Raw genomic sequence first — 144,179 nt, forward strand, 5'->3', positions numbered from 1 at the left:
TACCGATAAGGTATGAAACGGGAACAGAACTCCTTACCAACTTCAAACAAACGACTGCCACCCACATATCTGATCATATACATGAGTGGCGACGTCGTCGTAGGATGGTAAAAACGTACGTTTCTGATCAGCTATTAGCTGAATGGTTTATCAAGTCATTACTTCCTGCCATCACGGAAGATGTGGCAAAGGGGGGAGTCGTAACGGAAGAGTAGGTTATCGCTCGTGCGCAATATCTGGACTTGGTCTATACTCAGTCAAGCACGCTCTACGACAAAATACCTGACGCCCCTAGACCGGAATTCTCAATTCCTCCTCCTCCTAAATCAAACAATGACTATCACGCCGGTGATGGCGTGATTGGTGAACACAAAATTTCTAGTCAAAATGCAAATGAAGAACTTCTTGCCTCAGAAGTAAATGCCATGTCGACCGACAAGGGCAAACAACTGAAGCAACCAGGGGGCAAGAAGAAAAAGAAAGTGAGAAAAAGGAAACCCCCGGCAGGGTGTCATATATGCGATGAGGATCATTGGACGAAAGATTGTCCACATATAGTTGAAGTTAAGAAACTCTTTAAGAGTTCAAAAACCCCAGCAGTATTGAGTGATTCGTTTCCTAATCCAGGTCAAAATCTGGTTGCTAATCAAAATACTTCCCGATCCCAAGTGCTTATGTTGTCTACCTCAAAGCAGCAGAATGATGCTTTGACAAGGAATAAATATTACGGGAATCCACAGCGGTCGAATAACAAGGCTGATGAACAACCTAGTAGTTCAACAACAACTTTGACCAAAGTTGTGCCACCCATCATTCTTGAATAGATGATAAAGTCGCCAAAGGGACTAGTACACAAATCGACACTTAATCCTCGTGCAAAAATAGCACAGAATTATAATATAATAGAGGACCTGGCTCAATCACCGTCCGCTATGTCGACACTTGAGGTACCGCAAAATTGCCCCTCCCAAGAGCAAGCTTTATTATCAGCAATAGGTGGGATTGGCCCAATGGATTCCAATCTTGTGGCCTTTGATCATAAAGGATATGACCCTCAGTTACCAGCTCAACTAGCTTTCCTTATTCAAGTGAAAGCCCTCAACAAAATTGTTCATCGAACAATTATTGATGAGGGGGCATCTACATGTCTTATGTCGATGAGTTGCTGGAAAAATTTAGGCTCACCACCCTTGTCGAAATCGTCAACAACGTTAAAAGCATTTGATGGATGATCATACACTCCATACGGGATTTTAAGTAACTTGCAAGTTGAACTGGGGGGCAAAACAGTAGAAGTTGATGTTGAAGTGATCGACGGAAACCTCGATTACAACATCCTACTAGGAAGACCATGGATATATGCCATGGCAGCTGTTGTGTCGACCTATTTCAGAAAGATTGCATTTCCCTTTCAAGGAAGAATTACAATCGTCGACCAACAAACATTTCTCCCCAACAGTTCACAAGTTACGGGAAGCAGCTCAATGATCCATGGAAGCGATCATTCGCTTCAAAATATTGGAGTAGGTCTCCTAAAAGACCCTGCCTTAATGGGTACTTTTGCCCTACCGCCTGCGAGTAATCTGGCGGAAGTAGCCACAGTGGAAACCTACAATATGAAATTTTCTATATCTAATGGATTCGGAAGATTCCTAAATATTTTGTCAGCGTGGATCATCGCCCTAATTGAAATACTGTAAATACAGTGGGCTCCGAGGACGGTTCTTATCTCGTGTCAACCTCGTTAAAAAATGAAACAAGGAGTCTTGAGGATGGTTCTTTTACTGTGTCAACCTCATTAAAAAAATGAAACAAATCCCCTTTTCAAAGCTCAAAGGTAAACCTTCATTCCAACCACCGAGTTGAATGCAATGAAGCTTGGGGGGCATGCACCTGGATTTGAGTTATTATGCTGGGGGAATGCAAAGAACGAGCCGTTTTGGCAAAGTTCATGCTCGTTAAAAAATAAATGCAAATCTGAGTTGTTTTAGCACATAGTTCATGCTCGTTAAAAAATAAACATAAGATTGTGAGCAGGCTTTCCCTTAGAGTTCAAGCTCATCCAGAAAAAATGAACTGGTAAATAACCATTGTGATCGTAAATTTATCAGCCATAAAAGCCTTGGTCGTGTTTGCACCTGTCACCTCCACCGTCATTTGGCCGATCGTTCACTTCCATATGATTGTTTACCCATTTTGAGGAACAGCTGCGAAGAGTGATTTCACCTAGCCACCCTTGTGACACTGCCGTGATTGGAAAATTCCAACCTGTACCTGGAATCTGCTGCTATCCCTGTTCATCACTCGTTCCTCAAAAGACGAGTCTTCTTTAAGCTCTTTTCATCTGACTCGTAAAATATGAAAAGTTTGCCGAGTTTTGGCCTTCCAGCTCGTTAAAGTGACCGGAAGAGCTATCCCTCCTCTAGATTTTAATCTTTTTGGACCTGAGGGATTATTGCAAAAAAAGATCGAGCGCTTGTTTTGTTCGGCTCGTTAAAAGTACCGAAAACTCATCCCTTCTGTATTGTTTTATACTTTTTCGGACTTAAGGGATTAGATGACAAAAAAGGAATTTTGGAGTTAACTTTATGTACCTTTTTAGACTCTCTAAAAGTGAAAAGGACCGAGTTTTCCTTGTCGTTAGACTCGTTAAAATGATTAAATAGCGACAAACTTGTCTTTAGACGAGAACGAGTTTCCCTATCGCTAGGCTCGTTAAAACATATCGATGGGCTTGCCCGAAGGGCAGGTTATAGAACAAGCATATGTTATCCTCCTCAAGCTTGACAAAAATAAAGAGCTACTGGTCAGAAATGACTGGGGAAAAATTGGGAGAACCTCAAAGCTTTAATGGTAGCAAGTCGCTCTTGAACATGACACTTTTCCTCCGTACCACATCGGGTTGGGTTGTTTCATTCACCGGTCTCATCACCATGGTATTCGCCAAACCATCCACATTTGGGGTAATGCTACCGATCCATCGCATCAGTGTCGTTATATGTTCAAGAGATGTCGTTCAGAAAGAGTCAACCGTGTCCCATCCACTACCATACATTATCCTTCATCCATTCATGACCGCCACCCTGAATCATATGTCACAGATTGTTTTCACCTCCACTAAAATCATTAGCTCCGTTCCGTGTCACTGATGTGGGATTCATTAAGGCCCTCCTTTGACGGATCGCTTCTTGTCGACTTCAGTTCATTATCCAAGAAGTTGATCTAGGAACAACCCCTTCAGTACTTTGAAGCTTGCATGCCTTAATGGCAAGTTTCTCACTTCCGGCGACAGGTATACATCAATGACCTTCGACCAGAAGATTTTGCGTGGTGTTCGACGCCAAGTCCTTTATTCACATCACGTGAATTGTACTGCAGTACCTTGAGGGTCATTATCATTATCGGTGATTCCTCTCGCACTTGTTAACAGTTTACATCATTGACCGGTAATCAAGCGATGTCTTTCCATGTTCGACTTCAGCGCAGTTCTCACATGGATCGACTTGTACTTAGAGTGAAGATCGAACGAGTTTGAAGACCCCGGATCTAGTTTCATCCATCCGGGCTGCGATATATATTCAGGAGATATAAAGACATCTGTCATGTACATCATTGCAGCAGATGATCATCCTACTCAAAGGATGATAATTTCAGCAGAGAATTATCAGTCTACCATCAGACGATCGTCTGTTCTATGTACCAAAATGAATTTATAAAGCTGAGCATGGGAATGCCCGCCTCAGCTAGATCATGAAAGCAGAATGAAAAATAATGTATTGTATTGTATTTTATTACAGGTCACCTCTCAGCGATTGAATGAACTTCAGATCCTCCTGATAAAGCATTTCACCCGATAAACGACCTCATACTTTAGGGGGCAACTGTTATAGACATTTTTGTGCCTTACAGCATGAAGCATGAAATGTCCATAATCTAAGGGATCCAAAGTCCCTAAACATGTTGTACCTACCCCTAGAGGAACAAGGTCAGCAAACCACAGCACTAAATATCAGTTCTCCACCTGAAAACACTAAAAAACAAGCAAATTCTAGATCATGTCAACTGCTCCACTAAGCATCTGCGCTGAATGTCAAGTGCTCCACTCTGTACCTGCGTTGAATGTCAACTCCAACAAAGGCTACCTGCGCTGAGCGAGATTTGACATGTGGAAGTCTCATTCCTCAATGTGTCAGTGCCCAGGAAGCTTCCAAAGTGACACTTGGATCAAGGAATTTGCCTAGTGATGAGTAAGAGGTTCTTAATCTCCAAGTGGAAGCAAGGATCTCCAAGTCGACTCAAGGACTGAAGAATAACTGAAGTGGGAAAGGATACTAGTCAGCTCTCAAGCTGACTCATCCTTTCTCCAAAACTCCTATATATAGAGCTCTCTCATGAGGTCTAGGGAGGCTGGAATCTTGTGACTGTAAGGAAGTGCTGTTGGTTTGAGTTTAGAGCTATTGGGTGATTTGCTTTGAAGGAGGTGAAGAGGAGATTTCTTTCTGCTGGGAAGGTGATGCTGGATTGGGCTTCTTATGGTTGTATCACTTCCTAAACTTTACTTCTTCCATTAATAAAGCATTTGAGGTTCTTCTATATGCATGTGTCTCAATGATGTATTGTCATACTTGTGTATTTGATTTATTCTAATCCTTGAATCAATTATGAATGTATGCTTCTTGTAGTTTCCCTCTCTTGCCATTTTGCAGGATCTTGGTGTTGCTGGGCCAGTGAAAGAGCAAGAAGCTGGGAGCAAGCAGCAAGGAGAGAAGATTGGATCAACCATTGGCAAAAGACATCGGTTAGTGGATCTCTTTCTCCCCTATTTTACTTTCATAAAGAAGAAATCTTAGATAGCTTTGCTTCGGTTGTTGCTGAGGTACTATCACCCTTAGAGTGGGATAGGGTCATTCGGTATTGGATACTTTTCCCAACAACACCTATACTACAACATTGCTCCTATATTAGAGAGAAGCTTCTATAATGGAAGTATGTATATTGGGCCCTTACTAAAGATCTTGACCTGCATACAAGAGATCTGAGACTTTTTACTAGAGCACTATGTTCCTATACTCAGAATGTCGATTCATGTACTAGAACAAAGGTTCCTATACTAGGAAACCAGAGTTCCTGTACTTGGTTTCCAAATCGGTTGCAAGAAATAAAAGCATGTTAAATAAGGAAAATAAATGCAAGGTGAAAACAAAACTATAAAGTGAACTTCTATAAGAAAAATGAACCATTAAATAATCCTATGCTCAGAAATGGAAAGTGCTTTCACAACTAAAGGAAATTTCTATTTAAATAAGAAATTGTTTTACTTGGAGACTACTTTGACTTCAAACATCACCAAGATCTTTCCTGAGATGACTATTTATTGAATAAATTAGATCTGCAACCTTATAAAAATAATCCTTTTAACTCGGGGAATAAAGTTAATATTAAATCTAGCAGTGAGTGCAGGTACAAACCCATATATTGTAACTGTGGTTTAGTGAAATCTTATAGACATTAATCAAATCCGAATCTAAACTTGAATATTAGAATATGCTTCACTAAAAAAAAAAAAAACACTATTTACAAAATAAAGACGGGCCTGCAGAGATAAGAATGACTGGCTACAATGAATAAACGAAATTTTCAATCTTGCTGAAATGAAAACGCACAAGTGTAGGAACCTTAAATGTATGTTTTCTTTGTAAAGAAAAAGGAAGAACACATTTGGAGGAAATAATGGAAGGAAAATTAATGTGAATGCAAATGAACCACAGACACTACTAGATCTAGATCACACATCTTGTAAGAAACTAAAGTTCATTAGCTATAAAGAATCCAAACATGATCTGCTTCATTAACCTTGCATAAAGAGAAAATATAACACAACTTTAACAAAGGGAGAATGAGCTGGGTTGGATGGGCCCTAGACGACCAACTCGTTTCCCTGTAACGAAATGGAAACTTCAAGCACTCAAATGGGGCATCACAATGATAGTGAAATATAGAACTTTAGAACTAGCATGTTCCTTTGTATTAAATTTCAGAATTAGCAAATACGCATCATGGATCCCCTGATCCAACCCAGAAATTCCGATACTCAGAGATTACAAATAGTAGAAAAAATTTAATACAACATCGCTCGCAAACATCTACTGAGAAACCCTATTAAATACATACTTTGGCTCTTGGCTGCAATAAGAAATATAACAACATGATATATTAAGCCTTTTGGCTATTTGCAAAAAGTATAAAGAGGGGTTTTGTAGCCGAAGTCCAACCTTCATATCCTACATTCTTCTCTAAACACCAATCCCAACAATGAAACGGATCTCTTAACAAGAAATCCACATGACCTACTGATTTGTTTCATCCATAAGTGGTGATTCAAACAAGGAAGTGACAACTGCCTCGAAAGTGCAGGAATGTTGAGTGGTACAAGCATGATTCCTACACCAACCCAATCTTTCACATAGATTAACACTTTGGTTCCATCGAATTACTTAGTTAAGGAACATATTAGTTACAAAGATATTTTAAGATATATAAAACCTATAATTTAATGATTAAGTACATATATAACCTTTGAATATGAAAAACATAAGAGGAGTGTAGGAACGTGTGCAATTAGGAAAAAGTGCAGGAATAGATAGGACTATGGGGTTAAAACAAGGGTTAATGTGGTATGTTTGGGATAGGATAGAGACTAAAAAGCATGATAATTCTCGCCACCAACATCCTCCCATCCCTATCTTGTTGTGTGTCCTCACACAACGTCACCCTTACCTCTGCAAAAAATCACATGGAGACCTTCCTTCAGTATTGTATCTGTATGTTAATTCATTTCTTCAACATCCTCTTCTTCTTAGTTTGAGCCTCCTTGAACCATTTGACCAATTTCCTAAGCCAACCATAGCACTTCGAAGCTCGTAACTTCCACACTCTTTCTTGTCATTTTCATTCTTGCACTTCCTCTGCCAATTCAACATTCTTATTCTTCAGCACTACACCCTGCTCTTTCATGGCAAAATTTAGAATTTCAAGTCCATAAATGTGTTTCTTTATCTCCTCGATCTGACTATTCAAATTGAGAGTGGAGTCCTCCTTAACGAATTCCTCCCACATCAGAATCTTCTCAACAGTTGACTCAAAGCAAGTGTTGGTGTCGCCAAGACTGATATCATCCTATGTATTACTATCCGAGATTTTACAGGGTGTCTCATCACCATTCATTTCATCATCACATTGTGTTTCATCATCCTACACTTTATCATCACATTGTATCTCATCTCCCTATTCTTCAGCATTACATTGCACTTCATTACCCTGATCCTCTGTTGGACCCTTCTCTGCACTAACATCTAGTGTCTTAGAGGTCTTCCTCTTTTTCACCTTTCCAACTAATACTGACAGAGCAGTAACATCTTCCTCTTCGAGGTATCCTGCACTAAACACTGTGTGAACCGCCACATATACTAGGAGTGAGAGATTGTTCACGTTCGGTGAACTATGATGGGAGTCATCTATATTTATTAGATAGTTTGACTGAGTATGGCCTCCTCTCGAGGAGCAAAACCTCTTCTTGACAAAATTTTTAGTTATTCTCTTCAAAGTGTGTGGGGTGTCGGCTATGGGTGTTTGTTTCTCTTCCTGCACTGGTTCCTTAGTTAGGGTATTTTTCCTCTTACTAGTTTGAGAGATGAGTGTTTTATCTGTCTATTCAGATTCTTCATTCCTACTTTTACCCTTTTTCCCTGGTGACTCCACTATGTTTCCTCCTTGTAACTCCTTCAAAAGCCCTTCCCAAGTCACATTTTCACCCTCTAATTTCTTCCTAAGAAAAATTGTGATCAACCCGTAATGATATAGATTGAACCCAAACTAACTCTCTTGACTTTTCTGAACACCCTTTGACATTTTTTCCAAACTTTTAGGCAAGAAGTAAGGAAAGTTAATCAACTTACCGGACTCAACGTGTAAGAGTAAGTGGATGTGATATAGGTAGCCTAGAGAATATCGTCCCTCACAATTGAGAAATTTGTGTGTAATGTACAATAGGTGCTTCCATTTCTCGACCATAGCAGTTTGTTGCAACCTTTGCTTCTAGTCCACCTTCTGCTTTTATTGACTATAAATCTACACCAAGCCCATTTTTCGAGCTCTCCTTCGTTGAACCGCTGTTCACCTGCAACCGCCAGCCCTGTAACTTGTGAAATAGTCTACTCTATCACTTCAAACTCTAAAGACCCCACCTTGGCTCTGTGTCCATCAAAGGTTTGGGAAAATTCTAATGCCACGGCTGAATCAAAACCATCAAATTTTAACAAGAACAGGAGAAATCCTACCTCCTGCATCATGGATAGAATGTTCTTGTACTTCGTCGTTTTCTCTAGTTCGTTCATAGACCATGGTTAAATTTGAACAAGTGCCATTTCTTGTTTGAATTTGCTCAACTACTCAAAATTTGGGAGAGTTAATTATAAGGGGGGGTTCAGGACTGAGAAGTTTGAAATTTCAGAATGAACTGGACACTACTATATTAATATTTTCTTTAACAACCACACTCATGAAAATCTCAGTTCTTGGGAAAGGATATGATACGACCTGATCTAATCATGCATGTAGTAATAATGATTGGTGGTGGGAGGCGGTGATGGAGGAAGTTATGTGAGAAAATGCAAGGTGGTATATATGAGCAGTCATCATTTAATTAACAACAGGCTTTTCAAAAATGAATGTTGGATTTGGGGAGTTTTCACACACATCCTTTGATCAACTCATGATTTCATACAAGGCACACATGTTAACTTACATAAAGATAGGTTTTCATAATTAAATGTCCATGTACTTAAAAAAATATTTCCTAATTAGTAACGATGAACAAAGTCTAATCATCTACGAAAGAAAATCATTGCATGACATCATCATAAAGTAGTGCAGTTAGTTGTGCTTGAGCGCGATTGTACCAAACATAAAAATAAATCCCTTTTTATTCATGGACTAAAACTTTGGATTCAAGCATGCATTCCTGCACTAGACATTCCTGTACCATAACATACATTATTTCACTAAAGGAATTGTTAGTTCCTGCACTCGAACATACATTCCTGCACTCAAACATACATTCCTACACTGAAGACTACTATTGTTCCTACACTAAACACATGTTCTTGTGCTTAGGGCACACAACAGTGTGTGTTCCTGCACCTGAGATTTATTGTTCTTGCACTGGAACATACATTCTTGTACCAAGGGACATCATTGTTCCTGCACTAACTGATGTTGCGGAAAATCTGAAAAAGGTTTCTAAAAAATACAATCTATGGGTTGAATCTTGAAAGATTTGTGAAATTTCCAAAGGATGTTTTATTCGCCAGTTTCTTGGTAATGATACATGCCTTCTGATCTAATCCATGAATTTGATTAGATCATTCAATACAATCCATGAGGGAGAAAAGAAGCTGGAAAGGAGTAAATTTCAGAATGGGAAGGAAATTCAATAGGGAGTTCAAGTGTGAAACCATCAAGAGGGCATATGGAAAGAGGGAAAGGGAAAATAATTTCAAGGGAAAAGAGGGAAAAATGAAATTGGATAGGGGCCGTTTCTCTAGAAGAAAGGGAAGGTTCATTTTTATACGACGTAGAAGAAAAAATAGAAGGGAATCTACCAAAAAGGAAATATAAGAAGGGCAAAATTCGACCTAAAAAATATGTGTGAATAGTGCCAAACCAAAATTAAATGTAGCGGGAATTGAGTGTTGCTTGCATAAAATTTCCATGTTAGTTGTCCCAAACTTGGATAAGGGCTTCGTTCCTGCACTTAAAAGCCTGCTTCTTCTTGGTGATAGTTAGAACACATAAATATCAAGCAACATTTCCATCTTATTAGAATTTTGATCTTCCTACCAGCATGCTGGTTTTTAGGTTGATCCTTCTGTGACCATGTCAGCGAACTGATTTTCACAATCACAAGAAAATATTTTTTTCTTGTTTTATTTTTAGTTTTTGTCATTTTTCATATTTTTCTCTTTTTATTATTTATTTTTTTATTTTTGAAAAGAGAATCGGATCTGTAATAGGTTGGCATAGCCACCTACCATCTATAGCTCAAATTGCTGCTCCACTTGCTGCATGAAGTCCTCCTTTGTGAGGGGTTGAAAATATATCTTGAGTCTATGCCCATTCATAAGGAATACTAATTTTTGCCTAGTAATAGCTTTGATCTTTACAACCCCATTTTAAAAAAATTTGACTACTTCATAAGGTCACATCCAGTGTGTATGGTATTTTCCTTTGAAATGTTTAAATATAGAATCATAATGAAGCACCCAATCACTTGGTTGGAACTGTTTCTTCCTCATAGACTTGTCATGACACTTTTTGCATTGTTGTTGTACTAACACATTATGTTGAACAACATCTCTTCGAAATTCATGTAACTCATTTAACTGTAATAGACATTGCTACTGTGCTTCTGAGAGATCTAATCCAAATTGAACTATTGTTTGAAATTTTTTGTCTCAAACTCTACTGGAAAAAGAACTTGTTTCTCGTATACCAGCTCATATGGTGTACGTATTATGATGTTCCACCAAGTGGTTCGGTAAGCCCATAAGGCTTTACGTAACTGGCTGGCCCAATCCTTCCTATGCAGATTTACTTTTTCGGTGAGGATGGATTCAATCACCTTGTTGGTAGACTCCGCATAACTGTTTGCTTGTGGGTGATACAGAGTGGACTTCCTATGCCGAATTTTGTATTGATCCATGACTTCATGTACGATATTAGAAATAAATTGCGTTCAATTGTTAGTAACAATCTCTCTAGGAACACCAAATCTAATAAAAATTTCACTAAACAAAAATTCAACAACAACTTTTTCTGTAGGAAAAGAAACAGCTTTAGCCTCTACCCATTTTGTAACAAAATCAGTGGTGGGCCTTGAAATTATCATTCACTTCCATTACATTTTCACTTATATTTCCATTTTGTCACCTTCATTCCACCTCTATTTCATTAAATTTACCTCCATTTCATACATTTACCTTACCATTATCATTATTGGGTCACATTTATGTTTTTCCAAACTTTATTAATTCTTAGCATTTTTAAATTAATTTATGGTTAGAAATTAGAAAATAATGTGCATACGCTTATACCTAATAAGTGGGATGAGATTGTTGACATGTGTAGGTCAAAAGGAAGCTTCTAAAAGACCTTTATGTTGCCTCCCAAAACCAAATTCGAATTTGAGTGGAGAAAATCATGGGATCATAAGGATATGTGTCTCATTTCCTATTTGTATTGAAACTCTAAAAAGACATGTGTCTTATCATTTCCTATTTTAATTGTAACTCTAGAGATATAGGGAGAGATTCATGGACTCTCATTAATGAAATAGCTTCTCATCCTTTTGTATAAATAGGGGAATTTTTCTCCTATAATGGGAGTGAAAAGCAGGAGAAGAAGAGAAATAATTATAGAATGTTTTGTAACAAGGCTTCATATGGAGTGGGATGTAAAGTGAAGAGCTATTGATGTAATGAGATTAGGAGTGTAGATTTTCATTGTGTGAAGTTGTGAGTTTATCAATAAAGAAGGTTATTTTGTATTATTGAATTTTATAACGTGAGTTTTGCAAGTTGGAATGCTATTGGACAATGGAAGGGCCCCCATCAACCATGTGCATCCCTTTGTAAATTTGTAAGATTAATTAGATTGTTTTACTTTGATTCATTGCAAATATTTTAGCTTTCCATTGTAAATGTTATTGTATTTTTCAAATGTAGATCTACCTCACTGTGTAATTTTATGTTTCCTAAGAGCATCTCAAGCAAGTAGTGTTTTATCTATTTTCTAAAGTTGGATTGCTTGAAGCACTAGAGCGTACAATGACTTAGTTTTCTTTCACATGTCTTTACAATGCTTTCTTAGATTCAGTTTTACATTCATTGTTTAACCTTATGTTTTCTAAAGAGCTTCTTAAGAAGGTAGAATTAAGCTCTTTTCCAATATTGGTTTCTTGAGGCATTAAGAATAAACAGTGATTTAGTTTATTTCCTTATGCTTTTGTCATGCTTTTTAGATTAAGCTTTCATCTAATGTGTAATCTCATGATCAGCAAGTCTAAGAAGGTAGTTATTCCAATTTGGGTTTCCTAAGAGGAATTAGATCACATAGTAGCTTCAAGTTTTCCTTTCCATGCTTTTATTATGCTTCATTATATCACATCTAATGTATACTCAATTGTTTAAGTCATTTCAAGAAGATGATTTCGACATCTTCCTATATTGAATGTTCACAATAGTATTTGACCATGCGGTAGATCATAGTTGTTTTTATATTGCTTGCTTTCATTTCATAGAATAGGATTAGTTTTATTTTTTATCAAGAGTTTTCAAGGATATGATAGGAAGTGATTTCATTTTCATCTTATAAATGAATACAATTGTATCTAGAATAATGCTCTGCCTTTCATAGACACAGTGCCGACCAAGATTAGACTAACCATTCAAGATTTTGATTTGATTTTATGAAAATTAAATTAGTTGAAGTACATTTCCTTTTCTTACTTCTTAGAAATTACTTTTTATATTAAACATTCATTAGACTTAGTTGATCATTGACACTTAACATCCATTAAAATCATTAGGCATAAAAGAAAAAATCCTCAAAACAATACAAAAACATACTCAATAAAGTAAGAAAGAAGGTTAACTAAGCACATATTGTCCACCACACTTCATCAGTTTACTAACCTTGGTCGATAATTTATGTTAGAAATTTAAGACATTAAATGTACTGAACAATCAGTGCAAACCAATATATGCTTTTCATTCATAGATGTTGGATTTGTTGGTCCTACAAAATCGATAACCCGTTTTTAAAAGGGCTTCATCATAATCTGAGGACATAAAGGAATTTCATTGGCTTGAATAGGTGGACCCATTTGCTAATAGCTATCACATCACTTGACATACAATTTGGCATTATTGAACAAAGAAGGCCAAAAGTGTCTTGTGCATAAGGTTTTATATGTAGTTCTCTTATTAGTGAAGTGACCACCACAAGGTTCATCATGGGAATATTTTAGTATATCAAACACTTCTTCCTCTCTTACACATGTACGAATTATAAGATCTGGTCCAGTGTAAAAGAGGTCTCCTTGGATCCAAGAATATGCAACACTTTTTAATATGATATTCCACTTTTCACGATCTGATAAGTGAGATGATGTTTTTCTGGTGATTAAATAGTTGGCTATGTCAGAAAACCATGGAGACTTTGTTGACACAAAAAAAAGATGTTCATCAGGGAAATCATCATCAACATGAATTACTTCACTAGGATTGTTCAATCTATAAAGATAGTTAGCTATAACATTAGATTTTCCTAGTCTATCAACAATAATAACATTAAATTACCATAACAACAGTAACCACCTAGTCACTCTACCACCAGTCAATCGTTTATTCATTAAATATTTTATTGCAAAATGATTAGTATGCACAAAGACTTCATATCTTGTGATGTAGTGTCTAAATTTATTAATAGAAAAAGTTACAGCTAAAAACACTTTCTCGGTCACTTTATAGTTCAGTTTAGCTGGTGACAAATTTTTACTAATGAAGCAAATAACATAGGATTATTTTTTTTCTTCTTGTCCTAAAGCTATGGTAATGGAAGTATGTGAGGCATCAGAGGAAATGTGGAATGGGAGGGACCAGTTGGGATCTGTCAAAACTGGTGGCTACACTAACTTTTCTTTTAATGTCTCAAAATATTGTTGGTAAGTTGTGGACTAGAAAAACTCACTATCCTTAGCTAACAATCAGAAAAGGGGGATAGCTATCCTAGAAAATTTCTCAATGAACCTCCTGTAATAGCCTGCATGTCCCAAGAATCCTCTTACTTTCCTTTGTGTTTTGGGTGCAGGAAGATGGAAGATAAATTCTAGTTTGGTCGGGTCTTCCTGGATACCTTTGTCAGAAACCAAATTTCCAAGGACTAATCCTGCTTTGCGAATTAATCTACACTTTTTATCACTCAAAGCAAGGTGAGCCTCTTGGAAACATAGAAGCACTTTTTCTAAGCTTTTCAGGGCTTCATGGAATGAGTTTTCAAACACTGAAAAATCATCCATATAGATCTCTACACACTCGAGATCAAAAAAAATGGCCAACACATTCCTTTGAAAGGTGGTTGGGGCATTACATAGTGCAAAGGGAAGCTCTTGGTAGGAAAATTTACCCAATGGACATGTAAAGGTGGTCTTATATTTATCTATGGGTGCGATATGAATTTGGTTGTACCCACTAAATCTATCTAAAAAAGAAACTTAATTTTTACCAGCAAGGGTATCTAGCACCTGATCAATAAAAGGAAGGGGAAAGTAATCCTTGAGGGTGGCTTTACAAAGTTTTCGATAATCAATGCAGATGCACCATCTCCCATCCTTTTTTGATACTATTACCAATGAGGAGACCCACTAGTTATCAGATATAGGATATATAAAGTTAGCGTCAAAGAGTTTTTGTAATTCTCCTTTCACAACATCTCTTAGCACAGGGTTCATGCGCCTTTGGGGTTGACAAACAGGTCGGGCTCCCTCCTAAATATAAATATGGTGAGTACAGGTTCAGGAGGTATGCCTTTCATGTCCCCGTAACTCCATGCAAAGGCATCAAGGAGATCACACAACAAATCAAAAATCTTCTCTCGTTGAGATGATTCCAGGTCTGAACTGATATGTAACAATTTTCCTGGACTAATTTCAACAAGAGTAGTCTCAGGTTCAAGAGTGAAGTAAGATGCTAATAAGAATAATGATGAGAAGGGTTAAGGATCAAAATTTCCTTGAAAATCCTCACTAAAGATTTGGTGAAACATGTAAAAATTAGGCATTGTGTCTAAGTTATTCAAGAAATCTTGTAATTCGCCCTCCTGGGTAGACTCTGTATGATGGTGGATCAAATAAAAAAGTTGAGTCTCCTCGTCATTGCTCTCATAATATAACCACAAAGTGTCCTTGAGCTCTTGAATAGATCTAGCAGGAGGGTATAAAGTGAATTTCTTCCTAGAGTCTCCATGTGAAATACACATATCACTAGAGAGGCATCCAATGGAAGCATCAGTTGTGGAAAGCCATGGTCATCCTAGAATCAAGGGATGTCCACCCACAAGATTTTTTAGTTGAAGGACAATAAAGTCTATGGGGTATTCCCAATAGTCTATGGAGACAACCACATCATCCAGTACACATTCTGGTTGGATTTTTGATCTATTTGTAAGTTCAAGCACAATAAGGGTAGGATGAATATGGACCAACCCAAGTTGATCAATGGTTTGCCTAGTCATGAAATTGATGGCTGCACAAAGGCCTATTAAAACATTGGGGACAAGGATATCACCGATCTGAATAGAGACAACTGGGTTTCTAGCATCGGTATACTTTACCATTTGTGCACACCTTGTCATTAACTTACCTTCTCGGCCAAAAAATTGAATGGTATTCCTCCCTACCTTTTTGAGATAAGTTTCACTAATGATCTTCATGTAGATGGGAATATCTCTAATAGCCTGAAGCAAAGGTCCCTTTATGAAAATATTCCTCAGCTCAGAAGCCAGACTACACTCGCGGTCATTCCTCTCCATAACTAGCCTCTCTGGATAGGGAGGTCAGTTTGAAGAAGATGGTAACTCTGATGGTGTAGGAATGGGCTGAATTGTGTCATTTTTTTCAAACAACGAGGAGTTTCCTCTTTGTTTTTCTCCTCAATGATCACCACGGGTTGTTTTGTTTTTATGGTTTGACTACCCTTCCCGATCTCAATTGAAGCTCATGTATCCCATTCGGCAAGGTTTGGTGAATAGGAGAAGGAAGTGGTTCAACAGAATGGATCAATTGTACCGCCTTATTATTAGGATTTGGTACTAAATTGAGCACGTAGTTGGGGTGGTCAAAAAGGTTGTGGTAAAGGTAATGGTGGCATCTATTTTCTTTGTTGAGGTAAGGGAAGAAAGGATGGATGTGACATATGGTGGGGTGCATATGTACGAGGATATGATGACATCTATGCAGGATAGGACTAATGTGAATGGTTTGACCCTCTCCATCCTTGTTGCCAGGATTGAGGAGGTTGCCCATAGTAATAATGGTTCCCATGCTACCCAGATTGAGAGTTTTGAGTGTTATAATAGGAGTATGGATGCGCATTATGACCAAAAAAATGTGGTGACAGTTCAGGAACCATACCTACACCTACCTGAGGCCAATTTATCTATGCTCCCATAGCATGTAATCGTTGAGGTTCAGAATTCTCCCCTTCAAATACAACTTTTAATCTTGGTATGGAGGGGCATTTCTCGGTGGCATGGTTTTTTGCACAAATCAAACATTTTAAATTATCAGGACATTCTCTTAAAATATGTTTTTTCCTACATTTAGGACAAAAAATAGACAAAGTATCTTGTTCATCTACCAATTTATGCTCAAATTTCAAAGAGTCTATTTGCTTGCTAACAATATTCATTATTTCATTTTTCATATTGTCCATTTTGTTCTCCAACCTAATAATCATAGCATATATAGATCCAAGTTTACTAGTTTTATTTCGATTTCCTCTATTGGATGTAGGTTGATTCCTTGAACATTTCTTGCACAAGTCACAAATTTGATCAAAATCTTTCTGATCAATATCCCCTTGTCCTAGTAAATTCAAATTATGCCTAGAATCTTCAGTAAGTCCACGTAAGAACAAGGTCCTAATAGTACTTATGTCAAATTTATATTTTGACCTCAGGAGGATGTATAAAAATCTCCCTAAGTAATCCTCCAAGGTCTCATCATCACCTTGCACAATGGTAGAGATTTTGTCCTACATTTCTCTAGCTTTACAAAATTCCTGGTATTTAGTCAAAAACGCCCTCTTCATTTGGTCCCAAGAAGTTATAATTCTTCCTCTGAGTCCCATGAACTAGCGTAAGGCTAAGTCCTTAAGAGTTGTAGGGAACAACTTTAATTTCTCGGCATCTAAAGAGTAATCATATCTTCTACATAGGATTTCAAACTCAAAAGGAAAATAATCAAGATCTTCCTGCACCTTACCATAGAAATGAGGTAGAGTCGACGATCGAATGTTCTTCATTTGAGTAATTATTTTGGGATCCACTATTGGAAATCCAAAGGTGGATTTTTCATAAATTAGCTGATTCTCAGTAGTATCCTCAGCATGATCCTCGTGCTGTTCCCAAGATCAAATCACTGTCGTTAGAGTGAGAAGGTTGACTATGGCTAAAATTAGATTATGGAGCATGACTAGTTTCATTTTTCCCCTTCTTGAGTTGTGTCACACTTGAACTATTGTTTCCAGAATCCAAGTGGACAGTTCCTACATGATGAGTTTGTGTCTGTTTAGAATTTCTGCCTAGAAAAGAAGGTCCAATACGAGAAAAAGTTTCAAATTTATCAGTGTTCGCTTGGAAGTTATTGAGCTTCAGACCTTTACCCATTTTAGGCATTCATCTTAAAATAAAGTATAAAAAATGAAAAAACTTTTAAATTTACAAAAAAAGAATCTTAAATCAAATGCTGCAAATGAATAAATAAATCGACACTATGAAATCCTTCAACAATAGAAGAAAACTGCATAAAAAATAAAAGTAGACTTAACCCTACTACAAAGGAAATAAAACAATAAAGTTGTTACCAATATTTAGAAACACCTCCTCGACAACGACCCAAAAATGTTGGGTGCAAGAATTGCAATTAAGTAAACTCCTTTCAACACATAATTTTTCAACTCAGGGTTTCATACACTTCGATGCATAGCATAGAAAATGCCAAGAAATGATATGAACCTTCTCCAATTGTATTCCTATTTCTTTGATTACAAATTGTAGGATCAAAAGGATAGATCACATGGCAATGAATACTAAGAAAATTCTGGTGCTGAATGAAAAGAATGTGCTTCGCAGAAATTCAAAATAAAGGAAATTCTCTATTCATCATAAACAATATGAATCAATAAAATAACTATTCGATATTCTCTTCAGTATGGTTGTAAGACATAAGAATGATCCAACTAATCAAGATGCCTATATCCCTTAACATTTTCCTTCATGTACCGCAACAACATTCCTTTAATCGAAAGTTGTTCTTGTACTAGAGTGAAGCTTCTGTAATGGAAGCATGTATATTGGGCCCTTACTGAAGACCTTGACCTGCATACAAGAGATCTAAGCCTTTGTACTAGAGCACTATGTTGCTATACTCGGAATGTCGATTTGTGTACCAGAACAAAGATTCTTGTACTAGGAAACCAGAGTTTCTGTACTTGGTTTCCAAATCGGTTGCAAGAAATAAAAGCGTGTTAACTAAGGAAAATAAGTTCAAGGTTAAAACATAACTGTAAAGTGTACTTCTATAAGAAAAATTAACCAATAACTAATCTCATGCTCAGAAATAGAAAGTGCTTTCACAGCCAAATGAAATTTATATTTAAATAAGAAACCGTTTTACTAGGAGACTACTTTGACTTCAAACATTAGCAAGCTCTTTCCTAAGATGACTATTTATTGAATAAATTATATCTGCAACCTTATACAAATAATCATTTTAACTTGGGGAATAAATTCGACGTTAAATCTAGCAATGAGTGCAGGTAAAAACCCATTTATTGTAACTATGGTTTAGTGAAAGCTTATAGACATTAATCAAATATGAATATAAACATGAATATTAGAATAAGATTCACTGAAAAAAACAAACACTTTTTGTAAAATAACAATATACCAGCAGAGATAAGAATGACTAGCTGCAATCAATAAAGGAAACTTTCAATCTTGTTGAAACAAAAACGCACCAGTGTAGGAACCTTAATGTACGTTTTATTTTTAAAGAAAAAGGAAGCACACATTTGCAGGAAAGAATGGAAGGAAAATAAAAGTGAATGCAAAAGAACCATGCACATTCCTAGAGCCAGATCACACAGCTTGCAAGAAATTAAAGTTCATTAGCTATAATGAATCCAAAGATGATCTCCTTCATTAACCTTGCATAAAGAATAAATCTAACAAACCTTTAACAAAGGGAGAATGAGTTGTGTTGGTTGGGCCTTAGCCGACCATCTCGTTTCCTGTAACAAATGGGAAACTTCAAGTGCTCAAATGGAGCATCAAAATGATATTGAAATAGAGAACTTCACAACTGGAATGTTCCTTTGTATTAAATTTCTAAAATAGCAAATACACATTGTCGATCCCTTGATCCAGCCCAGAAATGGTGATACTTAGATTTTACAAATAGTAGCAAAAGTTTAATACAACATCGTTCCCCAACATCTACAGAGAAACCTTATTAAATACATACTTAGGCTATTGGGTGCAACAAGAAACATAACAACATGATATATTAAGCCTTTCAGTTTTTCGCAAAATGTTTAAACAGGGGTTTTGCAGTCGAAGTCCAGCATCATATCCTGCCTTCTTCTATAAATGATGAGCCCAGCAAGGAAACTTATCTCTTAGCAAGAAATATGCACGGTTTGCTGAGCTGTCTCCTCCATAAGCGGTGATTTGAACAAGGAAGTGACAAATGCCTCGAAAGTGAAGGAATGCTGACCTATACAAGGACAATTCTTGCACCAACCCAATCTTTCACATAGTTTAACACTTTGGTTCCTTTCCTGTAATTTGATGATTAAGTACATATATAACCTTTGAATATGAAAAACATAAGAGAAGTGCAGGAATGTGTGCAATTAGGAAAAGGTGCAGGAATATATATTCCTTTGGGGTTAAAATAGAGGTTAAGGTTGTATGTTTGGGATAGGATAGAGACCAAAAAGTAGGACTATTCTAGCCACCAACACCTCAAAATTTTTGGCTCATGCTCAATTTTAGAGCCTTCTTTGGTCTTGTATATTGTCATCACAAGCATTGAAACTAATTTCATGTGTTTTCTTGAGAATTTTTTTGTCCCCTATGCAAGATAAGAAAAATGTCGTCTTTTTGGATGTCGACTATCAAATCATGTATATAAGTCTATTTTGGTGGTTTCAAGAGGCCACCTTCATGTAAATAAGTTTTTCTAACCATGTAAATATTTGTCACACTCTTTTCAAAAGTTTTAAGCATTGTCACATAAGTGTTGTCACCATCATTACAAAGCGCATCTTAAGTGTCACACTTGTCGCAAAGTTGTCATAAAGATTTCACACGAAAGGAATTGAATTCTCATGTCTCATAGATGACCTATGTTGTTGTGTCATCAAGTATTCTAAGTGTGTGACCAGAATCAAATTTTTATCATTGTTCACATTAGTGTCACTGAGCCCACACTTAGGCATTTTCTAGAAAGCTTCTCGATCAAGAAACCTAGCTTCACTCAGCCTCCATGAAAGTGTATTCTGTAGTATTAGTCCTCAGCTATGATCTTACCTATTTTCACTATGCAATGTTCCATTCTTGCCACCCAGGACTGCTACACTGCATATTTTTTGTGCTCAAGCTCTGACCTTGACTCCCAATATTGCGCAATATTCTATCCCAGCCTAGTCTTAACTGTGCACCGCATATTTTTTAGCCTCAACATCATCCTTGAGCTACTCAACTGCATAAATGTACAATGCCCTAGTCTCTATTATCTCCCATCATTGTGCAATATGGTCACTGAGTGCTCTTCCCCTCAGCTTGTGACACCCACCTTGGGAATTGCATAGTTTGTCCCCTCAGCCCAGCTTGAACAATGAGCTACGTAGTCTCAAGGTTCAAGCCTCCCCTTACCTACTTTAACTATGCAATTCTGTAGTCACTGAGCTCTTTTTCTAGTCTTCCATCTGTCTCTGGCATAATCAATTGATCAATATGCTCAATCTTAGACTAGGGGGTTTCTGGATTGATGTTATATCATCATGAGTGAATTGAAAAAAAGGTACGTTATCATGCTATGGCGAGATGATGAAGAAGTATATGGAGGAGTGACACATGCTTAAAGATGTAACACCCCTTCATCGCATGTAAATATTTCTTCTTACAAAGTATTTTAAAAAATATTGTTTTAAATGGCTAGTGGGCCATAGGGGGGAAAATTAATGTTAATTGACATTTTGAATAATAAATAATCAAGTTTTTAAGTTGGAAATGTGGTAAAGAGAAGCTTTCCAATCTCGAAAAAATATAAATTCATATTATTATCCACTTAGTTGAAGATAAAAACTGAGGGAACAAGATGGTGTGGGACAAAAAGATAGATTTTTAATATGTGGGAGAAAAAGATAGTTTTTTCTTGCCTTTCCAAAGAGAAAACAAACAGCCTAGGCTAAGGGATAAGTGGAGCCCTAAAAGGTAGGAAACCTCAAAAGAAACATCTATTGAGAATCATGCATTTAAAACATGGATTCGAATCAGTAAGATGTTGCAAAAAGAAGGAAAGAGGCTTCTGAGCTGAGGGGGAACTAGAGGATTGGTTCAAGGTTGGGAGGAAAAATCATTTACCAGTTGCAATTTCCAGCCAAAGCATCAGTCAAAGGTTTCTTTACTACTATTGCTCTATACTAAGTTCTGATTGTACATCTAGGATTATGAATTTAAAAGTATAATTAGAATTGTGTGCAATGATCACGGATCGATGTATGAGTGCATATAGTGTGCATTGGTTAATGAAAGTTATGATTAGTGAATCCTTATCTTAACTACAATTGATTATAGAAATTAGTGGTAATACTTTGAGTATGTAATGGATTTGCATGGTACTTATATGTTTAGTGCATGGATATATTTATGAATCTTTTCTTTTATTTATTATTTTGTGTTACAATTTGGTGTACAATGCAGATTTATATGGTGTACTACTTCTAGGTGCATCATGATTAGAGGTGGGCTATCTTTGGTACGAATAGAAGTAGTCATAAAAATTACTAATAGTGAGTGTCTATCTAGTTTGTATGAAAAGACTAACTTTGATTCTTGTTTTAGTTTCTAGTTGATGTGCTATTGAAATATGCTTTAATTATTGAGGGGGTAAGGTGACTAGTTATGGGAATGAGTGTGAGATGAAACCCCAAGTGAGAATAGAAAGAAATCTGATGGGGAATTGGAAAGAAATTCATGTAGGGCTCCTATCTCCCCTCATAAAGAGATAGTAGTTAATACATAGAAATATTTCCTTCATTGGATGTGGGAGTGTTGTTGTAAAACTAGATAAAGGGAATAAGGCAACGCATTTGTTTATAAGGAAAAAAAAATCTACAACAAGGGATTAACTCATAAATGAAAGCAACACTAGATATGTGTATAGATATTAGGTTACTCACTCCGTGTGTTGAGGGAGTGGTTATAGGAGTATAATAATAATTCATAAGTATTGGAAAGGAAACAAATAATTGATAATAGGCTGTAGATTATTAATCATCTCTGCAATAGAAAATTTATCAGTGAAACGAATGGTTACCATAAATAATTTAGTCAAAGGACATGTGTAATATAGTTCAGGCCTTACTATGTCGATAAATTGGGATACTAGTAATATGAATAGTAATCAATTCAAGGTTAATAGAAGGACAGGAGACTCAACTCCCTATAGCCAACGGTGACTGATTTAATAAGATTGTGTTGTATGCTGTGCAGATTCTGAGCACGCAAAATAGGTAAAGTACTATGAAATAATATAAAAGATAAACAGTAATAACCTAATGTCATTGGAAGTCAGGAAATCCATCGAATCTAGCCATAGTACATAAATTCAAAAGACTACAATTAATTTAAATAACACCTTCATATGAGCGCATACACAATTCCATTTTGGGAATGAGAAATTCTACAACAATTTGAATGCATGAGAACATAAATATCAGCGTGAGAAGATTTGGGCGATATCAACATGTATTGATTAAGAACACAAGGAGTGAGAATAGTGCTAAAAACCTTAAGAGAGCACCGATTGTATTCAAAACTCAGTAAGTTTATAAAAATAGGATACAATATTTGGGACATATAATTTCCAAGGAAGGATTGGTTGTGGACCCGAACAAAGTTAAGGCCACCATGAATTGGCCCATACCAAAGGGCGTATTGGTGGTATGCTCATTTATGGGAATTACAAGATACTACCACAAAATTATTGAAGCCTTTTCTAAACTGGATCATCCTATCACCTATTTGTAGAAAAAGGGTATAATATTTGAATGGACAACCACGTGTCAAGAAATTTTAGATAAGATGAAACAATTGTTAACTACCACTCCTATATTAAAAATTTTAGATCCTAATAAGCCATTTTTGGTATCTACAGATGCCTCCTTGAAGGGTCTTGGAAGAATTTTAATGCAAGATAATGCAGTAATAGCTTATGGGTCCAAAAAGTTGAAATTACATGAACAAAACTATGCAATGTATGTTTTGGAACTAGCAGTGGTAATACATGGACTTAGATTATGGAGGCACTACCTTTTGTGAATTGTTTTTACCTTGGCGATAGATCACATCAGTCTAAATTATTTTTGTAGACAACCTAACTTGAATGCAAGGTTAGCTAGGTGGTTGACATTTCTTATTGACTTTGCCTTTGAAATCAAACATATCAAAGGGAAAGAAAACAATATGTAAGATGCTCTAAGTGGACATGCACACACGATTCTTGGGATGTCTATTAATATAATGAACACAAATTTACTTGGGAGAGTTAAGCAGGTAATATCTCAAGACACCTAGAACCAGGAAATGCAACAAAAATTACAACAAAGGGAAGTTGTGGGATATTCAGAGACTGTTGAAAAGTTACTCACATATCGTAATGGAATATAAGTTCATAATGTGAATACATTGAAGCAGACCATAATAGATGAATATCACAAGAAGCCTTATGTAGGCCAGCTCGGACACTAAAAAATGCTCATTGCACTAAAAAATAATCTATTTTGGCCAGTTATGAAAAGGGGTGTGGCAGAATATTTAACCAAATATATGGAATGCCAACAAGTTAAAGTTTAACATCAGCATCCAGATAGGTTGTTGAACCCCTTGTTAGTACTTGAGTGGAAATGGGAAATCATTTTGATAGATTTTATCATGGGACTACCACGAAAAAAACTTCAGCATGAATCGATTATGGTAGTGGTATATGTTTTAACCAAAGCAACTCATTTTATACCAGTACAGTCCACTTTTGGGACTACTCAAATAGCTAGTATTTTTATGAAATATATCTTTCGGCTACATGGGGTAACGAAAGCCATTGTATCCAAAAGAGATGCAAAATTTACCTCCAAATTCTGGAAGGCACTCTTTGGGGGTTTGTGTACATAGTTGATATTCAACACTGCATATCATTTGCAAAGTGATGTCCAAACAGTAAGAACAAATCAGATCCTTGAAGATATTTTGAGAATTTATGTCATGCATCAGCCCACGAAATGGGAATATTTTCTACACCTTCCAGACTTTTCCTATAACAAAAACTACCAAGCTACCATTAAGATGAGTCCTTTTGAGGCATTGTATGGCATAAAATGCCATACACCTCTTAGCCGAAATAAACTAGAAGATAATCTACTGCTGGGTTCGGATGCCTTACAGGAAATGGAACACATGGTGAAGAGGATATGAAAAAATATCAAAGAATCTCAAGACCAAAAAAAGAGATATGCAGAAAAGAAAAGAGTGCATAGATAATTCAACATTGGCAACCATGTATTCTTACGAGTAAAACACTAGAAGAGCACACTCTGAACAGGTAATTGTGCCAAATTGGCTTCATGTTACTATGGACTCTTCGAAATATTGCATAGAGTTGGACTAATAGCTTACCAATTAGCTCTACCCAATCATATTAAAGTCCATAATGTATTTCGTGTATCATTATTAAAAAATATATCCATGATATTTCTCAGGTTGATTGAAATGTGATACAGGTGGAACCCGAAGGATACTTCATACCAAAGCCACTCTTTATTGTAGATTGGAGAGACACTGTGCTCTGAAATTGAGTCATCACTCAGGTTAAAGCAAAATGGAAGTAATTTACTCCTGAGAAGGATAAATGGGAGCAGGAGGATTCTATGAAGGAAGCATACCCGGGGTTATTATAATCAGAGGTAGATGGATAAAACAATGAGGATGGTGTTATTTCAAAAGGGGGAAATGTAACACCCCTCTGTCGCATGTAAATATTTCTTTTTACAAAGTATTTAAAACACTACTGTTGTAAATGGCCAGTGGGACATAGGGAGAAAAAGTTAATGATAATTGATATTTTGAATAACAAATAATTAATTTTTTAAGTTGAAAATGTGGGAAAGAGAAGCTTGCCAATTTGGAAAAAATGTAAATTAAAATTATTATCCACTCAGTTGATGATAAATATTGAGGAAACAAAATATGTGGGAGAAAAGGAAAAAATTTTCTTGCCTTTCCAAAGGGAAAGGAAACAACTTGGGCTAAGGGATAAGTAGATCCCTGAAAGGTAAGATGCAAACAAACAAACATTGGATGCGAATCATGTATTTAAAACATGAATTAGAATCAGAAAAAGGTTGCAGAAGGAAGGAAAGAGGATTCGCAGCTTGGGGGAACCAGAGGATTGGTTCAAGGTTAGGAGGAAAAAACATTTCCTTGTTGCAATTTCCAGCCAAAGCACGAGTCAGAGGTTTCTTACTACTATTGTTCTAAACTAAGTTCTTATTCTGCATCTAGGATTTTGAATTTAAAAGTATAATTAGAGTTGTGTGCAGTCATCATGGATTGATGTACGAGTACATATAACACAAATTGGTTAATGAAAGTTCTGATCAGTGAATCCTTATCTTAACTAGAATGGATTACAAAAATAAGTGGTAATACTTTGAGTATGTAATGGATTTGCATGGTACTTATATGTTTAGTGCATGGCTATATTTATGAATATTTTCTTTTATTTATTAGCTTGTGTTAAAATTTGGTGTACAACGCAAATTTATATGGTGTACTACTTATAGGTGAATTATGATTAGAGGTGGGCTATCTTTGGTATGAATAGAAGTAGTTATAAAAATTATTGATAGTGAGTGTCTATCTAGTTTGTATGCAAAGACTAACTTTTATTCTTGTTTTAGTTTCTAGTTGATCCTCTATTGAAATATGCTTTAATTATTGAGGAGGTAAGGTGACTAGTTGTGGGAATGAGTGTGAGATGAAATCCCAAGCGAGAACAGAAAAAAACATGATGGGGAAATGGGAAGATATTCCTGTAGGTCTCTTGTCTTAACACATAGGGTGAATTGGCTAATGAAAGTTCTAATCACTGAACCCTTATCTTAACTATAATGGATTACAGAAACTACTGATAATACTTTGAGTATTTAATGGATTTACATGGTACTTAGATGTTTAGTGCATGGATATATTTATGAATATTTTCTTTTATTTATCAGTTAGTGTTAAAATTTGTTGTGCAACGTATATTTATATGGTGTACTACTTCTAGGTGCATCGTGATTAGAGGTGGGTTGTCTTTGGTACGAATAGAAGTAGTTATAAGGATTACTGATAGTAAGTGTCTATCTAGTTTGTATGGAAAGACTAATTTTGATTCTTGTTTTTGTTTCTAGTTGATATAATATTGAAATATGGTTTAATTATTGAGGAGGTAAGGTGACTAGTGGTGGGAATAAGCGTGAGATGAAATCCCAAGTGAGAACATAAAAGAACTTGATGGGGAATTGGAAAGAAATTTCTGTAGGGCTCCTTTCTCCTCTCACAAAGAGATAGTAGCTAATCCGTAGAAATATTGCCTTCATTGGATGTGGGAGTATTTTTGTAAATCTGGATAAAACTCATAAAACAACCTATCTTTTTGTAATAAAATATAAAATATAAAACAGGGGATTAATCAAGAAATGAGAGAAGCACTAGATATACGTATAGATATTATCTTACTCACTCCCTGTGCGAAGGAAGCAGTTATAGGACTATAAGAATAATTTGTAATTATTGGAAAGGAAATAAATAATTGATAATAGACTGTAGATTTTTAGTCATCTCCGCAATAGAAAATTTATCAGCGAGACATACGACTATCATAAAGTATTTAGTCAAAGGACCCGTATAATGCAGTTCAGGCCTTATTGTATTGATAAACATGGATATTGAGAATACAAATAGTAATAAATTCAAGGTTCATAGAAAGAGAAGACACTCAACTCCCTATAGCCAATGATGGTTGGTTTGATAAGATTATGTTGCATGCTGTGTAGATTCTAAGCACGCAAATCAGGTAAAGTATTATGCTGTAATAAACAAGGTAAATAGTAATAACCTTAAGTCATTGGAAGTTAATAAATCTATTGAATCTAGGAAAAGTACATAAATGTAGAAGGTTGTAATTATTTTAAATAACACATTCATACGAGCACATACAAATTCCATTTTTGGACTGAGAAATTCTTCAACAATTTGAATGCATGAGAACATAAATATTAGCATGAGAATATTTGAGTGATATTAGCATGTATTCATTAACAAAATTTTAATGGAAACCTAAAACTATAATCATCCATGTAAACCTCTCTAAGAACTTCTTTCATAGTTCATAAATAAATGAATAACTGTAAATTTACATGCATGAATACAAATACACAGAGTAGGGAGAAATATATAAGGATGAAAAATCCTCATGCAATATCTACGACATTAGACAAATAAATTCATAAGACAAGAACTGTAAGATTTAATTTAAGACCGAGTGTAGATAAATATTAAAATGACAACTCTGTAAATATGCCTGGAGACAATAAGGGAAACAAAACAGTGGCAAGAAATTCCCAAATTCGGACTTTCAAAATGAGTAATGAGGCATTGTGTACATAATAGAACCACCATGTACTGAAACAACCAAACCAACAATGGATCATCAAACCTGTAAAGGAAGGGTCGAAACTCTAAAACCTATTAAAAAACTTATATGGAATCTTGGTGCATTAAACTGCCACATACATTTGGAATATTTATAAAAATAAATCTTAATGACAATTGTCATTAGGAGAGTTAATGAAGACTCAAAGGAATTATTTACCCGACCAATATTGAAATCACAGAGTGATCCTGAATCAATAAGACACATTTTCAAATAGCCATAGTAAATCGACTAGCAGAGGAAATATACCCACTTGTGAGACAATGATGGGATGGTGAGAAAACCCCCACATCCTTTTCCATCTGAAATCGTAATGGAAGAAAAATCACACAACATTCCTTACCTGTCAACAAAATAAGTATACAAGTCCCTTAGGGCTGGTGCGGTAGAAATCGAAAGAGGCGTGAACTCAGAAATATGAGAGTAGCAAAAAAAAGGGAGATTTACCTATAAGGAATCCTACATAAGAATGGAGGTCTATCGAACCCCTGCAAACAATGAACATAAAAAAAATTAGCAAGCAAGGTGGAGAGCTAGTATCATGTAAGCTATAGGAAACAAGGTAGCAAAAAGTATAATAATTATAAAGGTTGGGGAACGAGTAAGGTAAACTATTATTCGATGGTAACTATAAGTTAAACGTCTCTCTTATAGAATACAGATCTAAAGCGAGCAATAGGTAGGAAGGAGGGTTCACTAGATACGCAAATTCAAATCACCAACGCATTAGTCAAATGAGGTTGTGCGCCACTATGTGCTCGATGGAGAGAAGCAGGGGTGCTAGACTCACCCCAGAGCTGCAATTGAGCTATGACTATTAGAAAGAAGGGGACATCAATGCCAAAATGTCTTCTGGTCACCATCATAGCAGGAGTATTGCTACATAAAATCCAACATCAAATGTGATTCGTGCACAACAGTAAGATTAAAACTGGTAAACACAAAAATAAAAGGGTGACTAGAGGGGTATTTAGCAGGAAGTGGAGGCATATTGCAGGGCATTGGGGAAGGGTACTAGGAGAGCGAGAGCCACCATGAAGGAGTAAGAGGAGATCTAGGTATTCGCCTCTGAGGTCGCTAGAAAGAAATAAGAAAATTAATTCCTAGTTTGATAAGTTAGGGTAAGTTTTAGGGTTAGAAATGCCACCAATCAAGGAGAACCGTTGATCCAAGACAAAATGATATCCACCATTAACATTGTTCTACCAACCCTTACAAATGAACTGAGCCCAGAAATATGAGGGCCATATGGTCCTTGCTGAGGTGGATCTCAGCGATTGAATGAGAGGGGCAGAGTATAGGCCACGGGGGTGTGGCTTATATTAATGACTCAAATCAAACATTAATTGATTATTGAATGAAAATGTAGAGGTTGCATTTAAAAAATAAACTTAGGGGAAGTGGATTGTACAGTGTTTAATGGTCACCAATTAAACATAAGTGGTATAGAAAGGGTGGGGCACTACAACAAGAAAAGGACATTGGTGAGGGTCATGCCTGTGATGGACCTTTAAGGTCCATCTCCAATGTCACATATGGTGATGGTCCTTAAAAAAATGTTGTTGTAAGTGTACTTAGTGATGTTCCTTTAAGGTTTGGCAACAAATCCACTTTCAATGACAATTTTGGTGAGGGTCATTAAAGGCCCTTCACTAATTCTCTCTTTGGTGACACTTCTAGTGACGATCATTTATTGACCCTCACCAATTCTGTTTTCGGTTACTTTTGGTGATGCTCAAAAAATTTTCATCATCATTGCTCATTTCAATGAGTTTTTGATGACTTTATGTGCTTGTTACTATATTTGTTGTCAAACAATAATGATTTAATACCATTGTTATGGAGTCTTTTAAATTATGCGTCCAAGGCCATTAAGCCAGGAGTATCTTCAAAAGTACCAGTGGCATGGTACAGAGGCTCAAAAATTCAAAGTGGCAGAATCTCTACAAAACATAGCATCAGATCGAAGTGTTGCCCCCCTGAACCCAACAGTGTGAATAACACTCGAATATGAGCTTGTATGTAGAAGTGAGAGAAAGTCAAAGTTCAAGTTTGAATTGGACAGGTGGAAGAGGAAATGATGTGGCAGAACTCTTCAGCAAAAGGGGATGTGCCAAGTGGTAGGGTGCCATTGGTCACACAGTTCACTGATCGCACAAGGAAGAGGTTTGCAGGTTAAGGAATCAGCCCCAAGTAGAGGCCGAGTGCGATGCGATTGCACATCGAAAGGAATAATGGATAATAATCGGCCCTTGAGCAAGCACGGAGTACGATGCGATATCACAAATCACACATGACAAGTGAAAAGCGAGAACATTTTAAGAATTGGCCCCAGGAAAAGCTGGGTTGTGATTGCGATATTTTCAGATATCATATTGCAATGTGCTAAGTCACATAGAATAAGAATCACCCCCAACCAATAAATTACGATATACTGTAAAATTGTTGGACGTGATACCATTTTAGAGTTGTAGCCTATAATGCGCCAGGTCCGTCATTTCGCAAATTGCGGTTCGCACTACGTAACGACCCATATGGAGAATCACCCCCCTGCCTGCCTCTACCAATTGTGATTTGTGAAGTCTTTCCTCGGATCTGAAAATTTATGTGTTTCAATTAATAATTACATTGTGTCGTCTTTATCGCAGGATGCTTATGCTTAATGTAAAGGCACAAGGTCTGTTCACCAGTTTAAATTTTTTAATACACTGGTTTCTATGTTAAAATCTTCCATTTGAAGTGTTAAATGCATAGTTAAGGAATCAAGTGGGAAGTAGACAATGGGAACTATTTTCCGATGGTTCTTACTATGTTTAAATAGGATGTTACTTGCACACTATTCAGGGACTGAGGTTCTCGGTTGTTGAAACCAACAACCTAAATTTATCATTTCAGATAAACTTGTTATTCTTCCTGAATAAGTTATATATTAGGCATCCACAGAGTGAGAAGGGGGGTAGTAGTTATGGGATTTCTCAGAATACCATTGTAGAGTAGTGGCACTTGCTCCTAGAAGGTGGCTGAAACATTGTCTCAAGTATCTAAAGGTTTCGAGAGAAGCAGGAAGCCCATTTATCAAAATTGGGCATTCGAATAGGCATTTCTCGATGATTTTTCATTAGGATTTTAGTGATGCTCCCTGTTTCTAGAGCCAGGCTCTCCATTTGTTAGCTATCTTCCATATTGGAGGTATAAGGGTGTTTATGTAAAATCTACTTGTACTTCTTCTCTTTTCATGCCACTTCATAAATGAAGGCCTACCCACTTTTGAGATGGGCCTGGAGACATAGTCCAAATTGGATGAACTCTGGAATAAAATATCTGTTTCTTTATCTCATGCATGATTATGTATTTACTCTTCATTTATAAGCTTATGTTTCATGGTTCTTAATAATTTCAGTTACATGTAATTTTTGATGCATATATAAACAAACAAATCTTGGATCAACCATAGTGGTTAGATTCGGTCAATTTGTTAAGAAGATTTGTGTGTATCATTTCCCTCAAGTAATGAGAATATAATTTTCCTATGAGCCAACGCATGATTCATATCTATTAGGATTATTATATACAGAATTCCCTTTAGGTAAAGTTCCACTAGTGTGTGTAGGAACTATATTATTTAATACATAATCAAAATTCTCAATTATATTAATGAGAGAGACCTAGCACTCCTCAATAGTCTTGGCACACACTAACATTCCTTGCCACCTTGCATGTCTTAGAAGATCTTTGTACCTATAACATATTGCCATGAATAGGACACCCAAGCACATGTTAGCATGCCATAGCACAACATAGCACTCTCCTAGCATGTATTGGAATGACTTGTAGTCCCATAATTCCCTGGAACACCTTGCCATGCATTTATATACATTAGCACTTGGAACAAATTGGCACTTCTCATGTATTGGAACCTATTATTAGTGTGCCTAGCATGCCCCTTTTGAAAAAGATAATGTCTCGACTTATTAACCATCTTATGTGTTCATTTACTTTCATTTTGTCTTGGTTCCTCCTTTTGTTGCTTTGACACTCCTTGACACACATTGGCATACCTTGACACCCATTGCATCCTAGCATGCCTTAGAACCTGGCATGTCTTGGCATGCCTTGGCACTATTTGGCACATGCTAACACAACCTAGAACTCCCTAGCACACTTTGGTACTTCTTTATGTGCCCTGATATTCCCTAGCATGGCTTACCAATTCTTAGCATACATTGGCATGACAACTAGCACTCATTGACACTCCCTGGCACACACTCATATTCATTAACTTCCATGCATTTTGACCTAATTCTCCCTTGTGTTGTCCTAGTATTCCTTAACACTCCTCAGTATGCATGTTTTGCACTCTCTCGCACATCTTAGAACTCTTCGACATGCGCTGCCACTTCATAATATGCATAACACTCCCTAAAACACATTGGCACTTCACACGCATTGGCGCTTGGAATGTCTTAGCATGTTTGGCATGTGTTGAGATGCCTTGGTATGCTTTGACATGGTTTAATATTAAATTTATTCGAGATCAATTATTGGAAAGTAGATGAGAAGCAACAAAGGAAGATTTGGCACTTAGAATGAACTAAGACTTGGAACTTCACACATATTTGCACCTAGTGCTGGTGTGACTAGCACGCCCCTGTTGGAAAAGGAAAATTGATGACTTATTAGCCGTATCATGTGCTCATTTCCTTATAGTTTAACTTGTTTCTCCCTTTTTATTCCTTGATACTCCCTTGCACGCATTGCCACACCATTGCACATCTTGGCATGCCTTAGAACTTGACATATCTTAGCATGTCTAACATGCCTTTGCATTTTCTGGCACATGTTAGCATGCCCTAGAATTCCCTAGCATTCCTTGGCACTCATTTCCTCACAACTAGTTAGCCTTACATTTGTTCAGAACTTGGGAACCCAATCAACTCCTTGGCTATTGTAGTTCATGTGGCATTGGACTACTTTAGCTGCAAGAACTTGACCAATTGCACCTACTACAAGTAGATTGTTCCTTCTTCACCTAAGAACTTCCTATAACTCATCTTAGGTCACTCATGTCCAATATCAACTTGTCCCACTTAACTAGTTATAAAGATAAGGATGACATCTATCCATGGCCATAAATCAACTAAGAAACATAGCTTACATAGGAAATATTTCACATATATTTCTAGTTCATATAAATAATACAGAATTAACTAAGAGTTTGCAGGAAAAAAAATGATGAACAAGGCACACAAGATATAATCTGACACAAACTAATCACCCCAAAGCTTATACACAAAAATGTACAATATGAAATTATCTACAATAGTTTAAAACATGATCATGCAGTGAAAGTGTGCCACATGACATATAAAAATAATAGCTAAAGGAAAAACAATGTTGTGCCCAACACAAAGTATCCCTTTGTCTAAAACTGTTGTGTCAATTTCCTTATCAAAACCATAGGTTTTCCTCCTGCAAATCCTATTTTGAACTTCTATTAACACACTTCATCCTTGGCACACTTGAATTCATTGACACTCTATCACACACACTCTTATTCATTCCTTTCCATGAATTTTGACATTGTTCTTCCTTATGATGCCTCGAGACTCCCTCACACACACTCTTATTCATTCCATTCCATGCACTTTGACCTAGTTCTCTCTTATGATGCCTTCACACTCCGTAACACTACTCAACATGCATTAACATTGTCTAACATGTGATTGAATGCCTTTTCATTCCTTGGCATGCCCTGACACTCCCTAGCTATCATGCCCTCACAAATACCCTTAATTCGGAACTTGGGAACCCCACCAATTCCTCACTTGAGTACAAGACCTTGACCAAGTTATGGTTACTACTAGTAGGCTATGTTGTTGAATTGTGTAGTTTGGGAGGTCCTCCATATGCCTAGTGAGATGGGTTTGTGTGCATTTTGTCACAAAAGGCTTTGTGTGAAAAGAACCGAAGTGAAGGCATTTTGGACCGAAGATGTAGTTTAAATCTAGAATACAACTAAAAAGGAAAAAATAATATTTCCTAAGGTCTAAGTGGATAAAATTCATATGTTGTAGAATTTTCCTAAGAGGTTTAGGAAAATCTAGTCAAGGAGGCCTTAGGGTGAAGGTAAGAAAATCGAGAGACAAGGAGCTTATTCGCTTAGGGGGTCCTGGCCCAGGTTTAGAGTTAGTTGCGCCAACCAACAAAACTCTACTTTATTGGCCATTTTGGTAACAACTCGAGTAGTGCAGGCTTCAGTCTCACCCAAAGTACTATGGGGGGATGTAAGAACCAAGTTTCTGCATCTAGAGACTAGTGTGATGTCTTCCAGCAACTTGGATCTAGCTTTGCACAGATCAATAAACTCCTAGGGCATGTTACTGCAACTTGGTTAAATTGTCCTTCAAACCTTCGTGAAGGCCCACAATAAGTCCTTGCAGACCTTTAATAGTCGATTCACCTACTTACGTGCATCAGAAAGCAATCCTAAATTCAAGTTCGTGCAGATCTTCTTAATTTCCTAGAAAACATAAGAGAAATCACCAGAATGTTTGTGAAAGTGGCTAAGCATTCATTTCATATATTATTAAGATAAATTTAATACAGTCACGTAGCATTTAATTAGTAATTCATAAAACATGTCATTTATAAGAAGCATATAACATTAACAAAGATAAATAGAAATACTCATGAATTCTTTGGAAAATTGTCTTTATTGATCTTCAATTCACTAATTACAGACTCAAACTTCCCTATGCACATAGCTATAGGGGTCTGCGAACCAACTGCAACCTCTACATAGGCCTCCATGCACTTAGTTGCGGAGCCTTCCTTCCTCTACATAAGAACAGGAAGTAGAGAATTTATGCCTTAGCTTTTGCACAAGACACTTCAATGAACCCAATTCTCTATTCAAGCTCCTTCTAGTTCACTCTTTCTTTCGCTAAGACTCAACTATTTATAGACATTTTCATACAATGCCATGGTCCGTGGACCATGGGTGAATCTCAAAATCAACTCAAAGCTTTACTTAAAACAAGGGGCTAAGTTCCTTTGACTCTTATTCATCCACGCGCTCCCCTTCCACAAATCATGGATACTTTACATCTTTTACAAAATTGTATACAAAAAGGACTAATTAATTCCATTCTGCCCTAGGGGACCCCATCCCAATAGGCCCCCAACACAAAGATCATGACTCGCCCTTGAGTCACTTAGCTAGTTGTCCTACTTTCTGGCAGAGTTCGCTGAATGCCTTGGCTAATGCTTATAGCTCCATTGTACTCTATTCAACTACTTCCTGTACCTCCTGAACCAATTTTGTTTGTGGTTTTTCCCTCTACTGCTAGTTGTTTAATCCTCTGTGTCTGTTGCATAGCCTTCATCTTCTCTAGAATGGCCTGTGAGAAGTGGTTAGCTTCCTCTGTCTAGGGCTCAAGCAGTGCATTGAGAACAAACTTCTTCTTCTGCAATTCCTAAATGTACAACAAATTTTCCTTACCTTCTCATAAGCATGTGAAACACTGGACTAGCGTCAACATCCGTGTTGTCGTGCTGGTTTCAACATACCGTTGTTGTACTTCCATAAGCTCTGTGATTAACTGTTGCAGCGTAGGATCCTCCTGTAATGTATTGCATAGGCCCAGTGCCTAAGTGAAGATCCTTTCGCAGCCTTTAACGGTGACATCTAGCTGGGCCATGGATCCTTTAATTGTCACGTTCATTTGTTCCCACACCTCTAGCAGTGTGGTCAGCTGCAACTTTAGTTGTAGCTCAGCTATTTGCATCCTGAGGTCAAAAGTCACGTTGTCAACCTTCTCCTTCGAAGTGAACACTGCAGCAACCAATTTTGTTACCTTGGTGGAAGCCTCTACATCATCAGGGATACCCAACTCAAGTACGAATTTGCAGGCTTTCTCAATGGCTGTGACCAGATTGTGACGTTGCGTGCGCAACTCCTCCTACTCCTTCAGAGCATGAGTGCATATTGTTCTCAAATTCGTACCTCATTAGCGACACTCCAATGTAGCACATGAAAGGACTCTAGTGGTAGGACAACAAGGTTCAATCACATGTCTTTCACTTTATGAAGCATCACACAATGCTCATCTAACTCCACACGGACTAACCCTTCAGGTAAAGGAAAGACTCTGACATCCTATGGCCAGTCCATCTCTGCAACTTCACTTTTTCCTCGTGTCAAACTAGCTTGCGCATCGCTCGCCTTCCTGACATCTACCTGATTTTTCTTTGCTTGGATTTGTAGCTCACATAGATCCTTTTAGACGTCCCCAAGCATCTGCATGTATTGCTTCTCGAATTGTTACAACACATCTATCATTGTGTCCCGAATTTTATCATCTATCTCATCAAGATCGCCCTCTGTTAACACAATCAGATCCAAATGTGTCTTCTTGTTAGACTTCTGTTTTTTTCGTTGGCCACTCTGCTGCTCCTACATGCGCTTCTTCAAGATGAAAAGAGTTTTTTCTCTTCACCACCACCTCCTCCTTGGTTGGACAGTTCTTTCTGATCAGTGTGGTCAGAAGAAGTCTGTTTGCTATCCTCTGCATCCTTCTACTCACGCTCTGCTTATGCCTTGGTAGTGCACTCCTTCTCCATGCGGGCCTTCTCCACAGCTGCCATAGTAACCTCCTTCTTTTTCACAGCCAATGTCCATGCAGCTTCCTTGGCGGAATCCTTCTCTTCTACACAACATATCTTTTTGCACCTATGCCCGTTGCTACATCCAACTCCATAGTCATGCACCATCTCCGTGGCCAAATGCCCACAACTTCCTAAATATTTGTGTATGTCACCATATAAGGCAGCGCGTACCATTTCTACTCAGGGTCTTTATGTGCTTTGATTGAGACCTTGTGAAAATTGGCTTTAAATTCTGCATAAGCCGAGAGTTGTGCGTACAAGGTGGGGGAAAACCTTGGATGCTAGATAATTTCCATTTGCATGTCCATCTCCATCAAAAACCAAAATATGTTTGTCTACTTAACCCATTCTGGATATTTTGAGACCCATAATGAGGCAAACCGTGTAGCCTCAAAAAATTCCTCTTTGTGTGAATGAAACTTGCTATCCTCCGGCAACCTCCAAGAAACCACTACAATTGATAATAACAATGAGGCATAATGAAATGGCCTACTCTCCTCCTGGGCCTTGCGAGAGTTTGTGAGGAACTCCTGACATAGATACTTGGCCCATTTGTACTGAACCCCCTTCGCGCACTGAGATGGGAGCGATATGACCGGCGTCGAAACTTCATCCACACGACATTTTCTCATGATGTTGCCTTCTAGGATTTGGCCAGCCAAGTGGATTGTTGGGTCTGATATGGATGTGATAGAATATCCTCGCGACCTTTTAATCAGACCAAGCTCCTTCTTCATTTTATCGACCTATTATTTCTCTCCCGTTTTTCCTCCAGATTGTTTTGCAAGGTTCACGCCTTTCTAAGGTAACTTAATGATCCTATGGATCAACATGTCTGTGATAAAGATAGGCTCTCCTATCCATAGGAACCCATCATGTAGAAGCATGAGGAGTTGATGCACACATACTATATTAATAAAGGTGCGGTGCTAATGTGGCACCAACAGAAGATTGAGCAATCCTGACTACTCAACACCATGCACCCACTTCATGTGCTCCAAATTTGTAACCTCCATGTCTTAAAAGTAGATTTTCAGCATGTATTTTTTAGTCTCCAAGTGTGGAAACTTTGTGTGGTCCGCGAGGTCCAAATCTTCCATTTTGAGCAATGGAATGTGCACCAGCCTAGGACCCTTGAACACCACTTTCCCTGGCAACAAAGGTGTTGAGACTGTAAATTTCCCCATATCACGGTCCTTCATGACCTTAAATTTTCCTTTTTGTGGAGTGATATACTCAGGAAGCCTTGTCATAGGCTCCACTTGTTCAACATAAATATCTTCCATTCCCTAGAATTATTCCTCCTCCAAGTACACTACTTTTTCTAGCTGCTTATCCTTTCTCGTCTTTTCCTATGTTTTAGTATATGCTTCCTCGGTGACACATGCACTGGCACCGGCTTCTTCGATTCTTCCTTTGTGACTGCTTGCTTTTCCTTCGTAGGAGGTTGCTTTTCTTTATCCATAGTCTGCTTTGGCCTAGCTGACCTCAGCAATGTGGGCACCACAGGGGTATCCTCTACACTAGAAACTTCCAGTCCTGGCACATGAGACATATTTTGTCCCAAACATAGGGCTTCGGTGGTGTTAGTGGCAGTCATCCTCTCCATAAATAACTCTCAGGCTATCGGAGAACGATTTTCTCGTGATAGAAATTCTTCCAGAATGCTCGGCTCATAGGAAACAGACAGCAAAATTCACTAACAATTCTTAGAGTGCAAAGTGTTCTTTTTTTACTGGCACACATAATTTATAGGGGGTTTTGAGTTCAAATCTGACCGCTCCCCTCAAATTCTGATAATAAATGTTGTTTTGGAAGCATATCTTCAAATAATTTTTCCTTAATTTCCGCCACCCTCCTCCACTTAGCTATTTTCTGGCCGTCAAGTCATGAAAAGTAACTCCAATGGTCATTTTCTTGTTGGGTTGTGTGGTACCTTCCCCCTTAATGTAGCTTCCTGAGTGCAGCTTCTGTAGTTGCATCTTCATCACTCTTCGTGTATCCTACTCGTTGCATTATCCACCAAGCCAGGTAGTGTAGCTTATAGTTCCATGCTCCCTTGTAACTTCCTGGAGCACTAAGACTATCTTGCTGCCATATAGTCATTACGCAGGATCCTCTGTATACAAATTCAATCTCCTCCCATTCACTCTTCTCGGGAAGGGTTCCCCATTCAGCTTCACGAGCTGAACTGCGCCGCCATCTGCAATTTCTTTGACAATATATGGACCTAAGCAATGCATCTGGAATTTACATGAAAATTTAGTGAATTTAATATCTTATAATAGGAGAAGATCATTTACCTTGAATGTGTGAAGCTTGTTATGGAAATCATGCCATGATTTTTCGTGTTCCTTCTATACTTGTTGATGGAATCCTGCCAAAAATCGCTCTTCTTCAAGGTCTATGAGCTACGCAAGCCATTATTCCAAGGCCTCGCGATCCGCCATATTCGTCAAAGATGCTATGCACAGACTAGTCGCAATGTATTCCGTCGGCATCACGACTTCCACCCCATAGACCAATCTGAATGACGTTTATCTTGTGAGCTTCTTACAAGTAGTCCTATAAGCCCATAACACTACAGGTATGCATAAATACCATTCATTTTGTTGCACCTTGTAGATCTTTGTCAGCGTGTTCTACAAAATATTGTTAAAGGCTTCAACAGATCCATTTTCCTGTGGGTCATATGGTGTACTCTTCCGATGGTAGACTTGGAAAACATTAGTCAATGCGAGGATCATTTCATTCAGAAAGTGCATACCCCTGTCACTCATCAATACTTTTAGACATCCAAACCTTGTTAAGACATACTCTAACAAGAATTTTGCAGCCGTAGCCCATGTACAATCCTTTACACGTTGTGCTTCTGCTCGTCTGGTAAGATATTCTGTCACAGTGATAATGTAATATGCACCCGTTTTCTTTCCACGGGGTTGAATTGGCCCAATAAAATCAATTTCTCACCTCTCAAAGGGATGCAAAGATATCTGAGCATGTGGCGGTAGCTCATCTCTTCACGAAGGTCTATCGGTTCTTTGACAAGCATCACACGCCTTACAATATGCCTTGGAATCCTTATGCAATGTTGGCCACCATAGGCCTGCATGAAAAATCTTATGCGCAGTTGCTTTTCCTGCATAATTTCCTCCCACAGCTCCCCCATGAGCCTAAGTGAGAATTCTATCATGCTCAAAGTGCAAAACATACCTTCGTAATATTTCATACGCACCCATTTTGTACAAATGTCCCACAAAAATTGAAAAGTCGGCTTCATGTACTACTAATTCCTTACTCTACTAGTGTGTGTATATTTACGACACCATCCTTGTAGTTAAGTAGTGAATAATGTCATCAAAATGGTCATCCACTACCCACACCACAAAGAGTTGCGCATCTAGCAACCCTTCCTCCAAGTTACTAGGTTCTTCGCCTATCACAATTCATGACAGATGGTCATGGCCCAAATTTAGCCTCCTCAGCTTGACAATGAATTCAAAGTCATACTCCTGAAATAATAATAGCCATCTGCAAATTCCCCCCCACAACATAGGCTTGTTGACTAGGTATTTTGAGGCTGAATGATCCATATAAATCTTGAAATTCCCTCCTATAGATAATGAATGAATTTTTGTAGCGTGAACACCATGGCCAACACTTTGCACTCATTGGTTGAATAATTTTTCTCAGCCTTCGATAATTTCCTACCTGTAAAGGCGATCAGATGGTTTAGCTCTCCTTCACTGGCCTATGTTAGTACTGCATCTAGAGTAATGCAAGAAGCATGCACATGTACATGAAACTCCTTTTCCGAATCGGGGAATTCCAAGATTGGTGCAGTGTCCATCTTGTCTTTCAACACATCCAAGATGCACTGAAATTCTTCATTGCAAAAGAATGTCACATCCTTCTTCAGAAGTTTCTCCATGGGCGCAATAATTTGAACATAATCTTTGGTAATTTTTCCATAGTATCCCATATGTCCCAGTGTTGCGCGCAACTACTTGACGTTCCTAGGGCCCTCTAAGTTCACAATTATCACAACCTTTGCAGGATCCACCATTAACCCTTGCTTGCACACAACATGGCCCAACAAGATCCTGAAAGGGAGATAGAATATGCATTTTTTCAAATTTAACACTATATGGTATCTGCGACATGTATCCAGCATCAGGCGCAAACTCACTACATGGCGCTTCACTAATCCAAACAACGTCTAGTCATCAAAGTACACTTCCAAAAACTTATGAATGAACTCTTTAAATGCTACCAAGACTCCACAGGAAAATATCGTGGGAACATTCTTTAGTCCAAATGGCATCATAGTGTACTGAAAAAAACCCCACTCCTTTGTGAAGGTTGTTTTATTCCTATCCTCTAGCGCGATCTTGATTTGATGATACCCTGAAAACTCGTCAGTAAAGGAATAAGCCTCCTGCCCTCCAACATTGTCTAACACTTCATCTGTAAACAATGTCGGAAATGGATCGTGCACACATGCATCATTAAGCTTCTGGAGATCTACGCAGATCCTTATTTCACCTCTTTGTTTATTCTCTTGAGCCACCATTAGAATTACCCAATTGGATTCTTCAACAGGTCCTATGATGCCTTCCTCCAGTATCTTATCCAGCTCTTGGCAAATGTTTTCCTTATACTTAGGATTAAGGCAATAAGGGCTTTGTTAAATAGGCTTCGCGTCTGGCTTTGATGTGATCTTCCTAACATCTAAATAACCAATTATTCCCTTTAAGTATAAAAAATTGGTGGGGAAGGGATCCTGGTATTCACGGAGTAATTCAGCAACTTTATCTACTATGGCATCATCCCAATAATCTCAAATTTTTGCGAGCTTCAGTTCTTCTTCAGTGCCAATGTTTACTTTCTTTGTTTTTTATTTCCGGTCCTTCTACTTCACGATGCCCTTCTGCCTCCAGAATATTGAGGTTCCTCGGGTCTTCTTCTTCCTCTTTAGCGGTCACATTATGACATTCCAAGGTGTGACGTAGACGGGTGCTCTAGTCAGGTTGGGTCCATTCCATAGGTTCCTTCGGTTTTCTAAAGATAACCTCTTTAATCTCTTGCAAGACTTCATCGATGCTTACAAAATCATCTTCAAAACTAAAATCCAATAAGAACCCTTCCTTCAGTACATCCCATTCCACAGTGCCATGGTGGAGCTCCATTTCAAGGTACGGTTCATGGGAATGGTATCCAAGGTATGAAAAAATATGTGTACCCACTCTCACTATGGTTTTGTGCCCCATGCCTTAGTCCATTTCTCCAAGTGATCGCACAGATCAACCTTTCCATTATACTTCTTAGTAATTTTAGTATTAGCACGCCCAAATCATAGCTTCATCATTATTTTGTAATCTCGCCATCCAACAAAACTATCCTTATGCGTACCCCACCATCATGCAGGCATACCGCAGCACAAACTCTAATGCTTGGAAGCAGTGGTCCCTAGGGACTTCACAGAAAAATTCATCCAAAAATAGATCTACGTATGTTAAACCATCATAATAAGGTAATTTTATTACCTCTGATGAAGCACAGTGTAGTGACTTCATCATCATATTGCAACGCAATGTGGAAACTTCATGTAAGTGATTCTGCCAATGCTGTAACTCCTCGTCTAAATCATAGGTGTAGGAACTCTCCCAGTCCCATGCGATTCACCCATCTGCCATCGGATTAATCTAGTCCCGATCTCACGTCGTTATCTTGTAAATATAATCCATCTCATTGTCACGTTCTTCATAATCACAGACTGGTTTAGTATGGTGTGCCCCTTCTGCAGGGTCTGCTGGCACTATAAACCTAAGCAACTTTCTTTCCAATGACATCACTCTTTTCTTCAAATTGATGACCCCATTCATATCAATAGCCCAATCAATTCTCAAGAGTGTGGGGTAAGGATTAATGTCATCAACAATTTCCATACTTAAAAGTCTTCCAACGCACTCGCACCTCCAATATCCACCATTACCCCATATAATCGTCCCATGGGGATGATTTTCTGCTGGTTCGCCATCCTGATCTGAATTAGAGACCACTGTAGCGAAGATCTCCCCATCCTTTGACATATATGTTTCGATAAAACATTCACATCAGGCCCCAAATCCAAGATGACCTGGTCCGTCTCATAATCACCTATCTACACTATTAGCCTCGTCTCTCACCCTGTTCATGCCTTATGCTTACAAATATTTCTGGCCACACGGTGTTCATCAGGTGCCTTTTCCTTATTGGCACATTTATTTATTAATTCCCGCAGGCCTTCCACAACCTTTATATCTATGAGTGGATATACTATACCCCTAGATTAGTATCCTGAATATCTTTTGCATGCAGCCTCATTGTGATCTCCAAGGCTTCTACCTGTGTATCTATCTTTTTCTGTAGCAGACCGATCCTCAAATGGGGTAGAAGCGACGCGATAAACTAGTCATGGTGCTGGTGATCTGTGATCTGCATGTTAACCTGTCTGATATGGCACTTCAACCTCTGATAAAAATCCCAAGGCATATCCTCAACCTTCGTCGTGATCTCTTTAAGTTCAATGACTAACTATGAGTTAGATTTAGGCTTACTCAACTCTTTGTTCAAATCCATCTTATTTTCTTCTAGTGTCCCAAGAGGATTATCAGCGTAATACTTAATGTGCCAGGTTATCACGCGATCCCACAGAGCAGTCACCAACTGTGCCTTCTTTATGTTATCATCGTTGATTTGTTGAGTTGTCCATACCACATTCGCAATAAACTAGAACTTCTCAGGATCTTCACTTCCTATGCCCTTGAAGATCAACATTTTCATTGCATTCACCATGTTGAAAGGTGGTGGTGGAGGTGGAGGTGGCGGTGGAGTAGATGGATGGCTTTTTTTAGGCATCCCTTAGGTGATTAGCTGAAAAGAATTGCACGGCATAGTTTGCCTCACCCCTTTGTCATCACTTGAAGGAGGTCTAACCAACGGACTATACTCTGGTCTTGATCCTTCGTGATTTCCAAAGAATCTTCCACTTCGCACAACTCCGAACATCAAGGTAATGGAATCACCCATTTTTCACATCATAGCATTTTTATCCAAGTATTCAATGATATTAAATACCTACCTACAGTCCTTTAAAGAATATTCACTATAGTTGACTGAGGTATCAACTGCAAATTCTATAACAAATCCTCCTACAATTTGATCGAGCCAGTGATGAACAGCTCACGCGATCTTGTTTTTAGAAGCTTCTAGTCATCGAACCAATTCTAGAGTCCAAACTATAGGAATGTCAAGCTTTCACCTTCATTGACTGTCTATCAACATGGCTAACCACTCATACAGTTCAATGGGGATGTTGCAGATGAAGATTTCGTGTATCTCCGTATACAGATATCTATCCAACCAATCTTCCTTTGATAGGTGTGGATTCCTATTTTCATGCACCGTGAACTCGTGAATCTTATGATCCAACCACTTTTAAATTTATTTCTTGGTTGGGTTCCAATGATGCGACATCACACATCTCTTTCAAGTAGATCTCGGTACCGGCAACAAAACCATTTGTTGGCTTAGGGGGTCATGACCCATGTTCAGCATTAATTGTGCTGACCAGCAAAACCCTACACTACTGGCCCTTTTAACAACAACCCTCATAGTGCAAGTTGTAGTATCACCCGAGGCAGTATGGGGGGATGCAAGAACTAAGTTTCTCCATCCAGAGACTAGTGTGATGTCTTCCGGCACCTTGGATCTACCTTCACATAGATCGATAAACTCCTAGGGCACATTACTGCAAATCGGTTAAAGTGGCCTTCAGACCTTCATGAAGGCCCACGATCAGTCCTTGCAAACCTTTAGTAGTCGATTCAACTACTTATGCACATTAGAAAGCAATCCTAAATTAGAGTTCACAGAGATCTACTTAATTCACTAGAAAACATAAGAGAAATCACCAGAATCTTTGTGGAAGTGGCTAAGCATTCATTTCATATATTATTATGATAAATTTAATATAGTCGCCTAACATTTAATCACTAATTCGTAAAACATTTCATTAATCAACAACATATAACATTAACATAGATAAACAGAAATACTGAGGAATTCATTGGAAAAATGTGTTTATTGATCTTCAATTCACTGATTACAGACTAAAACTTCCCTACGCACACAACTAGAGGGGTCCACACACTCAGTTGCATACTCTATCTATTCCTCTGCACACTTAGTTTACAGGGCCTTCCTTCCTCTTCCTAAGCATAGGAAGCAAAGCCTTCCTGCCTTAGCTTCTGCCCAAGACTCTTCAATGAACCCAATTCTCTATCTAATTTCCTTCTAGTTCCCTCTTTATTTCTCTAAGACTAAACTATTTATAGAATTTTTACATACAATGGCATGGTACACAGACCATGGTTCAATCTCAAAACTGACTCAAAAATTTAGTTAAAACAAGTGGCTGAGCCCCTTTGGCTCTTATTCATCCAAGTGCTCCTCTTCCACAAATCGTGGAGACTTTACATCTTTTACAAAATTGTATACAAAAAAGGACTAATTAATTCCATTCTGACCCATGGGACCCCATCCCAACAGAGCTCATTTGATCAACGAGGCCAAGAGAGATGTAGTCCTAAAGTAGGCCAAGTTCGAGGGTTGAGTAAGGACTACCTAAGAGAGGCCATGATCATCCACTAAGAGACAGATGATCATGTGAGGGTTCACACGAATGTTGCATTCCTGAGTGGGTTAGAGATAGGAATTAGGATGAAATATTGTTAGTTCTCTTCTCATAGATCGAGCTCAAAAAAGGTTTCTCATGAGAATTTAGGAATGTGATTTCAGTGGATTCTCTTTGTGAAGGCCACAACAAATTCTGAAACAGCGGAGAAGGTTGAGACATTGACTTGTGGTGGTTACTAGGCCACAAAGTTTGTGATAAAGACCAATACAAATGGAGGAGGGCCTACACTGGAATTTAGGTCCAAAATAGAAGTAGCCACATGCATAATATTGTTAGAGGTAACCCTAGTTGGAGGGTCGTAGAGATCTAAAGTTCATGTCAAGATTCAGTGAAAGAAATGCCCAAAATCTATCATTGCATATGAGCTAGGCTGAGTGTCTTATGGAAGCAAGAGTTATTCTTTTTCTATGGTTGGACAGGGTTTGTTATAAATTAATTGGAAAATAAGTACAATTCCCTAGATAGGGTGGTTTTCTACCATGTTTAGTCCATAAGGTATGCCCTTAAGATTGTGACAAATCTATGTAGAAGAAGAGAGGTTGTGACCCTTAGAGTGAGGTTTATCTCTACAATATAGACCGCAAATATGGAAGATGGTTTCCATAAGTATGTGTGGATATAGCAGATTCAAAGGAGGTTGGAACCTGAGCATAATACTGAGTAGAGGAAATGTTCCATATGAAGAATGGATTAACATGAAGAGGGGCTGATTTTGGTGGACTGTCCATAGAGATTTTGACATACATCTGAAGAAACCTATAAACAATTAGTCAATGGATTGTTAGTGGTTGATTTGTGACCCTAGTTTTGTCATCTACAAATTGTTAGAAGGATGATAAAAGGATTATTGAAGATTTTTTCAGTGATTGGACAAAAAAGAAATTGGCACACAAGAGCAGTGATTTTGGGAGGACTCAAATCATTGTGAGGTGGTAGATTTGAAGAGCCCTAGATGAGGACACTGTTATGGGTCCTAGATCAGTAAAATAATTGAATGTGATTGGGTAGATTGATGGTATTCCAAATACATTTTGAGGGTTGTTAGGTGAATGTCAAAGAAGATCCCTAAGTCCTGTACTTGTGAAGGACAACAAGAGTGGTAGAAAGGCAGGTGTATTGGGCCTACGGTTGTGCATACTTTGAAGGACTAAAGTGGCAGTCAAGTGGGCCACCCAACTAGCCCTAGTTCACTGTATTTCAGATGAATAATTTAGTGAGAAGAAGGGTATCCTCCATAGCCCTAAACTTGACATCTTGCAATAGTAGTATGGAAAAAGTGGGCAGACCAAAGAGATGTTGAAAAATGGAGTTGTGAATAGTTGATAGAAGGCGTTAAGTGTTGTATAACTTGAAGGATAAAGGAGGTAACTAGAGGATGGAGTTTGTTGATCCAAGTTCAGTGACCTAAAGGAGTTGATCTCATTGATAGAGGAAGATCGAGGAGTTTCATAATGGGTGGAAAGAGGACCTGACATACGTGTTCAGGACAGGTGGGCTAAAAGGGTTGTGTGTGACCACCATCAACAAGTAGGTGAAGTGTTGTCTTGTTAAGGATAGATTGGTTGTCAAAGTACTAACACAAAACCATAGTAGTATTCCTTCTATCATTGTGATTGTAAAGGGCCGCAATACTTGGTACAAGAGCTCTAGCTTGTTGTATTATAGTTTGTAATATAATGAATAAGGTTTTGAAGCATTTAAAAATTGTCATATGCACTATTTGATTCCCTGATGTTTGTATATTTCATTGTGCATTAAAGTAGATGTGTTGTGGAACTTGAGTGTGTTTGCATTAAATATTCTAAGACCAAACCCAAGTTCTCATGTGTCATGGAAATTCAACATATTCCTTGTTCACCTAAGAACTACCTATAACTAATATTATGCTACTCATGTCGAATCTCAAGTCATCGCACTTAACAAGTTACCAAGACAAGGCTCACATCTAACCATGACAGTAAAAAACTAAGTAATAAAGTTACATCTTGACATGCCATATCACCTAGCACATCTTAGAATGCCTTGGAACTATGTGGCACATGTTAGCATCCCTTGAATTCCTTAGCATGCTTTGGAACTCTCTAGCACACACTACTATTCCCAGATATGCCCTGGTAATCTAACATGCATTGGCATTGCATACGATATAACTTTGTAACTCCCTCCATAACAAACATGAATCTCACTGACACTCCCTATTACACACTCTTATTCATTCATTTCCATGCATGTTGAACTATTTCTCCCTTATGTTTCCATGACACTCTCTAACACTCCCTGGCATGCATTGACACACCCTGACACTTGGCACATCTTGGTGTGTTAATCTAGCACTCTAGCATTCCTTGGCACTAGAAAGCATACCTTGCCACTCCCTCATTAGCACACATAGAACCCATTGAAACTCCCTGTCAGACACTCTTATTCATTAATTTCCATGCATTTGAAAGCAATGCTCCCTTGTGCTTCCCTGGAACTCCCAGACACTCCTTGGCATACATTGGCACACCCTGGAACCTGGCACATCTTGACATGTTTCCCTAGCCTCTAGCATACCTTAGAAATGCTTAGAATACCTTGTCACTCCCTCCTTAGCACACCTAGAACTCATTGGCGCTTTCTGTCACAAACTCTTATTCATTCATTTCCATGCATTAATTTGACCTAGTTCTCCCTTATGTTTCCCTTGCACTCCCTAACAGTTCGTAACATGCATTGGCACACCTTAACTATTAATCCAGGTTGTCATTAATGTCAATATGGCACTAGCTGAGATGGAAAATATTGTTTAGATGTCTGGTTCCAAATGATGATTCATAACTCTTGTTTCATAAGAATGTCATCAATTAATATGTAAAGTCACTAATGAAGAAGTCTTGAGAAGTGCCAAGTATTTAGAAGCCCTTGATGACATATAGAGGACTACATTTGATGATGTCATATTCTTGATGAATGACCACAATTGATGATGGAACTTGATGAAGTCTTGATAACATGGTTGGAGATCATTTGATGATTGGAAGATTATTTTGGAGTTATCCTAATGATTCTGCACTATGACTGCACTAGTATATCATGACATTATTCATTCGTCAAGCTACATGGATGTTGCACTCCTACATAATAACTCTATCATCCTATGATGACATTGATAATAGTGAAGAATCAATAGAATGAAGAAGCCAAGTTGTCCTAAACATTCCTCATGCTGTCCCAAACTTTTTATGCATAAAATTTAAGGACAGTGACAAAGAAAATTTATTTTGGACACCTTGGAGGCATCCTTTGAAAATGTATCCTAGACCATCTTAAAGAGGATTTTTTCCTCTTTCTAATGAGCCTTTATTTCCCCCAATAGTTTGTGAGATATTGAATTTTTAACTTAAGGAAATTACTCCTAGCAGTGAGCCGACCTACACTCAGTCATACAAGTCAGCCTCACTTCGAATAGACGTGTCCCTTCAGTTATAAATGAAATATCTATAAATAGACATCTAAACAATTCATTTTGGTCAGCAACTCAATCAAGAATTCAGATATATGAAGTACAACAAAAGACAGAAGGCCGTGGAGAACAAGGAGACTATTGTTTAGGACAAAAAGAAGGATAATTATGTTTTGGCATAAAATCTTGGTGACGCTGTCATATTTTCTGTGGTTGAAGCTATTGTAGTTATCGTGGTTGAAGCTGCCATAGTTGCCATGGTCAAAGTTGTCATAGTTGCTGTGGTCAAAGCCGCCGTAGTTGTTGTGGTCAAAGAGCTATCATAGTTTCCATGGTAGAGGGTGTTATAGTTGTCGTGGTCAAAGCTTTCGTAGTTGTCGTGGTTGAAGCTTCCACAGTTGTCGCGGTCGAAGCTACCATAGTTGTCGTGGTTGAACTTGCCATAGTTGCCATGGTTGAATATGTCATGGTCGAAGTTGACATAGTTGTCATGGTCGAAGTGTTGATTTATTGGGATTGGACAAATAGATCTTGTTGAAGTCTTCTCTTGAGAACATAATAGGGTAGAGTTGGAGAACTTTGTGAAGCAGCATATTGAATATTTGTGGATATCATTGAATACCATGATGCATTGAAGTCATTATGAGGTGACCTTGAAGAAGTTTTGTTTGGGTAACATGAAGGGCAATCGTGACACCTTCATGTGAAGAACAAGGTTTCATTGATGATGTGACATGGAGACTAATTGAAGGCGTAGCTGAAGATTGATAAAGCTTGTTGAAGAAAACATTGGGAGTCGTGAAGTATAAGCAAACATACCTTGAAAAAGTGAAGCTATAGAGTTGGAGCCCTTGGCGTTGGTGCCTCAAAATTGACAAGGTTGGTGCCTTGGAAATAGGGTTGAAGCCCTTGGGGTTGGTGCATCCAAATTGACAAGTTTGGTGCATCGGAGAGTCCAAGTTGGTGGTTGGAAAATATAGGATTGGTGTCCTTGGAGTTGGTGCTCCTAAACTCAAGGTTGTTGCCTTGGATAAGATAGGGTTCGAGCACTAGAGGATTGGAGTCCTCAAGAAACCAGATCAGAGCCTGAAGCAGATATAGGTTGGAGCACTTGAGGTTGGTGCCTCAAAATTGACAAGGTTGGAGCCTTGGAAGTCCAGGTCGGTGCTTGGAAAATACAGGTTGGAGCCTGAGATATTGAAGATCGGTTTCTTCACCTAGGGTTGGCGCCCTACATATATTGTACTTGATTTATTGAAGAAATTAATAAAAGAATTTATTCTTATTGTTCATTTTGTGTTCTAAATATAAGTGATCTAACTGGTAAAAGTAACAATTGAAAATAAATACTGATTCACCCCCCTCTCAGTATTTCCAACAATTGGTATCAGAGTCATTACCGTCACTCAAAGCCTAACAACTTGAAGGTTGATCATTACAACGCAAATGGAGAAGCCAAGGAAGAAAGTCTCCAATCCTCCTAAATATGTGTCTCCATCAACCACCGAAATTGAAGTCAATCAATTTATGAAGGCTCCATTATTCTATGGAAACTTTGATATATGGGAGGAAAGAATGATGAATTTCTTAAAGACTCAAGGCATTGAATTTTGGGAATCGGTGATTGTTGATAGCATGATGGATGAAGAATCCAAGGAACATAATACAAGAGAAATGAAAGAAATATTGAATGGGATACCTTATTCTATTAAGTCCAATTTTGAAAAATGTTTTCCAGCAAAAGGCATATGGGATAAAATTGATGATCTTCACTCAAAAGGAGCATTGACAATGATCTCTAGTCAAGAAAATGATGAAAAACAAGAAGGAAATCTAGAGCCCATCAAGGAAGGTGAAGATAAGAGTGATAACATTAGGCCTAAGGAAGAGCTAGAAGATGAAGAGAATGAAAAAGATTTTGAAGAAGATCTCCTCACTAAACATATGGCTACCATGGGAGAGATTAAAAATTTGAAAAAGGAAAATGAGGAACTTAAGAAGAAAGTGCGAGTTGGTGACCAGGACAAGAAAAGGATGGAAGTTGACCTTGTCAAGCTTCAAGTACAAGAAAATGATGAGGAACTCACCAAGATTGAGGAATAATTTCATCAAAACAAGAGAAAGCATCATGAAGAAGTCATATCCATGACAAATCAATTGGATAAGGCAAAGAAATAGGAAGATACCTTGTCAAGCCACCTTAAACAAAGGCACAAAATCTTGAAAAAACTTGAAGCAGAGATTGGTCAATACAAGGAAGAGGTCTCCTCCCTTAGATCTCAACTAGAAGAAGCAAGGAAACAAGCACAAGGAGCTGAGAAGGTTATGGAATATTTGACACTCATAGAAGGACAAGTTGATGAAGTAGAAAAGGAGAGAAACACCATGATATGCCAACTGGAAGAAAACGATGATGACATCACAAAGTTAAAATCAGAAATCACTTCTCTTAAGGCCCAATCATGTGAAGGAACCAAGATGATGGAAAAAATGAAGAAGCAACTTGTTATGAAAGATGAAGATTCTGAAAAGTTGAAAGGAGAAATTGTCTTTGTTAAAAAGGAAGTTGACTTGCTGAATATGAACTTCAAAATCTCTCAAACCGTAGATGACTTCTTAAATCATGAAATGTCTCCCATCGATAAATCAGGTCTTGGCTATGTCGGTGAATCCTCAAGAAAAGTTGATGCTCCCAGTTCTAACAAAGGCAAGGAGAAGTGTCAAGACAACTATGGAAGAAAGCTTCCTCCAAGAAGAAATGCAAATGGTGTCAAGGATGCTAGAAGAAATGGTTATCATCAAAGGATCCAAAGGAAAAAAGACTTTAGAAGTACATCAAGGAAACCTTCTTCTCCCAGGTACCAAAGCATATTACTTGTTTATTTCTATTCTTGTACAAACTTTGGGCACATTAAAAAAGATTGCAAGGAATATCATAAAGATAATTATAATGTTCCCTGTTAATATCTGAGAAGAAATTTTGTAAGAAGTCATGAATTATTATTCACGAACAACATAGAGTGCTTCAAGTGTCATAAAATTTGACATATGCCATGTAATTGTAACTTAACTTTGGCCCCTACTCAAGATAAAACTATGCTAGAAAAGAAATTCACACAAGTATGGAGAAGGAAGCAAATACAATCCGAAAATCTCTTGAACTCTCTAGCCAACAACACATGTTTTTGACCTGATCTTTGATAATCTAAGAATTTGATGGAGAAACTCTACCAAAAGGAAGACCATGCATACAATTAGGGGGAGCTTACGATGATTAGGCATTCTTATAGAAGCCATTCATGAATGACTCTTATGAAATCCTTGATGAGCTATATGGACAATTATTCTTTGATAGATCATCTCTCAGGAACACTCCTTGAAGAATATAATCCTTATTCATCTAATGGATTATTATTGAAGATCTCTTCCACTTGATCATTAGTAGGTAATATTTCATGAGGGGGAGTTGGTTCATCACATGAAGGAATTTAAGCACATCTATCATGGACCACATTGCTAGAAAGAAGAGCACCATGACAGGGGGAGTAACATACCTATGAAGAAATACTATTTGTAAAGAAAAGAAGAAACTTGACAGGGGGATTACTTGGGCACCCCGTTTTCCATTGATGTCAAAGGGCGAGAGAATGTTGAAAGGGCAAGAATATTTCCATCAATGACAAAGGGGTATATTTTTAATCTAGGTTATCATTGATGTCAATATGGCACGAGACGAGATGGAAAATATTGTTGGGATGCCTGGTTCCAAATGATGATGTCATAACTCTTGTTTCATAAGAATGCCATCAATTAATATGTCAGGTAACTAATGAAGAAGTCCCAAGAAGTGCCAAGTACCAAGTATTTAGATGCCCTTGATGACATATGGAGGACTACATTTGATGAAGTCATATTATTGATGAATGAACACAATTGATGATGGCACTTGATGAGGTCTTGATAACATGGTTGGAGTTCATTTGATGATTGGAAGATTATTTTGGAGTTATCCTAATGATGTTGCACTATGACTACACTAGTATATCATGACATTGTTGATGCGTCAAGCTACATGGATGTTGCACTCCTACATAATGACTCGATGATGCTATGATGACATTGATAACAAAAAAGAACCCAAAGAATGAAGAAGCCACGTTGTCCCAAACATTCCTCATGCTGTCCCAAACTTTTTATGCATAAAATTTAAGGACAGTCACAAAGAAAAATTATTTTGGACACCTTGGAGGAATCCTTTGAAAATGGATCCTAGACCATCTTAAAGAGGATTTTTTCCTCTTTCTAACAAGCCTTTATTTTCCTTGAAACTCCCAATAGTTTGTGAGATATTGAATTTTTAAGTTAAGGAAATTATTCCTAACAGTGAGCCGACCTACACTTAGTGATACAAGTCGACGTCACTTAAAATAAATGTGTCCCTTCAGTTATAAACAAAATATCTATAAATATACATCTGAACACTTCATTTTGATTAGCAATTCAGGCAAGAATTCAGAGATACGAAGTACAATAGAAGGCAGAAGGCCGAGGAGAACAAGGAGACTATTGTTTAGGACAAAAAATAAGGATAACTCTGTTTGGGCATAAAATCCTGGTCGAAGCTACTATATTTTATGTGGTCAAAGATATCATAGTTGTCTTGGTCGAAACTACCTTAGTTTCCATGGTCAAAACTTCCATAGTTGCTATGGTCGAAGCTGTCGTAGTTGCCATGCTCAAATCTACCATAGTTGTCGTGGTCGAAGAGCTGTCGTAGTTGTCGTGGTAGAAGCTGCCATAGTTTTCGTGGTCGAAGTTCGTAGTTTCCATGGTCGAAGATGCCATAGTTGTCATGGTTGAAGTTGCTGTATTTGCCATGGTTTAAGTTTTCATGGTCGAAGTTGTCATAGTTGTCGTGGTCGAAGTGTTGATTTATTGCGATTGGACAAATAGAGTTTGTTGAAGTCTTCTCTTGAGAACATAATAGGGTAGAGTTAGAGAGCTTTGTGAAGCAAAATATTGAGTATTTGTGGAGATCATTGAAGACCATGATGCATTGAAGTCATTATGAGGTGATCTTCAAGAAGTTTTGTTTGGGTAACATGAAGAGCAATGGTGACACCTTCATGTGAAGAACAAGGCTGTCATTGATGATGTGACATGGAGACTAAGTGAAGGTGTAGCTCAAGATTGATAAGGCTTGTTGAAGAAAACATTGGGAGTCGTGAAGTATAAGCAAACATATCTTGACAAAGTGAAGCTATAGGGTTGGATCCCTTGGTGTTGGTGCCTTGGAGAGTCCAAGTTGGTGGTTGGAAAATATAGGATTGGTTTCCATGGAGTTGGTGGTCCTAACTCAAGGTTGGTGCCTTGGATAAGATAGGGTTGGATCCATAGAGGATTAGAGTCCTCAATAAACTAGGTCGGAGCCTGAACCCGATATAGGGTTGGAGCCCTTGAGGTTGGTGCCTCAAACTTAACAAGGTTGGAGCCTTGGAAGTCCAAGTCAGTGCTTGGCAAATACAGGTTGGAGCCTGGGAGATTGAAGATTGGTGTCTTCACCTAGGGTTGGAGCCCTACATATATCATACTTGATTTATTGAAGAAATTAATAAAATAATTTATTCTTATTGTTTATTTTGTGTTCTAAATATAAGTGATCTAACTGGTAAAAATAACAATTTAAAAGAAATACTGATTCAGCCCCCTCTCAGTATTTCCAACATTGACACATGGCACATCTTAGTTGCATGATTCCCTAACACTGAAACATGCCTTAACACTGCCTAAAATACCTTGTCACTCCCTCCTTAGATTACCTGGAACTCGCTAACACTCCCTATCACACACTCTTATTCATTCATTTCTACGAATTTTGAGCTAAGTCTCCCTTGTGTTTCCCTAGAATTCACTAACACTCCTTAATATGCAATGACACACCTTAGTACTTGGTACATCTTGGCATGCTTCTCTAACACTCTAGCCTGACTTAGCACTACCTAAGCTACCTTGTCACTCCCTCCTTAACACACTTGGAACTCGCTAAAACTCCATATCACAAACTATTATTCATTCATTTCCATATTACAATTGAAACTAGTGCCCTCTTGTGTTTCCCTAACACTCCCTAACACTGTTGTGCATGTGTTGGCGCCACACCGTAGCACCTAACACATATTGGCATGCCTTAACACTTGGCATGTTTTGGCATGCTTAACATGCCTTGGAACTGTCTAGAATGTGTTGGTACTTCTTGGCATTCCCTGGAACAGCTTGGCACTCCATAATTGTCATGCTCTTATAGATAGCCTTACTTTTTTTGTGAATTGGGAACCCAACCAATTCATTGAAAAAATAATCTTGTGCCTAGCCCAAAGTCTCCCTTTATCTAAAACTACTTTTGTCTAGCCCCTTATTGCAAGAGTAGGCTTCCCTCTTGCAAGCCCTATTCTAGAGTTTTCTCAATAGACTTCATCGTTGGGACACCTGGAATTCACTGTCGCTTCCTAGTATACACTCTTATTCCTTCATTTCCACGCATTTTGACCTAGTTCTCCCTTGTGATGCTATGACACTCCCCAACACTCTTCAACATGCATTAACACTATCTTGCATTTGTTAGCACATCTTTTGATTCCTTGGCATGCCCTGTCACTTCTTGGCTATTATGCCCACACAACTACCCTTACTTTCCAACCAAATCTAGCCTTAACTACAAGAACTTGACCAAGTTATAATTAGTTCGACTAGAATATTCCTTGTTCACCTAATAAATTCCTATAACTCATCTTAGAGTACTCATGTTGAATCTCAATTCAATACAACTTAACAAGTTTTGAAGAGAAGGCTCACATCCAATCGTAGTTGTAAAACAACTAGGCAACATAGTTTACATCTTGATATGCCATAACACCTAGCATGTATAAAAATCCCTTGGCACTATGTGGCAAGTGTTAGCATCCCATGCATTCCCTGGCATGATTTGGAACTCCCTAGCACATCCAACACTCCCTGACACCTAACACACCTACAACTCACTGACACTCCCCGTCACACTATTATTCATTCATCTCCATGCATTTGAAGCTAGTGCTCCCTTGTGTTTCCTTGACACTTGGCCCTAACACACCCTAGAATGTGTTGGTGCCATACCTAGACAGTTGACACATATTTGCATGCCTTAGCACTTGCCATGTATTGGGATGCCTAACATGCCTTGGAACTATCTAACATGTGTTAGTACTTCCTGGCATTCCCTAGAACACCTTCGAGCAACCTAGCTATCATGCCCTCATAGATAGCCTTTTTTTGTGACTTGTGAACCCAACGAAGTCATTGGAAAAATAATGTTGTTCGCAACACAAAGTCTCCCTTTCTCTGAAACTACTTTTTCCACACCTTACCACAATAATAGGCTTTCCTCCTGCAAGTCCTATTCTGAACTACTCTTAAAACTCTTCATCCTTGGGACATATGAAATTCACTGACATTCCTTGGTGCATACTCTTATTCATTCATTTCCAAGCATTTTGACCTAGTTCTCCCTTGTGTTTGCTTGGCAATCCCTAACACTCCTCAACCTCCATTGAAATTATCTAACATTTTTTTACACACATTTTCATTCCTTGGAATGACCTCACACTCCTTAGGTAGCATTCCCTCATAACTACCCTTAATGTTTTCGAGACGTGGGAACCCAATCAAGTCCTACCTCAACTACAACAATTTCACCAAATAATAGTTACTACAACTATACTATTCCTTGTTCACCTAAGAAATGCCTATAACTCATCTTATTCTACTCGTGTCCAATCTCAAATCATCCCACTTAACAAGTTACCAAGTACTATGGCCATAAAATAAAGTAAGAAACATAGTTTACATCTCGACATGCCATAGCAACTAGCACTTCTAACAATCCCTTGGCAATATGTTAGTGTCCCTTGCATTGTTTGGCACTCCCTAGCACACCCTAAGCACACCCTCATTTGCCCTAACTCTGTAGCACGCCTTGGCACTAACTAGTATATAACTTTGTCACTCCCTCCTTAACACACTTGGAACTCACTAACATTCCCTATCACACATTCTTATTCATTGATTTCCATGCATTTTGAACTAGTTATCCCTTGTGTTTCCATGGAAATCCCTAACACTACCTCTCACACATTGACACACCCTAGCATGTGGCACATCTTTGCATGTCAGCCTAATACTCTGGAATTCCTTGGCACTACCAAGCATACCTTGTCACTCTCTCATTAGCACACCTAGAACCCACTGAGACTCCCTGTCACACACACTTATTCATTCATTTCCATGCATTTGAAACCAATGCTCCCATGTGTTTCCCTAACACTCCTAAACACTCCTTGACATGCATTGGCACACCCTAGCACCTGAAACATCTTCGCATGTCACCCTGGCCTCTAGGATACCTTAGCATTTCCTAGTATACCTTGTCACTCCCTCCTTAGCACACCCAGAACTCACTGACACTTATTGTCACAAACTATTATTCATTCATTTGCATGCATTAATTTGACCTAATTCTCCCTTGTGTTTCCTTGTCACACCCTAACACTTCCTAGCACATGTTAGCACACCCTTGCACCTGGCACATCTTGGTCACATGTCAGCCCGAGACTCTAGCATGAATTGGCACTTCCTATCATACCACGTCACTCCCTCCTTAACACACCTAGAACTTGTGGACACTCCCTGTCAGACTGCCTGCAAACTTCTCTACAAACAGGTCTCGCTCTACAAAAGTTTCAACAAAAGTGACATAGGTCAATTGGTTGGGTTGTCTTAATGTCATACCATTCGTCTCAGGCTTGATCTGAAATTTGTGGTGGAGGTTATATTTCTTTTTATTATATATATTTTTTAATCGTTGGGCCAAAGTACCTCCTAAACCCATGCGCCTGGTTGTATGGCCACTTGTGACTGAGGAGAACGGGTGATAAGCCACGCGCTCTCCTTGGACCTACTACTGGCTTTGTGGTTGACATATAGCCTAGGTCTTTATCATAAGCAGGGTCTTGTGCCTCACCTTATGGAAAACACTCAGGCACAAGTTAGTAAAAATTTGGAAGCTTTTCAAGATTTTCTTTATTCTTTTTCTATATTCCATGGAATTATTTATATGTGATATAGGCTATATTGCACATAAAAAAATCATGCAATATGATAAAGGCCATATAATTTTTAAGGGACATGTGGTATAACCTCATTGTAATATCATGATTTGGGAAATATTTGACCCGTGGCATGGATCACATCGTTGTATCATTAAAAAACTTTGAGGAGGACATGTGGCTTGCTCTAATTGGTTGTTGTACCTCTTGTAAACTTTGAGGTTGACACATGGCGCACTATGGTTGGTTGTTAAATTTCTATAGTATTTGTAGATGTGATAAATATGAGGAAAGGGGATTTCCACAAAATAAAATAGTTTCATCATGCAATGAAGAAAGAGAGAAAGAAAATTAAAGGAAAATATAAGAGATAGAGGAAGAAAAGTGTAAGGAGGAAGAGGTAGGGGACATAGAAGACATAGGGAAAAGTATGATGTGTACAAAGAAATGTTGTGCAATGTGATATTGTATAGGGTAACATTTTCCCCTATGTGACATATTGCGTAGATAAAATGTTCATGTGCATTGTGTCGCATGGTTTAAAATGATTGACGTGATGAGAAGATTGGTGAGAATGTAATAGAGTTGTGGAGGAGTATCTTTATAATACAATAATAAGTTATGAAAAGATAAATGTCTCAGAAAGTGTGAACCCAAGGGTGAATCATACTAGTTGTGACATAGCATAATACAAATGACTAGAAAACTTGATGTCACACAACCATTATGATTGTTGACATGGTTGAGAAAAATAGATCTCGAAGAAATATTTATAAGGTCATATATTTCTACGCATGACTCATAATTAAGCCATATTATAATGGTGGGAAATTTCTTATTGAGAAAAACATGTATACAAGCTAGAAAAATACCCTGTAATAGTACGTATAGAGGAAAAAAATCCATTAACTCATATCCTTAATGCCACTTAGAGGAATGGGTACATGATAAGAGAAGATGGATTTGTCTATCATATTAAGGAAATAACAAACCACTTCGAAGGATGGGTACATGACAATAGAATATGATTTTTCCTATCATATTATGCAAAGAACAAACCCAATAAGCCGTTAAGTCAAGATGAATGTTTCAACAAGTGTGAACCCAAGGGTGAATTATACTAGTTGTGACATAGAAAAATATAGATGCATGGTGAACTTGTTTCCACATAACTAGTATGATTGCTAATGTGGTTAAGAAAAATAGAACTTGAAGAAGTTTTTAGAAGGTCATATCTTTCGACGCATGACTCATAATCAAGCGAGAATAAAATGGTTGGAAATTTCTTGTTGAGGAGAACACATATACAAGTTCAAAAGAGACCCTATAATAATACTTAAAGAGGAAAAATTCCATTAATTCACCTCCTTAATGCCATTTAGTAGGGTGGGTACATGATAAGAGAAGATGAATTTCCCTATCATATTAAGCAAAGAACAATTCTTGGATTTAGTTCTCGAGGGTCACATCAATGTCCTTGTTGAAACTATTCCTTCAAATTAGGATAGATAATGAATTTATTCCACAATAATTACATGTATGGATAGCAAGGGGACTAAAAACATCCAAAAGGCACTTTCACTTTTTCTATGGTGAAATAAGTTTTTCCTTCAACTTTTCAAAGTTGAATTTTGGAAGAGTCCCAAGATGGTTTGAGTGGAATTAAATAAATTTCTCATGATATTATTAGTGTGTAACATCTAGCTTGGGACTTAGACTTTCTTCATTAAGGATGATTTCATCTTCATTAAAATAAATGATCTTTTGAGATCTTTAAAGATAAATTGAACTAAATTATAAAAAGAGAAATAATATATGTAAAAAAATCACTTCACTCTGTAAAAAAAATATTATGCTAGGTCACCTAATGGAGTGATTTCTAATTTGGTTATTGTCTTTCATCCGAATTGAGACTAGGCGACGAGTTTTGAGTTTAAATCTTGTATCCTTTATGTTGATGTATTACCTATTTGAAGTAGTATCTACAAAATTTGTTGTCAATTTGTTGTCAAACCATATTCTTTTGTGGTAGTTGAGTTTCGAATCCATTTTCCCAATTGAAAACGTGGGCCATTTAGGAGGTAGTTGAGTTTCAAATCTATTTTCCCAATCGAAAATGTGGTCCATTTAAGCATATATTGTAAACTTTTTGACTTTTCATTTTCAAAAGGAGATACTTTAATAGGTATCATATATCGAAAACTTATATAATCTATTATTTCTAGAGTAGATTGTATTTATTGTATAGTATAGATTAGCTAGTCCCATCCAATAAGAAGTTAAGCAAAGATAAATGTCTCAACAAGTGTGAACCCAATGGTGAATCATACTAGTTGTGACATAGCATAATATTGATGCCTAGTAAACTTGTTGTAACATCACCATTATGAAAATTGAAGTGGTTGAGAAAAATAGAACTTGAAGAAATATTTAGAAGGTGATATCTTTCTATGAATGACTCATAATTAAGCCATATTATAATGGTTGGAAAGTTCTTATTGAGCAAAACATGTATACAATCTAAAAAGAGACCCTATAATAGTACATACAAAGGGAAAATTTCCATTAAATCGCATCCTTAATTCCACTTAGAGGGATGGTTGCATGATAAGAGAAGATTAATTTTCCTATCATATTATGCAAAGAGAAAACCACTTAGAGGGATGGGTACATGAAAAGAGAAGATGAATTTTCCTATCATGTTAAGCAAAGAACAAACCCAATAAACCATTAAGAAAAGATGGATGTCTCAACAAGTGTGAACACAAGGGTGAATTATACTAGTTGTGACATGGAAAAATACAGATGCACGATGAACTTATTGCCACATCACTAGTATTATTGCTAGTGTGGTTAAGAAAAATAAAACTTGAGGAATTTTTTAGAAGGTCATATCTTTCGATGCATGACTCATAATTAAGCAAGAATACAATGGTTGGAAAGTTCTTGTTGAGAATAAAACATTTACAAGTTCGAAAGAGACCCTAAAATAGTACTTAAAGAGGAAAAACTCCATTAAGTCACCTCCTTAATGCCACTTAGGGGGGTGGGTACATGATAAGAGAAGATGAATTTCCCTATCATATTAAGTAAAGAATAATTCTTGGATTTAGTTCTTGAGGGTCACATCAATGTTATTATTGAAACTATTCCTTCAAAGTATGATAGATACTGAATTTCTTCCACAATAATTAGATGTATGGATAGCAAGGGGATTAAAAACATCCAAAAGGCACTTTGACATTTTCTATGGTGAAACAATTTTTTCCTTGAGCTTTTCAAAGTTTAATTTGGGAAGAGTCCCAAGATGGTTTGAATGGACATAAATAAAATTTTCATGATATTATTGGATTCATGATATTATTAGTGTGTAACATCTAGCTTGAGACTTATGCTTTCTCTAGTAAGGATGATTTCATCTTCATTAAAATAAATGATGTTTTGAGATATTTAAAGATAAATTGAACTAAATTATAAAAAGAGAAATATGTAAAAAAAATCACTTCACTTTTTAAAAATAATATAGTGCTAGGTCACCTAATGGAGTGATTGTTAATTTGGTTATTGTTTTTCATCCCAATTGAGACTGCGAGACTAGTTTTGAGTTTAAATCTCGTACCCTTTATGTTAATGTATTACCTATTTGAAGTAGTATATACAAAATTTGTTGTCAAACCATATTCTTTTTCTTTTTTGGTAGTTGAGTTTCGAATCTATTTGCCCAATTGAGACCCTAGGCCATTTAAGTGGTAGTTGAGTTTCGAATCCGTTTTCCCAATTGAAAATGTGGGCCATTTAAGTGGATATTGTAAAATTTCTGACTTTTTCTTTTTGAAATTAGATATTTTATTATGTAGCATATATCAACGACTCATATACTCTATTATGTCCCATCGTAGCTCCTTACTGCCCATAGTTTTATACACTAAAAATACTCAATTCGAACACTGGTTCAAGGGTTTGCGTAAGGAAATATTAGACATAGAATCAAAAGATGGAAGGTTGAGCATCATGGATCTACTTCACAAAAATGGCTCGATGGCAGTATATTGTATTTGTTGTATAATATAGATTGGCTATTCGCATCTCAGTTCCTTACCTCCCATAATTTTTCACACTGAAAATACTCAATTCGAACCCTTGTTCAAGGGTTTGCGTCAGGAAAGACTAGACAGAGAATTGAAAGATTAAAGGTTGAGGATCGCGGATCTGCTTCACAAAAATGGATGGATGGATTTCAAAGCTTCAGGTGGCCCAAAGTTTACTTGAGCAGGAAAATATATTCATATCTCTTGCCTCTTTCCATAGTTTTTCTAATGCATTTTCTCATTGCTCAATCCAGATCGCATGCATCCATCAAAATTACCGCATATATCTACTTAATTCCTCTTATATTTTGAATGTTTATCTTGAACAAATAGTATGTGGTGAATTCCGGAATGTTAAATAAAATTCATGTTATGTAACAAAACCCAATGCAATTTGAAAGAAAACCTCTGGATGTTTGGCAATTTTCTACCCTGCAAACCCTCACTTCATTACCTATGTTGTTTGAAGGAAATCATGAAACTTTATAGATTGAACACCACAGCTCTCCTGGTAACATTACCCAATGAGATTTGAAATCAACCCTTTTGGATGTTTGGGGATTATGGCTCCCTCTGAGCTGGAGCTTCATGGCTCCCTTTGTGAAAAATATCGGATACAGTGATGCCTAAACATGTCATGTGTCAAGTTCAATACTTGCCCATGTTGAGTTGTCACATTCACACTACCTGAAGGCTGATCATGGCAGAAATTTTTTTATCTACCCTCTGATATCTTGGCATATCTTTAAGCTATACTCACAACTAGAAGTGCATTCCTATCAAAAGCAGTATCAACATTAATGTACTCATCAAGCATTTGGTAAAGTGTGTCCATGATCTACACATAACCCTTATCTCTTTGGTACAACTGCAAAGATTGAATCATTTGAATGCTGACTCATTATGGGATCCATCCAATATCTGTTTGAAGTAGAGTTTTCTTTGAACAATGCCAAACTTCTGACATCATACTGCAAAACATTAGTTTCTAGAGAATAAAAAACTAACAGATTTTAAATAATGAACAGTACAATATAAATATAGGAAAAACTATCATCTCTCTTGCTGAAGTTCTTGTTTTCCCATCTTTCATAGGAGATCCATGTAGGAAGTTATTGCATAGAGTAACACATTCTTTATCAGAAATGTTTTCCACTTTTACATAAGGTAAGGGAAAAATTCATGTTAAAATTATATTTTAATTTGCATGCTTGAAAAGGGTGATAGACAGACTCACTTTTGTGAACCTAGTTTATCAACATTTGGTAGTGGATTAAGGTGTTGTGAAGATAATTGAGATAGATAAATCTAGACAACATGCTGCTACAGTTACAAAAACTCTTAATGATATTAACACATATGCTGAATGGGATCCTATATCAGCACTGGGGAAGGTTGCTTTGGTTTGACTGAAGTGCAAGTTACAACCTTATCATGCTTGACCTTAGTAAATGATTTACCTCTTCATGTATTGTCATTATAAGAGTGTAAAATGCTCTATCACATCACCCATCCATCCCCATTAACAAAAATAATATAGGAACACTGAGAATTAAAATACATGACCATGATGAGGTAGAATTGAACAGTAACCTCCATAACACCCCCACCCAATCCTCTTTGGAATCTAATGAAGAGAACTCACGCAACAAGGCATACAACATAGAGTTCGTAGAACTTGAGATTTTATTTATATTTTTATTAGTCAATAAAAAACATTGAGTTAATATTATTTGTGTCTGATTAAACACAATATGTACCTGGGGTACTTTCTGAACTGAACTTAGTTAATCTATATTTATGACACTATGTTGTGGTCAATATAATAGTTATAATTTTTACCTATAGGTGTGACTTTGAGGAAGGCCACAATGAGACAAATTTACCATTAGAATATAAAACTTAGTAATTATAGTCCTTACATGTTGAAATAAGAGATTCACAGTGGATTTGGTAAGAGGCACAACACAAAACTTGCAAATGGAAAAAAATATTATAACATTGGCAACAAAGATAATAACAAAATTAAAAATAACACAATTGTAGGAGAGTGAAACAACTTTTCCTTACATTCCTCTGCCTCCCAGTAGAGCAACCTCACCAGGATCCCTCCAGTCATCGTATCTGCAATGCATTCAGTACCATGGTCATTGCATAAACATAGTGATGATTATAATAATGTTAGCATTCGTAAATACTTACACCCAACCATAGTGATGGTCGAATATGAGTTGCTTATTCTTCTTATGTTTACGTTTAGAGGATGAGGCAATTCCTCTTTCCATTACCGAAAACCCAACTAAGTGTACCTTCCTTTGAAGTGCCCCTTATTTTGTTTTGTTTACAAACACCATCAAGATATATATATTTATTTCACAATAATAATCTAACAAAATAAAACCATATGCTATTAATAAAATTTAAGATGAAAAAAACAAATAAATAAAAATTTGCACAACTATTTGACTTACTTCTTGGTGAGTGACGTACCTCAAGCCAGAATCTACTCTATAGAACATTACACAAACTATACCAGTCTAGATTTATCTTAACTCTAGATCTAACAAAGGTCGAGAGGGATCATCTAAGATGAAAACCTCTTTTAAATTTAAAGAGATTTGATTCAAAATAGACTTAAGCTCTATCTCATAGGAAAAAGTCCCATCCATACATGGATTTGTTGAGAGATTTCATATGCATAGCTTTGATACCATGTCAATTTTCTACACCATATTTCAGATATTTACTCAAAGAATGAACTTTACAGCTCCTAAAACTTTAACATTTAGATTGCACCTATCAAAACTTTATATGAGTATATACTAAAATATTAAAATATTCAGGAGTGCAAAGACTGCATTTCATGAGCTAATTTACAACAACAGATAAATAATGTCTACACGACATAAATTCTACAATTTGAAAATTATGACAACAAGCTATAGCAACTAAATAGGGCTTGATATAACATCATGCAACAATATGAAATGTTCTGGATGGCAAGGACAAGCTCCAACAACAATCACATGGTTTTTGTATTACTCAAAAAATAAAGTATTATAGCAGCTTGGCATCATGCTCAAGCTCTACACATGTCTGAAAGATACAACACAGACAACTTTGTTGTCTAAAATATTAGTGTGCCCTCTGTCCTTTTATAAGCCAAGAGGAGGGGGTTAAAAACTGGCCATTAATGGCCTCAAGGAGTGCACCATTCTTGGCTAATTAAATCCCTTAGGGAGTGTAACTCCTAAAGTAAATGAAGCCACCTGCTTAGCAATAAATGCTCCTTGATAAGTTAAACCCTACTAAAAAATCGTAACTTCAAGGCATAAATGTTCCATAGAGGGATGTATGCCCCACTATCTTACAAGAGAAGATGATCTATGGTATGTTCCCTACCTCATGAATGCACAATAACCCCTGCAAATCCAAAATATAAGGAAGGGCCCATAAGGAAAATTGAACTCATGAGGACCAACCTTACAAGTGTGCCATCTCTCTCCAATTGTTGTTGTTGTTTGTCAATGTGGAAATGATCTTCTGCTAATTCAAATCAAAACATCAAAACATGCAATTAGAAAGTGGGTATGGGAATATATTTTTTCTATAAAATAATATTCAATGGCGCATGATGACAACTACAACCTTTGTCACATTTCTCTTACAAAATGCACTCCACATACCTCCAATATATAGATTACAAATGATAGGCAGGGTAAGCAAGGTAGTTGGAAAAATAAAAAAATTATAAGTTCCTAAAAGATAATCACATGTGACTATATATATAGAATCAGGTTATGTGAACCTAATGGAAAAGTAAAATTAGACACAAAAGACAAAAATGTCCAAAAATATGTCCTAAAGGTTAACGATATCCATCCCTCCTCAAATTCTCAATATCAAGACAATTTTCCACCTTTGTTTTCTTCAACTATCTCCCAGTGTGTCAAATTCTCTTCCCTTGAAGATGGCTAAGTGATTTATGCATTGAGATCAAGCTCGCCAGTGGACAAGCCTTGGTTGCAACAAGAAGTTACCAAGAGGGAAATCCTTTTAATTCACAAGATTGGTTTGTTGCTTTCATGGCTCAGCATGCCAAAGTGAGCATCCAGTCCTGGATAATTGTCCCCGTAGCTATAACAAAGTTTCTCCAACAAAAGAAATTTGGCTGAACTCCATCAGCTAAAAGCTTTTACCATGGAGTGGGAGGAAATGAAAGCTCAATATCACACCATTTTTTAACAGAAAGCCATCAATCTCCTGGAATTTATTGTTTCTTCTATCAAAAGCTTGGATTGCAGCCAACAAAAGGATGAAGACTTTAAAAATAGAGTCCTTAGTAATTTGGAAATTGTGTATGATTATATGTACATGTGTCATCTTGAAAACGAGTTTCTATGAAAACATAAGGAGCTATACAAAAATTTCAAAATTCCTCTGTCATTGATGCATCAAAATTGAAAGGTTTTGGCATCTACTTGGATTAAATTTTGTATGGAACTAACAATGTATTTGGATATTCTAATGTCTTGTTAAGGAGAGTTTTTGTAGTGTTGTTTTTAGACAGTGGACAGTATTGGAAAATATTTTGTATGCTCTATAGGAAGTATTAGAAAACTCACATGCTTTGATCTAGGAGTGCTTGTAAATTTTGTTTCAATAGTAAATTGGGTTCTGTAGGGTCTATGCTAGAACTTACAAGTGAAGACCTCTATTTGGCCAAAACTATCTCGCTATGTGGTTGTACTTCTATCTCTTCTTCAAAAGCGATCTTACATATAATATATATATTTTTCTATTATATAGGAGTCAACCTATATCTATATTTACATAATTCTATAAAAATCCAATATGCATTGAACTCATTGGTGTTGCTTATTTGTTCTAGTTTTCCACATTAGATTGAGTTCTATGGAGACTTTGATGGACAGTTTCACAAATATTGGAGTTATATTTCGATTTATCTGTTGCTTTTCTTGGCTATAACTCACAAAGGTACTTTATAAATTCTAGAACCATGTTTAATTTTTCATATCCTCATTGGTACTCTATAGAATAGTTTAACCATTGTCCTAATTATGATTCATTTGCTTCTATCCAAAAGGTTTCCTATTCTACCCCCATGTGGGCCAGTTATGGGTTATTATATTTAAGTAAATTGCGACAATAATGTTGATATGAATATGCTTTAACTTAAGAATGATCAGAATGAAACAAATCAAGTTGATTGTAAGTGTAAAAAGGTGCCATATTTGAAGTGTCCAACGAGAATTGCATGCATATTTCTACATATCTAGTGTATTAGTTGGATTTGGATTTATCTTCTTCTTTTCTTGCCATCACACACTAAGGTGTTGTATAAATGCTAGAACCATGTTTAATTTGTTATGTCCTTTTTGGTACTCTATAAAATAGTTTAGATTATTGTTCTAACTACTATTTTATCACTTCCATAAAAAATGGCTCCTTTTTAGCCCCCATGTAGGTCAGGTAAGGACTCTTATATTTAAGTAAAATTTAATAAGAATTCTTGAGATGAATGTTATTTAACTTAGTTATCACACTCACACAAATTAACTTGACGATAAGTGGAAAAAAATTCCATATTTGATGTCCAAGGAGAATTTCTTGCAGATTTAAGGATTTCTAGTCTATTAGTGATGCAGTAGATGTATCCATTGAAACACTAAGTGACCCTAATTTGTTACAAACCCCAATGTCACATGTCACATTATTGTGCTGCAAACCTAGGTTAACATGAGGGGAGTGATAATTTAACCTTGCAGCTCTGCCAAGCATTATCATTACCTTTACCAATACACATTTTTTCAATCCTCGGTTAGAAACCATTTTAGCTTTGATCCTTGGAGACATTAATCAGAGAGTTTTATCTAATTAGGACTTAAAGGGGTGTTTGTAGGTGAAATTTCAATTGTAAAGGTTTCCTGGGTAGATAATAATGATAAAATTCACTGTTAAATCTGAACATGTAGTTGGCATCATGATGAGAAGGGTAAAAGTGTTATTTTATGTTATGATCTAGGTCCAACACTCTATGGGTTGCAAGGTAGGTCAAAATCGATTTTCTTGGACTTATAGTACTTGACAGTGAAACAAATCTCAACCTTGAAACTTCAAATAAGAGGAAACAGAGTAAATATCTCTATAAATATGAAGTATAGTGTCCATGTGCAAGGAAAATGAAGAATGACAAGATTATACAAAAGGGTAGGACTAGCTCAAGGAAAAAGGAGAACTAGAAGTTAACAAAAATGTGATAATACATAAGGATGGGAAGAGATATTTGGAGGTTTGAATATGGTGCATGTTTGAAAGATGGGAATATTTGAAGGTTTCAATATAGGAAAATGACATATGAAGTGTATTAAGGAAACAAGGGATGAGTTGCAGAATGCAAAACATAGAGATGAAACAAAGGATAAGAAAATAGAGAAATTTCCATTAAGAAACAAGAGAAAGAAGAAGCACATAGCTTCATAAATCTCTAAGCCTGAGTATTTTTTAGAAGAGAGGCTCATTCTATAGCCCAGTATGATGTGTAATATTGTTCATTCATCATCAAAGTTGAAATTTTTTCATGTTGGCCCAAATAATCTTTTTAAAAAATATAAAAATTTAAAAAATGAAATGGCTATAAAAAACATTTAAATAATGTGGGCTCATAAAAACAAATTTCACATGAAGAAATTGGATCCCTCTCGGCTCATGTTAGATTTGTATTTGAGATAGATCTATGCTGGTGTTAAAATGGTGTCCTTAGGTTATAGCTTAAAGGTGGTTGATATTATAAAATTTCTTTTAACGACTCTTTTCTAAATGGTAGGGTCATCTCACATAAGACATTGACTAATATAAATTAATTAATTTTTTGGACCAAGGAAAATAATGTTTGCAACCCATTCTTAGCTATGTAATAATGAATCCCCTCAGCCTCTTGTAGGGACAAAATTATGGTTCATTCCTGGAGAACAATGGGAAAGGTGACATTGTCTTGCTATATATTTCTCTCCATAATTTGAGAGAAAAGGCAAAGGACTTCCTCACCTATAAATTTCTTCACATACTCTTTAATCATTAGATTCCATAAGAAAACATCCCTTAGGCATATTTTGTCAAACAATTTATAAACCTGTTAAAAATTTCTCCCATATGCTTTGTCTTTAGGCCATGTAGTCCCACTTGGGCTCTCGCCCTATGAATATCATAATGAGCAGGGTTTCCTTTTTATAGACTTGAAAGGGTTGCATAGGTATAGATCACACTAGCCATCATGGAATCATTTATCCTGATACCATACACATGCATTTTAGTGATAGTGTCTAGGCCTTTGTAACATAACCATTCCTAACAACTCCTGTATTGTCATAAATTCCCCAAAATTCTAAATATCCCTTATCGAAACAAAGACCCATACTTGTAATTTATAGAAACCCTACCTTTTTCAAATGTTGAAAATACCCTACAAAACCAAATATTGATAATTTAAAATAGATTGGTTCAAACTGTTGCCCCCTGTTTGTGAATGAATAGTGCAATTGACCCAAAAAATCCATGTTCCTTGTTTGATAATGGTCAAGTAGATGGCAACCATTCTAAAATTTTTCCCCTGTGCTATGTTTGTGTGCTTTATCTCTGGCCCATGCAGGCTAAATGTTGCAACTTGGGTTCGGTACCACTTGTAATGTCACTCAGTGCTCCCACTAGGTGACATCACTCACCCAAGCTCCACATTTCACAATTTCACTGGAAACATAGGCATAATTTAATCACAATTGTACAAAATCATAAATAACCTAGGCACAATTAACCCTAATTCACAAATCATAAACCACAACATAATCCAACAAATGCATAATCATGTAACGATACCAACAATAACATTGTATTAATATCAAATACATAACTTAAATTTAACACATAGTATGAGCACAGTCAAATCACTAGAATACCAGTCCACGTGTAAGTACAACAAAACCAAATGTGCATATAAACAATTTTAAACACTTATTTGTATGAATTGTTGGTTGGTTGTGGATAAAAGACATGAAGTATGAATTATTTTGGTATGTATGAAGTCAAGTGCTGAAATTTCCCATATCAATGTTCAAGCATCTTTGATGGAAAAATTGCATTTGAACTTATGGATGCAACAACGCAAAAAACAATGGCTGGAGTCAGATGAAAGTTCTGAGCATCGTTTGGCAGATTAATTGCTCCTCACTCATAATCTCTTAGTGGATATTATTGGTTCTGAATTTCCTCGTTTATCTAGCAACATTGTGGTAAGAGGAGACCAGCTCAGATTCTCTCTTTGAGACATACGAAAAGGGAAAATTTGTCAAAATATGTCAGAGCAGTCATCTCTATCAAACTTACTTTTCAAAATCTTGGGTCAAGCTTGTTGATTAGTTTAGGCAAACATAATTAAGCTTATTGCATCTTGGTCGAACTTGATAAGATTTGACTAGGTTTGGTCCAAGCTCAAACAAATCTGGCATAATTAGAAACAAATTTTGTAACTATTATTTTAATGTTGGAGAGTAAGCATAGAGTTTAGCACAAAACCTCAATTCCATACATAGAGGATTTATTCCAAAGTATAATAGAAAAGAGGGTGAGATTTTCTTCCTTTGTACTAAAGAAGTAAATACCATTTTATCAAGTGCATAATCAATCAAGATGGGTTCTTTTGTTTCCTCTAATTTTGTAGTACATGTGGACACATGTTCAAATTAGTAGATTTTGCTGCTCATTATTTTTTTCCTTATCATCTTTATTTTTCCCATTATAATCCTATTCTCTATGGATCTTCTTTTTATTCCCCTAGAGATATTCTCTAAAGGTAGAGGGGCGATGAAGTGTATTTTTGTATTCCTTGTATCCATGCAATTGCATCTTTGGATACTTTTTATTTTTGTATTATGTAGTTACTTTTTATTTGAGGTTCTTGCCTTCACACACCTTTACTAGTTTAAGTGCTTGTAGGCAGACATAATTATCATTGAGAGGTAGAGGGTTATTTCCTTGTATCCATGTAATCACATGTTAGGATACTCATGGATAGGTGAAGTGGATACTTACGTGGAACATTAGAAATGTAACTATTACTTTTGAATAAACATATTTCCTTGTCTGTAAACAATTGTTGCATATAATGGGTTAAACATGACCACTCTCCCATAGTTTTTACTCTCCCATAATTATAGAGATGTGAACAGTTTCAAAAATTTCCTCTGATAATTTCATACTTTATTTTGTGAGTATTCACATTGTTGGTATAGTGCTCATATCAATAATGTTCATAAATATTCCATCTCATTGTCTATGTAGATTCCTTGTTTAAATTGATACCCACACTCTCCAAATTGGAAGATAACCCGCTTTGAATGTAAATTGATAAGGCATACAAGCCTTTTCATTGGAGTATGTTTTTACTTTGTGGATTTGGTGCTTCAAGAAAGATAATTTATGGCTCCATTTTACAGTTTTGTAACCGATCTCGTATTTAAAGAAAAGTGTCTTCCCATTACAATTCTAGAAGTTGCAATCTCAAAATTTTACTGTAAAGGTTTCATGCCTTTAGGTATCTCCTCCCCTTTTTCCAAGGAAAAGGATGAATCACTCTCAGATGGTTTATGTTGGGCTATAAGTAAGTCAACAAGAACATGTTTTGAAGGTGCATGGTCTTGGTTGATGATTTTTTTTTAATATACATTCTTTTAATCACAAAAAGTAATATGATTGATTGTGAGTATGATAGATGAAAACTTCCTGATGCATTTGTTATAATATAATGGGAATATTGTGGGTTGTGAAATATATCTTTCAACGTTGCAGGACTCGTTGATAAATCACCATGGCCAAGTTAAAATGAGAATTAGGCTTGCAGAATTGGCAGATTCACAATTTATAAAAATTAGGAATGTGGCATTTTTTTTAAGAAAGTTGCAAAGGTAGGAGGCAAAAATCTATTTTTAAAGTGACGTTTTGGGTCTCATTTTACACATTTTGTTTGCATATTTCATTTCCATGAGTGAGAAATTCACTTCATTGTTCCAATAGAGGGGAAACATGGTGTTAATGCATGGAAGATATAATTACTTGAAAATTTTTTTTTTCATTTTAAATATCTTAGAAAGTTCTTTGCTGGTTTTTTTCTATGCCAATTTTTTAAGAAAGTTGCACAAGTAGGAGGAAAAAACCTATTAAATCTTAAACTGACCTTCCGGGTCTCATTTTTCCCATTTTTGTTTACATATTTCATTTTCATGAATGATAACTTCACTTCATTCTTCCAATAGAGGGGGGACATGGTGTTCATGAATGGAGTATATAATTACTTGAAAGAAAAAAAATGCATTTTAAAAATATTAGCAACAGCTTTGCTGGTTTTTTCTAAGATTTTCCTTAGTCAAGAATTCAAGATGATGTTCAAGTCACTATAACTTTTTTGAATTCAAGTCTCACGTTACTAGTCTCAATTTCCCTATCTCATAGAAGTAAAATTCTATTTTTATCCCTTTGGGATAACCATATAATTGAGTTTCTATAATTTTAATGTCAAGACAATGCAACTATTTTGTCCTTTTCAATTATTTCTTCATTTCCTTTTTCTTTTCTCAAAATACCAATTGGAAGCAATGCTCCTTGTCTACTGGATTTCTCTTTCATATAGGTTGCTAGAAAAACTGGTGGCAAACTTATTATCATTTGAAACTCAATGTTTGCTGCTAGAGATTAATGATTGAACAACTGAAGGTATTTCGTTGTCATTGCTAGAAATTTGGTGTTTACACCTTGGGGAATGCTACTATATATATAACCATTTTGGTATAGGTTTGTTGTTAATACAATGTTAGAAATTTTGGCGTTTACAACTTTGGGACACTGGCTTGCCTTGTTATATATATATATATATATATATATATGTATGTATGATGTATGTATGTATGTATGTATATAGTATATATATAGTATATATATATACTATATATGTATATGTATATATATATCATATGATATAGGTTTGTTCTTAATACAATGCTTTACAACAACATTGGATGACTCTTCTTGGACCTTTTCTAATTAAATTTTGGTTATGCTTCGCAAGTAGTGAGGGTTAGGCATTGGAATAGGCCAAATCCATTAAACTTTCCCTCACAACACATCAATGCACTTGTTGAAAATAGTTCCCCAGATTTCTATAAGAGATTCAAAGCTTGCTAGGTTTCTTTGTGACTCATTTGGAGGTTACTAAATTACCTCTCTACCATTTTTTTTGCTGTTTTTTTCTTCTTGCATTTGCTTCTCTTTTTATTTTTTTCTTTTGTAATATTTCCCATGTACCGTGTTGATAATATATAATTTTTGTTTGATGTTCAAGTTATATGCGATGGTCATATATGTGAAAACTTGTTAATATGTCTTTTTAGAGTATAATTTTGTAATGTATAAATTAAACAAAAAAATAAATAAATCTTCACATTAAAGTGCAAGACTCACCAATTGAATACTCTGGATATGGAGTTCTATCTCCTTTTAGACTTTGAGGTCATCATAATAATAATCCTATTTGTTGGTGCTAAATCTCTCCCCATGATGAGTAGGTTCTGGAAGGACTTAGTTATAATAGTTGAACCATTACCACGACATGAAGGAGAGACAAGAAACAAAATTATGATTGGTATGAGAGTGAGTCATATGCCTAGTTCCATTTTGTATGTTGGTTGTTTTAGCATATGATATTTGTCTTATTTAAAATTTATTGTTTACTCGTAATAACTACCAATAGTAATGTAGATAATCAAATTAAATTTAAGATGATTCCATTTAAAACTAAAATGTTTGAGCCCATGGGAGTGTGGTCTAGAGGCAAGAAGTTAGGTAATTAGACTTTGTATTTACATGGATACTTGGGTTAAAAATCCCCCAAGTCTATTTTTGTATTATGTAGTTCTTTTGTCTTTGAGGTTCTTGTCTTCACACCCTTTTGCTAGTTGTAGTACTTGTGGGAGGACATGGTTATCATTAAGAGGTAGAATGTGCTTTCCTTGTATCCATGAAATTGCATCTTTCGATACTCATTATTGGTGCGGATTTGTAAGTGTTTGAATACCTCTTGAATATTTTGTTGTTGTAACGAATATTAGCCAAACTTTGTGCTTACAATTTTAACATCTTTTTAGTGGTTACATTTCAGAATCATTGTTATTGATCATTCTATTTTGACATCTTAAATTAATTGATAACAAGAATGATTGCCAATTAGTTTTCTACAGTCCATATCTAGTTGGATTCAAGCATATAGCTCATTATTCATAATTCCATCATATGTATTCATTATTTTTTACTTTTTTTGCATGAAAATCAATTTTTTAGAGTCATATTTTTATGTTGTCGTAGCATATTTACATGATTCGTAAGGTGAGAAATCAATCTTTGATATAATTGTGGATTTTAAGTTTGATAATTATAGCTCATTTATAGGCTATAGATGTCATGAAAGTTTCACTTCTAATTTAGTATTCAACTAAACATATTGAGTATGTTATACATAACTATTTTTCCCTGCACCCACTTTTCATAACTTTCATAACCATTAGGTAGGGAATTGAAGCTTCAATGCTATTTTGCTTGATTAGGAAAAAAATTTCCAAGAATTTACAAAGTTTTATAATTGATCGAAAGTTGTAGAATTTAAAATTTATAGAGTTTCAAGGTCTAATATTTTAGAGTATAATTTTTAAAGAGCACTATCCCCATGGAAGAGCACCTACTTTAGAAGTAGGAGGTTGGTGGTTCGATTCCATCATGCCCTAATATTCATATGGAATGCTAGCGATTAGTTTCTATTGAAAAAGGCTCTTTCGACCATCACTAATGAGCTTATAGTGACATTTTTTGACCCTCACCAAAATATGAAATGGTGACGATCAATGACTGCCACCATATATATACATATGCATCAATAGTGATGACCATGAAAGGTCCATCACCATAAATCATTGTTGGTCATATGAAATGGTGATGTTAAATATATCTCATTATAATAATTATTTGTGGAAGACCTTGAATGTCACCACAACACCTATACTTTTTTGGTGACAGGCTTTTTTTACTATCACCAATGAGCTTATGGTGACATTTTTCAACTGTCATCAAAATATTAAATGGTGACAGTCAATGAATGTCGCCATATATATATATATATATATATATATATATATATATATATATATATATATATATATATATATATATATATATATATATATGTCAATAATGATAGATAGCCATAAAAGGTCCATCACAATAAATAGTTGTTATTCATATGCAATAGAGACGATCACTATCCACCATTATAATAATTATTCGTGACAAACCTTGAATGTCACCAAAACACCTATAATTTTGGCAACCCCATCTTTGGTGATGCTAAATTTTTTGGTGATGGAGGCCAATGTCCATCACCATTGCTCATATGAAATGGTGATAGTCACTATCCATCATTATAAATCGTTTTTGGTGACATACCTTGAATGTCACCACAACACCTATACTTTTCTCGCCGCCGCCTTTGGTGACGTTCATTTTTTTGTGGCAGAGACTCTTTTGACCATCAGCAATGAGCTTATGTTGACATTTTTTTACCCTCACCAACGTCCTTTTTCTCTTGTAGTGGGGGTTCAAGTTGTCCCCCATGGAGCCTGTAGTCCTAGTTTCAAACATAAACATATAGCAACAAAACGCAAATTTAACTCTGATATAAATGGGGAATTGGAAAGAGTTGTAATTCTAGTGAATTTAGAACAAGTGATTCATTCTATAAGTGTGTACTTATGTAAGAAATTGATTAATGGAAAAAAAATTCTAGGTTAGTTGTGGCTTCCATGCAACGAGATAAAATGGGTTAGGATATTATATAGCTGTAATTTTATTTTAGAGAAAAAGTATGATACTCATGGTAGGGAAAGTAATTGAGACTTGAATTGTTTGGTAAGAACACCCCTGCAGGTGCAAAATCAGGGCCATTGAGTGTAATACATTTGTTGTCTTTAGATGGAATTGTACTTTCATACATATCAAGGTTTTTATTCAATCTGTTACTAACCTTAGAAGTGATAGGCAACTAGGAAATAGTTCTTTCTGAAGGTTCTCTCCCACAGTAGTAAATATAACACATAGCCTTCAAGATAAAATAATAATATAAGTGAAGAGGATATCTTGAAAATAAGAGACTTTTCTTTCTAAATAAAATTAGATATGGCCACTGAACTCATTTATTTTAGCTAGTTTTAAGTAGTTTAATAAACAGGTAGTTTGAGTTTCTCTCCCACACCAGGAACTCTAACAAATAGCCTTCCATATAAACTAATAACTTAATTCAAGATGATATATCCAAAATAAAAGTCCTTTCTTTCTTAAAAAAAGAGGTGTGGCCACTGAACTCATTTATTCTAGGTAGTTTCATGTAGTTCATAAACAATTTTTGAGTCCACCTACCTATTTATACTAATTCTTCAATTGAATGCATTGGATACTAATTATTCAAGAAAATACACTAGCACCAAGCAATTACATACATGTTTTACCATCCTTAGTAAGCTTCACGTGGTAAGGCCAAAAATGACATTCTCTCGCATTTTATTTCTAAAATTAGAGTTTTTTAGATGACCCTTTACTATATATTTGACCTGGATTAGGTGAAAATAAGATATGAGGATAATCTCATCTTTATTCTTATGAGGGGATTGTTTACACCTCACTTACTCTTTCTCTAGTTCAGCGAGAACAAAACAATTCACTCATAATCAGTAAAATTACTATAAGTTTAGTGCTATCAATATTATTTCTAGGAACACCTTCCGTGAGAGTTGTACAAGTCTCCACCCTTGCTCCATTCCATTGAGAATTCTAATATCATCCTTGATGTGCAAAAAATCACATCATGGATAATTTTGTGAAATTTGCAAAAACCGAGTGAAGCAAGTCAGGCTCCTGGAAGGTTGTGATACAAGGGTTGGTGGCACTCATTTTCTAGAGCCCTCCATTGTGGATTCTTAAATTAGGTACTTGTGGAGCTGATGAGATCTCTCTAGAAGGGAGTGGTGCTATTAATAAACCACAAAAGAAATTTTTGGAGCATAACAGGAAGTTGCATATACCAAAAGAAATTTGTGAGGCATAACAAGAAGTCCCGTGTACTAGAAGAAATTTGTGAAGCATAACAAGAAGTCACAAGTACCAGGACTCACGAGATTGTGGTAAGTATCTGTTAGAGTCGGTATTTGCATACTGCCATCAGTGATCAAAACTCCTCTTGTGTATATCATATTACGATCCCATTTTGAAATTTTTTTCATTCCACCTAGGTCCTCACTAAAATATTTACTCACTGATGGTAGCCCTAGTAAAAAAACCTCTCTCCCTCAAAAATCAATACTTTTTAGCCCACCTTCATGTCTTACTGAGCATACATCAATCACAAGCTCATTTCATCATGTGTTTATGTCAGTCAAGTCGCCATGAAGTCTGTTCACTCAAGGTTTTCATAAGGTATCTAGGTTTTATTTTTTCCAAGGTTCAATAATACACTATTTCACTACATAAGGATAGCAAAAAGGTATGAGAGTAAGAAAAATAATGTCCCTTTTTCATTTAAAGAGGATTTTCAAACATATAACTATGCTAGCCCAAGTTCTAGTTCTCATTCCAAGTATGAGTTTTATTTCAAATTGTAATTTTATTCCAAAAAACAGAGATGTAATATTTTTTTTCAATTTATATAATTTATTGTCCATTATATGTAGCAAGTTACTATTCCTAAGTTGTTAACTCAAACTCTATGTGTGAACTTCATCCAAGAAAATTCAAATGTAAAGAGTGCCAAACTCTAACATCCTCAACCTGCAAAGAAGAAAATCAAAGTGTAAAGGGTAATTAACAAAGTTTTCAAAAGCTGAATTAAAACATTAGAAAGTAGATTTTAATGTTGAAAATTCAAATTCACTTAAGTATAAAGGAATTCCTAACATCTAAATCACCTTCATTTGCCTCCTACGATCGACTGAGCAAACCCCAATTGATCATTTCTCATGATTATGGGAAAATTTGAAAAAAATACAACAGCATCGTGCGTTTCCTTTAGGCGCTGCATGTTACCTTCAGGAACTGCGCACCTTCCAGATGTTGCGCATTTCATTTAGGTGTTGTGTGCTTGCTACCAGCACTACGCACTTGCCAGAGAAGGACGCACTTCCTTTAGGCACTGCGTGTTTGTCCTGGAAACCAACAAATCGCCTCCAAGGCTCAACCGAACTTGTTTTCAACCTCCCACAAGTAAGTAACAGCTAAATATAGCTTGATCCAACCTCCTAAATTCACACTTATGGTGTTTTCAAAGTTTATTGAATATTTGGTGCTTTTCTCACATTAAAATCCTAGTATATCCCTTAAAACTATCATTGCACTCTCAAATCCCAAATTTAAACTCCCCTACCCTTTCATACACTCCCCTTCACTTTCATTCCCTTTCCCTAAACCTACACTTTCATTCCCTTCCCTAAACCATGTATCCCATACTCCCTAACCTTTACCCCAAAACCCAAAGACCTATGTGCTATGACTACCTATGGTCCCAAACCCCCAAAATTGTAAACCATTTCCACATCCCAAAAATCTATCATATTAATACTCCCTATCCTCCTCCATTACATACATCCCTTTACCCATCTCCTTCAAATTTACCTTCTCCATTCCCTACTCCTAAACAACCTCATTCCAACAACCTAATACCTCCCTAGGGTTTGATATTAAAACACCATGGCAGAAGAGGAATATAAACCATACAATGAGGGAGAAGAAAAAAAGGTGAAGAAAATACACAAAGGGGGCAGAATACTCATATTTGAGCCAAGATATATTAGAGAACTCTTGGAATCTCCTATGGTTGTGACATCCTTCAAATATATAGGCTGTTATGATTTTTGTGAGCAAATTCAAGTAGTCCAACACCATCCTATGTTGTCTAGACTCTTAATAACCAAACTCCATGACAGCCAAATCAATTTAGTTGGTTTCAATTTTAGTCTATCTACTATCATTATATCAGCTTCCACCGGGATCCTAGATGTTGGGGAGAAATGGTTTAAACAAGGTGAGCCAGAGAAGCATTATTATGAACCTTTCATAAAACCAGGGTACCGAAATGAAACAAAGGGCTATTTTCCTTTTACTCAACTCTTGGATAGATATGCTCCAATGGTGAAGATTATCATGAAATATTTTTCATGTGTAGGTAGATTTTCTAGGCTATGTTCCTATCACATCCAACTCTTAATGCATTTCACTAGGGTAAAACTGCTCAACATACCCTACTACCTTTTCTAGAGCATTGATAAGATGGCCTATATTATCGAGAAAAGGGAATATGAACATCAAATGAAGAGTCTTTTTCATCATTCCCTCATTAAAATCATAGTCCTTTATCACCTCAAAGAGCTGAACATTGCATGGAGCACCTTCATAGCCAATCCCATATTCACTAATCCATCTATTCAGAATGTTCAAAATGTCCCTTTCTCATCTCATCCTTCCACCTCTATTCCTCCATCTCAGCCCATAGATCATTCATCATCATCAGATCAGTCACCTTCACCATCACCTCCATCATCACCATTTCATATGCATATTCAGTCACCTAGCAGAGACGAAATCAGTGAGTTGGAGGAGATTGAACAGGTTAAGGATATCATGCCTAAAGGGGTAGATTTGAACACTTTGGCTCACACTTATCAGAGCTGCCATAGGCAGGTGTTTTCCCCATAGATTGTGGGAGGGGCCTTACCTTCTTCACCAGCAAAGAAGGTATATAAGGGCAATGAAAATATGTCAAAGACAAAGATTCAACATGAGGAGAAGGACCTTTGTGAGATAGAGCAGAATTTTACTTGGTTGACCTAAGGGAGCATGATGACAACAAGGACACCAACATTGTCATCAAGGAAAAGGATGCACTCATCAGTGAGCTCCAGATCAACCTAGAGAGGTCAAATACATCAATTCTTATTATGATCAAGAGAATGAGTAGCTGCAAGACAAACATGATGTCATGGAGATTCATCTCATCAAGGGAAAGAAGGAAGAAATGAAAGACAATGCATTGCTTGATGAGGATTATGAAAGATATGGTGAAACTGAAGAAGAGCAAGAACTTAGAAGCAGACGTAGGACTAGAGGGCTGAAAAGAGCTCTAGAACTAGAGAAACAAAGGGAAGTTAATCTTGCTAATGAGCTCACATGGAATGAGAAGTTTTCCTTCTTGATCAATGATAATCGGGAGCATTGGCTTGATAAAGTCAATAAGCATTTAGATAATCTCCTAGACAAGGCCAATCAGAAAAATGATATTCAGAGGAAGATGGAAAAACACTATGCAAACAAAGAAAGAAATGCAAGGGAAAAGCTCAAGGCTACAAAGGCAAAAATTAAAGCCCTAAATCACCAAGAAGAGAAGAGGAATCTTGATATACTTGCAGAGGCTTCACTCAAAGCCTAGCCACATCAAACATCAACTCCTTAGCCAAATTTGAAGCCTCTTGACTCATTTTTGTAAATAATATATTTTATGTGTCTTTTAGGCAATTTAAATATCATCCACATGGTCAAACGCGAGCGCATTCGAGAATTTTTTGAAGAAATGGAGACTATGCTAGGATGCAAAATGACAAATAGATCTAGGAAAACCATGTTTCTAGCCCTTGTTTGCAAAGATGGTAGGTGAAAAGGGTAAAAAACTAGCAAAAAATCACATTTTTGCCCTCTTTTTTAGTTGGGCACTGCACACTTGACCAGTCTCAAGAGAATGATGTTTTGGAGGGTCAAATCAGGTCCATTTTGAAAACTGAAGGCATATCTACATACAAAACAAGACAAGGTTTAAAACGATCTCTCCTAGGCTCAATTTGGAGATAGTGAAGGCACTCAAAAGTTGGTTTGAATATAGCACTACACACTTGACATTGTGAGGGTACACTTCACAGAAAGATGGCACACTTGACAATTTGCCTAATTTTTCATTGTTTTTCTCCAGTTTTGATTTTCACCTATGGAAATCATCCTTTTACTGATGTAATTGATATTGTAAATGTAATTATGGTCTTTTAATACTACCTAGGGGTAAATACATTAGGTAAATAGACTCCACCAAGTGGAATGAATCAATTTCAATGAAATTAGGGATGAGTCACTTTGACCACCCTACACTCTAGCTATCAGTTCAGATTTTGGTGGAACTTCTCCTCCTCTCATGGATTCAACCCCTAAGGTTTGGATATTTTTTTTTTTATTTCTATATCTTCAATTTCTTCACTATTTTCAAAGGATGGACTCATTTGGATGTTGTACTAGTGAACATAGACACTATTGTATCAAATTTTGGCTAGTATTAATAGAAGAGTCGCAACTATTCCTTTGGGATACATGTGGTATGGATGTTTAGCATTTTTTCTTCTTTATGATCATTTGTATGAATGTTTTGTATTCTCATAAACCATTTCATGTTTGTTATATGGTAATTTTCAAGTTGATAGGAAGAATACATGTTTGCTCATGCTCTGTTTTGGGAAAGTTATCATAATTTGTCCATTTTTCTTCAGTTTAGGAAGAATACATCTCCTATGATCTTTGTAACTCCTCATCAGTCTTAAACCATCTCATCAAATAACCTTTGATATGTTGAAACTTGTTCCTACCTTTCCCCTTTGAATGTCTGCAACCATGTCCCATTTTACCTTACCTAGCCTCTTTGACCTAATACCCTCATCCAACAATAACCCAATCAAATGAAATCAAAATAACCTCTGCACTTTATACCTAGCCTAGAACCCTAATCCATCGAACCCTCTTGGCTATGCTTTTTTGGAGAGAGCCCTCTCCTACTTGGTAGGGCTAGCTACCAAGTAAAAATTTTTGTTTGTGGTTACCTCGGCTGGACTCTTCCTCAACCTTGGAGATCCAGATGAGTGATAACATACTGGCATCATTTCTAGGGACGAAAGATTCATATTCCTTGGGTGTATGACAATTTTTCGTTGTAATTTGGTCCTCTGGATGATAGCACTAAGTTACAAGAGGGTTGATTCTAGAATTGCAGTGTCAAGGTTGTAGAGTTGGCTTTGAGGAGAGAAACAAGATCAAAATCCATATCCTGATCCAACTGATTCAGTCAGAGATTTTCAAAGCTTTTTCAAAAAGTGAAGAAGTTTACAAATCACAAGTTCAATCAAATCTCATTTCATTAGTAAGCTCTTGATCGTTAACTGTTTAAAATTTTCTATTGAAGAAATTACTTTGTTGTGAGTTTGAAGCTCTCTTTGTTCCACTCAAGTTTGAAGTCTTTTACTGGACATAGTCTTTGACCCTGTTAAGATTCTACCTCCAAAACAATATGCCAGGTCAAACCCTGACCAAAACCCTCCTTCTCCTGTTGATGATCTTGAGAAACTGTTAAGAAAAACTAAAATCCCTTTCCCAAGACTGGAAGAAAAAAATTGGAAAGGACCACTTCCTTGCCATATCAGATATTAAGTGTTGAGGATATTCCTTTTGATATTAAATTTGAGCTATCCCTATTTTTTTCGAAGTCTGAGTATTTTCTTACAAAGATATTTTTTGATCCCATAAAGTTTGATTCATACTTACCCGCCTCAAAATCTTTGTTTAATCAACCTTCTGCTACATCTCAGTTTTCAAAAATTGAGCACAAGGTTTGGTCTAATTTTGAGAAACTTCAAAGCCTAGTTGATCAATTACAAATTACTCCATAAATATCCTATATCTAGTATCAAATTAAAAGCTTATCTTCTTCCATACCCTCTACCGCACCTTCAAAAACATCCGTATCTATACCTCCATCTTCATCCCAACCAACACAACCCATTGTATTTCCCGTACATCCATCCCCATTAGTCATGGTGATATTTTCTCCCTTACAATTACCTGGACCGTTGGTAGCTTTACCTTAGACCTATGGCTAGAGACTTCCTCTTTTTGATGGCAACCCAGGAATCACAACACAACAACTTATTGACAAGATGGTTGATTTCATTGATTTAGAGGAGGTTGATGAAGATGATGCCAAAATGAGACTAATGGATCAAAGTTTTTCTGGAGATGTGAAAAAATGGTTCTGTGGTTTTGTAGCTCCCTCCATTGATACTCCTCAGAGGCTAAATTAGTTGTTCTTAGCCAGGTCAAAGGAAAAGAAAAATCCATTTCAGATCTTAGTGGAATACAATACATTGAAAAGGAATCCTAATGAGACAGTTCAAGCGTTTAGTAGAAGGTTCAATCAGATCTACAACTCCATTCCAGATAACAAGAAACCTCCACCTGATTTGGCACTTCAACATTATCCAGATGCCTTTGATACCAAGATGGCTTATCAGCTAAGTGAAAGAGATCCTACAACTCTGGAAAAAATGCAGAATAATGCAGTGAGTGTGGAAGCAAATTTGACGATTAAAAAGTTTGAGTTGAAGCACGTGAAACCATAAAAGAAAGTGATAATTAAAGAAGAACCCTCTTCTTCCACCAATCTTAAACTAGATGCACTGATCAGAACCATGGAGAAGATGGCCGACCAAATGATAAATTCAGGTAGACAATAGGAGCCACAAGTCAGAAATCCGAATTTCAGGAACCAACAACAACTTTAGTACAGGATAAAACAAAGAGAGAAGAAAGCTTCCGAGGCATCAACATTCCAACTGCAAATTCAGACACCCTTGCAACAAAATTATGCTCAAGGAGAATCAGAGGATGAAACATACCTGATTGTCAAAGAAAACCACTTCTTCGGGGAATATTACCATCCCATTTTCTTGACTGAAAATGATAAGTACGTCGAGAAGACAGAAGAACCCAAAGATGAAGACTACATACTAGCGAATGAAGATGCATTGGAAACTGAATCTGATGATTATCAAAGTGGATGCTTGAATGCACTCAGCTCTTTGCAGAAGAAATATTCCTTAAGAAATAGGGATGTCCAGATCACTCCCATTCAGAAAAGGAAATTGCAATAGAATGATATCCAACATAAGACAAATCCTCAAGGTAATCAAAGTAAAGGTAAAGAGTTGGTAGGAGCTAACCAAAACAAAGTAAATCTGCCATCTACAAGAAATCCAAACAAGGACCATGATTTTCAGAAGAAGGATCAAACATCAAAATATCTGTGCAAGAAGAGAGACATCATCCAAAAAGAGGTAGAAAAATATGGCTCATTCAATGTAGAAACTGAAATTTCAAAGTTGAAAGTGTCAATCCCTCTTATTGAACTAGTCAAAAATAGCCATTACAAGTCTGATATAGTTAAAATGTTGAAAGTTGATCCTTTGTCCAACATGGTTAATGTTGAAGATGACCAACTTGAATTAATTTTTGGTCCAGCCATAGATGGTCAGTCAGAAGATAGTGAGGTTCCTCCATTTTACCCGAGTTTAAGAATCCACCAGTACATTCTTCATAACTCCATTCTTGACTCCGGAGCCTCACATAATTTAATGCCCAAGGCCATCATGGAAAATTTGGGTATAGATATAACTCGTGAATACCATGACTTTTACTCTTTTGATTCTGGTAAGGTGTGTTGTCTTGATCTAATCAAAGATTTAGTAGTATCCCTGGACAAAATCCCCGCAAAGAATTACTTAATGAATGAGGTGGTAGCTGATATATCACCATGGTTTGGTATGTTACTATCAAGGTACTGGGGAGCGAAAATAAGAGGCACACTACAGTTAGACTTCTCTTATGCCACCATCCTGGTTTTCGGGCAATTGAGGAAATTATACCGAGAAAGCAAAATGAAATTCATGATAACTAGTAAGGAGATGATGAATAATCATCCTATAAATGTTGTAAATATAGATTTAGAATCATTTATTTTATATAATGATAGTGGATTGAATGATGTAGATAGTCAACTTGTGGAAACAAAAGATGTACCGAAGATTTCCAATTGTATAAGAACAATTTTAGATTAGGGAAATGAAAATCTGCCAAGTTCATCAGAACAACCATCAGACAAGGCAGAGAAAGGCTTAGAAAAACCATAAGAAAAGGTAGTGGAAAATTCAGAAAAACATCAAGAGAAAGTTCAGAAAGTCAAGCCAAAGCAGAAACCAGATTTACAACCCTTGGAAGAGGAGCATGGTCTTTGGACCATGGACTTTGATGTTCTCTCAGGAAAGACGACACATGCATTGGTATTTGGATCTGAAGTCCACATCATCAGCAAGGTGATGTCCCTTAGAATGTTAGATTATGCTCATACAAGTTATATTTTGATTGCATTCATAATGAGGTGGAGTATGAAGCACTGATCACGGGTTTAAAGATGTTGAAGATTGGGTGCACGAAGAATTTCTGTGTATGGTGATTCAGAACTTGTGATCAAGCAAGTTAAAGGTGAATATCAAGCTCACCATCCACGAAGGAGACAATATAGAAATGGTGTTTTAGATATTTTGAGAATGTTTCTGGAGTATACACTTTCAGTTGTACCAAGGAGTCAGAATCTTATGGCATATTTATTGGCTACAACTGCAAGCAATTTCAAAATCCCCATCTTTTCAAACAATAAATTTGAGATTCATGTAAAGCACCGGCCCTCTTTTCCTGACAACTTGTGATATTGGGAAGTGTTCTGGGATGACAAGCAGGTAAATAAATTTCTTCAAAGTGAAGGAGAGATTGAGAATTGTTCTATGGATGAAGTTTACAACAAAGATGATCAAGTCATCGAGGCAACTCAGGTTGATATACTACAACTGAAGGACAACAATATTCTGAAAGGTCTTGTACCTTTTGAAGAATTTTTTGATCAGAATGATGTAGCAAGGAAGCCCACATTGGTTCCTACAAAGAAAGCTGTTGAAGACGTGAACATCAGAACAACAGAAAAACCAAAAATGATCAAGTTGTCCAAATCATTATCTCCATAGGTAAAATAGAAATTTATTCATTTATTGTTTGAATTTTCTAATGTTTTCATGTGGGATTATGTAGACATAAAGGAGTATGACAAGAAAATAGTTTTGTTGGCATTATGACATAGGTTTGGTGCTATGAGACAGGTATTGTCCTTGATGGCAACTCACTCAAATGACAGATCACAGTTCAGGCTCTTAGAATGAAGAAAAAATAGATATACGCAAGTTCCTGTTAACCAAGTCGCCTATACATGCGGGATCACCGATCAAAAGGCGCATATACGTATGCACACACTTTCATGCAAGGAAAAGCGCGTACATGTGGGAAAACTTATTTTGGTCCATGGTATTTAGTCCTTGGTATTTGGACCTACAGTTTTGGACCATGGTATCTTGTCCAAAGTGTTGAACCCAAGTATTAGGTCCATGGTATTGATTCTCTATGGTTTTGGACCATGGTATTGAGTAAGGCCTAAGACTATAAAAGGGAAGGAGATCATTAGGCAAAGGCATTCACTCAAGCATTGAATATCTTATGAAGAGCAAGATCTAGAATACTGGTCATTGGGTTATGGTGCATAGCTGGATCTGAACCAAGGAGGAACCTGAGCGCTAGAAGAAGGATAAGTTCCATTGATGGGTCAAGATCTTGAGGCTTGAATAGTAGTATTTTTTTGTGATTTTGATCTATTATATTTGGCGCATGACTTGATCTATAAATCTGATAATCTGGGTATAACTGATGTCTGAATAAGTGAAAAGGGTAAATTATCTTTTATAGATCTGTACACAGGTTCGGCATAGCAAAGGCGTGTATACACACTGGTTAAGTAATTTAGAATAATGTATACACTGGATTGCCTTAATACAGAAGCGTATGCATGAAGGTTTCACATATTGAAGTAGTGTATGTCTCACAAAATAGGTTTTAGCTACTTCGGTTTATTGCTGTAGTGTTCTGGGTTCATAATTGGTGTTTGATTACTATTACTATTTTCTGGGTACAACATTCAGAGAAGTGACTGTTTGATTCATTTTTGTTTGGTGCAAAGGAGATTAGTTGATGCAGATATACTTGATGTTTGATTGATGTTATTGATGGATCCAGTCTGAAAATTTATGAAACATGGTCCCTGGAAGAAAAGAGAAGGTTGTAGCCTTCTATAGGTCAGCACCTACGTACTAGTACATCGGCTAGTACAAGAGCTAAGGGGGTTGTAGCTCCCTTCCAGGAGAAGCTCGAGAACGAGAGAAGGTTGTAGCCTTCTACAGGTAGAAGACTGCGTACTGGTATAAGACTACACTAGTAAAGAAACATTGTAAAAAGAAGTTTCTAATTAAAATAAGATAGAGACGAATTGCAGCACGTGGTTTTCACCCACATTGGGTTTCCACCTTATATCTTGTGTTCTTGTGTGTGATTGTCTGCTCTGTTTTATTGTTCCTAGTTACTGTTTATATGGTTCTGATGCATATATTAATGATCAACATCTGAAGAATAAATTAAACTATAATTTTGCAGGTTATATGCTAGTTTCCTTAACTGTAGTTGTGTATATACGCAATTTTCACTAACTGAAGTAGCATATACAAAACTGATTGTGAAATGAAAAATAATTGACTTGATAATACTGATTCACCCCCCTCTCAGTATTATTTCCAACAATTGGTATCGGAGCATGTCCTTCAGAAGGAGCTTGATCGCTTGAAGGAATATCTATCATCATGAGCAACTATGAAAAAGAGGCATCTATCAGGCCACCAATCTTTGATGGGAGCAACTTCGTCTATTAGAAGGTAAGAATCACAACCTATCTTCAATCTCTTGGTACAAAAGTTTGGGATATCGTGGAAGGAGGATACACATTTCCATCAGCAACTCCTACAGATACGGCTGGTAAAAAGTAGTATGAAACAAATGCAAAGGCTGTCAATACTTTATTGGGAGTTTATCTCAATCAGAATTCATCAAGGTGATGTAGTTCAAAACCGCCAAAGAAATATGGGACAAGATCATTCTGAGCTATGAAGGAGACGATGAGGTAAAACGTGCAAAACTACAATCTCTCAGAATTCAATATGAAACTCTCAGAATGCACAATGATGAAAGTGTGGCTAATTATTTATTACGTATAGATGAGATTGTTAATCTCATGAAAAACTTGGGTGAAGAGATAAAATAAGTTACTTTGGTTGAAAAGGTTCTAGGATCTTTGTCTTCTAAGTTTGAATCAAAAGTTTCTGCCATAGAAGAAAAGAAAAATCTTCAGAGTATTACCATGTCATAGCTACATGGAATCCTAATTGCTTTTGAAATGAGAAAAGGGGGTCCTTGAGACATAAGAGAAGTCGCATTCAAAGGAGAATACAATGAGTCAGGACATACGTCAGAAGGAGAGGAAGAATCAAACTTTGTCAAAAACCTTCCACGGGGTTCTGGAAGATTCAGAGGTATGCTACCTTTCAAATGCTTTGCTTGTGGAAGAGTCGGTCACTATGCAGCCAAATGCCCTCATAAAGATAAGCTTGATAAAGGTAAGGAACCAGTTAAATGGAATAGAAAACAGAATATAACTAAGAAGAGCTATTATACACATGAAGACATTGATTGAATTTCAAATATTGATGAAGATGAACATGGTAATGATTATAGACTTTTGATGGCTTTTGAAGATGATGATTTCCTGGATGCTATAGATGAAGATGATCTTTATGAAGAAATTTCTAAACTTAAAATTTGTTTATAAGAAAAGAGTATGATTATAGATATTCTGACATTCCAACTTGTTGAAAGAAAAAAACATAATGAAAAGTTAGAATGTGAAATTTTGGGTCTTAGAAAATATATTGAGAAAAAAAAAATCTCCTAATCTTAGATTTGCTAAAGGATCTGAAACTTTAGATGAGATTATCAAAGTGCAGCATTCTCCTCTAATAAAGACAGGTCTTGGATATACTGAAGAAGCATCTCAATCACAAAGGCCATCCACCTCCAAGAGTTATCTTGATGCAGCAAGTAGAAGTAAACAGGTTGACAATTGGTAGCAAAGGTATAAAGCAGATCACCAGGTAAATCGAGGTCAATTTACCTCAAGGATGAATAGAGATCACCAAGTAAATCAAGGTCAATCTACTTCAAGGATGAACAAAAGCTACAACCAACCGTAGGTAAATCATTCTCAATTTGCCTCAAGAATGAATGTCAATGGAAACTACAATCACTTGGACAGTAGATTTGATAATCGCAGGAATTTCTTCAATGGCCAATGTTTTTCATGTCATAACTTTGGACACAAAGCTGCTCAATGTGTTTCCTACAAGACCATCATGACTCGAGAAACACGAAATCAAAGGACTATGACTGGGATCATGCAGAGGACCTACAATAACTTTTCATCTCCTAAAAATGAAATAGAATGCTCTATTTGTAACAAATTTGGTCCTGAATATTCTAAATGCAGGAGTAGGTTTCGGCAAACATCTCAGAAGGAGAAAGCTTCATTGGGTCCCAAAACATCAAGAAAGAAAGAAACACAACCAGAAAGATGTGGTATAGCCTTATATGCGGAAGGACAAGAAAATCTGTGGTACATCGACAGTGGATGCTCGAAACATATGACAAGTGATAAAGAAAAACTTCAGTCATATAGTGCCTTAGAAAAGGAAAGGAAGGTCTCATTTGGAAATGACACCCCTGCTCTCATAAAAGGTAAAGGCTCTATTCTTTTAAAAGAAAAGGTCAAAGCTGGAAATGTTATGTATGTTGATGGCCTAAAGCATAATCTATTGAGTGTTAGTCAAATGTGTGATCAAGGAAATGACGTAGTCTTTCAATGAAATGGATGTATTGTTCGTGAGCTTCATACATGAGAAACAATGATCAAAGGCATAAGAAGTCCAAATAATTTATACATACTCAAGGAAGGACAACAACAACGCTATCTAAATTGGCTATGGCACAGAAGATTGGGGCATCTGAGCTTCCCTCAGATAAGGAAAGAATGCAAATATCAGGTTGTTCGCGATCTTCTAGACATCAGAATACTAGACAATACAATATGCAAATCATGTCAGTTTGGTAAGCAAACTAGAACACATTTTCCCGAAAAGGAAGGATCAGCTAGTAAGCCACTTGAACTTGTCCATACTGATTTATGTGGTTCATCAAGGAAAAAGTAACCTTGAGGAGAAGAATAATTTATATTGTTGATTGACAACTTTTCTAGGATGTGTTGGATAGGACTTCTGAAGCATAAAGATGAAGCTTTCGAAAAGTTCAAAGCTTTCAAAGCCTTCGTTGAAAATGAATCAGATTGCAAAATCAAATGTCTCAGGTCTGATCGAGGAGGGGAATTTACCTTGGATGAATTTTTCGACGTTTGTGAAGAACATGAAATAAGAAGGGAATTCTCTACTACAAGGACTCCTCAGCAAAATGGAGTGGTAGAAAGGATGAACAGAATGGCTCAAAAAATGGCTCGTGCTATTCTTGATGAGTCTCGAACTCCTGCAAACTTCTAGGGTGAAGTGGCATTTGCTGCCGTTACTATTCTCAACAAAACAAACATTTGAGTAAATAGCACTCAAACTCCTCATGAACTTTGGTATGGTAAGACTCCTACAGTAACATACTTCAAAGTTTTTGGAAGCAAATGTTACATCAAAAGGACTAGTGAAAAGCTTGGCAAGTTTGAACCTAGAGTAGATGAAGGCATTCTCCTTGATTACACTTCCCGAAGTAAGGGATATAAGTGTTATAATAAAAGACTGGGAAAAATTGTTGAAAGTATTGATGTGGTGATTGATGAAACAGAAAACAATCCAAAGCAGGTAAAATCTGAAGATTTTGAAGATGATGAGGACTATCCTTCAACATCAAATCAGACTAATGATGAAGAAGAAACCTATGAGGCACCAAAAGAGTAGATAAGGATAGAGGAAAAGACTCCATCCAGGTACGTCTAGAAGAACCATCCAGAGACTCAAATTTTGGGGCAGAAAGAGGGAGGTGTACAAACAAGAAGAACTATTACAGAAGCTTCAATCTATCTAGCATTGCTCTCCTCCATTGAACCATGAAATGTTAGTGAAGCATGCAAAGATGAATGTTGGGTCAAGGCCATGAATGAAGAACTTGAGCAGATTGAAAAAGAATAACACTTGGGAGTTGGTTCCTAGACCAAATGATAAGAATGTCATAGGGACAAAATGGATATTCAAAAACAATCTGAATGAAAATGGAGATGTTATTAGAAACAAGGCCAGACTTGTTTGTAGAGGGTATGCTCAACAAGAAGGTATAGACTTTGAAGAAACTTTTGCACCAGTTGCAAGGCTTGAAGCGATAAGAATGTTTCTTGCTCTTTCTAGCTTTCAAAAGTTCAAAGTATATCAAATGGACGTGAAATCTGCCTTTCTAAATGGAGACTTAGAAGAGGAAGTGTATATTGAGCAACGAGATGGATTCATCCTTGGGAATGATCCAAAACTTGTATGCAGACTCAAAAAGGCTCTCTATGGCCTTAAACAGGCTCCAAGGGCTTGGTATTATCGTTTGGATAAGTACCTCCATCAACAAGGTTTTTCAAAAGGATCAACAGATAGCAATCTATATATAAAAATTGACAATGATAAGTTGTTAATACTTGTTGTGTATGTTGATGATATCATCTTTGGTAGCAATGAAGAATACATGACTCAAAACTTTTCCTTGGTGATGCAAAGAGAATTTTAAATGTCCGTGCTTGGTGAGCTCACATACTTTCTTGGTTTACAAGTCCAGCAAAACAAAGACGGTATATTTCTATCACAAACCATGTACCTCAAGCAGATCTTGAAGAAATATGGAATGGAAGAGTCGAAACCAGTATGTACCCCTATGGTAATAGGATGCAGCCTCAGCGCAAGTGATGAATCAAGTGATGAATCACCAGAAGTACATCAACGAACCTATAGATCCATGATTGGTAGTCTACTCTAACTAACAGGTACCCGACCAGACATCATGCATGTAGCTGGAATAGTCGGAAGATTTTAGGAAAATCCAAAGGACACTCATCTTCAGGTAGTTAAAAGAATTTTCAAGTATCTTCAAGGAACTCAGAACTATGGCTTATGGTATCCTAGAGATACTGATCTCACACTTCACGCATATACAGATGTAGATTGGGCAGGAAGCATGGATGACAAAAAAAGCACTAGTGGTGGTGCATTCTTTATGGGATCAAGATTAGTGTCTTGGTTCAGCGAGAAACAAGGTTCAATTGCTTTATCTACAGTTGAAGCAGAATATGTGGCTGTTGCATCTTGCTACACACAACTCCTTTGGATGATGCAAACATTGCAAGACATTCAAATCACTTGTACTCCACCCATCTACATTCTATGTGATAATACAAGTGCAATCAACATCTCAAAGAATCCTGTCATGCATTCCAAGACCAAGCACATACTGATCAAATATCATTTTCTGCAGGAACAAGTGCTTGAACAAAAGGTCAAATTGGAGTATGTTCCCTCCAAGGAATAGGTTGCTGATATATTCACCAAACCACTGCCCAGGGAAACATTTGAATACCTCAGACAGAAGCTGGGAGTAGTTGATGCATCATCTTGCTGTTGAAATTATCTGCTTCAGAGAACAGTGGTTGTATGTGAGTTTCATGAAGCGTTTCCGCATACATACGCCTGTTTCTGTGGGCACAGTCGGGTATATGTTGGTTTGTAGAAAAACAGTGGGGCTAGACTCAAGATGAAAAAGAGTCTGATATGGGTCTAATAGAGACCATCTGGCACAGGTTCAGGGGTAGCATGTACTTCTAATAATGCATTGTTGGCATTATCTTAGAAGATCTTGGTTCAATTTCACAATTGTTTTTGTTTCAGGTGGAACAGGTGTAGAGGGAGATCATGGTTACCGGTCTAAATGATGATTGACAGATGCTACTGATGTTAGTTGTTGATAGTCTTGTCTTAGATACTTAATCTCTATGTCATGTACTTCTTTTATTATCAAGGTCATGTAACGACCTATTTTGGTTTCCCCACTATGCTTGGGATCGATGATATAATGATTCTTGTTTATCATGTGTAAAATTTTGATGTATCCCCACTTGGTTGGGTGGATGAGTCAATATTGGTATATCCCCATTTGGTTGGGAGATGGATGTATGTATGGGTCTTTGGTGATAGGAAGGTCATTTATGATTTATAGAGTCATGTTCTTTCTTGTAGAACATCTTTTTGCAAACCTTGCCTATAGTGAGGGGGAGCATGGACAACACAACAGAGCAGAGATTTCAGCATGTACTTAGGGGGAGCATAACCCTTTGCACTTGATGACAAAGGGGGAGAATGACTTTGAGTTACTTGGGGTTGCCTCAAGTCCAAAGGGGGAGATTATTGGCATTATGACAGGTTTGGCGCTATGACATAGGTACTGTCCTTGATGGCAACTCACTCAAATGACATATCATAGTTCAGGCTCTCAGAATGAAGAAAAAGGAGATATATCCAGGTTCCTGTTAACCAAGTCACGTATACACGCAAGATCACCGATAAAAAGGCGTGTATACGTATTCATGCACTTTCATGCAAGGAAAAGCGTGTACATGTGGGAAAACTTATTTTGGTCCATGGTATTTAGTCTTTGGTATTTGGACCTATGGTTTTGGACCATGGTATCTTGTCCAAAGTGTTGAACCCAAGTATTGGGTCCATGGTATTGATTCTCTATGGTTTTGGACCATGGTATTGAGTAAGGCCTAAGACTATAAAAGGGGAAGGAGGTCATTAGGCAAAGGCATTCACTCAAGCATTGAATATCTTATGAAGAGCAAGATCTAGAATACTAGTCATTGGGTTATGGTGCATAGCTGGATCTAAACCAAGGAGGAACCTGAGCGCTAGAAGAAGGATAAGTTCTATTGATGGGCCAAGATCTTAAGGCTTGAATAGTAGTATTTTTGTATGATTTTGATTTGTTAAATTTGGCGCATGACTTGATCTATAAATCTGATAATCTGGGTATAACTGATGTCTGAATAGGTGAAAAGGGTAAATTATCTTTTATAGATCTATATGTAGGTTTGGCACAGCAAAGGCACGTATACACGTTGGTTAAGTAATTCAAAACACTGTATACACTTGTCTGCCTTAATACAGAAGTGTATGCATGCAGGTTTCACATATTGAAGTAGTGTACATCTCACAAAATAGGTTTTAGCTACTTCTGTTTATTGCTGCAGTGTTTTGGATTCAGAATTGGTGTTTGGTTACTGTTATTGTTTTCTGGGTACAACATTCAAAGAAGTGACTATTTGATTTAGTTTTTTTTGGTGCTAAGGAGATTGGTTGATGCAGATATACTTGATGTTTGATTGATGTTATTGATGGATCCAGCCTGAAAATTTATGAAACGTGGTACTTGGAAGAAACGAGAAGGTTGTATCCCTTTATAGGTCAGCACCTACGTACTAGTACATCAGCTAGTACAAGAGCTAAGGGGGTTGTAGCTCCCTTCCAGGGGAAGCTTGAGAATGAGAGAAGGTTGTAGCCTTCTGCAGGTAGAAGCCTGCGTACTGGTATAAGACTGCACCAGTACAAAAACATTGTAAAAAGAAATTTCTAATTAAAAGAAGATAGAGACAAATTGCAGCAGGTGGTTATCACCCACATTGGGTTTCCACCTTATATCTTGTGTTCTTGTGTGCGACTGTCTGCTTTGTTTTACTGCTCCTGGTTACTGTTTATATGGTTTTGATGCACAGATTAATGATCAACATCTAAAGAATAAATTAAACTATAAGTCTGCATGTTATACGCTAGTTTCCTTAACTGTAGTTGCGTATATACACAGTTTTCACTAACTGGAGTAGCGTATACAAAATTGATTGTGAAATGAAAAATAATTGACTTGATAATACTAATTCACCGCCCCTCTCAGCATTATTTCCAACAAGTTCAGCATGCCATCCCAATTAAACCTGATAAAAAGCCATTTAGACAAGAGCCAAGAAGGATTAACCCAAGGTTACTGCCATCCATAGAGAAAGAAATTAACAGACTTTTCGAGGTAGGCATCATTATTCCTATCAGATTTTCCGATTGGATATCAAATCTATTTCGGATGAGAAAGAAGATCGGGGAAATAAGGATTTTTTTTTATGTTTGTGGAAAAAACCTGTGAACAGTTTATGAAACTTAAATAAAGTATCTTTGAAAGATAATTATCCACTTCCTAAAATGGACCATATCCTTCAGAGAGTTGTTGGCACTTCTGAGATGTCACTACTGGATGGCTACTCTGGTTACAATCATATTTTAGTGCACGAGGATGATCAAGACAAGATAACATTTACCACACCTTGGGGAAAATTCAAGTATGCAAAAATGCCAGTCTGTCTCAAAACTGCAGGGGCTACTTTTTAGTGTGCCATGGAAATAGCCTTTGTCAATGAAAAGGATCTTTTCTTGGTTGTATATTTAGATGATGTGACAATATTTTCACATTCAGACGATGAGCATCTGCATCATTTAAGAGTTATTTTCCAGAGATGCAGAAAGTTTGAAATCTCTCTCAACCCGAAGAAAAGTTTATTTTCTATGGAGGAAGGCAAACTTCTTGGCCACATCATCTCAAAGTATAGCATCCATATTGACCCATCACAGGTAGAAGCCATTCAACAAATTGAATTCCCTCACAGCAAGAAATAAATCCAAGCATTCAATGGTAAGATTAATTTCTTACGCGGATTTATTCCTAATTTGGTTGAACATCTTAGAAAGATGACAAATATGTTGAAAAACGATAATGATGTAAAGTGGTCCGAAGAAGCCTGCAAGTCATTTCATGTGGTAAAACTTACCTTAACCACTACCTCGGTTTTAATCAGTCTCGATTACTCCATTGATTTCATAATATTCTCTTTTGGTTATGAGCATACCCTGGCAACAGTATTGATGTAGAAAAGAGATAAAACCAAGCTGACAATAGATTTTTTTCAGTCGCAGTATCAGGGATGCATCCCTTAAGTACACCATCATAGAGAAACATGCTTTGGCTTTGGTATAGGTGGTGAAAGATTTCAGAGTTTACATTTGACATTCGCATACTCTTTATTATGTGCCTAATGCAGCGATAAAAGATGTTCTGGTGCAGAATGACCCAGAACGTAGGAGTGGTAGATGCATAGCATCATTATTACAATATTATCTTGAGATCAAGCCTACCAAGCTGATCAAGGGTCAAGGCTTAGCTAAACTCATGGCTAAGTCAAATCTCCATGATCTGGATATTAACCTAGTAGCAACATTGTCTGACAATCAAGAAGAAGTACATCTCATTTAGGTATCCGACATATTTTTATCATCTCCATGATATTTAAATATTATATATGTTTTGTAACATCTAAAGCCCCCTCCAGGCATGTCTAAGGCTAAGAGTAGGTCAGTGAAGTTGATCCTGGAGGTGTGTTGCTCAATTGTCTGACTGAAGATGAGTCTGAAGAGGTGATAAATGACTTCCACAAAGGTGACTGTGGGGGCCACTTGTACTGGAAGACCACTACCAACAAAATACTGAGATCATGTTACTATTGGCCTATAAATTTTGTAGATATCTACAAGGCAGTGATGAGTTGTCACGAGTGCCAAGTTTTCCAAGGTAAAAGAAAACTTCTTCCTTTGCCTCTACAACCTATATCACTCCATGCACCTTTTCAGTAGTGGGGCCTAGATTTCATAGTTGATATTAACCCATCATCATCCGCACAACACAAGTGGATATTGACAGCTACAAACTATTTTACTAAGTGGATCGAAGCGATTCCAACCAAGAAAGCAACAAATTCAGTTATCATTCAGTTTTTAGAAACTATTATCTTATCTCATTTTGTTTGTCCTAATAAGATCATTAAACAACGCAACAACATTCAAGTCTAAAAAGATGAATGAGTTTTCTGACAAATATAACATCAAGTTGGGACATTCTACAACATCCTATCTGCAAGGAAATGGTTTGGCGGAGTCCTCCAATAAATTCTTAATCAAAATAATCAAGAAAATATTGGAGGCCAACAAAAGGAATTGGCACAATAGGCTGATCAATGCATAGTGGGAAGATCGGGTGAGTAGTAAGAAATCTCTTGGACTTTCTCCTTTGGAAATAGTGTATGGAGTAGATAATGTTTTTCCTTCATCATTAGCAGTCCCAGTCATGAAATTGTTACAAGAAGCAAGAAGTGAAGAGAATGATATACAATGCCAGAACAGTCAAATGATTCACCTACAACAAACACGAGATGAGGTATTTTAGAACACCTCTAAGCTCCATGAAAAGATAAAGAAAATATATGACTGTGAAACAAAGGAGGATTATTTCAAAATTGGAGATGTGGTGCTCCGTTGGGATGCCATAAACGAGGACAAGGGTAAGCATGGTAAATTTCAAAATCTATGGAAGGGCCCTTATTAGACTTCAACTTTCTAAGGGAAAAATGCTTTCTTGGTAGATGAGATGAATGGAAAACCATGCTTAGGAGGACCAGTCTATGGTAGGCTCCTTAAGAACTACCTTTTCTGAAATATGCTTCTCAGAAATTTCTCGGTTTCATTGTACATACTAGTTTAACTTTTTGCAAGTGTGAAATAGAGAACCACTAGAGTTTGGAGCCCCAAGTAAAGGCCATGGAGCTTCACTGATTTTCTGCCATTTTAAAAGTTCATTCGTCAATTAAGTAATTTATTTTTTAGTCATTTTTTCAATCGATTTCAAGACCATTTTGAGTCAGTTATGTTATTTCAGTTGTGGGTATTCAATCACACATTTCAGCTTAAGCTTTTGATTGTATTGGTCCACATGGTTAGGCACTCGGTCTGTAGTGTTCTTGACACCTCCAAGGAGATTTCATCCCCGTATAAGGTCGATGTTAGAGTCACTATTTGTGTACTACCATCACTGATCAAAAATCCTCTTTCTATATCATATTAGGATCCCATTCTAAAATTTTTCTCATTCCACTTAGGTCCTCATTCAAAACTTTACTCACTGATGGTGTCCCTAGTAAAAAAACCTCACTCTCCCTCAAAAATCAATACTTGCTGGCCCACCTTCATGTCTTACTGAGCATACATCAATTAGAAGCCCATTTCATCATGTTTTTATATCAATTAAGTCACCATGAAGTCTGTTCACTCAAGTTTTTCATTATGTCTCTTAGTTTTATTTTTCCAAGGTTCAATAATACACCATTTCACTACATAAGGCCAGCAAAAAGGTAGGAGAGTAAGAAAAATAATGTCCCTTTTTCATTTAAAGAGAATTTTCAAACATATAACTATGCTAGCCCAATTTCTAATTTTCATTCCAAGTATGAGTTTTATTTTAGATTGTAATTTTATTCCAAAAAACATAGATGTAATATTTTTTTAATTTATGTAATATATGTCCATTATATGTAATAAGTTATTATTCCTAAGTTGTTAACTCAAAATCTATGTGAAAACTTCATCTAAGCAAATTCAAATGTAAAGAGTGCCAAACTCCAACATCCTCAACCTGCAAAGAAGAAAATCAAAGTGTAAAGGGTAATTAGAAAATTTTTCAAAAGGTGAATTGAAACATTAGAAAGTGGGTTTTAAAGTTGAAAATTCAAATTCACTCAAGTATAAAGGCTTTCCTAACATCTAAATCAACTACATTTTCCTCCTACCATCGACTGAGCAAACCCCAATTGAGCATTTCTCATGATTCTGGGCAAATTTGAAAAGAGCTAGAGCAGCGCTGCACATTTCCTTCAGGTGTTGCGCGTTCCCTTCAGGCACTATGCACTTGTCAGTCACTGCGCACTTGTCAGGCACTGTGCACTTGCTACTGGTGTTACACACTTGCCAGAGAAGGGTGCACTTCATTCAGACACTGTGCGTTTGTCTAGGAAAGCTAGAAGTCACCTCCAAGGCTCCACCAAACTTCTTTTCAACCTCCCACAGGTAAGTAATAGCTAAATATAGCTTGATCCTCCCTCCTAATGTCACACTTATGGTGTTTTCAACGTTTATTGAAGATTTGGTGTTTTTCTCACATTAAAACCATATTATATCCCTTAAAACTATCATTTCACTCTCAAATCCCAAATTTCAACTCCCCTACCCTTTCATACACTCACTTTCATTCCCTTCCCTAAATGATTTATCCCATACTCCCTAAACTTTATCCCAAAACCCTAAGCCCTAGGTTCTACAACTACCTAGGCTCCCAAACACCCAACATTGTAAACCATTTCCCGATCCCAAAAATATATCATAATAATACTCCTTATCCTCCTCCATTACATACATCCCTTTACCCATCTCCTTCAAAGTTTCCTTCCCCATTCCCTACTCCTAAAAAACCTCATTCCAATAACCTAATACCTCCCTAGGTTTTAATATTAAAACACCATGGTAAAAGAGGAATATAAAACATACAGTGAGTGAGAAGAAATAGAAGTGAAGAAACTAGACAAAGGGAGCAAATCTCAAAGAACTCTTGGCATCTCCTATGGTTGTGACATATTTCAAATATTTGGGTTGTTATGATTTCCTTGAGAAAATTCAAGGAGTCCAACACCATCCTATGTTGACTAAACTCTTCATAAACAAACTCCATGGCAACCAAGTAACTTTAGCTTGTGTCAATTGTACTCTATATACTGACATTATATCAATTGCCATCGGGATCCCAAAATGTTGGGGAGAAATGGTTTAAATAAGGTGAGTTGGAGAAGCATTATTATGAGCCTTTCCTAAAACCAAGGTACCGAAATGAAACAAGGGGCTATTTTCCTTTTTCTCACCTCGTGGAAAGATATTCTCCAATGATGAAGATTACCATGAAATATTTTTCATGTGAATGTAGATTTTCTAGGCTTTATTGCTATCACATCCGGGTCTTAATGAATTTCGCTAGGATAAAACTGCTCAACATACCCTACTACCTTTTCCAGAGCATATATAAGATGGCCTATATTGTCTAGAAAAGGGAACATGAACATCAGATGAAGAGTCTTTTTCATCATTCCCTCATTAAAATCATTGTCCTCTATCACCTCAAAGAGCTGAACATTGCATGGAGCACATTCATAGCCAATCCCATATTCACTGATCCATCTATTGAGAATGTTCAAAATGTCCCTTCCTCATCTCATCCTTCCACCTCTATTCCTCCATCTCAACCCATAGATAATTCATCATCATTAGATCAGTCACCTTCACCATTACCTCCATCATCACCATTTCATGCACATATTCAGTCACCTAGCAAAGATGAAATTAGTGGGCCAGAGTAGATTGAACAGGTTAAGGATATCAGGCCTAAAGGGGGAGATTTGTGTACTTTGGCTCATACTTATTAGAGAGGCCATAGGTAGGTGTTTGCCCCACAGGTTGTGGGATGGGGCTTTCCTTCTTCACCAGCAAAGTAGGTAGAGAAGGGCAAGGAAAAGAGGATAGAGACAAAGATTCATTGTGAGGAGGAGGACCTTCATGAGATAGAGCAGAATTTTGACTTGGTTGACCTAGGGGAGCATGATGATAACAAGGACACCAAAATTTTCATTAAGGAAAAGTATGCACTCATCAAGGAGCTCCAAATCAACCTAGAGAGGTAAAAATAAATCATTTCATGTTATGAGCAAGAGAATGAGCAGATGCAAGCCAAACATGATGTCATGGAGATTCAACTCCTCAAGGAAAAGAGGGAAGCAATGAGAGCCGAGGAATTTCTTGACGAGGCCTATGACAGGTATGGGGAAACCAAAGAAGAGCAAGAACCTAGAAGAATACGAAGGAGTAGAGGGATAAAAAGAGATCTAGAACTAGAGAAACAAAGGGAGGATGAGTTTGCTAATGAGCTCACATGGAATAAGTAGTTTTCCCTCTTGATCAATGAGAACCGGGAGAATTGACTTGATAAAGTCAATCAGCATTTAGAGAAGCTCCTAGACAAGGCCAATCAACAAAATGACATTCAAAGGAAGATGGAAAAAAACTATACCAACAGGGAAATAGATGCAAGGGAAAAGCTCAAGGCAGCAAAGGCAAAAATTGAAGCCCTAACACACCAAGAAGAGAAGGGGAATCTTGATATACTTGCAGAGGCTTCAATCCAAGCCTAGCCACATCAAACATCAGATCCTTGACCAATTTTGAAGCATTTTGACTGATTTTTGTAAATAATATATTTTCTGTGTTTTTTAGGCAATTTAAATATCACTTGCATGGTCAAACGCGCAATGCCCTAGGCATTGCGCACTTTTTTGGGGAACTTTTTTAAGAAATTGAGACCACCATCAGATGCAGAATGTGAAATACATCTAGGAAAACCATGTTTCTAGCCTTGGTTTTCAAAACTGGCAGGTGAAAAGAGAAAAAAGTAGCAGAAAATCACATTTTTGCCCTCTTTTTTAACTAGGTACTATGCACTTTACCAGTATTGGGAGAATGTAATTTTGGAGGGTCAAACAGGTCCATTTTGAAAACTGATGGCAAATTTGGAACTAGACAGGATAAGTTTTCGAATGAGCTATCCTGGGCTCAATTTGGACACTGGAAAGTCACTCAAACGTTGGTTTGAAGATGGAGTTGTGCACATGACACTATGAGGGCGCACTTGAAAGAAAGATGGCACATTTGACAATTTGCCTGATTTTTCACTGTTTTTCTCCAGTCTTGATTTTCACCTTTGGAAATCATCTTCTTTATTGATGTAATTGATATTTTAAATGTAGTTATGGTCTTTTACTATTACCTAGGGGTAAATAGATGCGCCATCAAGTGTAATGAGTCAGTTTCAATGAAATTAGGGATGAGTCACTTTGACCACCCTACACTCTAGCTATGAGTTCATATTTTGGTGGAACTACTCCTCCTCTCATGGATTCGACCCCTGAGGTCGGGAGAAGTTTGTTTTGATGTCTATATCTTCCCTTTCTCCACTCTTTTTAGAGGTTGGACTCAGTTGGATGTTGTACTAGTGATCAGAGACACTATTGTATCAGATTTTTGCTAGTATTAATAGATGAGTTGTAGCTATTTCTTTGGGATACATGTGGTATGGATGTTTAGCATTTTTTCTTCTATGTGATCACTTGTATGAATGTTTTGTATGCTTATAAACCATTTCATGTCTGTTATATGGTAATTTTCAAGCTGATAAGAAAAATACATGTTTTCTCATGCTCTGTTTCGGGAAAGTTATCATAATTTGCCCATTTTTCTTCAGTTTAGGAAGAATACATCTCTTATGCTCTTCATAACTCCTCATCAGTGTTGAACCATCTCATCAAATCACCTTTGAAGTGCTAAACCTTCTGCCTACCTTGCCCCTTTGAATGTCTACAATCATATCTCATTTTCCCTGACCTAGCCTCTTTGACCTAATACCCCCATCCAGCAATAACCCAATCAAATGAAATCAAAACAACCTCTGCACTTTATACCTTGCCTAAAATCCTAATCCATCCAGCCCTCTTGGCTATTATTTTTCGAAGAGATCCCTCTCCAGCTTGGTAGGGGTAGTTACCAAGTGAAAATGTTGGTTTATGGTTACCTCAACTGGAGGAGTGATAACAGTATCGATCAAGTAAGAGACACTGAAATGAAGGTCATTTGTAGAATGTTTAAAACATATAAATAATGTTAACCAACTAAAACCAGCATTACTTGGCTATGAAAAAAATTATTGGCAGCATCATTTTCATTCCTAAGTTTTGTCATCATATGTGGCTCTCTGCCTCGCCAAGTGGCCAAATAAGGCCTCTAAATATACTATTGGTTGAAGAAGTGGCTAAAATAAGCTCATAGGTTGAGTGAAAAGTGCTTTATAGAATATGAAGTGGTAACATTAAGTTAGTTAATTTTTGTTCCATGCAAACTAATGTAAGAGACTAAAAATGAATAAAATTGTCCCCATCCCCGAAGGGGTAGGGAATAATAAGATAAAATCTATAAAGGAAGGAAATTTGTAATTTTGTAAACTCTTTTGAAAAATTAATCAATGAGAAGCCACAACTAGTCAAGGTATTTTAAAAATGGTTTCAATTCTAATGATTTTCACATATATAAGTTCTACAATTTTGTTAAATTTTGGAATGATGTGAATAATTATTTTGTAATGTGTACTTTCTTCTAACATCAATAAATTCTCTTATTTTGTTTGTGTCACAATATGAAATCTATGATTTATAAACATAACATTGTAATAAAATATTATCTGCATACTCTTCACATTTGCAACTATACCTATTCATATTGCAAATCATTACCTTTAACTAATTATTCAAAAAAATCAATTTGTTTCTCAACCATCCATAAAAAATTTGGAACATGCACAAAATTAATTTTATTAAAAAAATACAAATTTTAGTCATGAATTAATGGAGGAGGAGATGCACTAGGCTTTTTTCTTATTTTTGTAATTGGATTTTTGAGAAGAAGGAAAAACAGTGTTGACCATTTGTCATATTTTTTTATACTTGCGCAAGGTCAAGATTGGTCATGTTCCCTTTCTCACTGTTTTTTTTTTTGAAATTTTACTTGGAAGGAGAAGGAGCATAGGCTCATTTGTTAGAAATTCTACAATTTCAACAACGATTCTTCTATATGCGGAATAACTGAAAAGAATCATTAAATCTCAATGTCCAGGGATACGAGTTACCTCCAGCCATTGGTGATTGATGCAATTTCCTTCTGAAACACCACGCTCCAGCTGCACATGCAAAAGGACAGCTGATCTGAAGGCACTTCCAAGCTCTGCTATCTCAGCTAGATGGTGTAGAACTGAAGGGGGTTGAGATAGGAGCTTGGGGACCAAACAGATGAACATATAGCTAAGCTTCTAAATGCTATGCGTTAGAAAAACCACAAATCAAGGTAGAGATGAGATCAAAGTAATGGACCACTTTAGTAGCTCCCAATTATAAATTTAGTAGTTGCAGTTGATTTTCTTAACTTAAGAAAACTACTGCAGTTGGTTTCCATAAGTTAAGAAAAGCTGCAACTCCATAAATCAAGGTAGCTTTTGTGTTAAATTAATGGAGCTTAACATTCTCCCACTTGGTCCATACTTCCAAACTTAATGTCTCAACTTAAAAACCATTGATAATCTGTATTAAGTAATAGATACATGAATCATCGCGATAAGTCCTCTAATGACGAGTATTACCTTCCATGTATTACTATGCATTTATTCTTATTATAATTTATGTGGCAACAATTTCTTAATGAATAAACCTTATGTTTATTCTTGGTCCTTCTTCATTGAATTTTCTCAAATCAACTTAAGGTGCACATAAATATGAGAAAAAACATCACAATAATTAAGAATTTCATTAACATAACATTGTCCATACAATGAGAAACTACATAATGGAACCAAGTCCCATATTCAATACACGATCCTTGAATTTAAATGGTGGCATGCCCTTAGTCAAAGGATCAGTGATCATTAACTCAGTGCTGACGTGCTCAATGACCACTTTCTTTTCTTTAACACGTTCCCTTATAGCTAAATACTTAATGTCGATGTGTTTATTTCGACTCCCACTTTTATTGTTTTTAGCCATAAAAACAACAGCTGAATTATCACAATATATTCTCAATGGCTTAGATATAGAATCCATAATTCTAAGCCCATAAATGAAATTCCTAAGCCATACACCATGTAAAATAGCCTCAAAACAGGAGACGAACTCGGCTTCCATAGTGGAAGTGGCAATCAATGTCTGCTTGGCACTCCTCCATGATACAGCTCCACCGGCCATCATAAAAATGTATCCTGATGTTGATTTGCATGAATCAACACATCCAGCAAAGTCAGAATCTGAGTAGCCAATTACTTCCAAGCTGTCCGTCCGTCTATACATAAGCATGTAGTCTTTGGTTCCTTGAAGGTACCTCATTACTTTCTTTGCAGCTCTCCAGTGGTCTAAACCTGGGTCACTCTGATATCGTCCCAACATGCCCACAACAAATGCAATGTCAGGTCTTGTGTAGACTTGAGCATACATTAGGCTTCCGACAGCATAAGCATATGGAATGTTCTTCATTTGTTCCCTTTCAAAGTCGTTCTTCGGGCATTGGTTCAAATTGAACCTATCACCCTTCACAATGGGAGGTACACTTGGTGAACAATCCTTCATCCGAAATCTCTCTAAAATTTTATTAATATAGGTTTCCTGTGACAGACCCAAGATGCCTCGAAATCTGTCTCTATGGATCTTAATGCCAATGACATAAGATGCCTCACCCATATCTTTCATATCAAAACTTTTAGAGAGGAATTGTTTCACTTCATGTAGCAAACCCTTATCATTGGTTGCTAGCAAAATGTCATCCACATATAAAACAAGAAAACAAATTTTACTCCCACTAACTTTCAGATATATACATTGATCCATAATGTTTTCTACAAAACCAAAAGAAGAAATTACATTATGGAATTTCAAATACCATTGGCGGGATGCTTGTTTTAAACCATATAATGACTTCTTGAGCTTGCAAACCAATTTATCACCATCACTAGAGAGGAATCCTTCAGGTTGTTTCATATAAACCTCCTCCTCTAGATCTCCATTAAGGAAAGCCGTTTTCACATCCATTTGATGCAACTCCAAGTCAAAATGGGCTTCTAATGCCATAATAATGCGCAAGGAATCTTTCTTAGATACAGGAGAAAAAGTCTCCGTGTAGTCGATTCCTTCTTTCTGAGTGAATCCCTTAGCAACAAGTCTTGCCTTGTATCTCTCAATGTTGCCCAATGAGTCTTTCTTTGTCTTAAAGACCCATTTACATCCAATGGCTTTTGCACCATCAGGCAACTCAACAAGATCCCAGACTTCATTACTCTTCATGGAATTAATCTCTTCCTTCATGGCATTGTACCATAGTTCTGATTCTTTGCAACTCATGGCTTGTGAAAATGACTCAGGATCATTTTCGGCTCCAATATTGTAGTCAGATTCTTGTAGATACACAGCATAATCATTAGGAATTGCTGATCTCTTAGGTCTAGTAGATCTTCTTAATGTTGTACCATCATCTTCCTGAGAAGTATGTGGTTCAACTTGTTGTTCAAAAGTTCCTTGCAATTCTTGAACTCCTTGATCTACTGGAATATCGTCAACAGCTTGTGGAACTTCAACAATTGGTTGTTCGACACCAGTTTGTACTTGAGGGGTGCTCTGAACAACAACCAATCTATCACTTGAAGTGGAAGGTTGAGATTCTGAATGATCCTTCTCAAAAACTATGTTTCTGGTTTGATCGCTCCCACTGATCAAGTCATTTTCAAGAAACTTTGCATTTCTTGATTCCACAATCCTAGTGTTGTGAGATGGACAATAAAATCTGTAACCTTTAGACCTTTCAGCATATCCAATGAAATACCCACTAATGGTCCTTGGGTCCAGCTTCTTCTCTTGTGGATTATAAATTCTTACTTCAGACGGGCATCCCCAAACGCGCATATGTTGCAAACTCGGTTTCCAAACTTTCCATAATTCAAATGGCGTTTTAGGAACCGCCTTGGTTGGAACTCGGTTTAATATATACACTGTCGTCTTAAGTGCTTCAGTCCACAAAGATTTAGGAATATTGGAGCTGCTAAGCATACTCCGCACCATGTCCAACAATGTTCGATTTCTTCTTTCTGCTACACCATTCTGGTCGGGTGAACCAGGCATGGTGTATTGGGCAACAATCCCATGCTCTTGAAGAAACTTAGCAAATGGCCCAGGTGCTTGTCCATCTTCTGTGTATCTACCATAATATTCTCCACCTCTATCTGACCTCACGATATTAATTTGCTTGCCGCATTGTTTCTCTACTTCAGCCTTAAAGATCTTAAAGGCATCTAATGCTTCGCTCTTATTATGAAGCATGTAGAGATACATATATCGTGAGTAGTCATCTATAAAGGAGATGAAGTATCTCTGACCATGTGAGTCCATGTCTGGACTACATATATCAGTATGTATGATTTCTAATATGTCTGAACTCCTATTGGCACCTTTCTTTGACTTGTTGGTCTGCTTTCCCTTTATGCAGTCCACACAAGTCTCAAAATCAGTAAAATCTAGAGTATCAAGTATTCCTTCATTTACCAATCTTTTAATTCTCTCTATGGAGATATGACCTAGTCTCCGGTGCCATAATGTAGAGGAATCTTCATTGATAACACATCTTTTAGTGCCAGTGTGAACATGCATTGAATCATAAGTGACATTGTTTTGTAAATTAATGCAGTAAAGACCATTAGACAAAATACCATTCCCAACATAATCAGATTTATAGAATAGACTGAAAGATTTTTCTGAAAAGTTTAAGGAATATCCAAAAGGTACAAGCCTTGAAACTGAAATCAAGTTTCTAGAAAAACTTGGAACATAAAAGGTCTTTTCTAACTCCAAAACAAAACCACTACTTAAAGTCAAATAACATGTTCCTATAGCTTCCACATGCAAGCCCATCTTGTTTCCTGATAAGATGCTTTGCTCACTTCCCACTGGGTTCCTTAGGTTTTGCAAACTTTGTAAGGAATTCGTAATGTGAATTGTTGAATCAATCCACCATGTGTTAATATTAACGTTAACCATATTAGATTCATAACAAACAAATGAGATTATTTCCTTAAGTTCGGGAATGTCACAATGAATTTCAGAGAAATTTCCAGGTCGTACTGCTGCATCAAATAAAGAATCACATGCTTATGTTAAAAAATTGAGGCTTAATAAACTTTCATGTTTTACCAATGTAAACCATGCTTAAAAAAAATTGAATCAAATGACATAAAAATTGCTTGTGGGCTAAATTTTTAATTCAAACAGATTCAATAAAACTTTATGAACTTTTATGTTTTACCAATGTAAAACATGCTAAAAAGAATTGAATCAAATGACATGAAAATTGCCTGTGGGCTAAATTTTCAATTCAAACAGACTCAATAAACTTTATGAACTTTCATGTTTTACCAATGTAAAACATGCTAAAAAGAATTGAATCAAATGACATGAAAATTGCATGTGGGCTAAATTTTCAATTCAAACAGATTCAATAAAACTTTATGATAAAACTTATTAATTCATAACTCCTGTGGGTAGGTTATGAAATTTTATCCTAATTAATCACATAAATATAATAAAAATTCCTGTGGGATAAAATTTATTATATTCAGTGTAATTAATTACAATTTAATGTCTAAATAATCTTTATGTGATCTTGCCAAGCAATATATAATTTTATTTAATTAAAGATGCTGTGGCTACTCTCTAATTAATTAAAATTACATCGATCACTAGACATTAATTTTGTTGCATAAACAAAACTTAACCAGAGAGAAAAATAATGTTCACTGAAAGGAGTAAGTCAAAATGACATTTAATAAACTCCATATAACTGTAATATTTTTCCGCTTTAACATTTAATGCTCTCAGTCTCTGGATTAGTAAAACATCAAAGTTTTAAATTAAAATCCACTGAATTGAGATACTTCCAAAAGAGCAAAAATGTAAATTTTACATTAAATATGTAATAAAATTATAAAATTTATTTTGCATCGTTGATTTTATATAGTCATCCAAATTAACTATATAAATAAATATATATTACCAAAACAAAGAAGCATAATCAAAATATATATCATGCCACGTATTTTAACATGGTATTACCCATAACGCTTTACATGGTATTACCCATGGTTTACATGGTTTACGGGTTACATGGTATCAAAATATATAATACATGGTATTACCCATAACGGTTTACATGGTATTACCTTTATCTTAAAGAAAATATAAAACCCATTCACGACTATATTCAATAAAACAAAAACATAAATTATATTCCACATACTTATTACTTTTATCTTAAAGAAAATATCGTATTTGTCATTGTATGCGTCCTTAGAACCTTTCAGAATCAGATATAACTGTAAGGTTACGGTTTACAATTTCGAGATATATGTAACATATATACACTACAACCAGATCACAGATCCACACTTTAGAAAGAATAAAACCTCTGAGGATGGCCACGGCATTAATCATAGAAAACGGAAGATAGAGGTTCAAAACTAATGCTCCATAATGAAACCACTGTCTTGCAGCAGGATCGGAAGGTAAATCCGAGACCAACTTGACAATTGTTAGCCATATGTTTCATAGGAACGGATTCATTGATATATTAACCAGGCTCAAGTCACCGTTAAAACAGAAGATGGGATTCCTAGTGCTTTTGGCTCTGCTGTGCCTAATGTCACCGTTAAATGCCCTCGTTTCCGCTTCTGAATCGACCTTTTATGAATCTTTTGACGAGTCGTTCGAAGGGAGATGGATCGAATCCCAAAAGGAAGATTATAAAGGTGAATGAAGAGAACTTAAAGCAAGGGAGGAAATAAGTTCACTTCTAAATCGGGGAAAAGGGCAGTAAAGATTATCAGAACCAAAAACGCAAGCAGGTAAGCCATATAATCATTAACGCGCACGAACACAAAGCACTTCAAAGTATTCGAATCACACACCAAGGCAGAGGTAAAAGAGGCTCTGATACCAAATGTTAGAAATTCTACAATTTCAACAACGATTCTTCTATATGTGGAATAACTGAAAAGAATCATTAAATCTCAATGTCCAGGGATACGAGTTACCTCCAGCCATTGGTGATTGATGCAATTTCCTTCTGAAACACCACGCTCCAGCTGCACATGCAAAAGGACAGCTGATCTGAAGGCACTTCCAAGCTCTGCTATCTCAGCTAGATGGTGTAGAACTGAAGGGGGTTGAGATAGGAGCTTGGGGACCAAACAGATGAACATATAGCTAAGCTTCCATCAAGCTTCTAAATGCTATGCGTTAGAAAAACCACAAGTCAAGGTAGAGATGAGATCAAAGTAATGGACCACTTTAGTAGCTCCCAATTATAAATTTAGTAATTGCAGTTGATTTTCTTAACTTAAGAAAACTACTGCAGTTGGTTTCCATAAGTTAAGAAAAGCTGCAACTCCATAAATCAAGGTAGCTTTTGTGTAAAATTAATGGAGCTTAACATCATTCTCATAGTTCATGGATATTTGGGTGGTGAAGAAGAAACATAATTCATTTCTAATAGTTTCTCATACATTCTAGTTTTTCATGTTGTGGGTGAGGACCTTATTATAGACATTAATTTAATTCTTCCCTGACAAAATATTGGAAACTCACACATCAATTATTGGAAATTTATAATGAAATTGTTGAAAACTGATATTCATAATCAATATATCATGCCTAATATTAATTGTCAATATATTAATAATCATCTAAGGTTTAGGTAATAATATTAGGCAATCCAAAACACATAGATTGTGGGTCACATTAGCATTGTTGGAACTGAAAAATATTTTACATATGGGTATGTTTCTTACTCTTCTATTTCATATTTCGAAATGTCAACAAGTGTAAAAGAGAAATGGAAATCACAATTGCATTTCGAAATGTCAACAAGTGTAAAAGAGAAATGGAAATCACAATTGCATTTCGAAATGTCAACAAGTGTAAAAGAGAAATGGAAATCACAATTGCTCCATGATTAATTCATTCATGAGAATGAATAAGCTCAATAAACATTGTTTATAGTAAACAAAAATTTTTATGGTGAAAAATTATAATTTTATTGTTATACAGTATTTCTTTTGAAGAACTAGATACTATATATAACTACGATAAAGAGTAGTACAACATGACCTAGTTTATGTAAGTATAATTAATATTTAAAAAATTAATGTAAATTTTACACTAATATATTAAAAACAATTATATATTTTACATTCATATTGTAAACTAAAATTTACAACATATTTTTACAATATTTGTAAAATAAATATCACAAATAGTATAATTTTTATAGAAGATAGTATTATAATGATTTTATTAATACTTTCTATAAACGAAAAATATAATACCTTTATGTTTCAATCAAAGTTGAAATGGCACTATGAAGGCAGTGTGTCTGCGTCAAATATTCAAAAGAACTTCACGTTTCATTTCCAAATTTATAACCCATATATATTTAAAAAGAGTTATTAAAATTACATACGATATCAAAAACAAAATGTGCTTAATAATGCCAAAGATGAATTGGATACGAATAGTTATAAATAAAGATTTCTGGTTGTATAATTCATCATTTACAAATATGACAGTATCAGAGAGGCTCCTTCCAATTTGAAATAAAATATTTCAACCAATTAAAAATTATAACAAGAAAATGTGATAAAATTGTAGGGTAGCTATTGCAAAGCAAGAGAGAAAAGAGACTAAAATTTCTTTAAAAAAATTGGCTATGTAACGAAAAAGACAACTCAAATTACTCACGACAATCTAATATCGTATTATTTCTAATAATAAATAAGAAATACCTCTCTAGGGGAGAAAATAAATTCAAACTAGTTTGGTCTTCCCTCTTCCATGCACTCAATTAACTTTTTATAATTTACAGAATAGCTAGTAAGTTATAAATGGAGTGGGCTACACTAGATTAAAAAAATGGTTAAACAAAAGTGGACAGAAAAATAAATTTTGTCTCCTGTATTAATACTCACATGCAATAACTTCCCTTTCAAACACTAAAACAAAGACTAAAAGTCATCGGATACTCAAACACTAAAACAAAGACTAAACGTCATCGGATAAAGTAGGTAGGAAAGAGAATAAGGTGGTTATGTAGGTTATATTTTGAAATAAGAGAGGGAATTTGTAATGGAAATTCGATAATAAAATGCATAATAAAATGCCTAATAATGGAGAGAAAATAACCATTTCATTTCCCAACTAATGCCTATTTAGTGGCACATGTCATCTTAGGTTTCACCACTTTTAAAAATAGACTTACTATGTAATATCCCTAGTATAAACTACCATAAAAACTCTTATAAAATGTGTTATTGAATAATTAAGTATTATTAGTTCTTGTATTGATATTACAAGAAGACTGTTCTTCTAATTCTTAATTAACAGAATATTAAAAGAATTAACTATTAATGTTTATCTTGAGAATAATTTATATTCTTCTATATAAACAAATTATATTTCTAAGTTGGTATATTTTATGAGGAAGCATATTCTTCTAATTATTAATTACAAGAATATTACAAGATTTAATTATTAATTTTTATATAGAGAATAATTTATATTCTTCTATGTAAACAAATTATATTTCCAAGTTGGTATACTTTATGAATTTTAGAACTAATGAGTCATCGTTTAGGAAAACTATGGATAAGTGATATTTTGCCCATAAGGAAAAAGAAAATACACCCTAAAAAAACACGAGAGATGTATGGATGATTTATTGGATGATTTTAGAACTTTGAAAAATAGGATTTACAGAGTTATCTGTGGATGATTTATAGAGTGATTTTAGAATTTAGGAAAAATATGATTGATGGAGTGATTTATGGGTGATCTGTGGTATGCTTTTATCATCTAGAAAAGCTATTGCATTTTCTTAATTGTACATATTGTAATCCTATGGGAAAATATGGGAAGTAATGGACAAATGCATGTAGAATGAAGCTAATAGACATGAATGGTTTTTTTTAATAAAATTATATATACATAATTAGTTGAATGAAATTCAGTTTGGTGGGGAACTCAAATAATATTTTCTTCATCTCCTACATGGCAAATATTGCCTATAGTAACGTAGCGAACATAATCGATTTGAAATAGAATAATGCGTCTGAAGTCTCATTGGAGTGAGATATTCCAAGCATGGATTAAAAGATAAGTAACTATGCTCTTTAAAAATTATTGTGTTTTCGTAGTGTGTGAAGAAATAAGAATCAAATTTATTTTCATGAAAATATGCATATGATAAAGAGTGGAGATTAATTTTTTGGGAAAACCTCCATGGACTTTCACGTATAGAAGAATAAGTGTTTTGTTCATTGAATTCTTAAAATATTTCATGTGCATTGAATTCTTAAAATATTTTCATGACTAAATAATTGTGTGAATTCCATGAGTTATTTAAAAATAAGGTCCAAAAATGTCTTTGTATCTCGCAAATTGTAATAGATGTGCAAAAGATGACAAAGCGTTTTGTAATGGAGCTATTCTAGCCAAAAGACTTTTTCAAAATTGAAACATTCTTTCTCAACTTCTTGAAAACTGTGTCCAAAGTTTACTTAAAATATTTCCATGGATGATCTCATGATGCATATGCATTAAATTATTCAAGAGATATAATAGAATCTTAAAGAGAATATGCGCTTATGTACACATAAATAATATTTATTATATTGGATCTAGTGTAAATGAATGGGCGATTTTACATGCATTGGAAGGTTGAATCGTGCAGAAAGAGATAAGTAACTTTTTTGAGAAAGAGTTCACACAAAACCTTTTGCATAAAAAACAATCGGTTGTGTTATTTTAGAAATATTTGTTATGCACACTCTTTCTTGAGGAAATACTACAAATTTGTTTAATGTGTGAAATTGTAGGAAAATATTTTGTATTGCATGGATAATAGCTAGTGACGTAACTTTGGACAAATAATAATTTGTGTGTTACATTCCTTGGAAAGTAAATATATATATTGGTGTGTGAAGAACCATTTATACCCTTAGAACTCTTAAAAATGAAAAGAAAAGAAAAATGTTTCCTTGAATGCATTATTGAATTAGATTCTTGGAGAGGAAAACTGGTAATCACATGTTTTATTTTGTTAATATTCCTTTGGAAAATTATTTGGAGAAACATATACACTTGCATGCATGGAAAAGTATAGTTTTGGTAGTAGATTTTTGGAGAAAAGGAAGGTGCAATCGCATAATATTGATTTCGTTAGCCTTCTTTTGGGAAAAAAGTAATGCATTTTCACCCCTAAAGGGATTAGATATGGCATTAACCTTCTTTTGGGAGAATATTATGTATATTTATTGGGCTAGATATTTCGGTAGGAGGAAAATGTCTCTTTGCATGCATGAAATAATAAATGTTATGTGCTTGATCCCTTGGAAAAGAAATGTGTTTATTTTTCCATGCAAGATTTAGTTAGTTTCCTTTGGAAATAAATATATGTTTCACATGCAAGAATAACAAGCTATCATGTTATTTTCTATTACAGAGGAGAAGTAGTTGCCCAGAATAAACTATAACCATTATGTTAACTTTGTTTGAAATAAAACTTGCATTTTTATATATAATAGGTGTTGTGAATAACTCTCCCGTGGAAAATATGCTTTTGGAAAATAACATGCATTCACATGCATAAGTATAAAATCTAGTTGGGCTAGTTCTCTTGGAAATGTGTTATGAATTTACATGCACAAGAACAATATTTAGTATGTTAGATTTCCTTTGGAAATAATATGGAAGTGCATGCAAGATTATATTAGCATTTTGTTGGAAAGATGATGATTGATAGTGATTTTCTTGTTACAAATGCATGTGCAATGATGTAGAAGAAGGCATTTCCTGACATTCTATTTATGTTATATTCATGCACACAAATAGACGTTGAAGTGTCACTAATAAAGATTGATTATTGGTTTATTAATATTTTATGTAATCATGATATCAAGTGTGTTGATAGCAAAAATGGCAGGAAATGATGGTGAGTCGTGAAAAGGATAGTTCATGTTTAACATTGTGACAGATAAATATTTGTTGGTCTATGTAGATTGACAAATTCTAACTGCAAGATGATCCACTGAAGGAAATTGTCAAACCACAAAGACATAGAGATTTAGGATTCGTGGGTAAATGATATAGAGATTGAATGTAAGATGATTTTTCTATGTAATATATTACGGCAATGGTCAAGGGATAGACTCCCTTATAGCCATTGAGTGAGGGATGAACACCCTCACAAGTGTTTAATAATAAAATTAAACATTTGTTGGTTTTCACCCTATGGGGTTTCTAGGGTCTATGAGGGTCTAATGACATGATTTTTCATTGTGCCATTATTATGATTCTAATTCCTTTCATGATGTGATGTTTATATTATAAAGTACGTAATTTACTAATTGTGCTAAAACAATCATGGAACTGATGCGTAATTATAGCAGGAAATTTAAGTTAATATGCTACAACAATGACAATAAATGGTTGTGTAACTCACTATGACTTCACTAAATATTTATCTATGTAATGATGAGAGTTATTCTAATGATCATTGAGGGAGTATAGAAAGTAATTTAGAAAGTTACACATTGGTAAATGCCAAAAACATTTCCTAAGTCCATGCATTGCGCGGTTACCATGGGATGTTACACAAGGTATCATCGCAAAATTTTGCAACACTGGTGCCTTTTGGGAATCATTAAATAGAAAATAAGTAGGGGTATGATGCTAGTGGGAATAATCTTAGGTATGATTCTAACTGAATTTTCAGTAGACTATAATTGACATGAGATGCATGATGCATGATTAATGACCGCATTAAATATTAGAAAGTAATAATGTTTCTTTAAAATCCATGTGCATGAAATTTGAATATTGATGTGGATAAAACACAATAAAACCTCTATTGTACCTATGAACAATCCTGAGCACTCACTAGTTATAGTGAGGATTAATTTACAACCTTTACATGCATACTATTACAATAATGATTATGGTGGATACAAAAAACATGGCTAAATTTACAATGAATTTATTATAAAGAATGGAGTCATGTATGGTTTGTATGATAACTAAAGAATGTAGAAGTTGGGGTTGTCCCTGAAGTGGACAACAAAATGTTTTAAAAAACATTGAAAGAACCTTTTTAGTGGTTAAAAATGAACAATGAGTCAAGTTGAATTCATAAATTAAACTTAAGTTCACTGAAAAACTCATAGTAGCATAATGTTGGGCTGTCTTTCTTCATGTAGAGTTGTAGATGAAGGTTTACATTCCATGTGTTTCACAAAAGTGGTAACTGAGATCCAAAGTTTTGTTGTTTTAAATAATTGCATCCCTGGGGGTTTCGCATCCAATTTAGCTCAATATCAGGGGGAATTCATACCTTACGTCCATGTAACACCCATGCTGATTGCAAAAAAGTTATTTTCAGATTCAGATTCCATAATATGGTAGATTTTGTTGATTTCATGTTGCCTTGTAGGGATTGTTGATTGTGTTGTTCTACAAAATTTTTACCATTGATGATATTAATATGATTCATGTTATTTTGTAAATTCTAGTTTTACTATATCTCTGATAGTTTAAACATATTTATGTAAATTTATTTCATGCTTGCAAACTATTTGATAAAAGACCTCAACGATTGTCGATTGCATACCTGCAAAATGTTTTCCCAAAATTGTTCAATGGTTGTAGCTTACATGGCTGCAACCTAATTGGGTAAAGAAAAAAACCCAATGTCTACAGGTTTTCATGTTATTAAAGTGTCTCTAGGAATGCATCAATGAAGATTCCTTGTAGTTTTATTTGTGAGATAATGAAGAATGAGGTTATGTAATAATATGCATATTGATAATCATTGAATACATGATTAATAATGCGAGGTCATGTTTGGAAAGACCATTAAACATCAGGGATTTATTATAGAGTTAAACTTTTATAAGATTTATAATGAATTGTTAGGAGTGAAGTAGGGCCAAATGTTTCAAGTAAGAGTTTAATTCGAAAATGATGTATATTTTTTGATAATAAAATGGAAGCTTGTCTTACCATCCAAAAATGTTATTACTAGACATAAGGTATCTCAAAGGGTGACAGATTAAAGTAAGGGTGCCAACTAATTAAGAAAAAAAATATCGTATTTTGTGCCTTAGTGTTCAAAGAGATTGTTATTTCTCTATAATATTGTTCTTGGTAAGGTGGGACCTTACATAAAGTATAATTTTATGGCATGAAAGATATGTTAATGTTTGTTTTCTAAGTTGCATTATTGTTATTAGGTGGCAATTTGGAATGTATACCACCTGTATTAGATGTGATGATTTTCTGTCAATCTACTTCTACAAATTGTGGGACCCATGTTGAGGTTCAAGTATCGATGCATAATGTACATAAATGTTCCTTTGTTTTAATGATAGTATGAAAATGGATAGTTATGTAATTAAAAAAAAAAATTAGACATTGACTTTTTTTAGAAATTGAATTATTATTTGATTGAATGGCTATGCAAGGCATGATTGGACTGATGTGATGATGTAATATTTTATTTTATTATTGAATTCATAAATTGAATGTTTGGTATATTCAGGAAAGATGACTAGAGTTTTAGAAGACTTATTTCCATCTATGAAAAACTGTTGGTTGTTATGTCCACATGATGGACCTTCCCTAGGAGTCTCCTAAAAATCCATAGGAGAAAATAATATAAAGGACGTTATTAACATTGTGGAAGAGAAAGATTATGTTAATCACTTAGTTGGAGAGAAATATTGAGTGGGGTGAAATAAAGGACAGGGGGAGAGAAAGATGTGTTTTAAAGGAAAATAAAAGAATATTTTTTGAAAAAATAAAACAAAAAGGCCTACGAAAAAGATTTATAGTCCTTAAAGAAGTACACTGCTAAAAATCTTCTAGTAAGAAATCTATAAAATAAACCACCAAGGAATCAATGAGATTGTTGATTCTAGTGGAAACTAGATCTTAGCTCGGTGAGAAACTATTGGAGAGAGTTCAGAATTGGGTGGAACATGCTCGTTCCTGAATAATTCTCACATAGTAACTACTGTTAGATGAAATTATGTCTCTAATATGTTGTATGTGTTATAGTTCTACATGCGTGACCTATTTAATTATCTAAGTGATAATTTTAATGAAATAGGTTGTGTCTACAAGTGTGTATAAGGAAATGAACATGTTAGATAATAAATATCTATATGCATGCATAGAGGAAATAAATTGAAATATATATGTGACTAAAATAATTCGTATTATACAATAGAGTGAGATATTGAACTCTAAATTCCTCATAGACTAGAGGAAAATGGTTGGATATAAATTCCATGAGTTTGAATTTGATTGAAATTATTTATGGGAGAGAAAGATGACAATTTGAAAACAACACCAATGGGAAATAAATACGGCAATTTGCAAACAACACTAGTGGGAAGGAAAGACTGATGTAAACACTAAATAAAATACATGCACTTGATAGAGTCTTTTATCATTTTAATGATCAGAGGGTTGGTCCTCTCTGAGTACTTGTGGAAGTATTATGATTATTGATAAGAATTATTGATTCTCTGCATTGAACATAAAAATCCTTCATTTTGAAGGGAAAGGATTCCATTTTCGGTTATTTATATTTTCATATTGTGAGTAAAACTTAATGTTCCAACAAGAGAAGAAAACTAAGGATGGTGTTCTCTTTAAGGGGGTGAGTATGTAATATCCCTAGCATAAGCTACCATGAAAACTCTCATAAAATTATTGTTGTTGAATAATTAATTTTATTAATTCTTATATTGATATTCTAAGAAGAATATTCTTCTAATTCTTAATTACAAGAATATTAAAAGAAATGATTCTTAATTCTTATATTGAGAATAATTTATATTCTTCTACGTAAATAAATTATATTTCCAAGTGGACATATTTTACGAGTTTTAGAACTAATGAATCATAGTTTTAGAAAAGCTATGGATAAGTGATACTTTGTCCACAAGGCAAAAGAAAAGCCACCTTGAAAAATCATGAGAGATTCATGGATGATTTATGGTTGATTTTAGAATTTAGAAAGATATGATTTATGGAGTGATTTATGGAATGTGTTTGTGATTTAGAAAAGCTATTGCATTTTCTTAATTCTAATGATTGTAATCCTATGGGAAAATATGTGAACTAATGGCCAAATGCATGTAGAATAACACCAAGAGAGATGAATTATTATTTTTGAATAAAATTATATGTACAAAATTAGTTCAATGAAATTTGGTTCAGTGGGAAACTCAAAGAATAATTGCTTCATATCCTACATTGGCACTACTGAATATAGTAGTGTGGATGACATAATAGATTCAACATAGAATACTACATCCAAAGTTTAATTGGGTGGAGGTATTCCAAGCATGCATTAAAAAATAAGTAACTATGCTCTTTTAAAAGTATTGTGTTTTCATATGGTGCGTGAAGAAACTAGAATCAAATTTATTTGCTCGAAAATTTTGGGAAAACCTCCATGAAATTTCATGTATAGAGTAATTATTATTCTTTTCATTGAATTCTTAAAATATTTCATGTGCACTGAATTCCTAAAACATTCTCATGGCTAAATAATTGTGTGAATTTCATGGGTTATTGCAAAATAGGGTCAAATATGTCTTTGTATCTCCAACACCATGATAGATGTACAGAAAATGAAAGAGGTTTTTGTAACTAATCATGTTCTAGTCAAAGTTGTCTTTCATATTTGAAACATTTATTTTCAACTTCGTGAAAACCGTGTCCAAAGTTGATGGCTAAAAAAAAGAAAAATAATTATATTTCAATATGGGAAAATGGGTTGAAATGATTCATTAAAATATTCCAAACCACGAAACCTATGTAAATAATGCCAAAGGTTTCTTAAATGAATCCATTTCCAACAAAAACCACTTTTTGTTTTTGAAAAGTTTGTTTGATGGTGTTCGGAAACTACTCCCAAAGTTGATGACTAAAACAGGAAAAAAAAAATTTCAAACAAAGTGCTTCCATTCGATTTGTGAGTGTTATAGGATTAGTTATTTATATACATATAGACATAACTATTGTGCTAATGTTCTTGAAAGAAAATAAATTAATTGCATGAGCAAACAAATAACTATTAAGTTTGATATTTCTTGAAAAGAGACAAGTTATCCACATGCACAAAAATAAAACAATTTTGTTCATATTTCTTGAAAAGAAATAAGTTATTCACATGCACAAAAATAGAACAATTATGTTGATATTTATTGAAAAGAAATAAGTTATTGACATGTGCAAAAATAGAACAATGATGTTGATATTTGTTGAAAATAAATTAAGTTATTTCATTTAACAGATTACCATGGATGTTCTCATGATTCATATGCGTTAAAATTTTAAATAGAAATATTAGAATCTTAAAGAGAATACGTGATTATGTGCATAGAAATAATATATAGTATATTGGATCTACTACAAATGAATAGGTGATTTTACATGCATGGTAAGCTTGAGTCGTGCAAAAAGATATAAGTAACTTTTTTGAGAAAGAGTTGACATAAAAGCTTTGCATAAAAAAGAAATTTCTTGTGTCATTTGAAAATAATTTATTATTCATGCTATTTCCTGAGGAAATATTACAAATTTGTCTAATGTGTGAAATGATATGAAAAAATTGTGTATTGCATGCATATAAGTTAGCGAATTATCTAACTTTTGGAAAAAGAATAATTAGTGTGTTAGGTTCCTTGGAAAATAAATATATATACCGGTATGCAATGAAGCATTTTTTTGCATTAGAACTCTTCAAAAATAAGACGAGAAAAACATGTCCTTGTATGCATTATTGAATTATATTCTTGGATAGGAAAACTAGTAATCAGATGCTTTATTGTGTTAATATTCCTTTGGAATTTTTTTTAGAGAAATATATACACTTGCATGCATCGAAAGGAATATTTTTGGCATTATATTTATGGAGAAAAGGAAGGTGTAATAACATAATATTGATTGTGTTAGCCTTATTTTGTGAAAAAATAATATGCATTTTCATCCCAAAAGGGATTAGCTATGGTATTAAATTGCTTTTGGGAGAATATTATGTATAGTTATTGGGATAGATCTTTTGGTAAGAGGAAAATGTCCCTTTGCATTCATGAAACAAATGTTATGCATTTGATCCCTAGGTGAAGAAATTTGTTTATTTTTTCATGCAAGTTTTAATTAGTTTCCTTTGGAAAGAAATATGTGCTTCACATGCAAGAAGAAAAAGCTATCATGTTATTTTCTATTGGAGAGGAGAAGTAGTTGCATGCAAGATATTATAACTATTATGTTAATTTTCTTTGAAATAAAACTTGCATTTTTTATATATAATAACCATTGTGAGTAATTGTCCAGTGGAAAATATTTTTTTTGATAAGAACATGCATAAGTATAAAATATATTACGTTAATCCCCTTAGAAAAGAAAACATAATATTATGAACGAAAAAATTTCATGTTGGGCTAGTTCCCTTGAAATATGATTATGCATTTGTGTGCGCAAGAATAATATCTAGTATGTTATCATTCTTTTGGAAAGAATATGAAAGTGTATGGAAAACTATGTTAGCGTTTTGTTAGAAATATGGCGTTTGATAGGGATTTTATTGTTACAAATGCAGGTGCAATGATGTTAATGAAGGAATTTCCTGACATTTTATTTATGCTATATGCATGGACACAAATAGATGTTGAATTTTCACTAATAAAGATTGATTATTGGTTTATTAATATTTTATCTAATCATCATATCAAGTGTGTTGATAGCGACAATGACAGGAAATGATGGTGACTTGTACAAATGATAGTTCATGTTTAAATTGTGGTAGATAAAGATTTGTTGGTCTATGTGTATTAATGAATTCCAACTATAGGATGATTCACTAATGGAAACAATCAGGCCACAAAGGCATAGAGATTGAGGTTTCGTGGGCAAATGATTTCATAATGATTGTAATAACATATAGCTAGTTATGTTGCATTTAAGTTTATTTTTCTATGTAATATTTTATGACAAATTTTAAGGGATGGACTTCCTAATAACCATTGAGTGAGGTGTGAACACCCTCATGAGAGTTTAATAATAAAATTAACATTCGTTGTTTTTCACCCTATGGGGTTTCCAAGGTATATTGGTGTGTAATAATGTCATTGTTCATTGTGTGATTCTTATGATGTTAATTCCTTCCAAGATGTGATGTTTATATTATCATGTATGTTATTTACTAACTGAGTTAAAAGAATCATGGAACCAATGCATAGTTATAGTTGGAAATTTAAGTTAATAAGCTACAACAAAGACAGTTAATGGTTGTGTAACTCACTATTCTTTTACTAAATATTTATCTATGTAATGATGATGGTTATTCTAAAGATCATTCAGCGAATAAAAAAATTAACTTGGAAACTTACACATTGGTAAATGTCGAAAAAAATTCCTAACTCTATGAATCTTCCTGTGAGGTTTTCAGGAGATGTTACAAAAATATAAAATGTCAAAAATATGTAATTATCTCCAAAATGGTAGGAATGGTAGAGTATTGAAATAAAATTGTTCATCTTTGGCGTTAATAATGTATGGAAGGAGGTCATATGATGGCAATCATGGGGTCTGAATGAGGTCTTAACGAAGTTCAATGTACCTCAATATCCACCCCAAATCATAACCAAAGAGTATGCTATTAAATGTGTCTCGACAAGTTTTAACCATGCTAGGTACTCCTATAAAGAAATTATGAAATAAATGAATGAATCCTGATAATTTTCAACCATAAAAAGTACTCATGGAACAACATACACAAGTCGTCATATGACATAAAAGAGGTAAACAGTCAAAACCTAGTGGGTAGAACCACACCAAAAAAATACAATGCATACTATTCCCACTATGTAGTTGATATAAAAATGAATGTTCACTATGTAGTTGTTATAGAAAGGAATGTCCACTATGTACTTCATATAAAAATGGATGGTGTTGTTAGTCAGTATCATGAATCTGTCTTACACCATCATATGGGGATCATTTTTCTATAAGTTGAGCATTGTACTTGTTAGAAATAGTGGTGATAGTTGATGGAGTACCAAGAAACTGAAAACTAGCTCTTTGTGACTTGGCTAATTCTCCAACTAGTTTACTAGCTTCACGTAAAGTAAGATATGGCCTCGATATATTTTGATATATATATGAATTGGGTTCTTTATGGACTTCTAAATTGGGTACTAGAATCTAATAGAAATATGATTTGAAGAGTATGAAAAATAATCTTGAATATCTCCCTCAAAAATAGGTTTTAGAGAAGTTGTTGTTGTAGGAAGAGTGAAAGTTCCTAACGAATGATTCTTCGATGAATTCACGCAATCAAAAGAATATATGTATAAAATCAATTTATTAGATATTAGAGGAATAAAAATTAAAACACTATGCATATATCAATCATTTGGTGCCTAATATTTAGAATTCTTCCTCACATTGTATGCGATCATCTAGATTATGTCCTTGAACTAATTTGGCCATAATATTATTTTTCTTCACCATACATGAACACTTCAAATGAAATCCTATATCGCAGAAGTTTCACTTTGTCCTCTTATTCTTAAATATTCCTCCATTAGGGATAATAGCCTCCATACTGGTTTCAATTATTTTTATATCTACATGAATAGTATCCCTTCTTTTATGGTTTCCTTTCTTGTTATTGGCATCCCTCACTATAAGAACATATATTTAGGAAATATTATGAAACAAAATGTGTATAAACATAGTATTCCCATGTATTATGGACCCAATAAAACCATATAAATATTGCATCCTCCAATTTTTATGCATGGAGTGTTTAGAAGTATTAAAAATAGAGACAAATATAGAATATTGGGGACCTACTTTAGGAAATATAGAAAGGACAAATTGTCCCCCCTCCCCATATATACCACAAGATTTTTATTATTACATCAGTCTTGAATGTTGGAGAGAAGTAATTTTGGGTCTCAAAATGGTTGGGATATAGAGAAATGAACTCATTCTCTAGTTGATGCCCTCTCAATTAATCTTTCTTTCCAAATAATCCATCCAATTCATTTTACAAACCTCCATATAAAATAAATTATCAGAAGTGGTAGATAATACCATATGGTTCATCCATTTTATTGAAGTATTTTTCTTGATCTATGGCTGACCAAGGTTCAATATATTCCCCCATTGATCTCATATTTAAATTCCAATGCTATGTAGTAATAGTTGGACATTTAGATCCAAGTCAAATTAATTGAAAGAAGTGATGATCATAGTTAGATGGTCCATTCTCTTTGGTTTTCTCTAATATTTTCAAAAATAAAATAAAATATCATTATTATTTTCTCTAATTTCATGTTGGATTTTCATCACAAGCATATGGTATAGGTGTGAAAAACCTACTAGACTAGCTACCAGAAAACAAGATAAAAAGGAGAACAAAATTGCTGAGAAAATTCACTAACGAAAGAGAAAACTAAACCAATAATGAAACTATAATATGAAATTTCTAAAGATGAATATCATAAAAACACTCTCTAGGAGATAAAATCAATTCGAGCTAGCTTGACATTCCACTATGCATACCCTTAGTTTACTAGTTAGCATGCCTATAATAATTAGTAAGTAAATAATGGAGGGGAAGACCCCAAAAGTTAATAAAATATCTAATGGAATGGTTAAATAAAAATAATTCAACCCAAAAAATATTCATAACTAATTTAATAACCCTCACATGCAATAAATGCCCATTTATACACCAAAAATAAGATTAAAAATGAACATATATGCCAAGGTGGTTGAGTGGATAACGTGGTTAGGTAGGATATATCTAGAAATAAGAGAGGAAATTTGTATTGGATGATAGGGATAATAAAATTCATAAAAATTAAGAGGAAATATCAATTTTATAGGATAATTAGTTTAGATTCACTGACATAGGTCATCCTAAGTGTGACGCCTTGTTAAACGTAGACTTATTAAAATTAGAAAATACTAAAAGGAGGTGTTGATCACAAATGGCAAGGAAGATTGTGTAGTGAATTAAAAATGATTATATGTGGCTACAATGATGTATGGTATAATATTAAGTGATTTTTGAAAGTAGGTCTCTTGAATCAAATGTACCCCAACATAGACCCTCTTAAAAAATATCCACTTATAATAAATCTATGATTTTATAGATTCATTGTTATTTATTTTCATAAAGAAAAACATAAATATAATTTTAATGATAAATAAAATTAGATATCAATAATATGAGAAGATACATAAATAATATGAGAGAATATTAAATATACATTATTCAACACAATATTTTTAATGAACTAACTCATTTTGAAGTTAATAGGCTTAATATCATAATACTATATTCATCATTTATCTCAAAATGTATTTTTGAATATTTTACATCATTTCATAATCATTTTTCTCCCAGTGAAAAGTCATAATTGTCATTAGATATATAAAAATTACATTTTGAAGAGTCAAAGCATAAATCCATAAAATTGTTGAAGATAGACAAACCACTTTGTCTTTCAACCTTCCAAAAACCAAACATAATAACCTGTCTCTAGAATTATGTTTAGAAAAGATATCAAAAATATCACTTCTAGCTAATATAAAGTCTGATATATTACATATAGATATCATAGAGTAAACAATTTTTTTTATTATCTAATCGTATGAATTTACATGGTAAGTTACTTAGATAGAACACCAAAGGACACCGCTCATAAACAGATCACATATGAATACACCAATATTCTTGACATGGTTAAAACCCTCAAAGAGGGAAGCAATAGATGGCCTCAACCAATGCGATTACTTTGGGCAATTTATTAATGTAAGAGAAAGAAAATTTTCATAAGCTTCTCCCATCCACGGTCACCTAACAAATGACCCTCAATGCTCTTTAAATAGCGATCATGGACCAATCGGGTGTTAAGACACATATCAAGTGTCGTTAATACCAAGGAGAGAATGAATCATCAAATCACTTCATGTCTAGAACATATCGTCACCGTAGGATTGTAAGTTACAAAAAGTACATACTAAGGAAACACACTTTACCTAACTATGCACTAGACCAAGTTGTACTTAATTATTTCCTATGTTTCAAAATATCCTAACATCCTCCATTAAGAACAACTTGGGGTAGGATTGAAGGATGTAAAAAGACGACACAATAGGATAAGGAAGTAGGAATTAGAGCCTATCACCCCATAGTGACAACTTCTTGAAATCCAACCATAAATCGAAGTTTAGTAAACTTCGCCTTTGTGAGAGCCTTTGTAAAGATGTCTACAACTTCATCATCAGTTGAAGAATATTGCACATCAAGAACATGGTCATGAATGAGCTTTATGATGAAGTGGATGTGTAGTTCAATGTGTTTGCTATGCTAATGTTAGACTAGATCTTTTCATAGTTGAATGACACTTTGATTATAACACCATAGTGTAGTTGGATGTTGTTGTTGAAAACGAAACTCTGATAGGATCTCACAAAGCCATAGGGCTTCCATAGTAGCTTCAACAATGCCACGATAATTTGCTTCTACTGAAGAAAGAGAAATGGCACTTTGTTTCTTGCAAGCCCATGTAATAGGTCCAGAACCAAGAGTGAAGACATAACCTGCAGTAGACTTCCGATCAGCAAGTCACCAGCCGAATCAGAATCAGTGAAACCAACCAATAGAGGATATGCTTCTGCAATGTAATGAATCCCAAACCAAACTATACCTCAAACATAACAAATTATCCTTTTAGCTCCTTGCCAATGAGTTTCATTTGGGTTTTTCATAAACCGAGCAACAAGGCCAACAACAAAGGAAAGGTCAGGATGAGTATGCATTAGATACAAAATTTTTCCAACAAGCTAACGGTATAAGGTAGCATCAACTTCATGGGAAGTACAAGTGACTGAAATTTTGGATTCAGATAGAAAGGGAGAAAGGGTTGGCTTATAGTCTTCCATGTGAAAGTGACATAGAAGATCACACTCATACTTCCACTGGGAAAGGGAAATACCTTCTTTGGATTGGAAAACTTGAAGACCAAGGAAAAAATGCAAGTGTCCTAAGTGTGTCATTTCAAACTAATTTTTAAGGCTAGACTTCACATGGTTTTTATGGTTACGATCACTACCAGTAAGGATATGATAATCAACATAAAGAACAAGAATGATAAGAGACTTACTGACTTTCTTGGTGTAGACAGTATTGTCAGAATGACACCTAGAAAAGCCAGTATCTAAAATAAAGCTATCCATTTTAGCATACCAAGCCCCAGGGTCTTTCTTGAGACCATAAAGGGATTTCTTAACCCAACATACAAGGATGGAGGAGGTTTTTCCATATAGATTTCTTCATGCAAGTGCCCATGCAGGAAGGCATATTTAACATCCATCTGATAGAATTCCCATTTGAAAGAGGCAACAAGGGAAAGAATAAGGTGAATATATTTCATTTTGGAAATAGCGGAGAAGGTTTCAGTATAGTCATTGCCTTCAACTTGTGAAAATACCTTAGCAACAAGACAAGCATTATGTTTATCAACTTTTCCATCAGGTCAAAACTTGGTTCTGTAAACCATTTGCGTCTAACAAGTTTTCATCCCTTTGGAAGAGGAACAAGGTCCTAATGTATCATTTGTCAATAATGAATGATATTCTTAATTCATAGCTGCATCCCAATCTGGATGGCCTGAATCTTCTACAAAGGTGTCAAGATCATGATTCGCTGAAGCTTGAGCCAGTAAAGAAGAGGCTCTATCAAACTGAGAACATGTACGACGTTGACCTGTAGGATCACCTGCAAGATCACTTGCTACATCCCGAGTAGAGTGGACCCATTTTGGAAGATAAGAAGCTGAAGGAGGATCCTAAGAACGTAGGGGAGGATTGTCATCCTCGTTTTCATCATGTGAAGAAGGAATATTTTCAGAACTAGAAAGGAAAGAGAGAGGTGGCACATCCACCCAACTAAGCTCGTAGGCCGATATATTTTCAACAAACTTTACATCTCTTCTAATGATAACATTTATGGATTTAGGTTAAAGAAGTCTATATCCTTTGACATATTCATAATATCTAACAAAAATATATTTTTCACTCTTAGGTTCTAAGGCTAAATTTTTCTCATCTGAAATATGGGCCCATGCTTCACTTCCAAAAATAGGAAAGTGACTTACATTTGGTTTAATTGAGCTCCATGCTTCTTCTGGAGTGATATTCTTTAAAACGTTAGTAGGAGTGCGATTTACTATGTAATTTTCACAGTTAATTTCTTCTACCCAAAAATTATGACTAATTCCTTCAGATTGAAGCATATAATTAGCCATTTACTTTAAGGTGTGATTATTCCTTTTAGCTACACCATTTTGTTGTGGATTATATGGAACAATATGTTGCAATTGAATTGTTTGCTAAGTGAAAAAGTTTATGAATTTGTTTTTAACATATTATCTACCATTATCATATCTTAGCTTAAGAATTTGATGTCCAGATTATTTCTCAACAAAGGCCTTAAAGGCCAAGAACATGTTAAAGCCTTCAATCTTGAGTTTTAAGAAGTATACCCAAGTGAGTATAGAGAAATCATCAATGAAAGTTAAGAAATACTCGTAGCCAGAGAATGAAACAACTGGAAGTGGACCACATAAATCACTATGCACAATCTATAAAGGGGTTGAGGCATGCCAAGAGGCACGTTTTGAAAAACTATCCTAATGATGTTTTATGAGTACACATCTGGAACAAACACCATCTCTAAAATATACCATAGGAAGAATTATCACCATATTTTCTTTACATAGATTTTGAAGGGAGCGATAGTTTAAGTGACCAAATCGCTCACGCTAAAGTTTGCTCACTTCATCATTATGAGCAACAAACACCGATGGAAGAGTTGATGACCCAAAGTTGTTAAACTTATACAACCTTGTAGAATCATCAGAAATTCTAGTAGCTAAAATCTTTCTATGATCTCTTAGGTCGTTAACTACAAGACCATGAGGTGAAAATTTAACAGTTTTACCTTCACCTAAATGAGTTATCTAATATACAGATAGAAGGTTGTATGATAAGGTAGGAACACATAATACATAATTAAATTGACCATTGTCTAGATGAATAGTTCCAGTCTCTACAACACTAGGATATTTATCATCACCGACATAGATATTTTTGGTGTGACAATCATTTAAAGAAGAAAAAATGGCTTTGTTTTTGGCCATGTGATAAGAAGCTCCACAATCAATGAGCCACTCAAGAGAATGAGAAGAAGAAGATACATTTAGTGAATAACCAAACCAATATACTTAACAACCAAATGCATAAAGTGTTATTCCGGAATATCAAGTTGAAGTTGAAGAGTGCTCCAAATGGATGTTATGCTTCTTCATGGCTGCTTCCAAGGCTTCCATGTTCTTAAAGCATTTGGATTCTAAGTGGTCATCATGATTACAAAAGTTTCAATGTCTATCATCCTTCTTCTGTTTCTTTTTATTTTTCTTATCATTTTGTCGAATTGATTTTTCATTTTGAGACTAAAATTTCTTAGGACCCTTGTTTGGTTTATGACCATTATTTTTAGGATGTTGCTTCTTAGGATTATTTGAATTTGGTTGTTGCTGAGATGCTAAGGTTTTCTTAGAAGAGTTTCCAATATTAGGAAGACCAAGATGTAATACTTTTTCTTGTTCTCTTATTAAAGAATCACAAAAGGCATCAAAATAGAGGGACTTGTAGGCTTATCCTTGAGAAATAGAGGCTTCTCTAGTAGAATGGAAGGTGGAAACAAACACAGAGTAGGCTAGTCCTAACTTAGTAAGAATGGAATAGATAAGGGTACCATATTATTTCTTAACTTTAGCACCTTCCAAGAGAAGTTTAAAGGTCTTGAGCTTGCACAGAAAATCTTCAATGGAAGAAAAAATATTGTGGTCCAATGTAAGAAACTCATTTTCGAGTTGATGGGCTCTAATTTCATTTTTTAATTCCAAAAACTTTATTGAGATGCTTCATTGCTCCATCGAGGGTATTGATTTCTGCAATATGGAATCTAAAGTCTAGAGAAATAGACATCCCTATCAACCCATGTGCTTGATCTTGCTTATTTTCCCATTTGGCTTGCTTATCTTCATATTTAGGTTTAGACTCTTGGCCTAAGGATATTGTATAAAGAACTTTACTTGTAAGTAAATCCACAATGTAATATAGTCATTGGAATTAGTTGGTGCGGTCAAGAACAACAAGGCATGGACTTTCCATTTAAATAGAAACTAAAGCTGAAGATACTGAAACGAACTGTTCCAATGGAAATATCTTGAAAAATTAAGCCAATAAAAAAACGGCTCTGAAAATGGTTTCCAAATGAAGATGTTATGGTTTTTTGAAGAAAAGTTGTTGAATATGCCCACAAAGTATGTGAATGTTTCGAAGTGAATGATAATGTTATATTTTTAAAAAAAATACCCCCTTTCCAAAAATAATCTAATTAGCTCCCTTTTAATAAATATTAATTTATGTGACCCACTTTTATAAACCAGTGAAAGTCACTTTTACAATGGTACTTTATGAACCATCCACTAAATTGTAACTTAAATAAAAGATAAAGTGACTTTAGGATTATAAGTGACTCACTTTTTATAATGGGTGAGAACACTTTTGCATAAAGTAACTTTAAAAAATAAGTTACATGTGCTTTTTGAAAAGGTAAATGAATAAAAAGAAAGAATTGAACTCAAGAACTCTATTCTGATAAAGTAACTTTGGACCAAGTCAGCTAGTTTAGAAGGCTAGTAATTTTTCGAAAGGAGGAAGGGGGGCTTTTTTTGCAAACTGAATCTTTGGAGTGCGCGCTTACTTGAAAAACATTTTTTTCCTACAAAACAAAAAAACAACCACAATCCAAAATGAACAAGCAAAATTAATCCAAGCCTTATGGGTTAGATTTCACCGAAATCTAAATATTTTCCTCAATGTTTTTGATTTTCCAAGATCACACTAAGGTGCAGGGGAAAATAGCATACACATGAGAAAAATCCTTTCTTTTTATTTCAGGTTTGGCCAGATCACACAGAGTCATGGGGAAAAGATCAAACAAGTATATATCTTGTAATATAAGAAAAATAGATGAATATAAACTGAAATAAACAGAGAGATAAATAAATATAACTGCAAATGAAGACCGTATACCTCCTGATCTTAAAAATGACGTAGCTAGGGCTACTGGAAATCTTTTCGAGTCAAATGAAATGGGCTCGTCACTGGGACAGATGCTCTTAACACAATCAAGTAGTCCTCTCGTCCCGAATGTAGTCAGAAATAGTAGATCTAGGAATCGATAGTGGGATGCAGTTGTGTCACCTTCAGATTTGGATCACTAATGGATGCGGCCCTCGAATAGTTCTAATACTATGTAGGAATTTACAGGGTAAGTTCCTTAGATAGAACACCAAAGGCCACCGCTCACAAATATATCACATATCAGTACACCAGTATTCTTGACATGGTTAAATCCCTCAAAGAGAGAAACAGTCCATGGCCTGAGCCAACGTGACCACTTAAGGAAATTTATTAATGTAAAAGAAAGAAAATTTACATAAGCTTCTCTCATGAACGGTGACCTAAAGAATGACCATGCATGCGCTATAATTAGAGATCATGGACCAATCGAGTGTTAAGCTACATATCAAGTATCAGTAATACTGAGGAGAGAATGAACTGTTAGATCATTTCATGTCTAGAACATATCGTGATCGTGAGATTGTAAGTTACAAAAAGTACATACTAAAGAAAAACATTTTACCTAACTATGCACTAGACCAAGTTGTACTTAATTATTTCCTATGTGTGAGAATATCCTAAGACTAATGTGATGAAGTTAAGACAACAATGCATCATCCAACACACCCTCTATAAACAGACTTCATTTCATAATTGTATTTTAAATATTGTTTTGTATTTCTTAATACTTATTTATTCAATGACCATGCCAATATTATGATGTAATATGACAATTTAATGTAGAAAAAATAAAAATCCAAGTTATATTAATATGAAAATGAATAACTAATACATCCTTACCAAGGATAAAAGTGAACAATCATATCATGACATAAGATATTGGCTTCAAATTTAAAATGAAATATCTAAGAATTTTAGATTGGAAATAAATTAAAGAACTTTTTTTTCCCAAAATACAAGTACATACACATTCTTTCTTATATCCTTTTTTGGAAGGTTACAAGAGAATACATTAAATGCTTTTATATAAATCCTGTGTGAAAATGGGTGTAGGAGTCCCTATTATATAGATGATGGAAAGGCTTTGTCATCATTATGACATAAAAATATGGAAGGTGAATACAATTTCCTTTAAAATATTTTAGTAATATTTTATTAAATTTCAAATTAGTGTAAATAATTATATTATCAAAATTTAAAAAATTTAAGATTCGTTTTTCTTTCAATATTTTTAAATTATTTTTTTTTTAAATAAAGTAAAATAAAATTTTATTTTTTTATAATTTCATGAGTGGTGAGGTTTTTTTTATAAACTCTCAATATTTACAGCGACAATTGACAGAGAGGTCAAAACTTTTACTAAGGGAGTTGGTTCACTATTTAAATGTAATTGTTTATTTAATTGTGTTTTCAAGCGTTTTTATTACAAATGTATGTAAGTCAGCAATATTAAATATATGATAAGTCTCGAGAATATGTGAGTATTTTATAAAAATTCAAGGATAGTTAGATTTATTTACCTAAGATCCTATAATAGGGGTCCAGGTGAGGGAATTGTGGATTTCAACTGAATTAGTTCAAAATTCCTTCCATATTAAATTGGTGTGAGATCAGTGCAACCAGATAGAGGGATATAGGAGAGAGTCTCAAGTGCATTTTGAGGGCCATGTAAGGGCAAAAGGTTGAGAGGGATTTGAATGTAAATCAAGACAACACCTTGTAATTTAATTGCATGTAATATAAAAGAAGAGTAATCTATTCCAATATTTATTAATTATAATTTTGTTTTGAATATTAGTTCATTCCAGTGCCCATATGAGATCGTGGGGCTACAAGTGTACCAATATTAGGATGGATTCACACACACATATATATCTACCATTATTGCAAGACTATAGGAAAATAATCAATATGTGAAAGATGGGAAAGCTTGAGAATGATGGGGTGAGGAGTCCTTTCATTAAATTATTATCATCAATCATTAACATGATTAATGATAGTTTTTTTTGAGTGGATCATCAATATATTGCGGATGCATTAAAGAAGAGTCGAGAAAAGTAGAGTTATAGAGCTGTATATATAACATGTATATATGCGAGTGATTACAAGAGGGTCACGAGAGAAGGCATAATAGAGGCCTACAGGAGGTCATAAAGCTGAATCCATATAGAGAGATAGAGCTATGGAACTTAACCAAATTTAATTTTTTCCTATTCCCATTAATTGACAACGTCGAGGAGGAAGTTTCATTAACAAATAGTTTCAGAAGATGGAGTCAATATAGTCATGTCGGAGGTATCATCGTGGGAAGATGAGAGGGACATCTAATGGATTAATTATGCTGATTAGACTAGTTGATTTGTGAGTCAACCACTAGAATCAAAGGAGCCAAAGTGAGAAAGGGATCGAAGCCTTAGTGGGTCCCTCATAGAGGTTCTATCTCGATTGGCTTTCATGAATGCCTTTTCCACAACTTCAAGTTACAGTGAGTGGGGAAGATACATTAAATAGAGAATCTACATGGGTCCTACCCAAAGGGCTTACCTCAATGGCCTTTTCAAGTGCACTTTCCCCATTGCACCATATATATATATATATAGTAGCCCTAAGAAGTTAAGTGGAGGCTTGAGCATGCCTCACTCTAAGGACTCTTCTGGACCGATTTTGAGAGTCTCGTATTTTTGAACTGGTCCTAAAATTTCTGACTCACATGGAATCAATTGTGTGTCGATTAAGGTAAAGCTACCATTGAAGTTATAGAGGAAAGGATATAAGAAGTTTCCACTAGGAGTTGTAATAGAGTAAGGACATAGTCACATAGGCGCAATCCTAAGCTATAAAGAGGGCCACAAATGTCTTTCTACTCCAAAAGGGAATTAAGGGAACATGTGTTTCCATTAAGTGGTATGAAATCGTAAAAGATTTTATGCATAGTGCGAAGGAGAATATAGCAGTGGGATTATTGGTAGATTCGAATAACACGTTTCAATTGGGTGCTTCTTTTATGATAAGTTACTTATGTCTAGTAGAAGTAAATGAAATGAGACTTGTTGGAGGATTCTTATAGGTCGGTGTTTATGATGAAGAGGAAACCATGACTCTAGAAACCTGAAAGTGCAATGAGTGCTCTAAAGAGGTTCTAGAGAAGGGGACAAAAAATTCCAATAATCTGAGTTCAAAAGAGAATCTTGGTGAGTGATAAGTAGAAGGGAAGATATCTCCTACTGCAAGGTCATTTGCAGGTCACAATGGGTAGCGGGAAGCTCACCACGGAATAGGAGAAGATGAATATGACTACGAAAAGTCATTTAAGGAATTCATGGAAAGGCCACAAAGATTCCAAATGAGTTACCGTAAGGAATATGAATGATGAATAATTTGAGAAGGAACTCGCTAAAATGAAGGCACGATTAAATGTGGTTATAGAGCTACTACAACAATATGCGGAGAACTAAAGATGTGGGTGGAACATGAGGAAAAGCGTCATATGACCTCTTGAACAACTATTGGTAATGAAGTTGATACAAAATATGGTACATGCATTGAAGGAAGAACTCAAAGTTAATGAGTTTGAGGAGATATCTCATAGAGATGAACCTAAGAAAGGATAAATCCATGGAGAAGATAATGATGTTGGGGGAGATTTGGTGTTTGAGACATAAAATGAGGCTAAAAGACTCATGTTTCTTTTGATGGTTTAATTGTGGTTGTAGGTGTTATTGATGATGAATATCTCTTTGAAACTTTCAAGAAAAAGGTAGATAGAGGAAGAGAACAAATATCTATTTTGTTCATAGTAGAGATGAAGACCAGTACTTGAATGGCGTACTCGATGAATCCAAGGGAGAGATCATTTGCAGTTTTCACACTAATCATGTACATACATATGGAGTAGAATATGAGGAGGGACAACTTACAAGGGTTATTGTGAATGATAGTGCAACAAAGCTAAAAGGTGAAGCATTTTCTAGAAGCATGAAGACAAAGATCAATCAATAGATTGAAGCAAGGAAAAGAGTTCCCACGAAAAGTGTAGAGGTTGATAGTATGCTTAGTTGGATATACAATTTTGTTTTGATCATTTCCTTGGCTAAGAAAGTTCCATTCTAAATGGTAAGCATAAGCGTGGTGAAAGAAACACAGACAAAACAAATTCCTTGCATCAAGGAAGGAGGAGGTAGAACTATGGTGGAATTCATGATGTGGTAACAAAAGCAACAAGACAATAACATGACAAGGCCAATGACCAACAACAAAACTATGTATGGGATATAAGAGGACATCAAAAACAACAACCCATGGTCAGGAGACCATGGAAATTTTCTACATGGGGAGTTTAATGCAAGACCATAGACTCTCAATATTTACTGTGACAATTGAAAAAGTGGTCAAAACTTTTACTAAGGGCGTTGGTTCCCTAATGAAATGAAATTGAGTGTTTAATTGTATTTTCCAATATTTTTATGAGAAATGTATGTAAGTGAGGAATATTAAATATAGGATAACTTTTGAGAACTTGTGAGTATGCTAAAGAGATTCAAGGGTACTTATATTTTTGGATCTAATATCCTAGAATAAGGGTTTGAGTGAGGGAATTGTGGATCAAATTGAATTAGCTCAGAACCCCTTTTGTATTGAATTGGTGTGATATCAATGCAACGAAACATAGGGGTATAAGAGAGAGTCTCGAGTGGATTTTGAGGGTAATGTAAGGCCACGAGGCTGAGAGGGATTTGAATGTAAATCAGGTGAGGGCCTTGTAATTTAATTGCATATAATGTAAAAGAAGACTACTCTATTCAGATTTTTATTATTTACAATTATTTTTTGAATATTAGTTCATTCCATTGTCTATATGAGATTGTGGCGTTCCAAGTGTATTAATCTCATGAGGGATTCACACACATATATATGTACCATTACTACAAGGCTATAAGAAAATAATAAATATGCATGAGAGGAGCAAGCTCGGGAATGATGGAGCAAGGAGTCCTTTCGTTGAATTATGATAATTGATCAACAACATGACCAATGATCCTTTCAGATCAGTGGAGCATCAATATATTCTATAGGCATTATATAAGAGTCGAGAGGATCATGTTTATAGAGTCATATTTATAACATGTATATCTAAGAGTGATTACAGGAGGGTCATGTTATAAGGCATATGGGAGGCCTAAAATAGGTCATAAGGTTGAATATGTATAGAGAGATAGAGTCATAGAACTTAACTTAGTTTTGGTTATTTCATGATTCTCGTTAATTGATAGTGTTAGGCCTAAAGTTCCATTAACATAAAATTCTCAGAGATGGAATTGATAATACGAGCCTAGAGATATCACCCAACAATGACGAGTGGGATGTTTAACAAATTAGGTAGGCTTACTGGACCAATTGACATGTAACTAAACCAATATAAATAGAGGGGCCAAAGAATGAAAGGGATCAAATACTTAGTTTGTTATGCCTGAATTTTCTATCTTAGAAGGCTTTCATGAATGTCTTTTCCACATCGCTAGGTTACAGTGAGCTAGCCGGCGATAATAAATAGAGTATCTGTGTGGATCCCACTTAGAGGGCTTACTTTTCTAGTTTTTGTAAGTGCCCTTTCCCCATTGCACTAGATATATAAAGCAGCCCAGGGAAGTTAAGAGTAGGCTTGAGTAGGCCTCGCACGAAGGACTCTTCCTGGTGGATTTTGATAGTTGCATATTGTTGAACTAGGATTGAAGTTGTAGGGTCACGTGGCATCAACTGTTTTTTGAATAAGGTAAATCCATCTTCGAAGATATAAAAGAAAGGATATAACAAGTGGCCATCAGGGCTTGTAATAGAGTAAGGACAAAGCCACATGGGTGTGAGCCTAAGCTATAAAGAGGGACACAAAGGTCTGAATATTCCAAAAGACAATTAAGGGAAGGCATGTTTGCATTAGGTGACTTAACATCTAGGAGTTCCTTAACAACACACCTGATAACAGTCTATATAAGACCATGTGGAAAAAATAGAATTGTATTATAAAAGATAAAAAATTAACTTTAATGGTCACAAGTGTGAAGGGGAGTGTTAGTATTAGCTATAGGAAAATTTGAACTATATTATTAATAGAATTTGCAAAATTCTTTCATAATTAGGTAGAGGCTAGGAATTAGTGTGGCTTCGTATGAAGTCATAATACTTGTTATTAATGAGTTCGAAACTCATCACTTGATTTTGTGATATGTGGTTAAGTGGCACTAGTCATCTTTGTTAGCTACGAGAAGTGGGAATTATGTTCATGCTCCCTCATTTAGTTGATACACTGGGACTTATGAATTTATTTATGAAACATATTAGAAGTTTCTATCTTTTGATGGTGGAAGCTATGGAATGATACACAACTATAGGAAGGAATTTATGGAAGGATGAGCTGGATTTGACATAAAGGATGGGTCAGTTGCTACAAAAAATGGAGTTTGGTTGAGATAGTTTAGCTTCCTAATATTATATGAGTTGATATGGTAGTTTTGGATCATTAAACTATTTACTTGTTTAGAATTTTTTTTTTTTGCAAGTTCAACATTCTCTTGTATGCTAGTTTGAGGGAATTCTTTAGTTTCCCTTGTGCTCTCCTTTTGATGATATTGGTCGTTGGTTTATTCTACATGAGTGTCTTGATAATGTTGTTTGGGTGACTTTCGTTTGCATGCATGACTTTGGGTCTTGTAGAAATTTGATGATTATTAACTTTTCTCGATATTGGTTTTGAACTCTAGTGGCTTGGTATGTGTTATATCCCTAGGTATCTCTTATTTTTTTTGTTCTAGGGTGGATGGATTTCAAATTCACTATGATAAAAAATAAAAAACTCTTCCCTTTTAGCATAGGAAATTGGCGACATTAAGGAGGTTATCTTGGAGTTGCAAATTTAATAAAAGTAATTGGTTTCTGAAATTATTTCTACCATGCATATATTCATTTTACAAAGAATGTAGGATTAGATTGTTGAAGACAAGACCATAAGTCTGAGAAGTCAAATTGAGGAATTGAAGCAAGTCAATGCTAATGCTACCCAATCCTCCATTTATATTGCTAGTTATGTGATTGTTTATGACTTTCTCATCATTCATTTCAATATAGTTGTTGCAACTACCAATCTTGTGGACTCTCAAGATGAAGAACATCATCCAAATCATGTTTGCATGGAGGTACATTTTTTTAGGACGCTAGAACTTTATTTCATGTTCACACTTTTAATACTTATAGTGTAGTTATTTTGTTATTAAAACTTTGTTATGGAATCATGATTCTAAAGAGTTTGATGGTGATTCATTGCACTCTAAGCCTTTCATACAAATAAAATAATATTCTATATATTTAAGTCAAAATATTCTTAATACAATATTTTCAATTATAGTCAACTAAATAAAATTAATAAATTAAATTTATTATAAAAAAAAGGCTCATATATGTGTGTGGGTGGTAAGGAAATTGACAAAAAACATGTCGAAATGCCCTTGCATATCCAAGTGATCAGAAGTTCAATCCTGTTAAAAATGTCTCACGAGCCCAATGTAAAAAAAAACCATATAAACTTATGAAAATTATAAAAGTAAAATCCTAAATGGTTATAATAGTCATTTAACATTTACGTTCTCCAAAACTATGCACAATGACAAAGAATCAAAAAAAAAATCGGATTCTAATGAATTTCTAGATGCTTATCCACTAATTATCGAAAGATTGACCTCAGAGATTCTATTATTTTTTCAATGACATGTGTGGGCTGACTGAAATAATAAACCACCCTTCTTAATTTTTCCATTAAATATGTGAGTTATTGATAAAAAAAACTATGGGTTGACAAAAGAAAGGAAAAATTGTTATCAAGGCTACTATTAAACAACTAAGTGATTGAAAAGACAAAGATGTGGGCTTGCCAAAACAGGGAAATTTTGTTATTAGCATTACCATACAACAAGTTTTTTATTTGATCATACCACCAATGGCATGGAGATGTAAAACATATATTAATGTTACAATTGAATAACTATTTTATTTAATAATACAACCAATGCCATGGAAATGTAAAAGAGATTTGAAAAATTAAATGAACTTATCAATTGGCCAAAAGGAGGAAATATTGTTATTAAGAGTACTAAGATTACCATCAAACAAGTGAGTGAATGATTTAAAAGAAAAACCTTAAAAAATAAAATTATTCAACTGAGTGATTTGTCTGAGGATATTACTTATGCACATGAGATTGGCACAAAAGTTCTGAAGGTCAAAATTGTTCGAAAGGCGGCAGAGACAAAGCATGAATTCACATTTAAAACACAAGCTGCTTCTCTTCTATTGATCACACAAAACATGATGCTTACAATGAACTCGGTGAAGGGTATTTATCCTTTTTACAACTAGTGACTTGCCTAAAATATCTTGACATGCATAAACATGTAACCACACACTAAAAGTCGTCTATCACTTAACATGACTTGAATCAACACTCAAATACTCAATCACTCAATCACTCAGTTAACTAACTCTCTATGTTTAGCCAACTCCACATGTGGGAGTAATTACAATTTCTAACACCCCCCCTTAATTACGACCATATGACTCAACATGACTCAACTATGACTTGTAGACTTATAATAGAAATTGATTCAATCATTACTCAAACATGCCTACTGGTCTATGTCTCATCTAGGCTTACAATGACTCAAGACTTTATTTTCCTTTTCTCTTCTTCCAAATTCTAAATCCTCGAAATGGCTTCATTCTTTGTTGCGCTTTCTTGTTATAGGCTTTATTCACTTGTTGTTAATGAAATTTTTCATTGACTTTTCTTGAACTTGTTTTAAAAAACAATTGGATCATATCTTCTACAACTTCCTCTTCAAATATGCATTCAACCATGAACTCCTACCACAACATTGCATCTTCAAACTGTCTTATTTTCTCTATTTCTTGCTCTTCATATTCCTCAATTTCTTTCTGCCATATTTCTTGATAGTAGAATCCTATCTTTTCTTGATTCCATTACTGAAAAATGGTTTTAATGAATTCATCTTTGTCTTTCATATCATTCTTTTCACTTTCATCATCAGGTACGACTGCATTTTTCCTGTAATATGCACACTCAAGATCAATATTCATAATTTCATTCAATTCTTTTATTCCAGCTGTTAAGGGAGAATATCCCCTAGGGTCTTGGGTTAATACCCTAGTAGAGCAGGGGTTATCTATAAAGAAAAACAAGCATTCCACACATCCATGATGCTAATATAAACAAACTAAATGAAGATAGGTGCACCTGGGGGTCCTTCATTTGGGAAGATCCAACTAGGGTCCAAACCCTCTTGGAGTTCCTTTTGCTTCCTCAACCTACAAAACAATCAATTCAAGAAAGCAAAACAATATATGGACTAAACATCATAAAAAAATCAACTTCATAGTATATTGAAAGTTAGTTATGCAATTGAAATAACCATTCATTTGTAAATCATAACATTGATATCATAAACATGAAGAAGATTCATATCAGGAACAAGACAAGTGTTTATTTTATTATAGATAACTAAAGTACAGAAAGGAATGATTTCACCTGAGTCTTCCTTTCATAGGCTCTAAGCAGAACCGTCCTCTAGATTTGTCCAATCTCAAGCCTTCAACGAGCCACTTCCATAACTCACTCAAGGATATCTCAACAAATGGAAAGACATCATAACTCAAGGAAATAAGGGTTTCCTGTAATGGTGGAAGTGTTGGAAGCACAAGGATCTTCAGACCTGATATAGGATAATCTCAATAGAGCGATTTTCCTCTCTATTCTCTCCTCCCTTAGGCCTTCCCATTGAAGCCTTTTTATACTTCTCCCAAAGAAGTGTTTTAGTTGGGAATTCGTTGGGAACAGTTGGGCCACAGGCACTAATAAGTAATCAACAGGTAAAACCCACGATCTCTGCCCAAAATTAAGGAGATTTAATTTTTTTAAGTGTTTTAAGACATATACATGGGCTGGGTATACAAAGACCCACGTACACATGCGCTTAGCTCAGGGAAATGTCTGGTATAGGGAATAAAACATTATTTATTAAGTATTTGGACCAGGTCTACAAGGAGGGGTTTCCCTAGGCCATGAGTGCAGCATCACAAACATGAAGAGTGAGATTTGGAGCTATAATAGATGCCCCCTAATATATGAGGTCAAAAGGGGTACATGATGGCCGAAATATATTATGTAAGTGCATGGAGAGGAAACCCGTAAAAAACTAAGAAGGACTTCAATAGAGTTTAGCCTACCAAGCCACAAAAGGAGATCAGAAAGAAACACTGTCTGAGGTGGGCATACCCATGCTCAAATAAAGTAAAGCATGTCCACATATCAAGTACAAGCGGATCCACTAAGTATACAAGTATAAAGCACTGGAAAATACATAATGATCATCTGATCACAATCGAACAAGTACATGTCTGAATATCACATATAAGAATGTCAATGATGCTGAAGGATGAAGCGGATCACTGATACCAAAGATTGATCCCAAAAGTACCAAATGAACATGATGGAATAAGATGGTACTACACTGCAAACTCAGGTGCCAACATATAGAATGTTGCCATGAATGACTGCAACATATAACGTAGACTGGTATCAACTAGCAGCAATAGGAGCAACTATCAAGTGAACCAATGAATGTTGATGCAACCTGAGGTCTTGACTGCCCACCGTGGTACATTTCTACACCATCAGAATAAATGATCTAAATTCGACCATGTGAGAAATCGTTTGATTACCGGTCATTGATGTATACCGTTAACAAACACGAGAGTACTCACCGATAATGATAATGAGCGTCAAGGTACCCAGTACAATCTAACAAGTGTGAATAAATGAGCTGGAGTCAAACACCTATAAGAATCTATGAATCAGGAGACAATGATGATTTCCCACTGTCGATAGTGAAGGATATGCCACTAGTGACTGCAAACCCCAAGGTATTGCCAAATGGACTCTAGATCTTTCTCCCAGAGCAATGAGTCATAGTCGATAGGGAAAGAACCGCTAGAAGGAAGGCATTAAGGCATCCTTCATCAATATAGCGTGAGTGTAACCCATAGGCCAATAATGTGGAAGGAATCAGACTAAAAAAGATGTAGTAACCCGACCGAAGCACGTTTCTGGCATACACAAGATGTGGCTAGCGCATGACAAAAACCATCTGAACCAACCAATAATGAAAGCTGATGCAGAGGTGAGGTATCCACCAATAGGGTCAAATGGAAACCAAGGTACTGCATGAATCCCAATGTGTGATAGTGTAAGCTGATGTCAAACACAAGGGAAACCACTCAGTCAAAGACCCATGATATTGATCGATGCTGAGCACAAGGTGACCTATCAATAATGAAAATACGGTGAGGGTGTGGCTCTAGGTCTGTCCTCAGAGCAAGATGTCGTCGTTGATAAGGACAAGACCCGCCAGCAAGAAGTGAATGGGGACCTTCTCAAATCGGCATGAGTAAAGGACCAATATAACTAATGTGATGACAGACAAGATACTGAGAACCAAGGATGGCCGACTGAAAAATGGGTCAAGAGACACCACAGAGAGGTCATCTCAGGCTAACTTCCCTTGAACAAAAGCACGACTCAATGTGACTATGTGGTAGCATATGATGACTTTGTATAAGTCTGCCATGCAGGAGGCATGAACAAACCCTCCATATGATTGGAAGAGATAACTAATCAAGGGAGAACTCACTGAATAACAAGGTTGAGGCTTACCTAAGTCAAACTAAATCCTGCCCAAATGAAGGAGACTTTGTTTTGAGTGCTTTGTTCAAGGGCGACACGACTGACTCTAGCTGCCAATAATAAGTGGAAATACTGTCCCATTCCCACTCTTTTTGGAACATATAATTTCTTTGTCTTTTTCTTTAAGCTGGAAAAAGAATAAAAGAATGATATAGTACAGTGGAAAGAACGAGTGTCAATGAAACATATGATCTAGTTCCTGGGATTGGAACATTCCTATGCTCAATGCAGGGAGGTGAAAACTGGTCAAAGAAACTCAAAGGCGTGCTCCTTCCATGAGTCAAGGTGTGTCAAGTTACAGAATTGAAGGGCATGCAAGTTTGATTTTGCAGTCGTCATGGTCAAAATTTGGCTTAAGCACGAGTCCAAGTGAAGCCGGCTCAAGACCAAAAGGTGCAAATGGTCAAAATGCAATGCATTAGTACAACTAAACACAAAGGAGCCTCTAGGGTATAAGGCTAGAACGAAGCAGAGAAGCAAAGAGGAATGATTCTTCAGTGCATAAGTCATGCCGGGACTACAGAGGACTCCCGAGCCTACTCAGATTGAAGTAGCATGGGCAACAAATGTCAGTGAGGTGCTAACTACGATACCCATGAAAAGGATGGCTCTACCATTGTGTCATGATTTAAAAATTGGCAAGTGAAGATGGTTTAAGAACCATAACACGATGGGATCGACCCTATGGAAAGTGTATCGGAAAATGGAGGCTAGTATGCATAATAAAATGGAAAAAATGGCTTCCCTAATCTATATGCCAGTAAAAAACGATACCTGCCATGATGGGTCAGCAGTCATGGAACTGTCTCGAAACTCTCGAAAAAGCATCCAAAATGTCCTGAAAATCAAACTGTTCTCGACATTCCAAACTCCCAAGTTAAAAGTTACATGAGACAAAACAAAATCAAGATTTGAAAAAATTTTGCATTTTCAAAGCTTATAAAATAGTTTTTTGACTCACCATTATCACCATTTGGTTTGAGAGCAAAGAAGTGGAGCAAAAGGAGCAAGCATTGCCATTTGCCAAAATCGACTGTTCGAATTGTCCCAAAATCACCAGGTAACCCTTAAACTTATCTTGCATTCAATTGTGATTGGTTTTAGAATTTTTAATTTAAGTTTTACAGTTGAATTATTGTCAAAAATTTTGTCGCGACGTATACGCGGGTTGGATATATGAAACACTAGCTCCTACTTTAAGACTCACATCAATTTGTTCTATTGTTTTTTGAATTCATTCTTCAATGAGCTTCAAATCTACATCAAATTTATTAACAACCTTGCTTTCAACTTCTTCTCCCATGCTATTTTGAATAGTTTCATATTAAAAAATAGTGCTAGAAACATATCTAATATGACTCTCTTCAGTCAAATCTTCCTTCTCTACGTCTGCCTTCTGTTCAACTGCATGGAGATTGTCTTCCAGTGTTATGTTGTTACTTTATATTCTCATA

Source organism: Pinus tabuliformis, chromosome X, assembly GCF_031772625.1.
Source record: "Pinus tabuliformis cultivar Carrire ecotype Pingquan chromosome X, CPIR1, whole genome shotgun sequence".
In the NCBI taxonomy this organism is placed as follows: Eukaryota; Viridiplantae; Streptophyta; class Pinopsida; order Pinales; family Pinaceae; genus Pinus; species Pinus tabuliformis.